Source organism: Lissotriton vulgaris, chromosome 6 (genome assembly GCF_964263255.1).
Source record: "Lissotriton vulgaris chromosome 6, aLisVul1.2, whole genome shotgun sequence".
In the NCBI taxonomy this organism is placed as follows: Eukaryota; Metazoa; Chordata; class Amphibia; order Caudata; family Salamandridae; genus Lissotriton; species Lissotriton vulgaris.
Genome location: NC_141694.1, coordinates 422200086 through 422344264, shown reverse-complemented (window position 1 = coordinate 422344264; position 144179 = coordinate 422200086).

Sequence of the window (144179 nt, the reverse complement as noted above, 5' to 3'; positions counted from 1 at the left end):
GCTTTCTGCGCTCAAAGTTCAGTTTCGCGAAAAGTAAGCGAACCGGAGCGCAGCCTGGAGCGCTGTTACAGATATATATCTTGATTTAAACGTTAATTTCTTAAAAACTACTGGAGCACATATAATGAGACCTAGCAAAGGCACATCGGGCTAACAGTCCCTACAATTTTGCCAAGTTTTGTGCAAATCCATTCAGCCGTTCGAGCTAAAAGTGAGTCCAACCGCCCTATGGAAATTAACATGGAAATTAACATGGGAAAAACGTGTTTTGGGACCCCCCTTTTTTTCTCGGCCCCCCCTCGACAAAACCCCCGAGGTAATATATATATATATATATATATATTCCCAGAAAAAACCATAGGTTATAGTGGATATATAGTTAGGAATTTGCATTTAGAAAACCTTGAAAATTCAATGAAAAAACCATTGGTTTTAGGCCATATATAGTTAGGAATTAGCATTTACAAAACCTTATTTTACTCGCATAAAACCATTGAAATTCCATATATAGTTAGAAGCGCTAACTATATATCGCGCACCAGCAATCCACTGCTGATGATGTCACATATTACATCATTCATGACATGGTCAGTGACATCACTGATGACATCACTGATGACATCTCAAATGACATCACTGATGACATCACTGATCACAACATCCAGTGATTGTATGTGTCTGTATATTGAAGAATGAGTGGATGTATAAGTGTCTGGATGAAGAATTTAGTAGGTGCATGACTGACTGTATGAGTGAGTGATTAAATGTGTCTCACTGAGTGCATGGGTTAGTGACTAAACTGTCTTAATTTGTGCATCAGTATGTTTGTTGTTGTGTAAGCTGCTGCATGTGTTGATCAGTAGCTATAAGAGTGGCGATATGGGTTATTGATTGGTTGCCCAAGTATTTGAATGGGAGGCTGAGTGTGTGTGTGGGTGGCTGGGAGGTGCGTGACTCTGTGCATAGATGTGTAAGCAGTTGATTCACTAGGAGTATGAGTTCAAGAGTGCATGTGGAAACAGCTATATGGGCGGTTGACTATGCATGGGTGTGTTGGTGAGTGAATGGATTTCTCATTGCTACATGTGCAAGTAAGTACGTATGTAAAACACAATACATGTGAGAGTTGAGATATATAAATAACTGAACATAAGAGCCAGTGAATGTGTGAGTGGCTGTATCGATCACTGTGAGCTTGTATCAGGGATTATATAAGAGAATAAATATGTGTTATTATATGTTTGAATAAGTAAGATGTGTATAACTTTATAGTTGAGGAAATGGAGGTGTGATTGATTCTTTGCATGACTGACTAGGTGTGTGAGTAACTCCATGGATGAGTGACAGTCTGTGAGTGTCTGTTTATACTGAGTGTATGTAAGGTTATATTAGAGTCTGAAGAGGTTCATTGTATTATCACATAAGTGATGTGATCAGTGATGACAAATGAGATGTCATCAGTGATGTCATTTGAGTTGTCATCAGTGATGTCATCAGTGATGTCATTTGAGATGTCATCAGTGATGTCATTTGAGTTGTCATCAGTGATGTCATTTGAGATGTCATCAGTGATGTCATCAGTGATGTCACTGACCATGTCATGAATGATGTAATATGTGACATCATCAGCAGTGGATTGCGGGTGCGCGATATATAGTTAGCGCTTCTAACTATATATGGAATTTCAATGGTTTTATGCGAGTAAAATAAGGTTTTGTAAATGCTAATTCCTAACTATATATGGCCTAAAACCAATGGTTTTTTCATTGAATTTTCAAGGTTTTCAAAATGCAAATTCCTAACTATATATCCACTATAACCTATGGTTTTTTCTGTGAATTTCATTGGTTTTTTAATAGCAAATATGAAAAGCTTTAAAATGTCAAGTACGTGATAGATAAAAACATTTTCGTATTTATGCACGCTGATGTGCTTTGAACGCTGCACCCCCCCCCTCCCCTCTTTTGTCTTAGTAGTACTCTCTCTTTGCAGATACTGAAGGGTAGTTAACGCAGGTCTTTACCACCATTGTAATCCGTCGTGCCTCCTTGTCTCTCCATTTGATTGATTGTTGTCCAAGCATTTACTGTTTTAGAATTGGTTCTCTTTGGATCATTCTCTATTTACAAACAAGCACAAAGTCGCAATACTCTGTTTAGTCTTTGCAGATAGTGAAAAATCGTGTAAAAAAATAAAAGTAATCGAGCAAAATCAGTAGGCCACTAATTGGATCTCTTTTTGACCTCGCTAAAATAGAAATATTAGGAACAACCCTTCATGAGAAATACGAAAATAGTGAGATGAACTGAGCTCCACACCATGAGGGCTGCAAGACAGCTCGGCTCCGTCACCCATCCCGCACAAAATAACGACAAACCCTATGCAAATATTAAAAATATAGACAACACACCAGCAAAGAAACAGGGTAAAACATTTTATTAAAAAACTATTTACATAACGTTCGTTTATAAGATGATGTCAGTAGTGGACCGATGTGTGAATAGATCGAAAACAGCACAAGGCTCCAAGATCCGGATGGCAAGCTCCTGGATGTTGGGTGCCATAGTTTAGAGTTCTGAGTTTGAGCCTTTTTCAGTGCCTGTGCTTTGTTGAATCAAAATGGCGGCTTGACACAAAGCTGACTCAAGCGTTGCTACTGATGCTATGCAGACCAAAACTGGTTTTCAGTTTGTACATTTTTCTAGATTTTTCAATCCAAGTTTGGTTGACTTTGTAGAACGATGGCTTCAGATTTTCAACATACGGTGTGGTGGCGCTGACTGGGAGGGGGCGCTTCGCTCCTGCCCCCTCCCCAAGTAAGATTTTCATACGTGAAAGTACGTTAATGGTTTTGGTCCCTGAGATGCTTCGATGTCACTACCATTCTCAAATAGCATAAGTTCTGGATGTTGGGTGCCATAGTTAAGAGTTCTGAGCAGTGCTTGTAACACTGTCTGAAGCTTATTTCCACCTACTGCAGCTTCACTATTCTCAAAGTAAGTGAGTGTCGTTTGTGGACCTGACTGCATTAGAAAACAATGTGATATGTTACCTTCCTAAACAGCTTGACGGAGGCCCCTGAGGGGCGGTGTGATGGCCATGGACTCGGAGAAGACGCTTGGCTCCGACACCCTCCCCAAGTCTTATAGCACTGGTGTAGCCTGAGATCGCCCCCGACATAGGCGGCCGGCTCCCGGGGTCCGGCGGAACTTTTTGCCTTTTGATGACTCTTCAATTCTGGACCTTGTCCCACAATCCGTTTGACCTGAAGACAAGCTGTAGTGGGGCGCCCCTTTATCGTTTTAGTTGCCATTCCGCCCGCTTTTGCTACACTGTGCCTCTTCCGCCATTCAGCTGTTTACCGCCCGCTCTTGCGACTACAGCGTCTCGCTCACCATGTAGTTGAGATGCGCCCGCTCTTGCGCTGCAGCGATAGGCGGCTGCCACAGGACTCTCAAAATGGCGGCCGGCTCTTCGGTTTTGGGCCTGGTCCACTAAAATGGCCCTGGGACACCTTGGAACTCGGACGCTTGTCTGCTAGGGCTTGGGTCCCATTCTCGAAAAGCGTCCCCTCAGCCGTGAAGATTCTACAAAAGTCTTGGGGGCCTCCGACTCCCGCAGGCTTCTGGTGGGGAGCGGCTGCCATGATTGCTCGTGGAATGGCCACGACGGAGCTACGAGATGGTAGTGGTCTCATGCTGACGCCAGCTTTAGTCTGAAACATCCAGAAACACTGTAGACTACCAATTCGATCAGTTCCGGTAGCGCCCCAACATGACCCGGAAGAGAAGAACTTGCCCTCCCCTCTTTGACTGATGGTTCTTGTTGCCTGTCCCCTCTGTTGTCATTTAACAGAACTTTTTGGACTGCTGAAAGGGGTTGTGTTCTGAACGCTGGTTGGTGGAGACATTTAGACTATATTGTTGACCTACGTTGTCGCGTAATGCGTTTTATGACACGCCGCGTTTGCGCACCCGGAAGTGATCCGAGGCGCGGCGCGCAGCGCGTAACGAAAGCATAACAGGTCATGTGACTTGTTAATAAAACTTTTCATTGGTTCATTTTACTTTTGTTAATTTAATGATGAAAAGCTTGGTCATATGACCTAAAAATTACGCTTTTTATTATTTTCGAACAATATTTTTTTTTCAAACATATGTTATAATATTCCAGGCTAATGTACTTTCCCGGAAAATTTACAACTGTCTTGCAAGTAAAATATATTCCTTTTTCGAGAAAAAGGGCGTTTCTTCCTTCCATGACGGAGCCGTTGAGTAAAAGAGATTCGGCCTGCTGTCTTAGTCGCCGATACGCCTGATTATCAGATTCTTATCGATCACTTTATGTTGCAGACATGAAAAACACAACTGCCCTTGACCATTTATCTTTACTGCGTTCCTACATATTATACCTTTTATCCGTCATGTAATTGGACTGCTTTATTTCACTTGCCTTTTACTGATTCGAAAACAGTCACTAAAAGTAAAAACTTTACAAATGTAAATACTACTACCGTGTTTTGTTTTAAAAACCTTTATTGTGAAAATGTCAGTATACAAATACGGGCCTATAACCACGTGGGCCGGCCACGGAGCAAATTGAAATCGTATATGATGAGGAGACATTTACATTGTAGAAGAACGTAACGAGCGGGCCATTAGGTGACAAGAACAAAGGTGTCTAACAGTTGCGGAATCGGTGGACGTACATTTTGTAATTAAAATACGACAGGGCCACTTACAATAACATTTTCTAGATATACATTTGCGGGCAAGGAGTTACGAGTCCCATTTATACCGGCGCCATTTTGGGCGAGGCCGGGCAGGTCCAAGATATAGTCAAAATGTCTCCACCAACCATCGGCCAGACCAGAACCCCTTTCGGCCCTTTATGCTACAAGATGGTGTCTTCCATTCAGAAAATATTGGTGGCAGCATTTTGAAAGGAAACAGAAACAGCCGTTCTCCTAGTGAGTTTCACATTGTTACATTTAGGAAGAATGTTGAAGAGTAGTATGTGGAAAATCTGAAGCCATTTTTCTACAAACTCTCAATCAGACTTGGATGGAAAAAAAAACCTGAAGAATGTACAAACTGAAAACCAATTTTTGTCTGTATAGCACCAACAGTAACGCTTGAGTCAGCTTTGTGTCAAGCCGCCATTTTCATTCAATCAATAGCGTCCCCCTGCACACATTCAGGGACCTGGTCGTGTCTTCAGATGAAACGCATTGTAGGAAAAGAAGCAGAAAGGAAAAGGAAAAAAGTTCCGCCGGACCTAGTGAAGCTGCAGCAGGTGCAAATAAGCTTCAGACAGTCTTCAACTTACTCTGATTCTTATAATAAACTTCAGATAGTCTTACAAGCACTGCTCAGAACTCTCAACTGAGGCACTCAACATCCAGGACTTGCCATTCAGATCTTGGTGCCTTGTGCTGGTTCCGACCTATTCACACATCGGTCCACTACTGACATCACCTCATAAGCCAACGGGGCACCCCACGCCGACTTTCGGCGCAGCATTGTAGGATGGCCACACCAGTGCGGCAACTTGCTGGACACAACATCGGGGCCATCCAGATCTCGGCGCGTTCGACTCACTGTACCGCAACAGTGACCGCAACTCAGCTGGACACGCCGTCTTTCGGCGCAGCATTGTAGGATGGCCACACCAGTGCGGCAATTTGCTGGACACCACCTCGGTGCCATCCGGATCTCGGCGCGTTCGAGTCACTGTACCGCAACAGTGACCGCAATTCAGCTGGACACGCCGTCTTTCGGCGCAGCATTGTAGGATGGCCACACCAGTGCGGCAATTTGCTGGACACCACCTCGGTGCCATCCGGATCTCGGCGCGTTCGAGTCACTGTACCGCAACAGTGACCGCAATTCAGCTGGACACGCCGTCTTTCGGCGCAGCATTGTAGGATGGCCACACCAGTGCGGCAATTTGCTGGACACCACCTCGGTGCCATCCGGATCTCGGCGCGTTCGAGTCACTGTACCGCAACAGTGACCGCAACTCAGCTGGACACGCCGTCTTTCGGCGCAGCATTGTAGGATGGCCACACCAGTGCGGCAATTTGCTGGACACCACCTCGGTGCCATCCGGATCTCGGCGCGTTGTGCTGCCTTCGGCCTATTCGCACATCGGTCCGCTACTGACGCCGCCTCACGTGCCAACGGATTTTCTACGCTTTTTGTAGCCCTATGCCGCATAACAGGTCATGTGACTTGTTTATAAAACTTTTCATTGGTTCATTTTACTTTTGGTTTCCTAAAGATGGAAGGCTTGGTCATATGACCTAAAAATAACACTTTTCATTGGTTTAGAACATTTTTTTTTCCCAAACGATGAAAGCCCCACCTTGTTTCTGGATCATTCAGACTGAAGCTGGCGTCAGCATGAGAGCACCACCATCTCGTGGCTCCGTCGTGGTCATTCCGCGAGCAATCATGGCAGCCGCTCCCCACCGGAAGCCTGCGGGAGTCGGGGGCCCCCAAGACTTTTATACAATCTTCACGGCTGAGGGGACGCTTTTCGAGAATGGAGCCCAAGCCCTAGCAGGCAAGCGTCCGAGTTCCAAGGTGTCCCAGGGCCATTTCAGTGGACCAGGCCCAAAACCGAGGAGCCGTCCGCCATTTTAAGAGCCATGTGGCAGCCGCCTATCGCTGCACTGCAAGAGTGGGAGCAACTCAACAACATGGTGAGCGAGACGCTGTAGCCGCAAAAGCGAGCGCAACTCAGCTAGATGGCCGCCACCTGGGGAGGCCCGTTCACGCCGCCTCCCCCACCCCCGGGCCGCCGCACGCCAATTTTCGGAGCAGCATTGTAGGATACCAAAACCAGTGCGGCAGTTTACTGGACATCACCTGGGTGCCTGTCGTACATGTTGTGTCAGCCATGTGACACTGGACACAGACCGCTACTGACGAGGCCTCCCCCCGCACCACCCGGGACGCCCCACGCTGTTTTTCTGTGCTGCATTGTAGGATCCCTAAACCAGTGCGGCACCCAGGCGACATCACCTGGGTGCCGTCCAGAACTCTGCACGTTGTGCTGCCTTGGGACTATTCGCACAACAGGCCGCTACTGACGAGGCCTCCCCCCGCCCCACCCGGGACGCCCCACGCCAATTTTCGGAGCAGCATTGTAGGATCCCTAAACCAGTGCGGCACCCAGGCGACATCACCTGGGTGCCGTCCAGAACTCTGCACGTTGTGCTGCCTTGGGACTATTCGCACAAAAGACAGCTTCTAACCATTGTTGCTTTTTGTGTTGAGAAATGTTTAAATGTTTTTAGTTTTTGTTCCGTTCGTTAAAGTTAGTTGTTAATAAAGTTTTATAACCTTACTTTGTTGGAGTGTTATCTATTTTTTTAAAAACGGGTGAATGGGGCCTTGAATCGGGTTATTGTCATGTGTGGGCTTTGGAAGTGTGCTGCTGCAGGATCGGACATTTCAAACTCAAATGCACGTTCTTTTTCTTACCTTTCCGAAGCATGGAGCGCAATAGCAGGCAGAGAAAGGGTGATGCACGTGTTGAACACTACCTGACCTGGCAACTTGCTGGCAGTGCCCCCCCGCCCGCTCCTGAAAGAGGGCACACACACACCGCCGCCCCGAGTACTTCACAAATCTTTAAAAGACCATGCGCTTGTTCATGAGGCTTAAATGGTTTTTCACCGCTTCTAGAACCCCTGCATCGACCCTCTGACGTTTCATGGAAAAATTACCATGTAACACAATACCAAGCCCTGTCAGCTGAAACCCCCAAGGAATCGTGGGGCATATTATCAAGGGGGTTTATCTCCGCTTTTTTGGCTTTAAAAGCCATGAAAGCGGAGATAAAATTATTTCCCTATTACCAAGCTGTCGCTAACACCAGTTAGTGACAGCTAAAAGGAGATAGCGACCATCTTGGGCCCCGCTTTGCATGTCAGTGATACTTATCACTAATGACATGCAAAGTGGCGTGCCAAGATGTTAGCGACTGGAAACAGTCCCTAACATCGCTACCTTCTATTACCAACTTTTGGAGATATTCGCGCTAAGCGCGAATATCTCCAAAATCTAACAACTGCCCTGAGCAGTTCTTAGCCATGTTATCCAATGGGAGGTGGGTAACATGGCTAAGAGCATTAGATCGATAATACATGAATATCGCTGACTTTTCACCTGCCCTGAGCAGTTCTTAGCCATGTTATCCAATGGGAGGTGGATAACATGGCTAAGAGCATTTGCTCGATAATACATGAATATCGCTGACTTTTCTGCGATAATAGCAAGGTTTATCTGCGATAAAAATCGCCGATGTGCGGCGATAATTTTTGTCTCTAAACAAGTTAGAGACAAAAATTATCGCTAGTTGTTCGTAATATGCCCCCGGGTTTTTGCTTGCAGAAATCGGGAGGCGGGAGACTAGCACTGAAATCAGTACTCACACGCCTGAATCAGGAGGATTGGCATGTCTGAATTCTCTACAGCTGGGGCCATAAACTACATCCGCAGGGTTAGGTGATAGCCTGGGACCAGCCTGGCATCTAAAATGGCTGCCGTGCACGACAAAATTGTGGCATTCGAAAAAAGGCAAGATGGCGCAGCCGCTGGAAGAGATGTATCAACATATATCAGCCTCCTCAGCCACCCTCAGGAAACATAGGGGATTAGGATACGTCTCCCGCACCCCCTTATACCTAGTACTTTAATTAACGAAGCACAAAATGGCGAATTCCCGTTTCGCTACCAGTTTGCGGCCCAGTTCGCGGCCCGTGAAGCGCTTCTACCGTGAAAAATCATTTTTTTTTTATTTTCCCCACGGGACCCTTTAATAACCCCAACAACATTCCTAGGGGGTCAAGAGGGGGATACCTTGCCCCCTTTCATTAAATTCCCCCTTAGTTTTTCACCTTTTCTTCTCTCTCGATCCTACCGAGAGACAAGATGGCGGCCGCTCCGGACTGTCACGCAGCAAAAAAAAAAAAAAGCTCACGCACAGCCGCTGGAAAAGATGTATCAACATATATCAGCCTCCTCAGCCACCCTCAGGAAACATAGGGGATTAGGATACGTCTCCCGCACCCACTTATAACTAGTAATTTAATTAACGAAGCACAAAATGGCGAATTCCCGTTTCGCTACCAGTTCGCGGCCGCGCTTCTACCGTGAAAAATCATTTTTTTTTTATTTTCCCCACGGGACGCTTTAATAACCCCAACAACATTCCTAGGGGGTCAAGAGGGGGATACCTTGCCCCCTTTCATTAAATTCCCCTTTCGTTTTCCACCTCTTCTTCTCTCTCGATCCTACCGAGAGACAAGATGGCGTCCGCTCCGGACTGTTTAGAATGTTGACAGACACCGGAGAGCCAATCAGCTTTCTGCGCGCAAAGTTCCGATAAGCGAAAAGTAAGCGGACCGGATCGCTGCCCAGAGCGCTGTTACAGATATATATCTTGGTTTGAACGTTAATTTCTCAAAAACTACTGGAGCACATATATTGAGACCTAGCAAAGGCACATCGGGCTAACAGTCCCTACAATTTTGCCAAGTTTCGTGCAAATCCATTCAGCCGTTCGAGCTAAAAGTGAGTCCAACCGCCCTATGGAAAAATGAATGGGAAAAATGCGTTTTGGGACCCCCCTTTTTTCTCAGCCCCCCCTTGACGAAATTTTCAGGGGCTGCTCAGAAACACAATGTGCCATTTTCCTGAAAATTTCAGCCGATTCCGTCCACAAACGCCAAAGTTATTAGACATAGAATTTTCAAAAGTCCCATAGAGAAAAAATTCTAACTATATATACCTACTGGCGATAGCCAGTAGGTAATATATATATATATATATATATATATATATATAGATAGATATATATATATATATATATATATATATATATAGTTAGTTCGTTATTAGATGTAGTGGAGATATAATGTAGCTATAGTGTAAGGTAGTTAGGTGTATGTAGGGTACTTTTATTATAGTTTTTTATATAGAGTGGGTATTTTGTGAGAGGATGATAACGTTAAATGTGTAAAAAACTAAAAAAGATCCTTGTTTAGAATTATGTATTTAGATAGTATTTGTGTAAGGTATAGCATATGTTGGTCTTGTGTCTATTCATATATAAGGGGGCGTGGGGGCTGGTGTTTAATACGTCTTGAGTCATTGATAGGTAAATACGATTTACATAGTTTTAGATAACGAGCAATGGAGATTATTGTAAGTAGTATAGGGTTAGTATTAGTAAGTTGGGTAGTTTTATAATGTGGGAAAGGTTGTTGAATAAATATTTATTTGCTTTACATCAGTGGTTGATATGTTTCTATAAGTAAAAACAATATACAGATAATAATTACATGAAAGGAATGTTTTTTCTAACAAAGATAGAGGTCGCTATTGATGAGAAATTGTGGATTGATTTTTTTCTCCAACGTGTATAGTAATAAGTGGAATGAGGATCCTAATATAGTTCCTGATTCACAACTACCTGGAGATTCTGTTGATTTCTTGCCTTTTGACATCTGCATTACTCTTGATGAAGTTCTAGTGGCTATTAATGCAAGTAAAGGAGGTAAGGCACGAGGACTCGATGGGGTACCGTTAGATTTGTATAAATGCACCACAGAGTTATGGTCCCCACTATTAACTCGGGTTTTAGAAGCATGCTGGGCAAAGGGTTTCATTAAATCCTGGTCAGAGTCCATGATAATCCCGATTTTTAAAAAAGGAGATCGTGAAAATCCGGCTTGTTATCGACCCATATTCCTTTTAGATTCGCTCATGAAAATAATAGGAAAGGTAATTTTGAATAGGCTTCAAACGTTGGCAGAAGACAACAAGCCTGGTTCAATATGGTTTTGGCAGGGGCTGGGCACAAATGAGCACGACTTAAATCTTTGTATTTTAATGGGGAAGTTTACCGAAGCTAAGGCTAGGAGGTTTTATGTGGCGTTTGTCGACCTTACTGCTACCTTTGATTGCGTTGCCCATACCAGATTGTGGAAAATCCTTGTGGATTTAAATGTTGACCCCGCTTTGGTGCAATTTTTGAGACAATCATATGCGGGGGCCACAGCTAAGGTGAGGTATAGACTAAAGGGGGAATGCATGAAGCCATTCCACATTGAGAGGGGCGTCAGGCAAGGATGCGTCCTGGCGCCATTCCTTTTCACTTTATGCACAAATGCCCTGGAAGAGGAACTACCGACCATGGGGAGAGATCCGCCACAATTCAACAACAAGCTGATTGTCTCCCTTCTCTACGCGGACAATGCTGTTTTAATGGCTAGAACCCAGCTTGGCCTAGAGAGAGCCCTTGACACTTACATTGATTTTATGGATAATCTGGGCCTTAAACTTAATGTAACGAAAACGTTTGGAATGTCATGTGGGAAGGGGAAAAACAAATGCAGAAGTATGCCAGCCGGGAATGGAAGGATAGATTCAGCTAAAATGTTCTCTTGTCGGGCGTTTTATTTGAGGGTTCGGGATCTTGGGGACCTGCGGTCAAGAGTAGGACTCTTCTTTTTAAGAGGTCGACCGAGGCGGTGATGAACTTTTTAAAAATAAAAGGGGAAAAAGGCCCCTGGGGATCCTCCTTAAAATCTATCAAGCCAAATGCATAAGCATTGCAATATATGGGGCAGGACTTTGGGGTTTTCGTTATGCTTCCCCGATTCAGTTAGTGGACAATGCTTTTTTAAGATTTATTTTAGCAGTTCCTCTGAGCTCATCTGTCTACAATTGCCACAGTAAATTGGGGATTCCTTACATTTCTGATGTAATTAAAATGCAACCTATTTTGCTGTGGCATAGAGTCTATACTTCCCCTAGTACAGGGTTGAATTGAGAAATTATCAAGGACTCTATGAAGTTGGATCTTTCTGCAAAAATCCCTTGGTTGAACTATGTAAAAAAAAAAGTGATTTGAGCAGACCTGATTTTTATATTACCCCAGAAACCATGTGTTCCATACCAGGGAAAGAGTTTAAAGCATTATGTCTGACACATCTTGAGTCCCTTAGAATTGCGGGGTAAACCAATAAATGTTCTGTGATCCAGCATCAAATGACACTGGTCACCCATTGTATTCAACCCTACCTTGTGTGGTGCACTGGTAGGTATGACAGATATGTCCTTACTAGGTTTAAGTTTGATAGTTTCCATCATTTGGTTACATTTCCAGTTATAAACGATTGGTCCAGAGACCTTTGTCATAGTCCATGTGATAATATATTCGTACAAACAGCAATGCATGTGACCATTTTTTGTAAATTTTATTCTACGGAAAGAGCGTAATGGATTATGCCATTTGTGAAGAAGGAAAACAGTCGGCAATTTCGCCTGGCCTTTCTATATTTACAATTATTGGAAAGGATGTATTGCATAGGTATTTTGACTGTATTTCTGAAAAGTATTGTGAGGAAAAGGAAAAGTATAACTGGATAGATTCCAATTTATAAATTGCGTACTGAGGAGGAGCTACACAGCAACCAAGATGGCCACATAGGCTCCCGGCTCTGCAGACCTCCGTCTGCTGCTTGATGATCCTGCCAGATATCCTGATTTTACGCCCAACCCCCGTGTAGATGAACTGTTGCGGAATCTGACGGTGCGGCCCGAGAACTTTATCACCCAGATTGACGGAGTTGTGTTGTGTTTAAGATCTGGGCCTAACCCAGCTTCTGAGCCGGGGCCTCGAGTACTTGCCCAGCCGGGTTGCAGTTGAATAACATCGGCCGTGGGACTCAGACAGTGTCCGGTCCCTTGCAGTGGAGGTTATCCTGGCCTGTTTTTGGTGGCGAGCGTCTGGTCTGTTTTATACTGAAAGAATGGTGATAGGCTTCGTCTGTGGCTGTGGGTGGGAGTCCCCGTCCCTGGCGACCCGGTCGCCACCTCCCGGGTCTGCTGGGCCGGGGCCCTCGCTCGTGGTGGCGTACTGCTGACCGATAATGCACCCTCCGTTGCCGTCCACTCCGCTCTTGCTCTTCTCTCCGGGAGAGCCCGTCCATGCTTGGAACCAAGCGAGTGTGGCGGATCGGATGAATTGTGAGCCGTCCTTGAAGACCGTAATGGCTGCCATCGGGGCACTTCAATTGCATTTCGAGACCATTGTCCATAAAATGATCGCTGGTGACATCGAAACTGGGCGACCGAGTCTGGGCTCTGTTCTATTGCATGACTTTCAACGACCTGATTCTCCCACGATGCCCGTAGTAAAGGAGGGCGGAGACCCCATGCGCGATAAAGTTTTGACGCCATTGACCTGTTTGCAGAATACTTGCGGAATTGTTTCTCTGGGGGTATCGCTGAATTCCCCCTTTAGTCTATACATTTACCATCGCAGCCGATTATTGTTGAGCTACCTGGTTCTTCACTCCTTGAGACTACGACTAGCAAAAACCGAAAGTCACTACTGTCCCTTCCCGCCCTTGTGGTTCTTTTACATCTACGGAGGAAAGGATATCTGGACTGCATGTCGGTGAGGGAGATCTTACCGGTGGTGGATGCTTGCAGAGACTCAATGTGTTCGACTGGTCTCATATTAATATGAATTGAACTTCCTATGAACTTTGACACTCCTGGGGCGGTGATGGTGTTACCGGACAGAGTCCACGTGAAAGATCGGAGGGGTCAAGGATGAGACTGTTGGTCTGGGTCTGATTTCCGGGCTTTAGAGGACAAGGGATTCGCTAACGTAATGCTTGCGGGAGGTTGGGCGGTGTTCAACGTCTCCCCTGTCTGGCTCTGTCTATAATATTTTTGAGTACTCTGTGGTCTTAGGACAGGGGTTGTTCGTTTCAGGCGGGGGTAAGGTGACCGGGAGTTTGTATGACATTCTCCTCCTCCATTATTCTTTTACTTTTTGTAGTTTAGTTAGTCTGGGCGACAGGCACGCTGCTAGTAGGGGTTAGGCGAAAGACACATGCAGGGGTGCAGGGTGGGGGGATGGGTCTATAGTTTTGTTAGTTAGTTTAGTTTTTATGGTTTCTTTATCTCACGCTTTCCTTTCGCTCTCCTTTCATAACGTTGGGGTATTATCCTGATTTTGTATGTATTCTAGTATCTGGTAACCGTACTTATTTTCTATCCTGGCGTCAATGGGTGGGTGAGGTCTGTGTGCGTTGGTTTATAGATTGCTTTGTCGTACATCCTGTTTTGTGCTTGCTAGCGCAGGCGTCTCGGTCGTTCCCTTTAAATTGATCTGCGACTATTCTATTTTTGTACCTTCTCACTTTATCATAGCGTTTGAAAGTATGGCACAGATATGTCTGTTTTATTTTTCCTTGCTTTTTAGGTTGGGGAGGGGGTTAAACATAAAATGAACCCTTTGTTTTATCCTGTGACGTGTTGTGAGTTCAATACAATGTTTATCCTGATTCGCTGCCGGACCTCAGGGTTGTCGGCTGAAGAGCTGTGTCATTTAATAATATAGTGGGTCATATTCTTGTTTTGCGGCCGGCCCCTGCGGTTGTTGGCCCGTGCTTGTAATTTTATTGAACTGTAGAATAAAGGTTTTTTAATTAAACAAAAAAAATAATTGCGTACTGTTGGGGGAGATGTTTTTACACAGTGTGTTCTTATTATTTTCTAATCTATATGAATTGTTTTTAAATCTTGCTTTTGTGATTTTTACAAATTTTCTAAAATCGAATAAAAGATTTTCTGATTCTGATTCTGAAAGGAATGTTATTTCTAAGGATTTAGACACTGAGGTGTGATGACTCATAACTTACCATGCAATTCTGCAGGCACATCACCATAGCATCACATTTACTCTGAAGATCAGCAGAACATTACATGATAAACACTCAAGGATTGCGATACGTTTTATAGGTGAATTGTATTAACATAAACCAAATGTTGCACACATTTGTTGAATAGCACATTATATATTGTAAAGATGGCAGTAGAGAAGGAAAGACAAGAATCAAAATGAAATTAAATGAGGATACACATATTACACGAATCAAAAATGAGTAATACATTATTGTGACTCCCCTCCATTACATTACCATTAGTTAATAACAATGCTGTATGACAGGAACAGATGACCAAGAACAACTGCATTTCACCAATTCAAACTGTAGTGGCTTCATAATAGGGTGGCATGATCATAAACACATACCAATGAAAGGACCTGGCAAGACCACACTCACCAATTTTCACAGGGAAGATCTTTTTCATACTATAGGAAAGTGTATCTCTTCAACCTGTAATGAATGATCACCCTCCATTTGATGTTGCTGTGGTGGAGTAGGAAGATGAGGAGTAAAAGTAGTTGTTTCCACTCCACTGACATCAGACGATGAAGATGTACGAAAAAAAATTCCCTATAACATCAGTGAGAGCAACTAAGGCAGCATTATAATCCCTGGCAGGGGCTGGCTGGTTTTGCAGCAAAGCAGTGATGTTGCTGTTAAGGGCACTTCTTGCTGACATGTGGGAACCCATCTTGGCCTCCAATCATTCCCCCAAGGTCTCCAGTGAGGACTGGATTGAGAAATAAATGACTCGAATCTGCTGTTGTACATCACTGATGTGAGATGTAGAAAAATGCTCTTCTTTGTCCCACATCATCACAACAGGAAGGTATGCCAAGGAGGCATCTATTCCATGGAGCCAAGAATGGGTGTCTCTTACAGCCTCTTCCAACCATTTAATGGGGCTGAGACACCTCTGGACACCTTCAAGTGTGCCTACTAATTTCTCCAACCCCAACCTGACAGTGTCCATCATATGGTTCTTGACCCCTAACACTCTGCTTTGATACATGACTTAGGGGTCATCAGATTCAGTTGTGCGGGCATTAATGCGTACCTTTATTTGACTTACACTCCATTTCAGTTTTATTCATTTATATACGTTTTTATAATGCTAGCTAGACCTGTCGGTGTCAGAGGCTTCATATTGATTGTGAAAGAATACAGTACCACAGTCGTGCAATGAACATAAGAGGCGAGAGTTCAATAGAATAATGGAACCCATTAGGTGCTAGTAGAGTTCTCTTATATGTGTGAATTTGTCACAATTTGTATGACAATATCACCACACTTGGGACTTTTTGCTACTATTTTCATTTTAAACTTATAAATCTCTGGTTCTCCAGATTATGTTCTTACAACTTGTGGTCTTCAGTAATTGTTGGACTCAACTTTACTTTTTTTCAAAATTCGAGTAGTAACGTTTTTGTGTTGTGTTTTCATGTAAATACAGCTTGAAGTACTGCATAAATACTTTACACTTTGCCTCTAATTCAAGGCTGATTGCTTTCTGGCATAATGCCACAGGTCAATTACTCAACTAATAAGGCTTACTTGGGTAACACAAAAGTTTACTCCATGTCCTGCTATGTTTTACATGAGAAGTAATAACAACTTATGACAACATTTGACACACAGTATGTTCAGACTCACCCTGCACATCTTGTTGGTCATTTATGTCAGTATTGTCACTGCCTTCAACTCCAGCAAACAATATCGTTGGAATGAGGGATGCCACCTGCTCATCCAATGGGTTCAACTCTTGCTGGCCCTCCTCTGAGCCTTGCTGCCTTTAGGTTCCTTGCCAGTTTTCCTTTTGTCCTGCATAGGGTCAGGGATCACCGCCACCCCTTCCACCACCAATCCCAATGGTAGGAGACAGACACAGTTTGAACTTTTGGAAGGCAGGGGGGCCTCACGACCCCCCTGGCCGTATTTATTAAAATATGAAACAAAATTTAAAACTTTAAATTAAAATGTTTCATGTATCATGTACAAAATTTTACTTTCATTACACTTGATGAAGACAGGTATCCAGGCTAACCTTAACAAATCTCTAATACAAAGATTTTCCTAACCAAGTCTAACATCATGACATAATGCATTGCATATGAATTTTGTACATCCTATCGTTAGGGGCCAATGGCAAGGTCTTAACCAATGTCAGATCCCTATCACCAAATTCCCACCCTCACGTGTGAGTGGCGCATGCGCAGAGGGCTTTACCCTCGTAGCCAACTGTAACTTCCCTTGTCATGGGGGCCCCCTTTCACTTGGCGCCATCTTAAGGTCGTCCAAGTTCCCGTGCGGGGTATCCGTAAGAAGGACAGCGTGGACTCCCCCCTTTCCCCACACTCTCTTCCGCCGGAGCGGATATCCGGCCCCCAGGAAATTCATGGGAGGGGCATATAGCCATCTCACCCTGGGAGGGGCCTATGGCCGTCTCCCCCTGGGCGACCCATCCGTAATGAGTGCAGCCCCCCCGTGGGAGGGGCCAATGGCCGCCTCCCCCGGGCACTCCCATCCATAATGGATGGCGCCCCCACTAGGGACCTTCAAATCACTGCTCACCGATCATTACCTTACCGCCCGACCGAAGACTAAATAAATACGACAGTTAGTTACCTACTAGGGGAAAAAACCTATGCTTAATCTCAAATTACAGCTAGATATATTCAATGAACTATAACATTGCTACAAAGGAAAAAAGGTCCTATAACATAGACCGCTTTTATTGCATACAGTTCATTACATTTCTACAAAGGAAAAAAGGCCTATAGGCAAGTATTCAGTTGCATGCACGTTCTTGGCATCAATTGAAGATGAGAGAAACGATTCCAACAAGACGCTTATTCATTACAATCAAATTGCAAATTAGAACTTTGTTTACTCCCAAACTTCTGCAACAGGGGCTGGCGGGTGGGTCAAAAACTGCAGCTTGTTCCCTTGAGGGCTCACGAGCGACGAGTGGTGCAGCCTTCAGAGCGCAGGAACAAGAGGACGCCTGCCTGCATTTCCGCGCCTTTTATCTTGCAGCGGGAAGGCGGGGCAGTGTCCCCATCCCACCCAACATTGCACGGACTTCCGGGTGAGTGTTAGGACAACCTTTTTAGGCGGCTGGGGCATGCTCCAACCACGCCACTATGGGCATACAGGCCAGGACATGCCCCCCGCCCGCAAACGTTTCCCGGGGGATCGGGGCACCGAGCCATACGTTCGGGGTGACTGAGAGGTGTCCCCTTTCCATATGGTCAGGGATGCCCACCACCCCTTCCACCACCAATCCCAATGGTAGGAGACAGACACAGTTTGAACTTTTGGAAGGCAGGGAGCCTCACGGCCCCCCCGGCCGTATTTATTAAAATATGAAACAAAATTTAAAACTTTACATTAAAAAGTTTCATGTATCATGTACAAAATACAACTTTCATTACACTTGATGAAGACAGGTATCCAGGCTAACCTTAACAAATCTCTCATACAAAGATTTTCCTAACCGAGTCTAACATCATGACATAATGCATTGCATAAGAATTTTGTATATCCTATCGTTAGGGGCCAACGGCAAGGTCTTAACCGGTGTCAGATCCCTATCACCAAATTCCCGCCCTCACGTGTGAGTGGCGCATGCGCAGAGGGCTTTACCCTCGTAGCCAACTGTAACTTTCCTTGTCATGGGGGCCCCCTTTCACTCGGCGCCATCTTAAGGTTTTCTGAGTTTTCAAGCGGGGTATCCGTAAGAAGGACAACGTGGACTCCCCCCCTTTCCCCGCACTCTCTTCCTCCAGAGCGGAAATCCGGCCCCCGGGAAATTCGTGGGAGAGGCATATAGCCGTCTCCCCCTGGCAGGGGCCTATGGCCGTCTCCCCCTGGGAGACCCATCCGTAATGGGTGCCGCCCCCCATGGGAGGGGCCAATGGACGCCTCCCCCTGGGCGCTCCCATCCATAATGGGTGGCACCCCCACTAAGGACCTTGAAATCACTGCTCACCGATCATGACTCTACCGCCTCAGGCCAGATAGTTGACCGACTATCTGGACCTCCACACCTCCTATAGGTCATGTCTCCTCAATCCCACTAGCCAAGCTATCATGTCCCCTATCAATAAGTCATTCCCCACCCTGGACCGGTGTACCCCATCGTCTGAATAACAGTGGTCCCCCCAGATGCACCCATGAGGTATGCTTTGAAGATGAGCAGAGTGAAACAATTTCTCCATTTTATTGCTGACCCTCTTTACCGAATTGTTCAACGCTGTCGTGGACAATCCACCCCTCCATATCCTCCTCGGGATCATGTGTGACCATGCTATCGTGCACCCCGGGAGAGTCTTCGCTAACCAACTAACTGCTGAAAGTATGTGCTCGATTAAAGCTCGTCTTCCCAACCTTACCAAGTCATTGCCCCCAACGTGCACTATGACTACTGATGGCGGTGAGCTGTGCCGCCCTAACAATTCTTCCACAAAACGTTGCAGTCGGTCAATACATAGGCCGCCCTTCCCATGGAAGGACACCCTGAAACCATATTCCTCAGATGTCTGAATCGCATCACCTGTCTTGAATATGTCCGCGGCACGCCTCATGTATGAGTGGCCCACGACCCAGACCACTCACCTTCCATTCCTTTTTCCTGAAGTGGTGGTTAGCTGATACTGGGCCGGTCCCAATTTCCGCCCTGCGTCACAGGCTCGTGAAACTGTAATCCAAACAAAAGACAACAAGCGTGAGTGCACTTCTTCAGTAACTTACAACATGTGCAGCCCCACGTACCGTTTGAAACAACTCGACGACCAGCTGCCTAATTGTTTCACATTGTCCGCCCGCAGACCCCCAGCCGTTGCTTCTGTAGCGGCTCCTATCCTGAATGAATGAGTCCCAAAATCACTCGGGTTCAAGCCCACAGCTGCAATCGTGATTGCCAGCACCCTCTGGAACTGAAACTTTGTTAACGGGGTGCCGTCAGCATGTCGCAGCAAGGCCCCCCCCCATGTCGTCAACCTTTGTTTTAGGTAGGCCTCAACATGCCTTTCTGGACAACAGGGACTACCCAGAGCGCACTGCAACACAATGCTATTCCCCTGGGCCTCCTGGTCTGTCTTTGACCTGGCTATCGTGATAAGCAGGGAATCCCCCCTCACTTGCGTGTGGTCCCTGCGCAGACCCCCATCGATATCCCTTTTGTTGGCAGCCACTAGTTCGCTTACCCGCAGGGCCCCATATAACGCCAACGCAAATGCTGCTCTGAATAGGATGACCTCACTATGTGAGGAGCACGTCTGCTCTAGTTTAGCCAACAAGGAGGTCAATCTGTCAAAACCTATGGGTGCCTGGTATCCTTTTTGCGACCCTCTAGGCGCTGCCAGCCATGCAGCGCCTTTCTGACTATAAAGGAATCCGTCTGGTCCCTAATCCCCTGGAGCAGAGCCATGAACAATATGGCGGCCTTATACCGACTGGCGGATGCCACCGACTGGCCCTCTTCATGAAGTGCCACTAAAAATCGGGTAAAAGACCCCTCCTGACCCCATCTATGCTCCCATGCAGGGCCCAAAAAGGCGCAGTATGAGTGGAACGCCCCTTCATAAGCTTTTCTTGTCCTGGGCACTAAACTGGCTGCCACGAGGTTTTGTAGTCCAGGGCGCCGATTTGCCATAGTGCTTCGGGAAATGGCGCTGCCACTAGCTCCGCTGAGGGTAAACACTCCTTGAAAGCCTGCATTTTGAAACGAGAGAGCGCATCCGCTGCATTATTCAGTACTCCCGGCACATGTTTTGCCCTGAATTGTACATTTAGTATCACGCATTCCAACACAATCTCGTTCAACAATCTCAATATCCACTTGCAGCGTGCTGCCTGCTGGTTAATGCACTCGACTGCAGTCATGTTATCAGACCAAAATATCACTGAGCGGTTTCGGAACTCTCTGGCCATGCCAACAACGCTACCCAGATGGGGAATAGCTCTAGAAAACCAATGTTGCTCGTCAAACCACATGTTTCCCACCATGCTGGCCATTTCTGGGCCGACCATCGGTTACCAAGGATCGCGCCAAACCCCACACTGCCAGCAGAGTCAGTCCATAAACCTAATTCTGCTGACGAGGCCGGGGCTTTGCTCCAGACTACTCGGCCATTGAAATCCGCCTGGAATGCCAGCCAAATGAGCATGTCTTGGCGAACCTCTCTGACAGCCTCGTATGATTGTGCCCTTCCTTAGGCCAAAATGGGGGTTGAGTAGTGCACTCCTTTTGTTGTTCTTTTAACTTATCAAATTTTACTGTGCAGTTTGTGAACGGGTGTGCTGAGAGGGAAGGAGGAGCCACCCTCCACAAACATAAGATTGAAGAAATTACCTGTGACACAAGTCATTAGACCCTACACGCACTACTTGTGGCAGATATCCATCTGCCTGTATAAACACAAAATTATTGAGGTTAAGTGTACTTCTCTAAATTTTTAATCTTGAATAAATCATTTCATTTTTGACAATTTATGTGAACATATCCATTATGGATGAACAATCAATCTTGTTTAGTTCTGTACTTAGACAATACAATTACTGTCCAAACAAAAAACGAAAAGTAAGTTCAAACAAGTACATAATCAAATCCCAATGCATTTCGGGAATATTTCCATTCGTCAGGGGAGCGTGAGTTTACTGAAACAGACTAGACGATAAGCTTGCTGGCAAACACGATGCGTGAGTTCTTGAATGTTTAAAAAATGAGTGTTCTGGATGATAATCAAAGATAGCCGATGACTGCTAACCCGTTTTATAGACGTAGTTTTCATTCGCAATGTGCTCAACTGACTGTAGCTGTAAACAGATGGTAAAACGTGAATTTGGCGATCTTCTCCGCCGGCAAACGGAAGCAACCCTCCACGGAGTCTAGTTCGATACCCAGAAACTCCAGGGAGGTAGTTAGACCCACTGTCTTACCTGGCGCCAATGGTACCCCGAAACCCCACATGAGCACGCAGAAATCCCGCAATTCCCGTGCACAGTCCCGAGAGCCCGCTGGGCCGAGAAACAGGAAATCATCGAGATAATGCATCACGTGTTGGTGCCCTGAGGCCTTCGAGAATACCCACTCCAGAAATGAGCTAAACATTTCAAAATAGTGGAAGCAAGGGAGTTAGGTCCTTAGTGGGACTGAGGGAGGGGGCTGGACCATGTAAACTATCACCTCGTTACCTTTCACTCACGTTTGATAAATGCTTGTGCCACATTTATACGGCAGTGCAACAATTTCAATTTCTGTTTGACTAGGTCGATTTATTTCATGACCACAACCTCCTCCCTTCACAAGGCGTCGGATGATGCGCAGTGAGGTAGGTGGATTCAAGGGATTTTTCCCAAACCACTTTACATTCTTCAAACAAAACGAGTGTAAAGTTTTGACATAATGCATGCTTCATCCGTTTTAGATCTGAAGTTTGGAGCATCGTCCCCCAGTCTTACTTAACTAAATACGCACTGCCTGAAAGATACAGGTACTCTCCCTATCATTTTCATGAATATGAGATGGTATAAATTGAGATAATCAGATTCCCAATAAAACTTTATTATTTTTGTGTCCCACCCCGACAAATAACAAAGCCCTGATGAGGGTTCGAAAACTTGCCATTCGAACCTGAAACGCATCGGCACACCCACTAGCGCTAGTTGTATCATTGAGTGATTTATTAAGATTAATATACTTTGTCTTTGCTCTTTCTTATACTTTGCTTTGTTTTGTCTACAAGTATGAATTCATTTTGAAAAAACGTATGAATTGTTTATGTGTACTGTGTATTGCTCTGTGTTACTGCGATATCGTTTTAAATTTGTTTTTCCTTTGTAAAACTGTCTAATTGTAGAACAGTGTGTTAATGTGTATCTATTTTTGCCATAAAACAAAAGTTCTTATAAAAAATAAGCCAAAAAGACGAGAGTAATAGGTATAAATAAAAGTACCTTACCAGGTTTCATAAAGTTGTACTTGGTTTCTATTGATTGAGCTCTATATTAAGATAAGAGGTTCTGGGCATCTCCATTGTTCTTGATAGTTTACATGGTCCAGCCCCCACCCTCAGTCCCACTAAGGACCTAACTCCCTTGCTTCCATAGTTTAGAGCGGGTTATTACCCGCGAGAGTTTTAGGGACAATACATCTACCATTGTTGGACGAAGGGCATTGTTCGTCCTTCAAACGGTATGGCAGAAAAAGATACACTTTCTTTCAGTGAAAGCCATATACAATCTCTCATTGCCTCATCTCCATTTGCTTCAATCACTCTGAGTACCACAGCGAAGCAACAGAACGAATCAGAAAAATTAATAAGACTGTGCAAAAAACATGTGAGAACGGAACTCCATGGTCATTTTCTCCTAAGACATTTAAAAGGAGGAACTATTCCTTGGGGGCTACAGGTCAAAAATACACCAGTCATCTTTATTAATGACGAAGGATACAAAAAAGGTTTCAGCTTTATAAATACAAAGTGTAGCCGAGACCTTATGGTCCATACCATTGAGACTGTGCAACGCCTTTGCCTTAAGGAGGCCGAGGAGATTGAAGAGTTAACAAAAGCCATTGCAAATAACCCGGCCATCACAGACGCTAAAGCGTTACTTGACAAGATTGAGAAAGACATATTGGTCTTTAAAGACATTACAATCAACAATAAAACTATAAAATACGAGCGTGACACTAAATCGTTCAAGATTGAACAGGTATACCCTTTCCTCAAGGAAGACTATTACACCCTGACCGACTCACGCCGTGCACTGTACGATTACCAAGGTAGATCACGTAATCGTTTTACCACGTTCTCGAAAACATCATCATCAGGGTCCTCTGATTCGGATACTAGAGGGAACAACCCCAGAAAGCAAGTGTCTTTTTTACACAGGGGCCAACAGCCAAAAAGCAGGTACAAGCCGGCATGGGAAATGCGAACAAGGAGCAGGTTTTACAAGAAAAACCAAATGTAATTGTCAATTTGTCCGATCGTGTATTAACTGAACATGAGGAGTCTGTGTTGAATCTCGGGCTCAAATTTGTCCCTAGTACTAGAACGGACTTCACGAAACTTAAAATAGAAACCCTTGAGTTCTGTAGGAAACTGAGATTAAAAGCAGTTCTTTTTTAACCAACCAGTACCAGTGGATAAAGAAACCACGGGTTTCAGGAACAAATCTCAATTTGTTCCCTATCAGAATATTCCTAAACAGATCCAGGCTTTTGAACAGATCCTTCTAGCATATATTAACAAGATGGAAAGGGCCAAAAAATACGTCCCCCAAAATATTAGTCAATGCCAACGCCAAGCCATTCTCAGTCTTAAGGATGACCCTTCGTTGATAATCAAACAGGCCGACAAAGGGGGTGCGGTTGTACTCTGGCCTAGAGACAAATACATCACTGAAGGCCTTAAACAGGTTAACAACCAAACTTGGTACAGATCCCTAACAGAAGACCCCACTAAACAGATTCAGGGTCTCATTCTAGAGGTTCTGGAAGTAGGAAAAGAAGAAGAGTTTCTGGGCCTTAAGGAATTTGAGTTCATGAACAAAAAGGCTCCACGAACACCAATCTTATACCTTTTACCAAGATCCACAAGAGCTTGGTGGATCCTCCAGGGAGGCCAATCGTCTCTGGAGTTGACTCTTGCTTAGAACCCATACCTAAGTACGTCGACTTCTTTTTGAAGCCTTTCCTTAAAAATGTGAAATCTTATTTAAAAGATACCACCGATTTCCTCACCAAAGTGGAAGGAACCACCTTTGATCCACTTAGACAAATCATGGTGACTATGGACATCACGTCGATATACACACAGATACCCCAAGAAGAGGCCCTTGAGGTTATAGAATTATACCTTGAGATGCGAGAGCGCTCACACAGGGTCCCCACGTGCTTCATTCTGCGACTTGCTGAAATAGCTCTTAAAAAGAACTACTTCATATTCAATGATCAATTCTACATGCAAGTCAAGGGCACTGCCATGGGGTGTCCTTATGCCCCAGAAATGGCAGTGCTCTACGTGGCACAGTATGATTTGAGATTTGTGGACAACAATAATCCCTACAGTGGGAATATTGCACAGTGGTGGTGCTATATAGATGACGTCTGGCTCCTGTGGCAGGGGAGCCAGACCGATCTAACCCTGTTCCATGAGTGGATTAATACAAGGCATAATGTCATCAAATTTTCAATTGAAGCAAGCACCACCAAAATGACCTTCCTAGATGTGGAGGTAACTTGTAAGGATGGGGTTCTCAAAATCTCATTACACAAGAAAAAGACTGATAAGAATACCATCTTGCACCACAGGAGCTACCACCCCAGGAATTTAAAAGCCAACTTACCTTACGGGCAACTACTGCGAATACGCAGAAACTGCACTGAAATTAGCCACTATGACCATCATGCAGAGGAATTTTGTCAGGAGATGATCCATAGAGGGTACCCAAAGAAACTCCTTAAACACTCTTACAAAAGAGCACGATACACTCCACGTGAATGCTTGCTAGAGTCAAAGGAAAAAAGAGAACTCGACCGTCTGGTGTGTGTGACCACCTTTAGCCCTGACACACTCAGAATGAGACAAACGATCTTGAAGAATTGGCATGTGTTAGAAGGATTGGAATGTCCTTTTCCTCGCCCAATCTTTGCCTACAAAAAGAATAGAAGTATTGGACCGCAAATTGTAAGAGCGAATCTGACACAGCCTAAACCCAAACATGACATTCTGAGCTGCTGGAATATGAAGCTGATTGAAGGCCATCAAGACGAGAGTAATAGGTATAAATAAAAGTACCTTACCAGGTTTCATAAAGTTGTACTTGGTTTCTATTGATTGAGCTCTATATTAAGATAAGAGGGTCCGGGCATCTCTATTGTTCTTGATATTAAACATTTCAAAATAGGCACATGAAATTGAACAACCCATCGGCATGCACATATCCATGTAGTACTTCCCCTGAAATGCAAAACCCAACAGGTGCTGATCCTGGGGATGCACCGGAAGCAACCTAAATGCAGATTCAATGTCTGATTTCGCTAACAATGCACTGGGGCCTAGGCGATTCAACATTACTACTGCGTCATCAAATGATGCCTACTTCACACTGCAAATGTCTGCATCAATTGCCTCATTAACGGAAGCTCCCCTTGGTGCAGATAAATTATGAATGAGCCTGAATTCTCCCAGCTCCTTCTTGGGAACTACCCCTAATGGGGAACACACAAAATTGGCCGTTGGTGGTTCACCGAACAGTCCTGTAACCCGCCCCAAGCGAACCTCTTTTGCGATTTTTGTGGTGGCCACCGCTGGGTTGTGCTTAACGAGACAGTTGGTTTCTGCATGAGGGGGCCCCACGAAAATCACCCGCCGGGATCCTGAAGCCATACGAGAAGCCATCTCGCAGGATCCCAGCAGGATCCCAGCAGACACATGATCAGGGTATTTGTTCAGCCAGGGAGTCAAAACCAGAATATCCACAGGCGATTGTTTGGACCTCCGAGGCACCGTGTCATTCCTGTTTGGTACCCCCTTTCCCTCCTGTACTATTGCCTCTGGATCGGCAGCTAGTCTCGGGGTGGGAGGTGTTACCACAACCTGCGCAGGCATGCCTGAACCTGCATGTTCCCTGCGGCCTGCTACACGTTCCCTTGTTGAAACCCCAACATACCCCTCGCTTATTCCCATTCCCGCCCGATCTAGACTGAGTATATCCCCCGTAGGTTGGTCAAAAGGGCTGTGGATGCTTCTGCTGAAAGGCCCTGGAGCCGTTTGCACTCGACCCTGATCCACCCGCTGAGCCCGGCAAGAACTGCGCATGCCAAGATACAGTATCCAAACAATCCCAAGTCAATGTTTCTTTAAACTCTTTCACTTTTCTAAATGCCACGTCATACCCTTTCCATTCCTCTCCTCCATACGTCTCATGGAAGCCCGTGACCCTGCTCTGGTAGCAAGCAAGGTCTCCCAAGAGTTCTGCTGTTCGCTCACCCATAATTGCTACAAAATTAGAAAAAGCCCTGATCCAGTTCATCATAGACTCTTCAACCCTGAATTCTGCCATTTTTGCCCTCCATACACTGGGGTGCCATAAATTCTTCTGAGTCTTGGCATATTCTAACTCGCGATTGTCTGTCAACAATGAAAACATATTGATATACTTGTTTGCCCACACCATTTCTTTAGTTGCCATAGGAACATGTTGCGCCAAGTATTCCCGCCTTGAGGGTACAGCGCCCTCCCCCATTATTGGGAGCGATCTCTTACCGGTCTCTGTTGTACCTCCAGTCGTGTCCGTCGACTTATTCCGGTTTTCGGCCGTGGCCAGGTTTGCCACCTGTGGAGAAATAGACGGCACGTTTGCTGCCCCAGCGCCCCTTGTCTGCCTGAGCTGCTCAACAATCTGCCTAGCTTCTTTGGCTGGGTCTTCCACAGCCGCGGATCCCCCGGCTCCCTTCTTCAACCAGGGTAACACAGCCGCCAACTGAAGCGCTAGTTCAGGAGGCATTTGGTCGTTATCCAGCGGTGTGATAACCACGGGGATTGGCAATCCCCCATCAGGTGCAGGTACCAGGCTGGACGCTGGTGCTACTGGGACCAGCGGGACCTCCATCGGGACTGGGGCCTCACTAGGACCCGCTTTCCCCTTCCTCTTTTTCCCCTTATCCCCCCCTGGGATAATGTTTGGCAAAGCAGGCCCCACGATCCTCTTAGGTCGCCCTGAGGGCCCCGCTTGGGCCTCCACTTGTTTCCGGAGGGCCGCTAGGCTGCGACCCAGCTGGTCTACTTTACCGAATTTCCTGTTCATTGCCGACACTTGGTTCACTAGTGTGCACAGCATTCGTTCCATCACGGATCTCTTTCCACTCTTCTTACCAGGCATATCTGTGTTCTGTTCTGTCTCTGCCTGTTTTCCAGTAGCGACTCGAACTCCAGCTACGCCTTGACGACTGAAACAGAAACAACGATTACACGTTCAAAAACTGCAGCTTGTTCCCTTGAGGGCTCACGAGCGACGAGTGGTGCAGCCTTCAGAGCGCAGGAACAAGAGGACGCCTGCCTGGATTCCCGCGCCTTTTATCTTGCAGCGGGAAGGCGGGGCAGCTTCCCCATCCTGCCCAGAAGTGCACGGATGTCCGGGTGAGTGTTAGGACCTTTTTAGGCGGCGGGGGCGTGCTCCAACCACGCCACTATGGGCATACCGGCCGGGACACGCCCCCCCCGCCCGCAAAGGTTTCCCGGATGATCGGGGCACCCAGCCATACGTTCGGTTGACCGAGAGGTCTCCCCTTTCCATTTGTATTCATGCCAACGCTTTTTGTATTCCACAACAATCCTACTGTTAGGTGCCACACAGTTGATCTTGTCCATTATTGTTTGTCATAAAACATCCTTTTTTGCTAATGGTAATTTTGCGGTGACAAATAATAAATGCTCTCTTTTGGTCAACTCACTTATGAGTATTTCACTTTCGTCCTCAGTGAAGTTAGACTTCCTCTTCCATTTGTCAACTAATTCTGGTACAATTTGTGGATTTGTGGGGTCTTGGCTCTCAGTTGCTCCTTGCATTGTGCAAAATGTTAAGAAGTGCTACAGAGTTTTGTGTCATGAACTGTGACTTTTTAAACGTTCCTCGTAGCATTGCACTCCCAAGTGTTGTAATGCTGATTTGCAACATGTAAAATTGTCTTACGGCATGCATTTCAACTTTGTGTCATGTAGGATGTAAGGCATTAAGGCGTAATGCGTGTCACACAAATATATTATTTTACTTCGGATGCGTCACATCGCATTCTTTACAACGTGAACCATTACATTGCATGTCATTTCAAAGACTTGTTGTAGGGGGCGCACTGGATTTAGGAATAGTCTAATTTACTATCTCTACTGCAACAGCAGGGAAATCCAACACCAGTGCGCCCCCTACAGCAAGTCATTTTAAATTGTTTTAAAGTTTATATATATATTAATTACGATGTATGTGTGTTTAACCTCTTTTAATTAAGTTTGTTATATTTGTTAAAATGTATGAGAAAGGTACTTCATTTTTTTAAATGAATTGTATTGTTTAATATATTTAATATGTATTATAAATATATATATATATATATATATATAAACATCAATATTTTGTGTAACTATATTTTTCACATTGATATTTTGTTTTCAATATTTTTGTACTTACCTGTTTAAGTATAGGGAGTTGCTATGTTTCCATTCTATATATTTTCATTTTTATTTTTTACATCAGTATTTTTTTCATCGATATTCTGTCAGTGAACCGTTCTTGCAACTGAGGAAAAGATAAAATGGAGTGTTGAGAAACCAAATGATAAACATAAAAAATACCCTTTTCCTTCCGATGTTTGAAATACAATGATCTATGATTAAATGTAATATTTCTATTACCCCAAACAGTAGATTTAAGGAAATATTGATAAAAATCAGATCCTTGGGTAAATATTGTATGTAGTAGATGTTGCAAATATTTTAAAATTGGACTTTTAGATTTGAATGGACAATTAGACATGGAAACAGCATCATGAAACGAAAATTCATGCAATGAAGACCATTCAAAAATTATCTAAGTTGGTATGGGAGAATCATGGTATTCTTTGGTTAAAGCATAAAATTCCTGAATTAAAAAGACAGTATGATATAACTTAAAATAAGGAAAACGTCCTCCACCTTTGATCTTAGGCTGATATAATTTGGATGAAGTAAAACGAACACGTTTGTTATTCCAAAGGAATTTAGTACAGATAGAAGTGATTTGGGAAGAATCATAATTAAGAATTTTAAAGGGTAACATAGAAAGCATAAAAAGAACATGAGGAACTAACTTCATTTTATTGGTATCTAATCTACCCCACCACAATAAAAAAAAAAGAGGAGACCAAGTGGATAATAGGTTTTGAAATTATGGGCGAGAATATTGGGTATGGTGGAGGAAAAGAAGACTCCCAAGAATTTAATCTTAGAGGGACACCATGTAAAATTAGTATTATCAAACATATAACAATAACAGGAGGAATGTAATGGTAAAACCTCAGTTCAAAATTTTTGTTTTATTTGTAACCAGAAATACTAGAGCACAAACCAATTTCTTGCAAAAAGGGTTCTAGGGCAGTGGAGGGATTAGACACATAAACCGGAATGTCATCTGCATAGGCATCAGAGTTTGATTTCTAGGGAGTTGCATCTAAAACCAGTTATATGGGAGTTGCATCTGATACATTCAAGAAAGGCTTCCAAACAAAGAAGAACAAGTAGATGTGAAAGAGGACAACCTTGTCAAGTGCCTCTATGCAAATTAAAATAAGGAGAGAAATGACTGTAGTGTAGTTCCTATATTCCCAATAGGCTCTGCGCATTGGAATAATATATTCAGCAGTGTAGACGTAGGACTGAGGTTGACTAGGTCTCTACTGACTATATTAGACTTAGGGTTTGCCAGCTAGCTCAGAGGTCACTAGAAACTTTCTCGAATAAACGAGGAGGAGTTTAACCTCCCTGTATAGACAAGAAGGGATTAGCTTCCGACAACCATATAACATGACAACTTTGCTCCCTCAGAATAAGAGTAAATCTCTAGAGTTGTGTGAAAACAATAGACAGCTATTTCACTCAGTCAATTGTGCGTTCTTAGTTTCCCCAGAGTGCAGAGAAGAGAGAGACGGGCGTTTTCAATAAAAGGTATTATTTATTGAGCAGTCTTCCTTCTCATGCAAGAGAAATGAATTGCCACAATTGCAATACTTAATGTAAAGTAAAGTACATACAGTAAAAGGAGTATTATGAAATAATACTGTAAAAGCATTGATATGGTTTCTTAGCCATAAGATACTTTAAAATGGATAAAATATATACATACATATATATATATTGACTAACGTGCTCAACTGGTGCTTCTAAAATACTCCTACCCCGGTGTACCTGACCTAAGCCTAATACGTGGGAAGGAGTAAGTAAGTATCAGTTTAAGTTAAGTTGGTTTTGCCAAGAATCTGATTCAAGAATTCTCTTTAAGGGTTTAGTCAGCACTGTACCTTGGGAATAGAATGTGGGAGGTCTGGTATCTCTTTCCTCAGGACTTGATATCCCAGCAACCCGCAAGGGTAGGCTGGAAACGCCAGAGCTGGATTTTCTCGGCAGGAGAAAAGACAGCGTCTTTCTCAGCGTGTCAAAGAGGAGGGGCAGCGTCCGTGGGCTCTCGCATCAGCTGGGCTCTTGGGCAAGTAGATAGCTGCTCTGCTCCAAAACCACCACCGTGTGTTTGCTTAAGGCAACGTTGGTATATTTATACCTGAAAGGTGCCGAGTTTGACATAAGGTTTGGACATAAGACGTCAATAAAAATGACACTAAGAACTGGCCGTTCTTACAGTGCATGCAGGAGTTCTATTACAAATCAAAACAAAGCAAATGGGGATTTCCCAGGTTGCTGGAGGTTTGGTGTGTCGAAAGAACTCGTTGTGCTTTCTCGGAATCCAAGGAAGTAGCTTTTGCTGTGCCTTGGACTGCAAGGGCTATTTACTTAAATATGGATCTGATTCTTATACCATTATAGGGATATTATTGATTGTAGCCGTACAAGGGCACAAAATAGCAATATTGATTCATGTTCCCAGATAAAAACACAATATGACCATTAGAAAATACACAAGCACTTGCTCCAACATGTAGTAATTTGATAAAAGAGATACATTTGTGCCCAAAACCAAGCCATTTAAGAGTAGAAAACATTAATTGACAATTTATATGATCAAAAGCTTTTTCAGCATCAAGTGACAGGGCTGCGAGGGTAGAGGAATATGTTTCCCAAGTGTAATAATATTGTAAAACATTCTAGCATTTTCAAATGCAAGTCTGCCCTGAACCAATCCAGCTTGGTCAGGTATAATAAGAATAGGAATATTGTCCTCCAAGCGAGATGCCATAATTTTCTGCAAAAATTATACAATTGCAGTTGATTAATGAAATTGGTTGGCAGTTTTTACAGAGAATGGGATCCTCATCAGGTTTAGGAATAATGGCAATAGGGGCATCTAAATAGGAGTTACTGGCTTTAGAGCTGGACAAAAAGGAATAAAAACGTTCTAGTAGTTTTGGAGCTAAAGTAATGGAGAACAAAGAAAACAGTTCGACATATTAACCATCTGGACCATGAGCTTTGTTTTTTTTCAAAGATTTAATAGCATCTATGATTTCCTGAAAGGAAATAGCTGTTTCAAGATTCAAAAAAGCAGCAGGAATGGAGGGAGATTTAGGGAGTCCATTAAAAAAGGTTTTAATATCACACCCAGAAGGAGTTGAATCTTCTGTACATAGCAATTTAGACTAGGATATAAAGGTATCAATAATGTCAGAGTCAGAGAACATGAAATTGTTAGTATGCTCATTACGAATAGGGTCAATGGTTTTCTCCTCCAATTTGATTTTTCAAATTATTTGCCAGTATTTTACCAGATTCACTTTGGCCTCCATGATATTTGGATTCATTTTTAGTAGGACGTTGCAAGCATCAATCGTAGCAATCTTATTCAGGTCAGACTTAGCATTTATCAATTCCTGTAGGTTTGAGGAGTATTTGGAGGTGAAATAGGTATGCAAAAAGAAAGATGGACAGAATGCAGAACAATGTCATACATTTACCCCAGTACAGAGATCTAGGCCTAAATCCATTGTTTAATTTCTCACCATACCATTCCAGTTTGGACCCAGCCATATGCAAATCAGTCTTGACCTTGTGACCAATAGGACCAGTCCAGCCCGAACTACCAGGCCAAGTCCTCCCTGCACTGGAGACAAGCACCCTAGGACCAGTTTTGGGCTTTCAGCCCTCATCAGCCAGGATAGCTTGACTCCAGTGGTATGGAGAGCACGGGACCCACGTCTGGGCATATCCGTCCCACTCGGGGTGACAAATGCAAAAGAACAATTGATGGACAAAATACCGAACAATGTCATACATTCACCCCAGTACAAAGATCTAGACCTAAATCCATTGTTTATTTGTTCACCATGCAACTCCAGTTTGGACCCAGCCATATGGATATCAGTCTTGACCTTGCGCCCAATGGGAACAGTCCAGCCCGAACTACCAGGCCAGGTCCTCCCTGGAATGGAGACAAGCATCCTAGGACCGGTTTTGGGCTTTCAGCCCTCATCAGCCATGATAGCTTGACTCTAGTGGTATAGAGAACATGGGACCCACGTCTGGGCATACCTGTCCCACTCGGGATGACAAATGCAAAAAGAACAATTGATGGACAGAATGCAGAACAATGTCATACATTCCCCCCCAGCACAGAGATATGGGCCTAAATCCATCATTGTTTTGCTCACCATGCCATTCCAGTTTGGACCCAGCCATATGCAAATCAGTCTTGACCCTGTGCCCAATGGGAACAGTCCAGCCTGAACTCCCAGGCCAGGTCCTCCCAGGACTGGCGACAAGCATCCTATGACAAGATTTGGGCTTTCAGCCCTCATCAGCCATGATAGCTTGACTCTAGTGGCATGCAGAGCATGAAACCCACGTCTGGGCATACCCTGTCAGGATCTGCCAAGGCGCCTGCCAAAAATATAAAAACTACAACTTCCAGAAGTCCTGGGAGGGGGGCGTGGTCCTATAAAGGCTGGGTGGGCCCATTCTACTCTGTTCATGATTTTGTTATCAACAGTGCTTTTGGTTCCTATCGCTGGGTTCTGTTACTCGTCTTCTCCCTGTTTCCAGCAGAGAGAGGCCTTTGTTCCTTTCATTCCGTTTCCAGCGGCGAGTGAAAGAGTAAACGCGCTTTTGTACTTTTGATTGACTCGGGTTCGAGTAGCGTGTGTGTTGTAAATCCTTTCAGTAATCTCCTGGCGTTCCTGTTATCCGCTTCATTCCGTGGCGAGGAGGAGCGGAGTTCTATTGGAGGAAGAGCGGACCCCGACTGCTTGTTTCAAGTACTGTGAGTTAAATAAGCAGCGTGTGGCAGTTAACGCGTTGCTTGGGTTGAATTGAATTGTTCTTTTCTGAGTGCAAGAGAAAAACATCGGATTGTAAGACAGGCGCGGCGGTGTCCTGCATTGGAGTTCTTGTTTTGTTAAAAAGAGAGCGGAGTGTAGTGGGGCAAGTCTTTCTGCTCCCTACCACTACGAAGAAAGGCACTAGTGTCTAGAGGGTCAATTGCCAAAGCGGAAGGTTGTGGGCATTCTACACCTTGCCGTGTTTGGAGCATTCTTTATTGAGGACACGGTGGATTGTCATACTGGAGAGCGGAAGACTGTAGTAGGAAGCTACGTCTTGCCGTGTCTACTAAGGATTCTACTTGTACATATACTAAGGAAAACACTTGTCTTTCAAGTAACAGACTTTTGTTTTGGATTCACTTTGGATGGTGGAGTTATACACATTTATTTTTGGGCACTGAACTATCACAAGGCGGGGTACGTACAAACAGAATAGAGAGATTTGGACAACTGTTCTCTGTGGTATATGAGTGTAACTGGTATTTATGTTCCATAGGGACTAGCGGTTCTGTTATTCATCTTTGATACAACAGGGAGGAGGTGGAGTGCACTTTCTTCAGAAAAGGTGAATCATTTAATCTACTTAGTGAGAATGAAATGAGAGTAGGATTTACCTGTGACCATTTGTAACCCGTATACTTGTTTTCTTGTCTTTCAGCCATCCCTTCCCTGCAGTCCCCTTCCGTCCCCTCCTTGTTCTGTTTCTTTTTTCCCTCGCCCTATCCCTCGAACACACTGTGTTTTTATTAACAGTGTGTTGGTGAGGTCGGGAGGTGGAGTTTTATGTACAACAACCGGATCCTGCAGCGTGGAGTCTGACAGAATCACAAACCCACGAATTACATTCTGCCTGGTCCGGTTGGGGTACATATGGCCACCTTGGAGGATGTGTTATGGGCTTTGGTTTTGGTCCAACAAGAATTGGCATCGTCCAAGGCCGAGGCAGTTGCTCTTAAGGACAGGGTTGAGCAGTTATCTAAGAATCCTTTTTCTACTGGCCCTTCCCAGATACTAGTTACTGTTCCTCCCCCTATTCCTTTAGCCACCCCAGAACGATATGGGGGGGATCCACGCAAAACGCAAGCGTTCATGACACAGATCATGCTCCACTTCTCATGTAAACCAGCCTCTTTTCCTACGAACCACTCCAGGGTTGCGTTTGCTATCTCTTATTTGGTGGGGGATGCAGCCAATTGGGCAGTACCCCTGGTAAAGAGAGATGATGCCATATTGTCTAACTGGACTGCGTTCAGGGAGGAATTTGAGAAAGTCTTTGACAGAAGGGCCACTAATTTTAGTGCTGACAAAGAGTTGCTATCCCTGCGTCAGGGGAGAAGTGATCTGATAACATATCTAACCACATTCAACCGTTTGATAGCTGAAACGGAATGGCCAGAGGGAAAAAGAATGTCCTTGTTTTATCAGGGTTTGAGGGATGAATTGAAGGATGCGGTGGCGCACATAGACCCTCAGCCCACTACATGTGTAGACATGGTGAATTTGGTACTAAGGTTGGATGGTAGGCTGACTGAGCGGAGTGGGGACAGGAGGAAATGGGACAGGGGTTATGCCCGTACTGTGAGCTTCCCTCCTAGGGCTATGGGTACCGCGGAGGCTGGGGTAGAACCAATGGAAATAGGAGCTATTAGACCCCCTTTGTCCAAATCAGAAAGAGAAAGTAGAAGAGTCCAAGGCCTTTGTATGTATTGTGGGAAGAAAGGACACTATGTACGAGAGTGCCCTTCTAAACCCAAGACTCCCAACACTTGGAACAAAAACAAAAGGGTGGCTGTTTCCAATACGGCTAGAGAGTCTGACGAAGTGTTGGAATCGACGCTTAGGGCGGAAGGGACCCCCGACTGGAAACTCACATCATTGTCTTCCTCTGGGATAGGGGAAACTGAGTCCCACCTGGTGCTAGCTATGACCTTGGAGTGTGAGCAAAAAACCCATCAAGTAATGGTTATGCTGGACTCGGGTGCCACGGGTAATTTTATAGACAATGGGTTGGTGGCTCGATTGTCGATACCTAGGGTACCCAGAGGCAATACAGAGGAGGTTTTGGCAGTCGATGGGCAGCCCATTAAATCAGGTCTCATAACTGAGAAAACAGCAGAAGTAGAATTGTCTATTGAAGTGTCCGAAGGGAGACACGTGGAAAAAGTGGAGTTGAATATAATCGATGCTCCTCAATACGAAATCATTTTGGGGATGCCTTGGTTCACCTTCCATAACCCTTCTATTGACTGGAAATCACGCACAGTGCATTTCTCATCTGGGTTTTGTAAGGAACATCTGGTGCCTTATGTGTCTTCCCCGGTAGCAGTGCTAGCATTACAGTTTATGGTGGCTACAGCCGCAGAGAAGGAGGTGGTGCTTCCGAAACACTATGAAGCTTTTCAGGATGTATTTAGTGAAAGCAGAGCTGAGAAATTACCACCTCATAGGGCATATGACTGTCGGATTGATCTGGTTGATGGGGCAGTGATTCCTACATGTCGAGTGTATGCCTTGTCTGTCCCTGAAACCACCCATTTAAAGGAGTACATCGATCATTATGAGAGCATAGGGTTTATAAGACCTTCACGTTCCCCTGCAGCCTCTCATTTTTTTTTATTGCAAAAGCCAATGGTGATTTGAGGGCCTGTGTAGACTACCGCGTCTTGAATAAGAATACCATTCGCAACCGATACCCTCTCCCCCTCATTACTGTTTTGATTGATCAAGTGAGGGAGGCTGTGATCTATACTCGCTTGGACTTGCGAGGTGCCTATCACTTGGTCAGGGTTCGTGAGGGGGATGAGTGGAAGACGGCATTCAAGACGCGGTATGGCCTATACGAATATCTGGTCATGCCGTTTGGGCTATGTAATGCCCCTGCGGCTTTTCAGTTCCTGATCAATGATGTCCTGAAGGAATATATCGACTTGTTCGTAGTTGTCTACATTGATGACATCTTGGTGTACTCTATGGAGGAAGGCCGTCATGTGGAGCAAGTATGCAAGGTACTGGCTAAGTTGAGAGAACATAGTCTATTTGTGAAACTCAGTAAATGTGAGTTTGGAGTGTACAGTGTGGAATTTCTGGGGGTGATGATCATTCCTTTGGGGTTGCAAATGTCCGAGCGCAAGGTGAAGGCAGTGCGAGACTGGCCAGTTCTGAGGAATGTGAGAGAGGTCCAGAGTTTTCTGGGCTTCGCGAATTACTACAGTCGCTTTATCTTGCATTTTTCGCTACTGGCAGTGCCCATTACAAGACCCTTGAGGAAGGGTATGCCTTTTGAGTGGACCTCTGAAGCAGGTGAGGCTTTCCAAACCCTTAAGTCTTCGTTCACGACCGCCCCGGTACTGTCCCATCCCAATCTAGAACATCCCTTTGTGGTAGAGGCTGATGCTTCGGATGAAGCTATAGGGGCGGTGTTGTCTCAGAGGGATGTAGGTACAGGACAGTTGCACCCAGTGGCCTTTCTGTCGAAGAAGTTGAGTTCGGCTGAACTCAACTATACAATAGCGGAAAAAGAATTGTTGTCTATAAAGCGGGCTTTTCAAGAGTGGAGGCAATATCTATGGGGGGCTCTTCATACCATCACAGTATACACTGACCATAGAAACTTGCAATTTATGTCATCTGCCAGACATTTAACACAAAGGCAAATGAGATGGATGCTCTTTTTTGCTGAGTACAATTTTGTGGTCACTTTCCGCCCTGGGTCTGAAAATAGAAAGGCTGATGCCTTATCTCGACAGACTATGCCAGCAGAAAGTGTGGAAGAGAAACAGGCCATCATTCCTACTGGGAAAGTCTTATGTGTAGTGAGAGCTGAGACCTTTTTGGATGACGTGAGAAGTCATCAATATCCTGGAGGCTGGATGTCATGGGCTCATGGCATAGTGGATAGGAAGGTGAGAGACGGGCTGCCTTTCTTTCAGGATAAGTTGTTCTTGCCCTCGGTACCTTTGCAGAAAAAGGCTTTTAGCTGGTGTCATGAGGGAGAGCTAGTGGGACATCCCGGTATTCGTAAGACCATCGATACCATCCAAAGGCATTTCTGGTGGGCTACCCTGATTAAGGATGTTACTATGTGGGTGGCTCGTTGTGATATCTGTGCCAGAGCCAAGGGAGTAACCACTAAGAAGGCGGCCTACACCCAGTCAACCTTGGCAGAATATTAGTCTGGATTTCGTGTCTGTTCTTCCGTTGGATAAGGGTTTTTCAGCCGTGTTGGTCGTAGTAGATAGCCTTACCAAAATGGGACACTTCATCCCTTGTAAAAATCTTCCAAATGCCAGTCAGACGGCACAACTGTTAACTAGCAATGTTGTCCGTTTGCACGGAATACCCAGGGTGATAGTGTCAGATAGGGGGCCTCAATTCATTGCCCGGTTCTGGCGCATGTGGTGTCGCGCCCTGAATATTGAGTCCAATTTGTCTACCAGCTTCCATCCTCAAACAGACGGGCAAACAGAACGTCTGAACCAGACTTTAAAGAAATACTTGAGATGCTTTTCTAAAGAAGCTCACGAGTCCTGGGTAGATCTGTTGTGGATGGCGGAGCTGGCCTACAATAACGCTTGGCACAGTTCTACGGGGATGTCACCCTTCAAAGCTAATTTCGGATTTGATGCAAACACTTTGCCGGTTGACATACCCGCTGATCTCCACGACCAGCCTTCTGTTAAAGAAAAGGTCTTGATGTTGAGGAAGGTACACAAGGGGGTGCAGGTGCATCTGAACAGGGCAAAGGAGGTGTACAAGAAGTGGGAGGATCACCGCAGGATAGAGAGCCGTCAGTATGTGGTGGGCGATAAGGTATGGCTGTCCACTAAGAACATTAAGTTTAAGTTGCGCAGTGTGTTCCACCCAAGATACATCGGCCCTTATCCCATTGTGAAACAGGTGAATCCCGTAACATACAAACTGAGATTGCCAGGATCTCTGCGAATACACCCAGTGTTTCATGTACAGTTGCTGAAGCCTGCGCTTACATCTCGCAGAGCGGCCCCTCCGCCAGTGTTATGTGATGGGGGTATGGAATACGAGGTGAGGAGCATTCGGGACTCCAAGTGGTGCAGGGGTGTTCTTAAATACCTGGTGTCTTGGAAGGGGTATACCACCGAAGACGATTCTTGGGAGCCCAGTTCTGATGTGCATGCTCCTGATGCGGTGCGTTCTTTCCACAGGAGGTTCCCTGCTAAGCCTGGCCCTAGGAGGCGCTAGGGACGGGGACATACTGTCAGGATCTGCCAAGGCGCCTGCCAAAAATATAAAAACTACCACTCCCAGAAGTCCTGGGAGGGGGGCGTGGTCCTATAAAGGCTGGGTGGGCCCATTCTACTCTGTTCGTGATTTTGTTATCGACAGTGCTTTTGGTTTCCTATCGCTGGGTTCTGTTACTCGTCTTCTCCCTGTTTCCAGAAGAGAGAGGCCTTTGTTCCTTTCATTCCGTTTCCAGCGGCGAGTGAAAGAGTAAACGCGCTTTTGTACTTTTGATTGACTCGGGTTCTTCCTAGTAGCACGTGTGTTGTAAATCCTTTCAGTAATCTCCTGCCGTTCCTGTTATCCGCTTCATTCCGTGGTGAGGAGGAGCGGAGTTCTATCGGAGGAACAGCAGACCCCGACTGCTCGTTTCAAGTACTGTGAGTTAAATAAGCAGCGCATGGCAGTTAACGCGTTGCTTGGGTTGAATTGAATTGTTCTTTTCTGAGTGCAAGAGAAAAACATCGGATTGTAAGACAGGCGCGGCGGTGTCCTGCATTGGAGTTCTTGTTTTGTTAAAAAGAGAGCGGAGTGTAGTGGGGCAAGTCTTTCTGCTCACTACCGCTACGAAGAAAGGCACTAGTGTCTAGAGGGTCAATTGCCAAAGCGGAAGGTTGTGGGCATTCAACACCTTGCCGTGTTTGGAGCATTCTTTATTGAGGACACGGTGGATTGTCATACTGGAGAGCGGAAGACTGTAGTAGGAAGCTACGTCTTGCCGTGTCTACTAAGGATTCTACTTGTACATATACTAAGGAAAACACTTGTCTTTCAAGTAACAGACTTTTGTTTTGGATTCACTTTGGATGGTGGAGTTATACACATTTATTTTTGGGCACTGAACTATCACAAGGCAGGGTACGTACAAACAGAATAGAGAGATTTGGACAACTGTTCTCTGTGGTATATGAGTGTAACTGGTATTTATGTTCCATAGGGACTAGCGGTTCTGTTATTCATCTTTGATACAACAGGGAGGAGGTGGAGTGCACTTTCTTCAGAAAAGGTGAATCATTTAATCTACTTAGTGAGAATGAAATGAGAGTAGGATTTACCTGTGGCCATTTGTAACCCGTATACTTGTTTTCTTGTCTTTCAGCCATCCCTTCCCTGCAGTCCCCTTCCGTCCCCTCCTTGTTCTGTTTCTTTTTTCCCTCGCCCTATCCCTCGAACACACTGTGTTTTTATTAACAGTGTGTTGGTGAGGTCGGGAGGTGGAGTTTTATGTACAACAACCGGATCCTGCAGCGTGGAGTCTGACATACCCGTCCCACTCTAGGTGACAAATGCAAAAAGAACTATTGATGAACAGAATGCAGAATAATGTCATACATTCACCCCAGTACAGATATCTGGGCCTAAATCCAGTGTTTTTTGCTCACCCTGCCATTCCAGTTTGGACCCAGCCATATGCAAATCAGTCTTGACCCTGCGCTCAATAGAAACAGTCCAGCCCAAAATACAAGCCCAGGTACTCCCTGGATTGGAGACCAGCATCCTAGGACAGGTTTCGGGCTTTCAGCCCTCATCAGCCAGGATAGCTTGACTCCAAAGGCATGGAGAGCACTGGACCCACGTCTGGGCATACCTGTCCCACTCGTGATGACAAATGCAAAAGAACAATTGATGGACAGAATGCAGAACAATGTCATACATTCACCCCAGTCCAGAAATCTAGGCCTTAATCCATTGTTTTTTTGCTCCCCATGCCATTCCAGTTTGGACCCAGCCATATGCAAATCAGTCTTGACCTGGCGCCCAATGAGAACAGTCCAGCCCGAACTACCAGGCAAGTTCCTCCCACTACTGGAGACAAGAATCCCAGGACCGGTTTTGGGCTTTCAGCCCTCATCAGCCAGGATAGCTTGACTCCAGCGGCATGGAGAGCACGGGACACATGTCTGAGCATACCGGTCCCATTCAGGGTGACAAATGCAAAAAGAATAATTGATGAACAGAATGCAGAACAATGTCATACATTAACCCCTTTACAGAGATCTGGGCCTAAACAAAGCATTTTTCTTTGCTCACCATGCCATTCCAGTTTGGACCTAGCCATATGCAAATCAGTCTTGACCCTGCGCCCAGTGGGAACAGCCCAGCCCGAACTACCATGCCAGGTCCTCCCTGGAATGGAGACAAGCATCCTAGGACCGGTTTTGGGCTTTCAGCCCTCATTAGCCAGGATAGCTTGACTCCAGTGGCATGGAGCTCACCGGACCCACATCTGAGCATACCCGTCCCACTTAGGGTGACAAATAAGTATGGGCAAAATTTGCGAATTCGCTATCCGCGAAGTGGTGTGAAAGTGAACTTGCAATTCGCAAAATTCTCGAATTCGTGCAAATATGCTGTTTTTGCCAGTTCGCGAGGGTTTTGTACAAGATCGGGAACGTGAACTTACTTGTGTGGTCGCAACGGTCGTGACCATGTTGTTTCTATGTGTCCAGCCTGTTTGCGACCCTGTGGTTCATCGCAGCCACCCTCCGGTTCATCACTGCCAGCCTCTGGTTCACCAATGCCACCCTCTGGTTTGCTGCTGCCACGCTCTGGATCATCACTGCCAACCTCTGGATCATCACTGCCACCCTCTAGTTGATCACTGCCATCCTCTGGTTCATCCCTGCCACCCTCTGGTTCATCACTGCCACCCTCTGGTTTGCCACTGCCACCCTCTGGTTCATCACTGCCACCCTCTGGTTCGCCACTGCCACCCTCTGGATCATCACTGCCACCCTCTGGTTGATCACTGTCATCATCTGGTTCATCCCTGCCACCCTCTGGTTCATCACTGCCACCCTCTGGTTTGCCACGGCCACCCTCTGGTTCATTACTGCCACCCTCTGGTTCGCCACTGCCACCCTCTGGATCATCACTGCCACCCTCTGGTTTATCACTGCCATCCTATGGTACATCCCTGCCACCCTCTGGTTCATTACTGCCACCCTCTGGTTTGCCACTGCCACCCTCTGGATCATCACTGTCCCCCTCTGGTTTATCACAGCACCCTCTGGTTCATCACTGCCACCCTCTGGTTGATCACTGCCATCCTCTGGTTCATCCTTGCCACCCTCTGGTTCATCACTGCCACCCTCTGGTTTGCCACTGCCACCCTCTGGATCATCACTGCCACCCTCTGCTTCACCAGTGCCACCCTCTGGTTCATCACTGCCACCCTCTGGTTCATCACTGCCACCCTCTCGTTCAAGGCTGTGGATTGGGGCAGGGAGGGCTGTATGAAACTAGACACTGCCTGGGGCACACAAGGCGTCCCATGCAAAGTCCAGTTCAAACCAGTGCTGGGGCTCTCCAGCCCCAGGTCTGGCACAAAACTGGACAAAGGGAAAGGGGTGTAACCACCCCCTTCCTGGGTCCCACCTATAGGAGGGACCTATCAGGAGATCCAGCCCCTAGATTTGGAATAAAGGTAGGAGATGTGCCATGGCAAACTAGATTATCCTGACTGAAACTTTGAAATGAAACTCTAGACCCTTCGACATCCCACTCGACGTGGAAGACTGAAGAATCTCCTTTGTGGTCAAGGAGTGGCCACCCTGTGCAAGCAGGCACCATCAGCGCATCAAGACTTTCTTTGCTGTTGCTCCTGCCGGAGCTTGAATGACAGAGATCAACAAGACCCAAACTCCCAGACATCCAACAGCCCGATCCACAGTCCTGGCAAAGCTGAGACCGTGGAGGTAACGAGAGACGTGGGACCGGTCATCTTGAAGAGTCGACAAAGTGCTTCCTGTGCAGCTCCCGAGGCACCCTCAATGCTGTGCTTTGGGGTTTGAGAAGCCCTAGCCCTGAGCAGCCTGTGCTCCAAAGATCACCTCTCCACACTCACCGAGTGCTGCGTGGGGCCCTTTTTGCACTTTTCCTGCTTGCCGCGTTTTCTGGTCGCTTGCCAGTTGGCTAGTGGCCTATGTGACAGCGATCTATCAAAACTATACTGCTGGTCTGGTTGCTCCAGATTGGCCCTAGCTCCTCTGAAAAGGAGCCATCGATCTGATCTTCCCGGTCCGATCCAGAAGTCATCTTCGAGTCCTGCTTGGGTTGCATTTGCCAAGGTTTGGTGACTCCAATTCTCAAACCGACACCACCGACAGCAAGAGCCTTTGTGGGACATCTCATGTCCACCAGCTGGTCATCTCCGATCCTTCCTGGTCCACGTGGCAGCGGAGACAAACTACTCGACAGCACCTGATCGCAACCCGACACTGCCTGGTTCCGTCCTGATTCCATCCTGGTCACTGGCTAGTGACCTAGACTCTGTCCCCTCTGCTTTCAGGTACTCTACATCTTCGATCTACCCTTGGATACAACCGGACTCTTCTCTCCTGGCCGCCTGCAGCATCTTTACCTCCAGGCTCCATAGAACTCCACAAAGAAACCAGACGCACTTTGGCACCTATGCACCCGCTTCCTGTGGGTGAGGTAACGAGATTACACCGGTGCTCCTATAGTGGTTTACACCTCTAGTGTCCTACTTTTTAGTGGCTAAGTTCTAGTCCAGTCGGAAGACCCTAAACCTATAAATTTCTGATTTTTATTCACCATTGACTTGTACGGTAAACGCGGTTGCCTACAGACACTGAACCCGCATCCTGTGGGCCTCCTATGTCCTAACCTTTGTAAGTCCAGTGTAGGCCCAGCGATTCCCTAGGCCCTAGGCCTGTTCATTGTTCGTGACATGGTACTTATACCACTTTCTTAATATATGGTTTTAGTGGCCACCCGGCCTATCCATAATTGTGCATCTTATTGTATGTTATACTGTGTTCTTTGTTTAACGCTTGTGCTCCTGTGCTCATAAAGAGTCAAGGGGATTATTCTAAAAATAAATACATATATTTTATAATATATAATTTGTGTGGTGTCCTTTCATTTGGTATTTAAAGGATTGCATATGGTAAAACAGCTGGCTTTACTTGAGTTTAGCCTAAGACTGCTTTTGTCCATGCTACCACTAGGATAGCTGGTCTATAAGGTTGACTTACAACCAATCACCATAAGGGTCGTTTGGACTGGTGCAAGGTGCTCACTAGAATAGTGATCATCATATACCAGGCCAACCTCTCACACACAGCACCCTCTGGTTCGCCACTGCCACCCTCTGGATCATCACTGCCACCCTCTGTATCATCACTGTCAGCCTCTGGTTCATCACTGCCACCCTCTGGTTCACCACTGACACCGTCTGGTTCACCACTGCCACCCTCTGGTTCATCACTGCCACCCTCTGGTTCATCACAGCACCCTCTGGTTCACCACTGCCACCCTCTTGTTTACCACTGTAGATTATGGGAGGAAAGCACACCTGCCCAGCTTCAACTGAGATGAATTAATTTGGGGCTGGTTAATGTGTCACTGAATTTGTGCTTCAAGTCTGGCACCTGCTTCCTTAGCTGTAAGAGCTTCCTGTTGCAGATATTTTTTTACAGGAGAATAGTGCCATACTTGTAACTATCCTCTGACCCAGCTTTGAGGGTCAGAGCAGGGTTAGAGAATAGTTGCAAGTAGGCAACTGAACTCTGTAGGGGCCCCTCAGGAGGCACTACAGGGAATGGTTACAAATTAGCTTGAACTTTTGCACCTGCTAAGTGCTTTCAGTTTTCCAAAATTCGTTTTTCTGCCATTTCGCGAGATTCGTGGAGTGCGAATTTGTGCGAAATCGAACTTGCAATCCGCAAATTTGTGCGAATTTGCAGATTTCTTTTTTTTTACGTGTTCGCGCGGTTTTCTGCTTATTCGCGGACCGCTTGCAGCGCACCGACCCGGAGGTTGCCAATGCGGCCGTGTATGGGCGCAGCCATCTTGTTTGCGTGACGTGTTTCCATTTCTGGGCGCTAGTTGTATGCTTGCGTCGTATGCGGCGCGCGATTACGTGTTCGTGGGCGTTTTTGCATGCTCGCGGGGGAAATATTGCACAAACCTACCCACGCGGTCCTCTATGGGCGCAGCCATCTTGTTTTTCATTCACTGCTATGGTTTTGGGCATGCTACCTTTCTATCCATCTTACATCTTGTAATCCTATGTTTTTCTGAACTTTTTTTGTTTTTTTTTGCTTATTATCTCTCTCTTCAATTTCCTACATCTATATATTGTGTTTTTTTTTACTTTTTGTTACTTTATTACCTACTTTATTTCTTTTGCTCTCTCTCTTATTTTTTTTCACACCTATTCTCCTTTCCTTCTTCTTGTGCCCAAGACCATGGCTAAGGGAGGTGGCAAGGGCAAGGGGGAGGGCCCAGCACCCGTACCCGGCTCCCTTGCGGGCATTTGAGGGGGGAGGAAGTCCAGGCCAGGGAGATCTTCTCTGCCGTGGAGGTGGCGGCCTTGATGTTTTTTGTACAAGTCCACCTCCCTAAGACCGTGGCAGCAGGTGGGCGGATTGCTTCCGGTTACGGTCTCCGGGAGCGTCGCCAGCTGTGGGAGAAGGTGTGCCGGCGCATGTATAAGGAGTCTGGGGTCCGGCGCACCTACCAGCAAGTGACACACCGGTGGAGTGACATCTTGGACCGGGAGCATGACATGCTCGACCTGCTGGGTGTGGAGATCACTGGCCTTGGTGAGTAGCTATTTAATAACAACTTTTTTTCCTTCTGCTCTGTTATATTGCTAATCTATTTTTTTCCTGAAGAGTACGAATGCTGCTGATTCTATTACATTGCAGGTTAATGTTTAAATAGCTTCTGTCATTGCAGGTGCTCGCCTGGTTATTGGCGTTGCTACTATGCTTACTTGTTTGCAACTTTTTAGTCATTTGAGAGCATTACTGCGTAATGCTAGAGACAGTACACTCAAGTCTAGTCCTTCTTTGTACTCCTGCCACTTTGAAGAGATAGAGGTGTATTGATACGTTGAGTATATCATTTATTACTTGTTATAGGAAATGTGTTAGTGGTCTGCAATCATGATGACGGACTGTGTCTGTCATGTGACGTCTCGTGCTGCTGAGTGATGGCAGTCGTAGTAGAACCTTTTTGTTGTTGATGTAGTTAGTGAATTACATAACTTTCCTATTAGACGGTCTGCGAATCCTGCAATACTGTACTACTATCCTCTTAGTTGACCAGATCAGATGCAATTGATGTTAATTCGTTTCCCCGACATAATTTTAGTACAAAGAAATCAAATATTTCCAAAAAACAATCATCCATGTTGTGTTTCTTTATTTCATGATCACCAGGACCTCCCAGGGGCAAGGCGCAGGTGGCGACAGAGACTCGGGAGGCAGAAGGTGGATAGCTCCTATCAAGTCCCTGCAAGCTCTTCTGCTGGCCCCAGTAAGTTGTTCTATTGTTATATTAATACTTATACTTCCCTAACTTCTACAGCTCCTATTCATTACAAACTGGTTCCTAATAATTCTATATTTTACAAAATAGTCTTTGATCTTCTTCTAATGTAGACTACTTTCTACATTCTTATCCTGCCTCTACCATCACTCTCTGTGCTACTAATATTTACAATTATGAGTCGGTCTGTGTCGGTAGCTAAGCTTGCCAATTCTGCAAACGGTGTGAAACAAAACTCTGATACAGCAATAGCTCTAGGCACTAGGGGCCAGATGTAGGTAAATGAGATTTACCGATTTTTAATTACCGAATTTTACCGATTCGGTAATTAAAAATCGGTAAATCTGAGGGGTGGATATGTAGGAACATCCAGATGTTCCTTTTGCCGAATCGGTAAATATCTGTATTGACCGATTCGGTAAATACCGACCGGTAATGCCCCATTCATTCCTATGGGCTTTGAAGCCCATAGGAATGAATGGGGCATTACCGGTCGGTATTTACCGAATCGGTAAATACCGATTCTGACAAGGGTGCAGGGGGTGTCACTTTGACACCCTCTAGCACCCCCAAAAAAGGTTCGGGGGCCATGTGGCAGGCATACCTGCCCTAAGGGCAGGTCTGCCTGTCATATGGCACAGGTGTGCATGCACACATGTGCATGCACACCAGAATCGGTATTTTACCATCAAATAGTATTTGATGGTAAAATACCGATTCTGTAATGCTTGTGGAACTCAGAAGAGTCCCACCTACATTTCAATTTTACCGAATCGGAAAAAATACCGATTCGGTATTTTACAGAATCGGTAAATTTACCGATCGGTAAATTTACCGATTCTGTAAAATACAGGGCCCTACATCTCCAATTGCATTTACCGGTCGGTAACGGCCGAATTCGGCCATTACCGACTGGTAAATGCCTACCTACATCTGGCCCTTAGTGCAGTCCTCTGGGTTGCCCTTGCTGTCTATTCCAGTCCTCTTAATGTAAGTGGTTTGACAATTTCCAACAATAAAATGTCAGTGTTTGTACCAAGTAAAAGGTAGCAGTTGCCTTTTTGATTTGAGAGGAGCACATCCCATACCGGTAGTGTTTATGGGACTATTCTGCACACAAAGAAGTATGGACAAGATGATAGGTGCAGTTCGACTTTCGACATACCTCAGTCCGAACAGAAGTTGAACCCCCAATCCCCTGACCGACTATCTAGAATATCTGACCAATGATTTTACGACCCAGAAGAACAGATTAAGACTACCTCCGAGTCCCGGCCTATCTGAGTCACTGAAACATGACTGCCAAGTGCAGTAGTTCAAACCTTTCTGCTCACTCACTCGTAAACAAAAACCACACAGTGTTTGTTTGTTTTAAAGTTTTATTTTCAATTAAGAAATGAAAACATTATTTCTTTATTTTTAATAGCGTTGTATTCTGATGGATGAAGATGACGTTAAAGTTTAAACAACATTCCCATGAATGAAATTAGTATGACTCAAACTTAATAATAGTTAACAGACACATGAAATTATTAGAATAACTGTGCGGGAGCCCCCACCTTCTTTAAAGTAGTTCAAGTTCAAGTTCGGGCATTTATATAGCGCACTCCTCCCCGGAAGCCTGTTCCACCTCCCACTGCGAGGCCTTGGCTTCTTTCTTTCTAGAGAAAGTCCAAACTATCTATCAGGCTTTCCCTAGTATTGGACCACCTCCAGGAGCACTGCACTCAAGGCCATACTATTCTGCATTCTCTTCCCCCGTTACTTCCTGAGGGGTTCAACAAACTGGCCCAGCAAATTAAATCCGGCTCTCCTTCAGATCCGTTAAAACCTGCCCTTTTCAGAGACCAGTCTTTTCTGTGACGCTCCACGATGTGCTCCCTGATCAATCTCTCACTGGCCCCGGGCTTGGTTCCAGCCAAATTGAAGCAGGCGGTGGTTTCTCCAATTTTGAAGAAGCCTTCGCTGGACCCTTCACGACCGGAGAACTACAGTCCTATTTCATTGCTCCCCTGGCCAGCGAAAGTTGCGGAGGCACACGTCAATTTGGCCCTCTCAGACCATCTTACTCGGGCCAATGTCCTGGATCCCACGCAGAACTGTTTCCGTGCTGGCCACAGCACGGAGACAGCCCTCCTCGCCATGGTGGAGCATTTGCGTGCGGTGTTGGATGCAGGTCAGATGGCGGCGCTTGTATTATTAGACCTGAGCGCCGCCTTTGACACCGTCTCACACCGTATTCTTCTGCACCGCCTGGAGGAGATTGGCATCGGTGGGCTCTCTACTCAGTGGTTTCGCTCCTTTCTCGACAATCGTTCTTTTTGCGTGGCCACCCCGCATTTACAGTCATATCCTCTGGCCATGGGGGTTCCACAGGGATCCTCGCTAAGTCCCACGTTATTCAACCTATACATGAGACCGCTGGCTGACGTCATTAAGCAGTGGGGCATGACTATGGTCTCATATGCCGACGACACTCAGCTAGCGGTCACTATCAGCGGGGATGCGGAGCAGGATGCCCCTAGGTTTCAGAGTGGACTGAGGGCGGTGGCTGGTTGGATGAATGCCAACTGTCTCCAAGTTAACGCAAAAAAGACTGAAATCATGATTGTCGGTAAGAAAGTGGAACTCTGGGGGGACAGGTGGTGGCCTCCGGAACTTGGGCCGTCCCCGACTCCGGTCACGGAATTAAGAAATCTGGGAGTGTGGCTGGACCCCACCCTCAGTTTCGCGGGCCATACTAAGAGAACTGCGGCCTGTTGTTTTGGGGTTCTTCGGGCTTAAGACCGGTCCTCAAATTTTTTGATGCTTTGACCAGGCAGTTGGTGATTCAGGCGACGGTAATCTCCCGGCTGGATTACGCCAGCTCTCTACTGTTGGGGGCCAATCAGGCAGAAATCACTCGCCTGCAGCGCATTCAAAACGCTGCTGCCAGAGCGGTAGTTGGCCTTCCTAGGTTCTGCTCCGTCTCTAATACTCTACGCTCCTTGCACTGGCTGCCAGTCAAGATGAGAATCCATTTTAAGGTTTTGTGTCTGGCCTTCAAAATTTTGAAAGGTTCCGCTCCCCAGATCCTTACCAACCTCCTGTCCCTCTATATTCCGACCCGCTCTCTCAGATCCTTTTGCCAAGCTCTCGCTGTGATTCCCCGGTTTAGGCTCAGTCGTGCTGGGGGCCGATCTTTTCGTGTGAAAGTGGCAGCGCTTTGGAATTCTCTCCCTGTAGAAATTCGTCTGATGGAGGATCTCTTGCTGTTCCGAAAGGCTATCAAAACTCTCTTATTTTAATTCTGCCCTCTAGCGGTCTCCTTTTTGTATTCTTTGTTTTTAGCGGTGCTGTGTTCCACCTTGTCGTGCACCTGGATGCTCCTTTGCTGGAGCATCTGTGCGCATTATAAGTACCCATAGCATAGCACTACTCACCCAGAGGGTCTCAGGTACTTAAAGTACTGCTGGTGATGACTTAGTAGTAGTTGGTGAATCGTCTGGCAGAAGGGCAATGGAATCTTCTTTCTGTAATGCGAAAAATGGTGCACGTTAAGCAAACATTCAGTTGTCATAAGAAGAAGTGTAGCATTTAATGGAATAAGCATATAAAAGGTTAACACCCTCCCCAAAACCGTTACTTTTTTTCAATCCCAGTAATAAAAAAATGTGTTATGTAACATTTTCTTCCATTACGAGACAAAATAGGGGGTTGTGTATGGCATCTGAAAATATGACATCTTTTTCCTAGACGTCACAACATCTGATGCGGCACAGATGACCACCAGTGTCGGGGCCAGCAGTGCGGAGGGGTCCACTCTGGATGCGGCGGAGCCAACAGGAGGATTTTGGGGGGAAGACTCAGCGGCGGCGGACGGTTGTAAGTTATTATACTCCTTAATTATTGAATTTTTTTTAGTAGGCTCGCAAAGGAGTGTATGATGTACTGTACAGTAGTACACAGTACACTAGTATAAGTACACTGTACTGCCAAGAACATTTACTAATTTAGAAGTACTTTTTTGGCTATCACGGAGAAGACAGTCAACCTTGACTTTTAATAGCAGGGATGTGAATTACGAAAAGTTAAAAAAGGGTGAAACGAAGGACGAGCGAGTCTTAATATTTATGACTGTAAAGAATGGTTTTGTTGAATGCAATTCAACATAAGAAGACGGCGGTTTCCAAAATATAATGAAAAGGGTGTTAGTTGGTTTTTGACAAAAAAAATGTTGGTACATTTTAGACATTAAGATGAATCATAGACATACCTTGTAAGCCTGGATGTTATCTTCTTTATCCTCCTCGTCGATAGCAGAGGTGTATGATGTAGTAGAGCAGACGCTGAGTGGATGAAGTATGGCCAGTGGCAGTGCCACCCCTATAGAAAAGTAAGACATTCAGATCCTCACTTGCATGTACTGCTTAAAGTACTGCGAGTCTGATCATAATGGCCTGTGTCTGTATTTCTTGGGTGAAAGCTGAGTGAGCTGACTTTATGGCGGCTACCACAAGTTCACGTACCAGTAATTTCTTTTGCAACACAAGAAAAAAAAGGCCTTTTTTTAGTACTCTCTGACTATGTATGTAGTAGTGAGTCCACCCATAGTGCTGCTAGTGGAATTCCTGAAACTCCCAGTAATGTCACAGGCTTACAAAGATGGCAGAAAGATACATGCCAAAATGTTATACAGTTACAACAGGTATCTGTGCACACGTCGCCTTTTACAGAGTAAATGCTGTAGGTAATCAAACAACACAACCAATAGACAAACAATGTGGAAGTAGTCTTGATAGAAGTTTTTATTCAATTCAGATTTTATCCACCACACCCAGCAAACACGTGTTTCGTCAGGGCTAGTAGCCCACGACTTCATCAGGGCTCCCGCGGGCAGCAGTTCTAAAGCTATTGCCACAATGGCTATGTGCTCTCAGCCGCTTCTAATTCCGACCCGGCTACCGGGTACTGTGGAGGTTCTCGCTGATTCGTCTCAGCCGTCCGTGTGATGGTTAATACCAAAGATGCTACACACCATAGGAGTATCCGTGTGAGCGGCAGGTTAAGCTGTACTGCTTTCCAGCATCTCCGCGTGTAAATGCGGAAGTCATTTACACGCGGAGACGCTGGAAAGCTGAGACGGCTGAGACGAATCAGCGAGAACCTCCAAAGTACCCGGTAGCCGGGTCGGAATTAGAAGCGGCTGAGAGCACCTAGCCATTGTGGCAATAGCTTTTCAACCGTTGCCCGCGGGAGCCCTGTTGAAGTCGTGGGCTACTAGCCCTGACGAAACACGTGTTGGCTGGGCGTGGTGAATAACATCTGAATTGAAGAAAAACTTCCTTCAAGACTACTTCCACATTGTTTGTCTATTGGTTGTGTTGTTTGATTACCTACAGCATTTACTCTGTAAAAGGCGACGTGTGCACAGATACCTGTTGTATCAATTATGTTTGGATCTTGGTCCTAATTGGAGGTTTAGGTTCTTCCTCCTATCTGGGGCACCCTCAAAATAGTGGTAAGAAATTATAAATAACGTCACACACGGGAGGCGCTAGTTGTGGATCGACAATCAAAAAAAACCTGGTCCGTTATCTTCAAAATGTTATACTGTGTTTGCTACTTGCTGGTGTTACTGATGCTGGTGTTACTGAGTGTCATCTTTCTGTTGAATTATTTTGACTTTATGTTAAAGACTATTGGCTACAGTATTTTTCTTTCTTTCTTCATAGATGCTACTCCAAAAAGCTCACCCGTAAGGAGATGGCTGTCCGGGCCAGGGCACGTAAGCTGGAGGCTATTTATGTAGAGTATCACCGGTTGTGGGCTCGGGAACATGAGAACAGTCAAAACACTACAACATCCACCAGTATATCCTCCTCCACTGCCCCCGGGTCCACCAGCCACAAGCCTCCAGCCAAACGGAACTGTGGCCCGACAGCCTCCCACCGCCGCGGCACACAGCAAAAGCAGCAGCTGCCCCCCCCCCCCAGGAGCCTGGATGGCACGTATGCGCTGCTTTAGAAAGCGAGTGGACTACCTGGAGCGTTTGTGCAAAAAACATCAGCGCCAGCTCCGGGACCTCCGCAAAGAGCAGTGGGACATACAGCAACAGCTTGCCAAACTATGCCACCGGAGGAAGTGACTATCCCTTGCCCCTTTTTTAAAGACTGTTAGGGGGTGGGAATTGGGTGTTTGGGAAAGGGGACTTTTGGACTTTTTGACATTGGTTGGGTTAGAGAGGGGGTGAGTTCAGGTAATTTATTTTATTGTCGTGCTGAAAACAACACGAAGATATATTTCTTAATAATTATTTTTCTTACAAAAAACACAGTATACGCGTTCATATATTAATTTTTGTGGGGGTTGGCGTTGTTTACTGGACGTTTGTTTTCTTCAAACTTACCAGCATGAATGAAACATCTGGTCCTGAAATCTACCAAAATGCAAGTAACCGAGTTAGTAAATTTAGTAGCCCTACTACTGTACTTTACTAGTAGTACTGTCAGTCTCTGCTCCCCTCCCAACTTAGTCCTCCTAGCCCATTATTCTACTACCTCTCCAATATGCTTATCTTACCTGTGCTTTGTGTTTGAGAATCAGGGTAGCCCCAAGGCTGGCTGCATTGCAAATGATGATTAAGATTGGTTGTTGACTTGAATCCTCGACGGATGTAATATCATTATTGTGCTGGTAGCAGTAGTGGTACACACTGGCAGTATCACCATATGAAAAAAGAGGAAATTAATCATTGAGTGGCCTGAGCGTAGCATTAGAAACAGTACAATAGATAGTTCGGTACTGAACAGTGCCCTAAATTGTAGCCTAAGCAGTGCCAACGTAAGGTAAGCATTAAGCATTTCATTGTTCACGTCGTGTAGGAGGAGGATGTTCTTATCAATCCACGATGGCGCACATGAACTTCTGGTTGCTTTGACCTTATCCTCCCCAGCAAGTGTGTAGAATGTATTGTTGTTGTCAGTCACACCTCAATGAAATACCACACAGCCCGGGGGAAGAGGCTTAGGGTTTGAAAATTGGATGGGAATGGGGGTTTTTGGGAAAGTTTGGTAGAGAGGAAAAAAAACACAGCATGGACAGTCAAACAATAAATGAAGAGAAACAAATCTTTGGATTAGAAGATATTGATAAATCTTTAAAGGGACATAAAGGAAGTGCACTACTGCATGCCAGAAGTTGTTTACTAAATGGATGGTTAGGTTATTGAAAAGTAGTACTACTACTTACTGCAACTTACTAGTAACTACGAAGAAACAAGTTGACAGTACAGGGCTGTAGTCATTACGCAATTTCACTTGCCTCTCTGCCCTCAGAGAGAATAAACACTTAGAACATTAAATTAGTGTTAAACATAGCAAAGACACATCAAATAGCTGGAGGGATGAATTTGAAGCAGAGATCAAACAAACGCACACCCGTAGAAGTAAGTTCAAGTTCATAAGAATATCATTTCAAAGATAAGGAGAATTGTGGATACTGTTGCTGTTTTTTGTAGTTGTCCCGTTGAATTTGTGAAGTTGATGCATCCAGCCATTCCTCTTATTCGCGGTACTCCTTCATTCCATTGGATGCTCCGTCGATCAATCTTGGTGACCAGACACACTGTCCACTGCTTGCCTGATGAGGATTTGCGGATCACTAATTGTAACCCTGAGTAGTACGTCGATGGCACAGGGTAAAAGCATGCCTGTAATTGATGATGGAAAAACACAACAGTAAGAGTTAAAGACACCTCAGAGAAAAAAACTATATAAGGCACGCTGTGTAGTGCAAAAACTATACTTTCACTTTCAGAGATGACAATCCCCAAAATCTAGAACACCCCACATTACCCTCCCAAAAATGTGCAGAATACTGCTGCTACCCCGCAGAGGCCTAATTTCAAATCGTGCCAAAACGCACTCAGAAAGTATGCCCAAAATCCCCCTTTCCCACCATGGATTTTCTTCAAACAACTTGCAATCAAAATTAGACATTCCAACAAGTGTTCCAAGACCTCACCCAGTCGTAAAAATCTAGAACCCACGCCCAAACACATGCAATACAATACTGTTAACCCTAACGAGCCCTAAGTTAAGAATACTGGCAAAAGCTGTCTTTAACTAGGCCAAATCCCCCCTTTTCCCACACAGATTTTCTTCAAACTACTTGCAACCAAAATTACACATTCCCAAGAGTGCTCTAAGACCCCAGAACCCAGTTGCAAAAACCTAGAACACCCCCAAACACATGCAATACTGCTGCTAACCCTAACGAGCCCTAAGTTAAAAAAAGTGCCAAAACGCTTTTCAGCATGGATTTTCTCCAAACCACTTTTATCCATTATTAGACCATCCCAGCAATGCCCCAAGACCCGCCAACCCACCCGCAAAAAGCAGAACACCCCCAAACAGGCAAAAAGCAAAAATGGAAAATCTCATACTTAGAATATTTCGGCCTACCTTCAATTCAGTCCAAATACGCTATGCAGCTAGGTCATAACTCCACTTTTCCACCATGGATTTCCTGAAAAACAAATGCAATCAAAATTAGACTGCCAGCAGTGCTCCAAGACCCCAAAACCCACCCCAAACACTAGGAACCCCCCAAACAGCACCCCAAAGACAAGCAAGTGAGCAAAAACGCAAAAAAAATGTCACCTCCGATTTTCTCCAAACCACTTTTATCCGGTATTAGACCTTCCCAGCAATGCCCCCAGACCCGTCAACCCAGGCAAAAACAAGTAGAAGACCCCCCAAACAGCCAAAAAGCAAATTATTTTGCCCTCATTCAAAATCACTCCATGCGAGCTCTGCAGCTAGGCCATAACTCCCATTTGCCACCATGGATTTTCTCCAAACCACTTGCAATCAAAAGTATCCATACCCAGCGTTGCTCCAAGACCCCAAAACCCACCCATAAAAACCAGAAACCCCCCCAAACAGCACCCCAAAAACACTAAAGTGAGCGAAATTCCTGAAAGTCTAAAAACTTTTTCACCTCCGATTTTCTCCAAACCACTTTTATCCGGTAGTAGACCTTCCCAGCAAGCCCCCAGACCTGTCAACTCATGCGGAAACAAGTTTAACACCACAAAACAGCCAAAAAGCAAAAGTACAAAAACGGGGTCAGAAATATTTTGCCCTACTTCCAAAATCACTCCGTGCGCGCTCTGCAGCTAGGCACTAACTCCCCTTTGCCACCATGGATTTTCTCCAAACCACTCGCAATCAAAGTATCCATACCCAGCATTGCTCCAAGACCCCCCCAACTCCCCCTCAAACACCAGGAACCCCCCAAAGCAGGCCCCCGAAAACGCTATAGTGAGCAAAATTCCTGAAAATGGAAAAACTTTTTCACCTCCGATTTGGTCCAAAACACTTGATTCCGATATTAATCCATCCAAGCTATGCCCCCAGACCCGTCAACCCAGGCAGAAACAAGTTTAACACCCCCAAACATCCAAAGAGCAAAAGTACAAAAATGGGCACTTAGAATTATTTTGCCCTCATTCCAAAATCACTCCATGCAAGCTCTCCAGCTAGGCCCTAACTCCCCTTTGCCACCATGGAATTGCTTCAAACCTCTTGCAAGCAAAAGTATCCATACCCAGCGTTGCTCCAAGACCCCAAAACCCATCCACAAAAACCAGGAACCCCCCCAAACAGCACCCTGGAAATGCTAAAGTGAGCGAAATTCCTGAAAATGCAAAAACTTTTTCACCTCAGATTTTCTCCAAACCATTTTTATCCGGTATTAGACCTTCCCAGCAATGCCCCCAGACCCGTCAACCCAGGCGGAAACAAGTTTAACACCCCCAAACAGCCAAAAAGCAAAAGTACAAAAACGAGGACTTAGAAATATTTTGCCCTACTTCCAAAATCACTCTGTGCGCGTTCTGCAACTAGGCCCTAACTCCCCTTTGCCACCATGGATTTTCTCCAAACCACTTGCAATCAAAAGTATCCATATCCAGCGATGCTCCAAGACCCCAAAACCCACCCATAAAAACCAGGAACCTCCCCAAACAGCACCCCAAAAACGCTAAAGTGAGCAAAATTCCTGAAAATGCAAAAACTTTTTCACCTCCGATTTTCTCTAAACCACTTTTATCCGGTAGTAGACCTTCCCAGCAAGCCCCCAGACCCGTCAGCTCAGGCGGAAACAAGTATAACACCACAAAACAGCCAAAAAGCAAAAGTACAAAAACGGGGACAGAAATATTTTGCCCTACTTCCAAAATCACTCTGTGTGCGCTCTGCAGATAGGCCCTAACTCCCCTTTGCCACCATGGATTTTCTCCAAACCACTTGCAATCAAAATTATCCACACCCAGCATTGCTCCAACACCCCCCACCCCCCAAACACTAGGAACCCCCCCAAGCAGGCCCCCGAAAACGCTATAGTGAGCGAAATTCCTGAAAATGGAAAAACTTTTTAACCTCTGATTTGGTCCAAAACACTTGATTCCGATATTAGACCTACAGAGCTATGCCCCCAGACCCCTGCAGCCACCTGCCCAAAAGCAAAACACCCCCAAACAGGCAAAAAGCAAAAATGGGCCTACCTTCAATTCAGTCCAAATACGCTATGCAGCTAGGTCATAACTCCACTTTTCCACCATGGATTTCCTGAAAAACAAATGCAATCAACATTAGACTGTGCCAGCAGTGCTCCCAGACCCCAAAACACTCCCACAAAAACCTAGAAGCCCCCCAAACAGCACCCCAGAGACAGGCAAGTGAGCAAAAACGCAAACACTTTTTCACCTCTGATTTGGTCCAAAACACTTCATTCCGATATTAGACCTTCCGAGCTATGCCCCCAGACCCCTACAGCCACCCGCCCAAAAGCAGAACACCCCCAAACAGGCAAAAAGCAAAACTGGGCCTACCTTCAATTCAGTCCAAATACGTTGTGCAGCTAGACCCTAACTCCCCTTTTTCACCATGGATTGCATGAAAAACAAATGCAATCGCCATTAGACTGTGCCAGCAGTGCTCCCAGACCCCAAAACCCACCCACAGAAACCTAGAAGACCCTCAAACAGCCCCCCAAAAACATGCAATACTGGTATATTCAAACCATGGCAAATTGCGCTGTTTACAAAACATTGCTGTTTGTTTTCAGCATTTCCACTACTTCGATCCTCTTGAAACTCACATGGACAGTCACTTGTTCCAGCGATTCACAAGAATCTCAGCAAGGCAGAACAAAATCGAACCACTGCGCTCTTTGAAGAAGAAGAAGAAGAAGAAGAAGGAAGGTCTACTACTAGTTTTCACTTACTTTTCACCCAAACACACGCGCCCGCAAAACACCCAAAAAGGCCAAAATTCTGCCAATTCTGGACCAAAGAACACCAAACCCCCTAAAACATTGCCAACATTATTATGAATGAGACAATGATAGAAATGGAATCCCTGGCCGGCCAGAGCTTGCGCCAAAGTCAGTCAGAGACCACCACTTCCACGTCAGGGGCAGGGCAAGGGAGTTATGCGCCAAGATAACCCCTGCTCACCCCCTTGGTAACTAGTATGAGCAGTAAGGCTAAACTCTGAGGCAATGTGAGTTAAGTGTTTGCGCATGTACGCCCAGCAACAACACCCAAGGCCCACCACAAAGGAAATTCCATACAAGGTTATGTATAAAAATATTTCTAAACAAAGAGATTCTATCAATGTGTGAACATCTATTTTATTTGTTGGTTTTTCAGTGATGAGAAGATAGTGAAGGTACTCTCTCTTAGGGTGATAAAGATGAGAGCACAATGTGCTTTTTAAAATACCCCTCACACACTAAAAAAATCCAGTAGTGTCATGCTTCATCATTGGGGTCTTCCCGTCCCTCTACGGGGCGGGGCGTGCTACGACCTGACCGACTACGCGGGAGCACTAAAGTGGTGACAGGACTATGTGATGGTGCAAGGTGTCAGTGAAAGTGTAGGGACCTAACAATGTGTGTGAGTACAAAAATTAAAAATCCTCTGGCTAGTAGAAAAAAACAATTTATTAGCTTCTCTAGCTGGGGATATTAAGAAGGGGGTTTTGGGGTTGAGCCGATCGCTGCAACCTGGTCTACATGTTTCGTAGGCAGTCCCCTACTGCCTACTCATCAGGACCTTCTACTGGTCCCTACGGGAATAAGCTCAGTTGCTAAGTATAGTTCAGTCTGCCATCCCCTGGCTGTACGTAGGTGATACCTAACAGTGGACTGAACTATCACTCTGTCCATAAAAGTTCAAAAGTCATTCTCTGTATAATGGGTGAATGGATTTGATGAGTGAAATTGTGGCGCAAACAAGAATGAAAGCGCAAAATTCACAGCTATAAATGTAAATATCTGTGTTTCTTTTTTTTCCCTTTTTCTTTGCAGGGACCTTATTTGGGTCACCTATTTTTGATAATTTTTGCTTCCCAGGGGGCTAGCTCATGCCCTGAAGCATAAAACTAGCAGTGGAATTTTACTGTTAGTTTTTAGGAAGAAAGGCTGACAATACTTAGCAACTGAGCTTATTCCCGTAGGGACCAGTAGAAGGTCCTGATGAGTAGGCAGTAGGGGACTGCCTACGAAACATGTAGACCAGGTTGCAGCGATCGGCTCAACCCCAAAACCCCCTTCTTAATATCCCCAGCTAGAGAAGCTAATAAATTGTTTTTTTCTACTAGCCAGAGGATTTTTAATTTTTGTACTCACACACATTGTTAGGTCCCTACACTTTCACTGACACCTTGCACCATCACATAGTCCTGTCACCACTTTAGTGCTCCCGCGTAGTCGGTCAGGTCGTAGCACGCCCCGCCCCGTAGAGGGACGGGAAGACCCCAATGATGAAGCATGACACTACTGGATTTTTTTAGTGTGTGAGGGGTATTTTAAAAAGCACATTGTGCTCTCATCTTTATCACCCTAAGAGAGAGTACCTTCACTATCTTCTCATCACTGAAAAACCAACAAATAAAATAGATGTTCACACATTGATAGAATCTCTTTGTTTAGAAATATCGTTTTGGAGGGTGATTCTATCAACTCCTCTGTACTTCCCTTATTGTTTTGGTATGTATAAAAATAGCCTTTGTATTACACCAAAACACATTAGATAAAAACACACATTTCACAATGTGCCAACAGGCACAGGCAGAATTTACAGGGGATATGTACAAGACAGGGCCACCTGTACCACTGTCAGGAATCAGCACTTTTATAACTAGAAATACTGTTAGAATTAGCACTTAGAACATAGAGTATAAATCACTTTAGCACACAACAAGTAACTACTGGTAACCGGTAAGTACCACCTACGCAACCCTAACCATCCTTGGAGAATATTACGCAGGGAACCAGGACCTCACAGGGAACACCTGTAGTAGGAGAAAACAACCAACTAAATATGACCGTACATGTAGGGGTATAGGCCTGGGAACGAAAACACATGATGCATAAATGTACATTCAGCGGTGTAAGAACAAGGCACATGATGCATAAAACACATTCAGAGGTGCAGCACAGGAGAACACATGATGCATAAACAACACATTCAGAGGTGTAAGAACAAGACACATGTTGCATAAACACATTCAGAGGTGCAGCACAGGAGAATTCACAGAAATTACCTTAGCACAGAACTTACATCAAGGTCCAGGTTGCGCCACTGCACCAAAACCTAAACGTAGCAGGTGGCCACTACTTGCTGAGCAGCTGAGGACAGGGACTGAACAGGGCCTAAACGCTGAGGGATATGGATAGGGGGAGTCTGGAGGAGGAGTATAAAGGAGCATGATTGAGTTGTGAACTTATGATCCTCAGGAATGCAGACTGAGGCACCTTCAAATCAATAAGGAAGATAAGATGAAGACAGTGCTGCTGATGGACTTGTGATTAGGTGATTATAGTTTTGTTGTGGTAAAAGTTGCAAAACAAAGAAAGACACACAGGAATAAAAGTGAATAAGGACGAAAAAAAGGAAGTCATTTTCAAGGCTCGGTGTCAGGGAAGTAGAGCTCGTCCTCCAACTCCATGATTTGGGACGGGCGTAGATCAGGTACCAGAGAAGAACTTCCGTCACCTAAGTCGGTGTCCTCTTCTTCCTGCGTGCATTCACGTACTTTGTAATCTGGTGGTATCAAGTGCTGATTCATCTTGATCAGTGTTAACCTCTCCACTTTTTTGGCCCAGAACAGGGACCTTTTTGAAGTTACAATGGCACCAGCAGCACTGAAAACAAGTTCAGAAGACACGCTTGGGAGTGGGCAAGACAAATAATTTAGAGTCAGGTTGGCGATCAGTGGCCTTACAGCCATTTTCCTGTACCAATACAGCAATGGGTTTGTATGAACAAAGACCTGTGTTGGCTCATCCAGATAGGCCTGCACCATCAACTCAAGGTTCTCCACGATTGCTCCATTTTGCGTACCATCTGTGGCCTTCTCAGCACTGGAACGAACAAACCCTTGATGAGTTAGCCAATCCGCTTCCGACAATATTATGGCTGGGCCTGGTGCAGGTGAGAATGATGATAGGGTTGCTGCTGGTATCATTAACGGCTGTGAGGGAAAGTGACTCCCTTCGGCCACAGATTCAGAAGTGGAACTTGACGCTGGATTGCCTGCTGATTCAGTTGGACTTCTGACAGCTCCTTGAATTCTCTGCCGATCTTTTTCAAACCGTCTGGCTGACAGAGCTATCCAATGTTTGTACTTTGAAACATCTGCCTCATCAAAATGAATGAAAGCTTTGCTGGCCACTGGCTTTTTGTACTGTAGATCCAGAATAGTGTTACAAATGTAATGCTGGTCTGTATGTATCTTTTGAAGCCTTTCATTGGCAACTGGGTGGCTTAACAAGTTCTCCGCCAACAGATATGCAGCTTGCTTTCCACCATCATCTCTCAACTTTGAAGACACCGCCTTCAGTTGGTGCTCTAGCATGGGCAACAATGGGATAGCTTTGCTCAAACAACAGTCCTCCCTTCTGACGTCACGCGTGAAGACCTCAAAAGTAGGAAGCATGTCTGTCAGGCTTTTAACTAGCTGCCATTCCTCCAACTCTAGCTTCAGGTCAATAGAACCTATTGTAAAGATATAGTCATTGATTACCATGCACTGCTCATGCAGACGCTCAAGCATGTAAAAGGTTGAGTTCCAACGTGTTGCCACCTACTGGATGAGTCCTTTGACTGGCACTTTACGTGCATGTTGAAAGCTCCTCAGCTGCTTCCGGGCCTTAAAAGAATGGCTGAAATGTGTGCAGATTTTTTGGCACATAGACAGTAACTTCTTGACTTGGGGTTCAGTTTTCAAGAAATCTTGAACAACCAGGTTTATACAGTGCGCCAAACACGGCACTCTGAAATAGTCACCTTCCTGCATGACCCTAACTATATTACTATGAGAAACTGTGTTATCCCCGTGCACTCAATTTTTAGCAGGCAATTTTCTTGATGAATGTTTAAATATGATCTGGTTGGCGCCACATTTGTCGCACGTATCCTGACCGTGCCTTTGAATAACAGGATGTGTGTGGAGAATCGTCTGCCCACCGAAATGTGCGCACAATATACACTGAAACACACCGGTTTCTTCACAAAATTGAATTTATTTACTTCAAGTTTAGACTTTCTTGAATGATTCTTTTAAATCCAATATTTGGTCTAGAAGCTAGTAGCATGCATAATGACAATCTTATGATGCAGTCTTCATTTTGTTTCTGTACTCTAGTATACCCAATGAATTTCGGGTCAACAAACGAGGACCCTCCATCAGGGGTCTGTAACAAAGGTTAAACAGGACCAAATCAGGTACCTCACTATGAATAAGACAAATATATAACAATCGTATGAGTGTGAGCATGCATACCTGAGATTCAAAAACCCAAAAGTGTCTAAAAAATGGAAAAAAGTGCCTGATAGAAAAGTGCCTCACAAAATGAGATATAAACGTGGAAACTAGGTGACGGATGTGAATTAATGGAAATGCGACGGGAGGTGACTGAATTGTTAAGTTAAACAAACCCTGCGGGCAGAAACTGTACAGTTTTAAGAATCATGGGACACGCGCTGTAATGTGCCGAACTTAATCGGGCAAACATTAAAGTGAAACATGCACGATATGAAACAGATTTGGCTCCAATAGTTTCGAGAAACTTACATAGGACCGGACAACGCCGCGTCTCGATTGAGGTTCAGGAAGTATAACTCACACTGAACCTGATAGGTCGAAATATGGAAACTCACTGTCATGTGATCGGCGTGGACTGGCCAATGGGAGCGATGTTCACACATAAAGTCAACGCCATGTGGTATGAGTGTATACGCTTCAGGGGAAAGGAAACGGCCCGGGACAATAAAGTTGCACAAGTGAAAAACACAAGACGCAAGCATAAACCATGCATATAACGCTAAAGATAAAGGGACTTGATTGATTAAAAAGAGATAGAAAAGAAACATGGGTTAAATGTACATTCTGAGGTTATAAAAAATAAATGAAATTTATTTTGACTTTACAGAAGATCAACAGTCTTATGATTCATAAATCGAGGTGGGACACAGGATGTGTCATCAGACCATGCTGTGGTCTTGATAATATATTACAGGAAACATGAATGTTCGATCCAATCATTCATCTCGATCTGATGTGTAGAGTTAAGTTTTTTAATCTAATAATATTCTGCTCTCAATCTTTGTTTCACAGGATCCATGTCTCTGCGCTGTGGAATAGTCTCCAAAACCATGAATCTTAATTGAGCAATCTGATGACGTGCTTCTTTCCAATGGCAAGCTATAGTTGATTTCATGTTGGCAAGACGTATGTTACTCTTATGTTCGGTGATCCGAACTTTGATTTACGCTCCGTTTGTCCCACATATATTTTGCCACACGGGCATTTGATGGCATAGATGCAGTTGGTGGTGTCACAAATGCTAGTATGATGCAGATCAATTTGATTGCCTTTCATGGGGTGGGTGAACGTGTTGCCCACAATGAAGTTACTGCAATGAGTACAATTTTGACATCTTAACATGCCTTTCCATATGATATTCTCTTTCTTGGGTGCGTTCAACAGTTCTTTGAGATTTTTGGATCTTTGAAATGCAAATGTGATTTTTTCACTGTAAAGACCCTTCAGGTCAGGTTCCAGTTGGATCAATGGCCAATGGTTATTGATTATGCGTTTGATTTTGGTAGATTCCGTGGAATATTTCATAACACAAACAGTTTTCTTCTCTTGAATTTTTACTTTCTCTTGTAAGAGAGTTTCTCTGGATAGTTCTGTAACTTTTTTAAGGGATGTGTCCAAAATGTCTTGGGGATATCCTCTTTGGCGATACTTCCTAGTTTGCTCTTTAAATAATTCTTGTAGATCCAAATCATTTGTGGTGATCCTTTTTAATCTGATGTATTGTGAAGTGGGTAAATGTTTCTTTAAAAACTCCGGATGAAAACTTTGAAACAAAAGACTGGCATTTTTAACTGTCGTTTTCTTGTGAACATTCGTGCTGATCTTGTTATTGTACATTCTCACTTTGACATCCAAAAATGTAATGTTCTCTTTGTCAATAGTGTGGGTAAATTTGATACGATCATTGTGCGAGTTCAATGTGAGAATATTCTCCTCTAGTCGTTGTCTAGAGCCTTTCCATATTAGGAAAATATTGTCAATGTATCGTTTAAACACTATAATGCCTTCCATCCAAACTTGGTTATGTAGAATATGATCTGTCTCGAATTTGTGCATGTAGATATTGGCATGTGAGGGTGCCCCCCCAAAGCCCATCGAAGTACCATTACATTGATTGAAAAATTGTCCTTGCCACTCAAAATAACTATGATATAATGCAAAATGCATCAACTCCATGATGAATATTTTCTGTGATTCTTCCATATCAGTATTGAGAAGGCTCCATTCCCATGCTTCAATGCCCTCATTATGGGGGATGGATGTGTATAATGAGATAACATCTATAGTGCATAACCAATATGTTGTGTCTTCTTTTAGTGTCACAGTCTTAAGTAGATTTAAAAACGCTGTGGTGTCTTTGATGTGAGTCATGATCTTCTGAACAATGGGTTGTAAAAACCGATCAACAAATTTCCCAACGGGTTCGGAGATGGAACCGCAGGCGGAGACTATGGGTCTGAATGGAGGATTAATTGGATCCTTATGGATTTTTGGCAACATGTACAGTTGCTGTCTTCTGGGAAATTTCATTTAGAAGAACTTGTGTTTCTTATTACTAATCCATTTCATTTCAAGTGCATGATCGAGTATTTTTTGTAAAATCTGTTGGTACTCATATGTGGGATCAAGATCAAGAGGAAGGTAAATGTCTTCATTATGAATGAAATAAAACAACCTAGGCACTGCTATGATACGATTAATAAAACAAAGGAATAACAAAGAGGTGGGACTACACAAGATCAGTTTCTAACATTTAATAGTATACATATTAAAAGCAAACAAGACTTTAAACATTGTCTCAGTACGCCAGCATTCTGAATTGCGAGTGTGACCAAATTGAACAGCCAATCAGAATTCCAGCCACACAAAATATCCCTGAAACATCGAGCTGAGGCCTAATTCAACAGCCGATAAGAGTTTCAACCGTATAAAATAAAATCACGACAATATAAAATATCCCTGAAACATCAAGTGCGGCCGAATTCTACAGCTGAAAAAAATTCCAACCGTATATAATATCCTTGAAATACCTTTGTTCTCACTACCGTACTGAGACAATTTCTGATAAAAGAACTACTCATTTTTACTTAAGAGCTTGAGGCCTGCACTTCTAAATAGAATCATCGGTATATACGCTATCTGTATATTACGCCTTAGAATAGAATATATTGTGGCTCCTCCAGAAGAAGGTGCTGGTCCCGAAACGCGCGTCGAGAAAAATATATTAATTTTGCCACTTTTTATAATTGTGATTTTTATGATAAAAATATAACTGTGATAATTTTTGATAGTATTTTTGTTAATAGATTTGTAATTTTCATGTATTATGATGCATTTTTTCAAAGCTTTAATTCAGATTATTATGTTTAAAGTCTTGTTTGCTTTTAATAAGTATACTATTAAATGTTAGAAACTGATCTTGTGTAGTCCCACCTCTTTGTTATTCCTTTGTTTTATTAATCGTATCATAGCAGTGCCTAGGTTGTTTTATTTCATTCATTTTTCCCTGACCTAGGACTGGTACATTCATTCCTTCAGGGGGTCCTTGATACTTAATCATATAATGTCTTCATTATGGACATGATTGTTAACGCTGTTGATGTAAAACTCAGTGTCCAGGACAATGAGTGCTCCACCCTTGTCAGCCTTCTGGAACGTTAAATTCTTAAATTGACTTAAGTTCTTTAACGTATTCCATTCTTTGGGGGACATGTTGCTTCTGATCACTTTGGTCAAAGAGATTTGTTGAACTTCAGATATTACTGATCTCTCAAAAGCTTTGATCGTTTTGTGCGAAAAAGGTGCACAAAAATTACTTTTAGGCTGAAATCTTTATCCCATGTTTCTGCTGTTTGAGTTTCTTGAGCACCCTTAAAGAAAAATGTTAACTTCAAGGTTCTGAAAAATTTGAATAAGGCTATTTCAGTCTCAGCTTGACTTGAATGATACGTGGGAACAAATGTAGTACCTTTGTTAAGTAGTTTTTTTCGGCAATAGTGAGATTTTTAGATGAGATGTTGATACTTAAGTTACTTTCAACATCTGGCTCCGTGTCCTTTTGGCTATTTCTGCTTCGGTTTCTTTGACCCCTTCTTGTTCTCCTGTTGTTGGCGGGGCATTGACCGCTGGGCTTATCTCTAAAAAAGCCGGTTGTTGGGTAGTTTGACTTGTGGTTGGTTTCACTGAGACTTTACTGAGTTTGTGTACCGGTGCTCTGGATTGAGCGATATCAGAATCAGAAACTACACTTTCCTGTGAGGACGTTGTGCCAGATTGTTGTGGTTGTTGTTGTGGTTGCCATTTTTTCTGATTATATATCTCAGCCCACGTGTACACTTATTCCAGTTTATAATCCAGTGTGTCACGGCGATATTTACGTACTTTCTGTTCATTACCTTCTTTAGCATATCGTTCAAGTTTGATGTTATTGTCTTCTAATGTTTTTTGAACATCGGGAACTTTATTGATTTCAACCTGTATGATCTTGATTTCTTCTTCAATTTCTATTAATACTTTTGAGAGCTCCTCTACGATCAATAAAATCAAGTCCAGTGAACATTTATTTAACATCTGATACCATTTCTCTACAAATTTTTTACTGTTTTTACAAAGCTTTGGCTTCAGAGCTATTCTGAGTCCCCTTGGTATTCTTTTGTTTTTATGATAATGAATCAACGTGGTTGCGTGCAACCTTTGGTTAATCTCCTTTTTGCTCATATATTCAAGCTTTCTTAGTAATTGTGCGGTGGTAGTTTTTTGTGGAGTAAATTTTTTGGTCTCCTGTATTAACCCATATATTTCCTGGGCTGCTTCTGGTATAAATCCCAGAGTTTCTGCTTTATTCGTGGTCAATAGGACAATATCGTCTAATTGCATGATGATAACATGGTGCAGTCAGGGATGAGCCAAATCTGTTTCATATCATGCATGTTTCACTTTATGTTTGCCCGGTTAAGTTCGGCACATTACAGCGCGTGTCCCATGATTCTTAAAACTGTATAGTTTCTGCCCGCAGGGTTTGTTTAACTTAACAATTCAGTCACCACCTGTCGCATTTCCAATAATTCACATCCGTCACGTAGTTTCCACGTTTCTATCTCATTTTGTGAGGCACCTCTCTGTCAGGCCCTTTTTTCCATTTTTTTGACACTTTTGGGTTTTTGAATCTCAGGTATGCATGCTCACACTCGTACGATTGTTATATATTTGTCTTAGTCATAGTGGAGTACCTGATTTGGTCCTGTTTAACCTTTGTTACAGACTAAGCATGGGTGAATTTTGCGAATCTGGTGTTTGCGAATTTTGCGAATTTGCGAACTCGCAATCCACAAAATCCGCGAATTCTCGCTAATTTGCGGATTTTTTATTTTTTTTGTGTTCGCAAGGGTTTCTGCCAGTTCGCGAGAGTTTGGTACTAGTTCGCATTTGCGAACTTACTTGTCGGCTCGCAACGGTCGCAACTATGTTGTTTCTACGTCTGGTTCATCATCACAGCCTCCCAGCACCCTCTGTTTCACCACTGCCACCCTCTGTATCACCCATGCCACCCTCTGTTACATCAATGCCACCCTGTGGTTCATCATCACTGTAGATTGTGGGGGGAAAAGCAAGCACACCTGCCCTGCTTCAACTGACATGAATTAATTTGGGGTTAGTTTATTAATGTGTCACTGTTTTAAAATTCCAGGTCTGGCACCTGCTTCCTTATCAGTAATTTTCTTTCTGTTGCAGTGCATTTTTTTTCCAGGACCTTTGTGGCCTACTTCTAGCTATTCTGTGAGCCTGCTGTGAGGGTCAGAGCAGGGTCATACATTTGTTGCAACTAGCAACTGAACTCTGGAGGGGCCCCAGTCAGGAAGCACTACAGGGAATGGTTACTAATGATGAGTTTGAACTCTTGCACCTGCCGAGTGCTTTCAGGTTTGCAAAAGTCGTTTTTCTGCAATTTTGCGGGATTCGCGGGGCGCGAACACGCTCGAGATCGGATTCGGAAGCCGCAAATTCGTGCGAATATGTGATTTCTTTTTTTGCGGCGTGTTAGTTCCCAAGGTTTTGTGCGTTTTTGCAAGCCGCTTGTAGCACAAGGCGCGAAGTTACCCTCGCGGCTCGCCAGTACAATTTCGCGAGTGTTCGCGAGGAACATCTCGCGCGAACTTACCCGCGCGGTCGTGAACGGGCGCGACCATCTTGTTTCTCATTCATTGTTATGGTTCTGGGCATGCTTTTTGTATCTTCTCTAAATCTCTGCCATCCTTTGCTTGTTTGAAGTTTTTTTTGATCTATTTTACTTATTATCTATCCCTCTTTTTTTCTAGCCCTATATTTTTGTGTTTACTGCTACTTTTGGTTAATTTTAAACTACTTTTTAAACTCTTTTCTTTTCTTCTCTTCCCTATTCTATTTTCTTTATTCCTTTCCGCCCAGACCATGGTGAAGGGAGCCGGGATGCATCCCGAGAAGGGGAAGGGTCCCGCACCCCGTGCCCGGCTCCCGTGCGGGCGTTTGAGGGGGGAGCTAGTGATGCCACGGGAGATCTTTAGTGCGGAGGAGGTGGCCGGACTAGTGTTCTATGTACAGCGCCACCTCCCCAGGACCATAATGGCAGGCGGCAAGATCGGAGGCGGGTACGAGATGCGGGAGCGCCGAAAGCGGTGGGAGAAGGTGTGCCGGGCCATGTACCACCACTCTCGGGTCCGGCGCACCTGCAACCAGGCCACCCACCGCTGGACGGATGTCCTGACCCGTGAACGAGATCTGCTCGACCTGCTTGGCCTCTAGATCCCCGGGCTTGGTGAGTAGTAGTAGCTATTTCTTTACTACTCTGTTTTCTCCTGCTGTGTTATTATATTGCAAATTTTTGTTTTTTACCAAGAGCAATAATGCTGCTCATTAAATTGTAGGTAAATTATATTTCAAAATCTTCTGTGCATTTCAGGTGCACTGCTCTCCTTCTCAGTAGTGTTGCTACTATGCTTATTTGTTTTCGATTTTGTGTTCATTTCATTGGCCTGTGTAATTATGTATGAGTGTAGTTTAAAGAACTGCGTAATGCTACACACTAAGGTTCAGATTTTTAATTACCGGCGCATGCCTGCAAAGTAGCAGGGGTGCGCCACGCCACTATCACCCATGGTGCGCCGTATTTACAATGTGGCGCACCATGGGCCCAAAGCGTTACGCATCTGTGCCGTAAGGGCGGAGCATTGCTGGAGTTGCGTCACAACGATGGCACAGCTCCATCAATGCTCTGGGGTGCCCTATCTCACCAATGCTGCATCAAGCCGTATGTCTGCTTCAAGCAGGCGCAGGGTTTGAGTCACGCATCATTGTCGTTAAAGTGAGTGATTGAAATCTTGTAGATTTCCCTCAGCCACTTTTAGGATGCGTTCCTGCGCAGGAACGCCCTCCCTTGTGCCGGAACGCCCCCTGATGGCGCAGGGCTTTACAACGTGATGCATCTCCCATATGCGTCACGATGTTAATATACGCACCACCATTGCGCCTCTTTTGTGCTGCCGTCACAAAAGTCAAGCAACAATGGAGCAAAAGAGCCGCAAGGGGCTTCTAAATCAGCCCCTACAGACTCATGTCCAGTCCTTCCTTTGTACACATGGCGATAAGAAGAAATAGTGGTGGTGGATTGATAGTTAGAGTATTTTAATGACTGGTTAATGTAGTAGGAAACTTTAGTGTTGTCGCTGATTTGCAATCACAATGGACTTTGGCTGTCACTTTGCGTGCTGCGGACTGCTGCCTGCCAATCCTAGGCAAACCTTTTTAGTACTTTGTTTAGTGAGTTACATAAGAAGTTTCCAATTCGACGGTCCGCAAATCAAGCAATACTAATAACGTACTAGACCACATGAGATTGGTCAATAATATATCCCGTGAAATAGTTGTCTATTTGCAATTTCGCCAAAATATTTTGTTAGTTCTTTTGAAATGTTTGATTTGGTTGACAAATATCATCCATGTTTTCTGTTTTTCTTTCTTTCATGTTGTACATCAGCTTCCCCCAGGGGCAAGAGGAGGACACAGGAGGAGGAGGAGGAGGAGGAGGAGGGTGCTGTTGAGGATGCAGGCCAGGATCGGGCAGGCGTGGGCTCCTTTGCTGGCCCCAGTAAGTTTTCATTTTAATATAAAGTATTTATTTTTTCCCAGCGTTCCTCATTCGATTTTTTCTAAATCGTCTTTGATCTTCTTGTAGACTGGATCTAAATTCTTATCCTGCCTCGACTATGACTCCCTGTGGTATTACTAGATTATTCTTATTAGTCTGTCTGTGTAGCTAACTAAGATTGCACATTTGGCAATTCCATTGGACTCCCATTCTAGTCAGCAATAGCTCTATGCACTGAGTGCAGTCATCTGGGATTGTCCATAATGTCTTTTCAAGTCTTCTAAATGTTTATGCTTTGACAATTGCCAACAATAAAAAGGTGAATGACCACCAAGAAAGAATAAGATACTACTTTACTTTTGGTTTGGATAGGAGGACAATCCATTCTACTACTGTTGCAGGGACAAATCTGCACAAACAGAACTATGGACACTAAATAATGCATTGCTTAGCTTATCAATTATAATAGGTGCTGTTAGACTTTCCACATACCTCAGTGATAACAGACTTTGTAGTTGAACCCCCAATCTCCTTACTGACTAGATAGTGTGGCAGAGTCATTTAGCTCCCAAAGTCACCGAAGATTATTCCCCAATGATGTCAGAGGCACGGACTCATGCTGGCAAAAATTGCAAAACCTTTAGCTCATCCACTCTAGTCTGGAGGACCAAAAACCACAGAGTCTATTTAAGTTTAAAAGCTTTATTAAAAGTAAACAAATTTATTAAAATCAAGTTTGTCATAAAAGTAAACGTTTAACTGAAAATGGAAAAGTGCTTAGTGCTGACGATTAATTGGACACATTTCTTGTGTTCAAGCCGAGCTCTCACCTGGTTGGAACTTGATCCTGCTCGTGTTCTTAGAAGTCAAGCTTCTGTCTGTTAGGAGAAAAAGTGGTGCGTGTTAAAAATAAAAAGCAAGCATTCATCAGTTGTGCCAAAAAGTGCAGCAAGACAACAGCCTTCCCTGGAAAAAGGGACATTTTTACTTTAGAGTAGACAGTCACAAATTATTAAATTGTATTCTGTTTTTTTCACATTTCTTTCTTCCTCCTAGACCAAATATTATATAGTAGTGAGTGGTGTATTCTAACATTAATAAATGTACTTTGTAGGTGGAACATCTGGAGGCGGGGCCAGCGTGGAGGTGGTGGTGGCATTGGACGAGGAGAAGGACAACTCTGGGGAGGAGGCGGTGCAAGTGCCGGACAAGGACATGCCTGTGAGGGATAACACGGTGGTGGCGGGCAAAGTTAAGCTATATATTCCTTACTCATTGAGATTTTAGACTGCAGAGTGTGCTTTCTGCACGGGTGTATTATAAATAAACCAGGTAGTAGCCTCCTCTAAATGTACTTCGACTTAGCTGTGAAGTTTTTGGCGAGAAGAATCCCTCCCAATCAGATCTGACATGAACTTGATGGATGGGATGAACGAAAAGCGAAAGAAGGGTGTAAGTAAGTGTGGAAGGATGAGAAATGTAATGATGACTGGCAAAGAAGAATGATATGTGTTGGCTTGGTCCCCGAGGTGGCTGGGAAGGAAAGAATATGGTATGGTGCATGGCTGGGTGAATGATGAAGCAAGGATGGGTGGAAGGAGAACAGCCTGGGTGGGTGAAACAGAAACTGTATGTGTGCATATACTTTGAATGGATGGATGCCTGGATCATTCATGGTACTATCTGACTCTTAGATAGCATATGTGTATCTAGAGAGAGCAGACGTCACTGGATGAACTAAGTGTTGCTTTGAAGAGCATGTAACACCGCACCCGCATGTCCGTTCCAGTGTAGGAAAGGCAAGGAAAAGAAGTTGTAATTTTGTCCAAATACTACCATGAATAGTAGCAGTAGTTTGTATTGCAACTGCAAGCACAGCATATATCCGGTTATTACGGTGGACACTCCCTACCTCTCTTAATAACTTTAGTTTAGTAGTAGTACGTCATTCATGTGTGGGTGTATCACTCTTCACTCAATAATAAGCAAATCACCTAAAGTCATCCCATATGTCATCAAATACATCCCATGTGAAGTGATAGATAATCAGATTATTTAGCTTCTTCATTTTCCTTTTCTAATACTCATTTGCACTGTAGGGTGAAAGCTAAATTAATTAAGCAGTAGCCCTTTTAACAGAGTATTCTCAGTGCCACCCGTAATAGAAAAGTAAGAGCTTCACCACCTGCATGTACTGGACCGGTACAGTAACGTAAGTCTGTCTCACTCACCATGGTATGCGTCTGTTTTTCTCGGGTGCAAGTTCACTGCGCTGGCATTATGCCGGCTTGCATAAGATAACATACCAATTTTCCTAAACAAGAGAGAAGAAGAAGAATAAGACTGGTGTACTGTCATAGTCGACTGTAATGGAAATCCATAGTGCTCGTAGAATTTGTTCCTTAAACTCCCACTAATGTTAGAGCAAGGATAAAGAAGTCGGAGGTTACATAGATACTGTCCTCAATAGTTATGTACTGTGCTTTTAATTTGCTACTTGTACTGTGACAACTTTCTGCTCAATCATTTTGTGTTAACCTTAAGGAGCATTGGTTACAGACTATGTCTTTCTTTCTTCATATAGTTGCTCCTTCCAAATCCAAGAGACCATCAAGGAGGAGGGAGCTGGCTCGAATGGCCCGGCAACGGAGGCTGGATGCCACTGTCGCTGAATATCGGCGGCTGGTGGCCCTGGAGGAGGAGGAGACGCAGTCTGGTACTACAACAACGTCCACTGGGACAGCTGCATCCTCCTCCGTGCGGGCTGCCAGCCAGCGCAGTGCTCCAGCGGTACGGAGCCGGGTTACCAAAGCCAAACGCCACCGCCGAGCAGCAAAGACAGCAGCTGCCCCCCACAGGATTTGCAAGGCACGCCGTCGCCGCTTATCCCTCAGACTGTCCTACCTGGAGCAGGAGGTCCTGAACTAAAAGAACTTGGTGGAGGGCCTCCGCTTCGAACATGCCACCCTCCGCAAGGAGCATGCTTCTCTGGCTGATAAAGTCAACAGCACCCTGCCGTAGTGTCCCTTACCCCTTTTTTAGAGACTTTTGGGGGGTGGGAATTGGGAGTTGGGTTTTTTGGGGACTTTTGAAGGACAATCGTTGGGGTTAGGGAGGGTCTTGCGGGAGATTATTTTGTTAGGGCTATAAAAATATACTTTTTGAAACTTTATCTGACCATACCTGTTTTTTACTGCTTTTGAGTCTGGTGGGTGGGGGTTTAACAGTAAGTTTGTTTTCCTGAATAGTCCTAGGACTTTAGTAGTACTACCTTCAATCTCTCGTCTCTCCTAATACTCCATTATACTACCTCCAACCAAACGCTTATCTTACCTGTAATTTCTGTTTGAAAGTAGGGCTAGGCCCAGGGCTGGCTCCACGGGAAATGGCGATTAAGGTTGCAATTCAGGGCGGCTGAAATTTCCTCCTCATTGCGGTGGTACTAGTGGTGTGACACAGTGGCAGTTGCATGGCTATGGAAAAAAAGAAAATGAAACCTGGTTTGTCCTTACTGTAGCATTACAACGGTACGATAGAGAATATAGCAGGTGACAGTACACTAGACTACAACAGTGCCACAATGTAGCCTAACAAATGGTAAAGTATTGATAGTATAACTTGTACTTGTGTAGGATTTCTTTGACATTGGCTAGTACTACAAGAAATAGTACTGAAGCTGAGTAAGTCTAGAATATATCCTCGGATTCCTTCACCAGCCTGTTGCTATGACCTTATCCTCCCCAGCAAGTGTGTGGAATTATTGATGTCATTTAGTCACACATCAAGCAAAACCACACAACCCGGGGGAAGAGGGTTAGGGTTTGTAAAATGGATGGGAATGGGGGTTTCTTTTTGGGTAGGTTTTGTTGAGAGAAAAAAAAAGCACAGCATGGACAAACAATAATTGAACATAAAGAAATTTTTGGGTACAAAGCTAACCAGAAATCTTTTACGTGACATAATGGAAGTGCATGCACTACTGAATGCATTGTGACAGAAAAGTAAGTAGTACTTTCGACAACCGTGAATGACAGAATGCGACAGTACAGGGCTACATTAAATTAGGTTTAAAAAATAGCCTAAGTAAAACCTATAGAATGGCTGTAGGGATCAATTTAGAAGCAGAGAGAGATCCAAAAAATGCAGTCACACACACTCATTGAATAAAAGAATGGATACTGTATCTGTATTGTTGTAGTTGTCCTGTTGAATTTGGTAAGTAAGTTGCATGCAGCAAACAATTCCTCTTATTAGCGGCACTCCTCCATTCCAGCTGACGCTTCGTCCATCAATGTTGGTGACCAGAAGACACCCTGTCAACTGCCTGCCTGGCGGATGCTGAATTGCGGCTCGCTAATGTGAAGCCTGACTCCATCCTTTTTTCCCCATTGCACAGACTGAAACCCGGCCTGTAATTATTGAACGAAAAACAGCACTGATAAATAAATATAAGGTATGTACGTTGTGTAGTGCAAAAAGTCACACTTTGATTTTCCTAATAGACAGTACAACATTTTTGAAAGTGCGTACTCTGTCTGAGTCACCTTTTCAAGGATAAATAAGTATGGGCAAATTAATTTAGCGGATCTTTCCCCTCAAGCTAGGTGCACTGTAAACTGTGTTTTAGAACAAAATTAGACCTTCCCAGCAGTGCTTCCACCCAGACCTTTACTAAAGCCTAGCTCTAGGACACCCCCGCGCCGCACGGCCACCAGCTGCTGCGTGAGTGTTCCCTGCCTTCTGCCTCGCTAGCCGAGCTCCGCCGCGTGACCACGCCCCCTGCCTTCTAGCAGTGTGGTCCGCGACCTGCCCCCGTCGTTATTGCTGTAATTTACTGTTTTTTGTTCTTGTTGCCTGTCTCCCTGTAACTTGCTGATTTTTGCCTTCTGTTTTGATTGTTGCGTTTAGCCCCTTCGTCCCCCCTCCCCGCTTCCCGCTACCGCCGCTAACCCCGCCCCTTTTGCCTTCTGTACCCTCCCCGCTCCCGCCTCCCAGCTGCTCCGCCCCCCCGCGCACTTGGCCATATATGGCGACTGTGCGACGCGGGTGAGTGTGACCTAGCTCTAGGACACCCCCGCGCCGCACGGCCACCAGCTGCTGCGTGCGTGTTCCCTGCCTTCTGCCTCGCTAGCCGAGCTCCGCCGCGTGACCACGCCCCCTGCCTTCTAGCAGCGTGGTCCGCGACCTGCCCCCGTCGTTATTGCTGTAATTTACTGTTTTTTGTTCTTGTTGCCTGTCTCCCTGTAACTTGCTGATTTTTGCCTTCTGTTTTGATTGTTGCGTTTAGCCCCTTCGTTCCCCCTCCCCGCTTCCCGCCACCGCCGCTAACCCCGCCCCTTTTGCCTTCTGTACCCTCCCCGCTCCCGCCTCCCAGCTGCTCTGCCCCCCTCGCACTTCGCCATATATGGCGACCGTGCGAACGTGCAGCGGTCACGCGCAGCGGGCGCGCCGATTGTGCGCCGAAGGCGCGCCAAAGGTAAGCCCGTCTGCGCCCGTCCGCGACCGGACCGCGCCCAGTGCCAGGACCCCTGGTCCACGAGGAACCCGACCGACCCGCCTGACCTACACCGTCGCCACCCTCATCGCACTCAACAACGGCCGAACCCCAGGATGCTACCGAGCCACTCCACGATGCTCCCACGGACCCTTCAGCTGCCACGCCTGCAAGTTCACCTGCATCCGGACCTGCCAGGCACCAGCACCTGCCAAGCCGAACACCAGCAGCAACCACCTCAAGTGCATCCTCCTCAACACCCGATCCGTCCACAGACACGCCATCGAACTCTGGAACCTCCTAGACGCCACAGCCCCTGACGTTGCCTTCATCACGGAGACCTGGATGAACGCCTCCTCAGCGCCCGACATCGCCATCGCCATCCCAGAGGGCTACAAGATCACCCAGAGGGACCGCACCGCCAACCAGATGGGAGGAGGCATCGCCATCATCCACAGGAACACCATCCGTATCACGACTAGCACTGACAACATCCTAACCACCGCCGAACACCTGCATTTCCAGATCCACACCGATCCGAAGACCACCCTCAGAGGCACCCTGATCTACCGACCCCCGGGACCACGCACTCAATTCAGCGAGGACATCGCCGACTTCGTGAGCCCGCATGCCTTCCCCTCCGCTGACTACATCCTCCTGGGGGACCTCAACTTCCACCTGGAGAACAACAACGACCACAACACCAGCACCCTGATTGACAACCTCGCCAACCTTGGACTCAAGCAACTGGTGAACACCCCCACCCACCTCGCCGGACACACACTTGACGCCGTCTTCTCATCCAGCAAAGACATCGCCTTCAGCCACGCCACAGAACTCCGCTGGACGGACCAGAGCTGCGTACACTTCACCTTCAAAAGAACGATGGTCCACTACCACCAGCAACAGGTTGCCCGCAGAAGCTGGAACAAGATCACAGCCGACCAGCTCGCCACCTCCCTGAGCCAACGCCCTCCTGCCAGCTCAGCGAACCCCAGCCAGGCCGCCGACAACCTCACGAAGTGGATCAGCAACTGCGCGGATGAACTCGCCCCTCTGAGGACCCCGCCCAGCGGACCCGGCAGCAAGAAAGCCCCATGGTTCACCGACGAACTCAAGAGCTCCAAGAAGAACTGCCGAGCCCTCGAGAAAGTCTGGAGAAAGGAACCTACATCGGACAACATGACCACCCTCAAACTCGCCACCCGGAAGCACCACCAACTGATCTGCGCCGCCAAGAAAACTGCATTCAAGGACCGGCTGGACAACAACGCACACAACTGCAAGGAACTCTTCAACATCGTCAAAGAGCTCTCCAACCCCAACGCCGGAAACAACGACATCACCCCCTCGCAAGACCTCTGCAACTCCCTCGCCTCCTACTTCCACAACAAGATCGCGGACATCCACAACAGCTTCAGCACCCAACCGACGCACGCCACGACCCCAGCAACGCCACCCACCACCACCCTCCGAGCCTGGACTCCGATCAGCACCGAAGACACTGTCCGCATGATGAACTCCGTCCACTCCAGATCTCCGACCGACCCCTGCCCTCACCACGTCTTCAACAAGGCTGACGCTGTCATCGCACCCCACCTGCGGGACATCATCAACACCTCCTTCGACACCGCCACCTTCCCCGAGAGCTGGAAGCACGCCAAACTCAGCGCTCTTCTCAAGAAACCTACAGCAGACCGCCCAATCTCACTACTCCCGTTTCCAGCCAAAGTCATCGAGAAGACCGTCAACAAACAGCTGGCCGCCTTCCTCGAGACAAACGGATCCCTCGACTCCTCGCAGTCCGGCTTCCGAGCCAACCACAGCACCGAGACCGCCCTCATCGCCGCCACCGACGACATCCGAGCCCTGATGACCAACGGAGAAACAGTGGCCCTCATCCTCCTAGACCTCTCCGCGGCCTTCGACACTGTCTGCCACCGCACCCTAGTGCAACGCCTCAGCAACGTCGGAATCCAGGAGAAGGCACTGGAATGGATCGTCTCCTTCCTCAGCGGAAGAACACAGAGAGTCTGCCTACCACCGTACAAGTCAGAGGCCACCGAAGTCATCTGCGGCGTCCCCCAAGGATCCTCGCTGAGCCCCACCCTCTTCAACGTCTACATGAGCCCCCTCGCGGCCATCGCACGCCAACACGACCTCAACATAATCTCCTACGTCGACGACACCCAGTTGATCCTCTCCCTGACCAACGACCCCGCCGCCGCCAGAGCCAACCTACACGAAGGGATGAAGGAAGTAGCCGAGTGGATGTCGGCCAGCCGCCTGAAACTGAACTCAGACAAGACGGAGGTCCTCATCCTGGGCTCCACGCCCACCGTCTGGGACGACTCCTGGTGGCCCCCCGCCCTGGGCACCGCACCCAAACCGACGAACCACGCACGCAACCTGGGCTTCATCCTGGACTTCTCCCTCTCCATGACCAGACAAGTCAACGCCGTCTCCTCGGCGTGCTTCAACATCCTGCGCATGCTACGGAAGATCTTCTGGTGGATCCCCATGGAGACCAGGAAGACCGTCACCCAGGCCCTCGTCACCAGCCGTCTGGACTACGGCAACGCCCTCTACGCCGGAACCACCGCCAAGCTCCAGAAGAGACTTCAGCGGATCCAGAACACTTCAGCCAGGCTCATCCTCGACATCCCACGAAACAGCCACATCTCCGGACACCTGAGAGACCTGCATTGGCTCCCTGTCAACAAAAGAATCACCTTCCGTCTCCTCACCCACGCACACAAAGCCCTACACGATCAAGGCCCGAGCTACCTCAACAACCGAATGAACTTCTACGCTCCCAAACGCCACCTCCGATCAGCCAGCCACGCCCTCGCCGCCGTCCCACGCATCTGTAGAGCGACAACAGGAGGAAGGTCCTTCTCCTACTTGGCCGCCAAGACCTGGAACTCCCTCCCGACCGACCTGCGCCTGACCCAAGACCACCTCTCCTTCAGGAAGAAGCTCAAGACCTGGCTGTTCGAGCAGTAACGGCACCCCCCCCCTAAGCGCCTTGAGACCCTACGGGTAAGTAGTGCGCTCTATAAATGCCTTGATTGATTGATTGATTGAAAGCCAGTTGCAAAAATGTAGAAGACCCCCAATCAGATCTCAAAAAACGAGGCCTAGTAGAAAACTGGTGACAAAACGTACTTCGAAAGTAAAAGTAGGCCCAAATACGCCCTTACCCACCGTGGATTGTATTCAAACCACTTGCAAGCAAGCAAAAGTATCCATAGCCAGCATCGCTCCAAGACTCAAAAACCCCCCCACCCAAACACATGCAATAGAAATACTGCTAACCCTAACGAGCCCTAAGTTAAGAATAGTGGCAGAGGCTTTCTTTAACTATGCCAAATCCCCCCTTTCCCACCATGGATTTTCTTCAAATGACTTGCAACCAAAATTACAAATTCTCACAAGTGCTCTAAGACCCCAGAACTCAGTTGCAAAAATCTAGAACACCCCAAAACACATGCAATCCTGCTGTTAGGGCTAACCCTAACGAACCCTAAGTTACAAAAAGTGCCAAAAGGCTTTTCCTTATGGATTTTGTCCCAACCACTTCTATCCGGTATTAGACCTTCCCAGGAATGCCCCAAGACCCGCCAACCCACCCGCCAAAAAGCACAACACCCCCAAACAGCCCAAAAGCAAAATCTCATACTTACAATATTTCTCGGCCTTCGGTCCAAACGCGCTGTGCAGCTAGGCCATAACTCCAGTTTTCCACCACGGATTTCCTGAAAAGCAAATTCAATCAAGATTAGACTGTGCCAGCAGTGCTCCCAGACCCCAAAATTCACCCACAAACAGCCGGAACCCCCCCAAAGAGCACCTCAAAGGCAAGCAAGTCAGCAAAAACACAAAAAAAATTCCGCCTCCGATTTGGTCCAAACCACTTTTATCCGGTATTAGAGCTTCCCAGCAATGGCCCCAGAGCCGTAAACCCAGGAGAAAACGAGTAGAAGACCCCCAAACAGCCAAAGAAAAAAAGTACAAAAATGGGGGCTTAGTCATTTTTTTGCTAATTTCCAAAATCACTCCGCGCACGCTCTGCAGCTAGGCCCTAACTCCCCTCTGCCACCATGGATTTGCTTCAAACCTCTTGCAAACTAAAGTATCCATAGCCAGCATTGCTCCCAGACCCCGAAACCCACCCACAAGCACCAGGAAGCCCCCCAAACTGGCCCCCGAAAACGCTACATTGAGCAAAATGTCAGAAATAGCACCAAAAAAATCAGCGTGGATTTTGTCCCAACCACTTCTATCCGGTATTAGACCTTCCCAGGAATGCCCCAAGACCCGCCAACCCACCCGCCAAAAAGCACAACACCCTCAAACAGCCCAAAAGCAAAATCTCATACTTACAATATTTCTCGGCCTTCGGTCCAAACGCGCTGTGCAGCTAGGCCATAACTCCAGTTTTCCACCACGGATTTCCTGAAAAGCAAATGCAATCAAGATTAGACTGTCCCAGCAGTGCTCCCAGACCCCAAAACTCCCCCCCAAACAGCCGGAACCCCCCCAAAGAGCACCTCAAAGGCAAGCAAGTCAGCAAAAACACAAAATAAATTCCGCCTCCGATTTGGTCCAAACCACTTTTATCCGGTATTAGAGCTTCCCAGCAATGGCCCCAGAGCCGTCAACCCAGGAGAAAACGAGTAGAAGACCCCCAAACAGCCAAAGAGAAAAAGTACAAAAATGGGGACTTAGTCATTTTTTTGCCAATTTCCCAAATCACTCCGCGCGCGCTCTGCAGCTAGGCCCTAACTCCCCTCTGCCACCATGGATTTGCTTCAAACCTCTTGCAAACTAAAGTATCCGTAACCAGCAGTGCTCCCAGACCCCGAAACCCACCCACAAACACCAGGAAGCCCCCCAAACAGGCCCCCAAAAATGCTACATTAAGCAAAATGTCAGAAATAACAAAAAAAAATCAGCGTGGATTTTGTCCCAACCACTTCTATCCGGTATTAGACCTTCCCAGGAATGCCCCAAGACCCGCCAACCCACCCGCCAAAAAGCACAACACCCCCAAACAGCCCAAGAGCAAAATCTCATACTTACAATATTTCTCGGCCTTCGGTCCAAACGCGCTGTGTAGCTAGGCCATAACTCCAGTTTTCCACCACGGATTTCCTGAAAAGCAAATGCAATCAAGATTAGAGTGTCCCAGCAGTGCTCCCAGACCCCAAAACTCACCCACAAACAGCCGGAACCCCCCAAAGAGCTCCTCAAAGGCAAGCAAGTCAGCAAAAACACAAAAGAAATTCTGCCTCCGATTTGGTCCAAACCACTTTTATCCGGTATTGGAGCTTCCCAGCAATGGCCCCAGAGCCGTCAACTCACCCGTAAAGAAGTAGAACACCCCCACAAGTGCTGAGTCTTTCTTCATTGGGCATAATCCAGCCCTCTGCTTTGATGGAAATAGGAGTCTGGAGGAGGAGGATAGAGGAGCATGTTCTTCTGAACTTGTGAACCTGAGGAATGCAGACTGGGGCACCTTCAAATCAATAAGCAAAAAAGTGAAGACAGTTCTGCTGATGGGCTTGTTTTTGTGATTAGGTGATTACAGTTTGAAATATATTAACTGTGCACAACAAAGAAAGACAGACACACAGGAATGAAAGTGAATAAGGACGAAAAAGAAAGTTATTGATTCATTGTCTCATTTTCAGGGCTCGCTGTCAGGGTCCAGGAATAAGAATAAGGCTTCGTCATCATAATCTGCGAATTCAGGCAGGGTGAGCTCAGTGTCACCTGACAGAGTAGAAATTCCCTCATCTACGTTGCTGTCCACCTCGTCTTCATCCGGCGTGCTTTCTCGTACTCTCTAATCTGGTGGTATGAGGTGCTGATTCATCTTGATCATTGTTAACCTCTCCACATTTTTGGGCGAGAGGCGGCTCCGTTTGGGAGTTACAATGGCACCAGCAGCACTGAAAACACGTTCGGAAGACACGCTTGCGAGTGGGCAAGACAAGTAGTTTAAAGCCAGGTTGGAGAGCTGTGGCCACAATTCTTTTTTCCCATGCCAATACGCCAATGGGTCAGCATTAACATAGACCTCTGTTGAGTCATTCAGAGAGTCCTTCACCATCGACTCAAGGTCCTCCTCCAAGGTTCCTCCACTTTGCTTAGCTGTTGCTGTGACCTTTTTAGAACCAAACCCAAGCCGAGCTAGCTAATCCTCTTCAGCCTCCAATGTTTCTGTTGTGTCTGGTGCAGATGATCCGGTTGCCGGTGTCTTTAACGGCTGAGAGGTCACTTGTGCCACAGCCACATGTGCAGAAGTGGCTTGTTTTGACTGGGGATGGCCTGCTGATGCTGATGTACTGTCTTTTCCTTCAATTTCCTGCCGTTATCTTTCAAAGATCTTGGCTGACAAGGCTAGCCAACGTTTGTACTTTGTAACATGTTCATCAGCAAAAGGAAAGAATGCTCGGCCTGCCAGCGCTTTTTTGTAGCATGGATCCAGAATAGTAGCACAAATGTAATGCTGGTTTGAGTGGATCATTTTAAGACGTTCATCACCTTGTAGGCGCTCTAATAATTTCTCCGCCAAAACAAAAGGGTCTTTGTTTTTTTCATCTTTTTGAAACACAGAACGCACCTCCTTCAGTTGGTGCTCCAGCATGTACAACAATGGGATAGCTTTTCCCAAATTACAGTCCTCCTTGCTGACTGCACGCGTGAAGACCTCAAAAGGACGAAGCATGCGTGTCAGGCTTTTAACTATGTCCCATTGCGCCCCACCCATCCTCAGGTCCTTCTGAGCTGTACCCTGTTTTAAGAAATAGTGATCGAGTACCGTATACTGCTCATACAGACGCTCAAGCATGTAGAAGGTTGAGTTCCAACGTGTTGCCACCTCCTGGATGAGTGCTTTCACTGGCATTCGACGTTCATGTAGCAGACTCCTCAGATGCTTCCGGGCCTTAAAAGAATGGCTGAAATGGTTGCACATTTTTCGGCAGGCCTCCACTACCTCGTACGCTGGACTGTCTTCATCACTCAAGAATTTTTTGACAACCAGGTTTATACAGTGCGCCAAACACGGCACTCTGAAATATTGACCCAGCTCCATGGCCTTAACTACATTGGCGCCATTATCCGTGGAAACATAACCAATATGGCGTTTTTTTGGGGACAGCCAGTCAAGGACCTTTGTGTTAAACTCATCCAAAATGTTTTGTACTGTGTGACGTTTCTCCAAACCAAACATGGCTAGTGTTGCATGTTTCCGAGCAGCTTTAAAAACTTGGTCCGGGTCATCACCTGCGTTTAGCTTTGCTTTAACCCCTGAAAAAGAGACCCAGTGTGCAGTGATGCACATGCAATCAGCGCCTGCACCACTGGTCCACATGTCTGTTGTCAGATGTATAGTGTGAACAGCACTCTTCTGCAAAGCTGCCCCAATCACCTCCAGCACATCTTCATGTAGTGCTGGAACCGCAACTCTGGCAAAATAGAACTGGCTAGGAACCTTCCATTTAGGGCAGAGCGCTGCCATTAATTCTAGAAAACCAACCCCTTCTACAAAGGAAAAAGGGAGAAGGTCCAGAGCTAGCATTTTAGCCAGCTTATTGTTATACAGATGCGTCAGTGGGTGGTTGCGTTCATATTGCTCTTCTGTGAACAACATCTTTTTAATGTTGCCCTGGACCAAGCATTTACGGGATGATGATGATATCTTCGACCCAGTTACGCTCGCTGATGAACTTTTTCGCATTGGTGTTTCACTCTCTCCCACACTCTTAGTGTGGCTCACATGGGGTGTTCTGCTGACAGGGGTACTGGGTGTAAGAGAAGTGTTTGACACGTCTTCTTCCTCCTCGTCATCATCAGATGAAAAATCAACATTTTCATTACGTGCAATTAGGGCTTCCTTGATCGCCTGTAGGTGCGCAAACCATTGGACAGGGTGCTGTCTCTTAAGATGACCTCTCTGGCCTCCGGTACCATAGTTGGTACCAAACTTACCACGACTAACTGCAACCTTACAAATGCTACAAATGGCGAAGTTTTCCCTTTTTGGGCAAACACTAAAGAAGTCCCAAGCTGGGGACTTGCATTGTCTGTGGGGGCCGGAGGAGGCGGCGATACTGGTGGCGGTGGTCTTGCTGCTAATGCCAGATGAAGTGGAGGATGTGGATTGCCGAACTTTAGTACGTTGTGCACTTTCACCACCACTAATTGAGGGCTAGGTGGATGGAGGTCCCTTCTTGCGAGGAAGAAATATGGAAGTGGTAGGTGTTGGTGTACTATTTAACTCCAATGATTGTTGTGTTTCCATTGCCTCCTAGTTGACATCATCATCACGCTCAGCAGGTTCTCGGGCTAGAGTCAAAATGTCTCTTTGCTGCATGCCCGCTGGGGCTGCAGTGACCTTTATGATGACTGGCTCGTCATCGTGAGAGGCTTCATCAGCAGCAGTATCCGCCACTTCTTGTTGAGCCTCATCACACTCCATAACTATGAGTTTTTCGACAACCTTCCTTTTACGCTTAAGTACCTTTGTCAGATCATGGTGTGCCTCACTCTCAGACGGCCGTGATGGTTCCCAATCTTCATCCAGATCATCAGAAGGAGGTGGGCTTGAAGAAGATGTAGACCCTCCCCTTGATCTTTTCCTTGCTAGGGATGTGGAAGACAATGAATGATCATCAGGAGCAGTGGCTTCCTCAAATGAAACCTCGGTTTGATTGTCGATTTCCTGATGTGCCCCTACTTCGGGAGGAACAACTATTGTGGGCACTTGTGACCCTCCATGCACCTCTGCTTGCGCATCTCCTTGCGCTGCCTCTCCTTCCACATGTACTTGGGCTTGTACTTGAACATGTGGTTGTTGTTTCGGCTGTGGTTGTTCAACACTTGTCAGATGAGTTACAACAACCTGTGTTGATTCAGGGACATTGCTGCTACTTTCTTGCGATGAGCCAACATCACTGGTCGATGGTGATTGAAGAAGTACACTGACTGCCTCTGCAGCACTCAAGGGCTTGGACTTAAGTTGGCGTGGTGGTGGTGGTGGCGGCACTGAGCCCAATGGAGCGGGGGTGCTGCTCCCAGCTTGGTCCCCAGCAGATCCCGCTTTTGCTGCAGGCGTACTTTTTTTTTTACTCCCAAAAAACGTGGCAGCCGGCACACCAGCCTCCTTGGTAACTTGCTTCTTCTGCTCCTTACTGGCAACTTTCTTGCTAGAGAAGCTACAGGGAACTCTTTTTGGGGCCATCTTCTTCAGAGCAGGTCAGAACAGCAGGCCGCAGTTGCACGAGTTGCAGAATTGTCTGTGGACAGACGTGGCGTCGCGTGACGTTATGCTGCACACACACACCACTGCAGGACTTCTTCCTGGCACTGGTGGTTCTCTTGAGTCTTGTGCACCTAAAAGCAATGGAAGACAGAGGAACATCAGTTCAGTTATACACCCCAAAAAAATCGAAAAAACACAGAAAAATCAGCACAATCCCATGCCCTCCATGATGTTTAAATTCAAGACACCCCACAGAAAGACTAGGCACATGCAACACTCAATACCCCTGGGCATAAAGGTTGAAAAGTAGGCAAAATGGTTGCAGGCCTAACAACACTGACTGCATTCAAAATGGCCACTTGCCTCCCAGCACATGGCCTGCCTGTACCAGCACTCAAAATGGCCCCCACCCACATGGCCTGTCCCCATGAACACCCCATAAAATTGAAAAACACAGAAAAATCAGCAGAATCCCAAGCCATCCAGGCCCTCCATGATGTTTAAATTCAAGACACCCCACAGAAAGACTAGGCCCATGCAACACTCACTACTCCTGGGCATGAAGGTTGAAAACTAGGCAAAATTGTTGCAGGCCTAACAACACTGACTGCATTCAAAATGGCCACTTGCCTCCCAGCACATGGCCTGCCTGTACCAGCACTCAAAATGGCCCCCACCCACATGGCCTGTCCCCATGAACACCCCAAAAAATCGAAACACGCAGAAAATCAGCACAATCCCCAGCCATCTTGGCCCTCCATGATGTTTAAATTCAAGACACCCCACAGAAAGACTAGGCCCATGCAACAATCACTACCCCTGGTGAAAAGGCCACAACAACAGGCGAGAAAAACAAAAATCACAGAAAAATCAGCACAATCCGAAACCATACAGGCCCTCCATGATGTTTCAATTCAAGACACTCCACAGAAAGACTAGGCCCATGCAACACTCACTACCCCTGGTGAAAAGGCCACAACAACAGGCCAAAAAAACGAAAACCACAGAAAAATCAGCACAATCACAAACCATCCAGGCCCTCCATGATGTTAAAATTCAAGACACCCCACAGAAAGACGAGGCACATGCAACACTCACTACCCCTGGGCATAAAGGTTGAAAAGTAGGCAAAAGTGGTTGCAGGCCTAACAACACTGAATGCATACAAAATGGCCACTTGCTTCCCAGCACATGGCCTGCCTGTACCAGCACCCGAAATGGCGCCCACCCACATGGCCTGTCCCCATGAACACCCCAAAAAATTGAAAAACACAGACAAATCAGCACAATCCCAAACCATCCAGGCCCTCCATGATGTTTAAATTCAAGACACCCCACAGAAAGACTAGGCCCATGCAACACTCACTACCCCTGGTAAAAAGGCCACAACAACAGGCCAAAAAAAGAAAAACCACAGAAAAATCAGCACAATCCCAAGCCATCCAGGCCCTCCATGATGTTTAAATTCAAGACACCCCACAGAAAGCCTAGGCCCATGCGACACTCACTACTCCTGGGCATAAAGGTTGAAAACTAGGCAAAATGGTTGCAGGCCTAACAACACTGACTGCATTCAAAATGGCCACTTGCCTCCCAGCACATGGCCTGCCTGTACCAGCACTCAAAATGGCCCCCACCCACATGGCCTGTCCCCATGAACACCCCAAAAATCGAAAAACAAAGAAAAATCAGCACAATCCCAAGCCATCCAGGCCCTCCATGATGTTTAAATTCAAGACACCCCACAGAAAGACTAGGCCCATGCAACACTCACTACTCCTGGGCATAAAGGTCGAAAACTAGGCAAAATGATTGCAGGCCTAACAACACTTACTGCATTCAAAATGGCCACTTGCCTCCCAGCACATGGCCTGCCTGTACCAGCACTCAAAATGGCCCCCACCCACATGGCCTGTCCCCATGAACACCCCAAAAAATCGAAAAACACAGAAAAATCAGCACAATCCCAAGCCATCTAGGCCCTCCATGATGTTTAAATTCAAGACACCCCACAGAAAGACTAGGCACATGCAACACTCACTAACCCTGGGCATAAAGGTTGAAAAGTAGGCAAAATGGTTGCAGGCCTAACAACACTGACTGCATTCAAAATGGCCACTTGCCTCCCAGCACATGGCCTGCCTGTACCAGCACTCAAAATGGCCCCCACCCACATGGCCTATCCCCATGAACACCCCAAAAAATCGAAAAACACAGAAAAATCAGCACAATCCCAAACCATCCAGGCCCTCCATGATGTTTAAATTCAAGACACCCCACAGAAAGACTAGGCCCATGCAACACTCACTACCCCTGGTGAAAAGGCTACAACAACAGGTAAAAAAAACGAAAATCACAGAAAAATCAGCACAATCCCAAACCATCCAGGCCCTCCATGATGTTTAAATTCAAGACACCCCACAGAAAGACTAGGACCATGCAACACTCACTACCCCTGGTGAAAAGGCCACAACAACAGGCCAAAAAAAACGAAAATCACAGAAAGATCAGCACAATCCCAAGCCATCCAGCCCCTCCATGATGTTTAAATTCAAAACACCCCACAGAAACACTCAGTGCACCCACCACTGAGTACCCCTGGGCAAAAGGCCCCAAAACAGCCCAAAAATCGAAAATTCCAAAATTGTAGTTGCAGCAACTGTAATGCCCCAAACAAACTTACTTGTGAAATTTCTAATCCAAAAGTGATCCAAAGAAAGTCAAAAAGGCCTCAAATCCAAATATCCAGCAGCATCCACAAAAAGTAATCCTTCCAGCTCCAGATCCAAATGAAAAGTGACCAGGAGATGGACAAAGCACTGGGAGGAGCCTGCTGGACAGGAACAGGAAGTTGAAGACTGTGGGGCACTTCCTTCCTCCCACCCCCCCCTCCCCAAAATGGACTCCTCGCAAAAAAAGTGCAGGCAAATGTCAACCTGAGGAGTTATTCAGATAAAAATCATCATTTCCAGAAGGTTTATGCTGCTTGCTGGTGGATTTCTTGTGCAGAATTGCAAATTTTGTATTTTCAAGAGTGCGAGATTGTTGCTGCTCGCCGCATCTACAAGCTCGCAATTGCGAAGTCCCGCGATACGTGATCACGGCGTACTCTCGTTGACAAACTCTGGCTGTGCAAGTTGGCAAGCCGCGATTAAGTAATCGCGCTCACCAAATTCCCGCGGGATCCCGCAGCAAAATCCAAAATGGCGCAGCACTCGCAAAATATCAAGAAAAACAACTCAGCAAACGCTGAATGACGGTAAGTAAACGCCGGGCACTGCAAAATTGTATCACCAAGAAAAAAAATCTGCTGCGTGCGAATTTGCGGATTTTCGGTAAATTCGCGAGAGTTCGCGGATTGCGAATTTACCGAAAATCCGCAAAATTCTCGAGCGTAACGGATTTTGCGCCCATGCTTATTACAGACCCCTGATGAAGGGTCCTCGTTTGTTGACCCGAAATGCATTGGGTATACTAGAGTACAGAAACAAAATGAAGACTGCATCATAAGATTGTCATTATGCATGCTACTAGCTTCTGGACCAAATATTGGATTTAAAAGAATCATTCAAGAAAGTCTAAACTTGAAGAAATAAATTCAATTTTGTGAAGAAACCGGTGTGTTTCAGCGTATATTGTGCGCACATTTCGGTGGGCAGACAATTCTCCCCACACCACATCCTCCTAACTATATTACTGCCATTATCCGTGGACACGTAACCAACTATGCGATTTCTTGGTTCCAGCCATTCAGAGACCTTACTTTTAAACTCATCCCAAAATTTTGCAGTATGACTTTTCGCCATGGCAAACATTGCTAATGTTGCATGTTTCCGAGAAGCTTGAAAAACTGTGTCCAGGTCAGCAACTACACTTGACTTGTCTCTAAGGCCTGCAAAAGACCCTGCAAAAAAGACCCAGTGTGCAGTGATGCACATGTAATCAAGGGCTTGGCAACTGGTCCACATGTCTGTTGTTAAGTGGATAGCTTGAACAGTACTCTTCTGCAAAGCTGCCCCAATCACTTCCAGCACATCTTGATGTAGTGCTGGAACCGCAACTCTGGCAAAATAGGACTGGCTAGGAACCTTCCATTAGGGCAGACTGTTGCCACTAATTCTAGAAACCCCATCCCTTCCACAAAAGAAAAAGGGAGAAGGTCCAGCGCTAGCATTTTAGCCAGCTTCGCGTTATACAGACATACCGTTGGGTGGTTGCGTTCAAATGGCGCTTCCGACCAAAGCATGCTTCTAATGATGGGCTGGATCATTTTACGTGATGATGATGATGATGACGTCTTCAAACCAGTTAGGCCCATTGATGTAGTTTTTCGCATTTGTGTCTCTCCAGCACTCTTAGTGTGATTCATAGATGTTGCAGAAGTAGAGGGTGGGGGCAATACCACTGCAGTGCTGCTGCCAGGGGTCATGGGTGTACCAGAAAAAATGTCTGTCGCTTCTTCACTTCCCCCCTGCCTGGCTTCAAAATGGCCCCTTGACCCCCACCACATGGCCAGGCCCTGCCTGAACCAGGCCTCAAAATGCCCCCACCCACATGGCCAGGCCCCAACAGGCCCCAACACCACCCCAAAAAGTCAAAAACCACTCGAAAATCACCACAATCCCATGCCATCCATGTCCTCAATGATGTTTAAATTCAAGACACCCCAGAGAAAGACTAGGCCCATGCACCACTAAGTACCCCTGGGCATAATGGTTGAAAGCAAGGCAAAGTGGGTGCAGGCCTGAGCACACTGCCTGCCACCACAATCCCATGCCATCCATGCCCTCAATGATGTTTAAATTCCAGACACCCCACAGAAAGACTAGGCCCATGCACCACTGAGTACCCCTGGGCATAATGGTTGAAAGCAAGGCAAAGTGGGTACAGGCCTGAGCACACTGCCTGGCTTAAAAATGGCCCCTTGACCCCCACCACATGGCCAGGCCCTGCCTGTCTCAGGCCTCAAAATGGTCCCCACCCACATGGCCAGGCCCCAACACCACCCCAAAAAGTCATAAAACACTCAAAAATCACCACAATCCCATGCCATCCATGCCCTCCATGATGTTTAAATTCAAGACACCCCACAGAAAGACTAGGCCCATGCACCACTGAGTACCCCTGGGCATAATGGTTGAAAGCGAGGCAAACTGGGTGCAGGCCTCAGCACACTGTCTGGCTTAAAAATGGCCCCTTGACCCCCACCACATGGCCAGGCCCTGCCTGCACCAGGCCTCAAGAAGGCCCCCACCCACATGGCCAGGCCCCAACACCACCCCAAAAAGTCGAAAAGCACTAAAAAATCACCACAATCCCATGCCATCCTTGCCCTCAATGTTGTTTAAATTCAAGACACCCCAGAGAAAGACTAGGCCCATGCACCACTGAGTACCCCTGGGCATAATGGTTGAAAGCAAGGCAAAGTGGGTGCAGGCCTGAGCACACTGCCTGGCTTCAAAATGGCCCCTTGACCCCACCACATGGCCAGGCCCTGCCTGTACCAGGCCTCAAAATGGCCCCCACCTATATGGCCAGGCCCCAACACCACCCCAAAAAGTCGAATAACACTAAAAAATCACCACAATCCCATGCCATCCATGTCCTCAATGATGTTTAAATTCAAGACACCCCAGAGACAGACTAGGCCCATGCACCACTGAGTACCCCTGGGCATAATGGTTGAAAGCAAGGCAAAGTGGGTGCAGGCCTGAGCACACTGCCTGCCTTCGAAATGGCCCCTTGACCCCCACCACATGGCCAGGCCCTGCCTGTACCAGGCCTCAAGATGGCCCCCACCCACATGGCCAGGCCCCAACACCACCCCCAAAAATAAAAAAACACTCACAAATCACCACAATCCCATGCCATCCATGCCCTCAATGATGTTTAAATTTAAGACACCCCAGAGAAAGACTGGTCCGATGCACCACTGAGTAGCCCTTGGGCATAATGGTTGAAAGCAAGGCAAAGTGGGTGCAGGCCTGAGCACACTGCCTGCCTTCAAAATGTCCCCTTGACCCCCACCACATGGCCAGACCCTGCCTGTACCAGGCCTCAAAATGGCCCCCACCCATATGGCCAGGCCCCAACAACACCCCCAAAAACCGAAAAACACTCAAAAATCACCACAATCCCATGCCATCCATGCCCTCAATGGTGTTTAAATTCAAGACACCCCAGAGAAAGACTAGGCCCATGCACCACTGAGTAGCCCTTGGGCATAATGGTTGAAAGCAAGGGAAAGTGGGTGCAGGCCTGAGCACACTGCCTGCCTTCAAAATGCCCCCTTGACCCCCACCACATGGCCAGGCCCTGCCTGTACCAGGCCTCAAGATGGCCCCCACCCACATGGCCAGGCCCCATCAACACCCCCAAAAATCGAAAAACACTCAAAAATCACCACAATCCCATGCCATCCATGTCCTCAATGATGTTTAAATCCAAGACACTCCAGAGAAAGACTAGGCCCATGCACCACTGAGTAGCCCTTGGGAATAATGGTTGAAAGCATGGTAAAGTGAGTGCAGGCCTGAGCACACTATCTGCCTTCAAAATGGCCCCTTGACCCCACCACATGGCCAGACCCTGCCTGTACCAGGCCTCAATATGGCCCCCACCCACATGGCCAGGACCCAACAACACCCCCAAAAATCGAAAAACACTCAAAAATCACCACAATCCCATGCCATCCATGCCCTCAATGATTTTTACATTCAGGACACCACAGAGAAAGACTAGGCCCATGCACCACCCAGTACCCCTGGGCCTACTGGCTAGTGAGGCTTTATAGGCACCCCAAAATTAAAACAAAAAACAACATATAACAGTGAGCTAAAATCCCATGACATAAATAAGAATTAAGTTTAAAAAAAAATCACAAAAACAGTTGTATCATGCACCCATGACTAACCCTGGGCCTACTGGATACTGTGGCTAGCTACCCACCACAATATATATTTTCTTAAAGTTGTGAAAAAAGTTTTAGAACTGGGGTTGCCTCAACTGCAATGCCCCAAACAAACAACAGCAACTTACTTGTAAAATCTCAAGTCCAAAAGTGATCCAAACTCCAAAGTCCAAAAAGTCCTCAAATACAAATATCCAGCAGCAGCCACAAAGAGTAATCCTTCCAGCTCCAGATCCAAATGAAAAGTGACCAGGACATGGACAAGGCACTGGGAGGAGCCTGCTGGACAGGAACAGGAAGTTGGAGACTCTTGGGCACTTCCTTCCTCCCACCCCCCAAAAAAATGGACTCCTGCACCAAAATGTGCAGCCAAATGTCAATCTCAGGAGTTATTCTGATCAAAATCATCATTTTCACAAGGTTTATGCTTCCTGCGGTGGATTTCTTGTGCAGAATTGCAATTGTTGCAATTTTGGGAACGCAATCTGTTCAAACCTCCTGCCGGAAGTCAGCTGCGCACCGTCGCGGGTCTTTATGACGTACTCGCGTTGTGCAACTCTTGCCGTGCAAGATGGCAAGCCGCGATGACGTAATTGCGTTCGAAAAACTCTTGCGCGATCACGCACCAAGATCGAAAATTGCGCAGCACACGCAAAACCGGGAGAAAAACAACATGGCAAGCTCAGAGTCAACCCCGCGCGCGCGATATTGTATTTTTCAAGCGCCACCAAGCAAAAAGATTCGCAGCTTGCGAATTTGCGGATTATTGGGTAAATTCGCGCGATTCGTGACTCGCAAAATCGTCAATAATCCGCAAATTCGCCCGCAAAACGGATTTTACGCCCACGCTTAGTGACAAATGCAAAAAGAATAATTGATGGACAGAATGCAGAACAATGTCATACATTCACCCTAGTACAGAGTTCTGGGCCTAATTCCAGCGTTTTTTTGCTCACCATGCCATTCCAGTTTGGACCTAGCCATATGCAATTCAATCTTGACCCTGCGCCCAATGGGAACTGTCCAGCCTGAACTAACAGGCAAGGTTCTCCTTGGACTGGAGACTAGCATCCTAGGACCGGTGTCGGGCTTTCAGCCCTCATCAGCCAGGATAGCTTGACTCCAGTAGGTATGTTCAAGAGCTCTAATATGTTGGAGGGCTGAGAGGTATATTGAGTCTAAAATCTTTTTCTTTCTCGGTGAGTAAGCAATAGTGAAGGCACTGAAGGAAGCCTTAACACCTTGGCTGCGGCTGGAATTCCACGCCGGTGCTGGACATTCCGATTGCGGGCGTGGTCATGACGGCTCCCAGCCGTCATCAGCACACGCTCACCGTGACTCATTACGACTGGGAGCCGTCATCAGCACCAAATTATTAAGAACAGAGGTACATTTAGATTGATTACATTGAAAAAAATCATTAATAAAAGAAGTTGCTTCCAAAAGAAAGATTTGATCTGATAGCAAAGGATTATTAAATTGCCAACGTCCCTGTTCAGATCTATTGGAGGGCAAATCAAAAGAAGATAAAAAAGGACCATGATCAGAAATAAAAATACAACCAATTTTTGATGATTGAATGGAGAGTACAAATGATTTGGAGACCAAAGTGAAATCAATCCAAGACATAGTGTGATGTGCATGGGAAAAGATTATGAATTCCTATTCATAAGGATTCCAAGTTTTCCATACCTCAAAGAATGGACGAGAGGCAATGGCCAATTGAAATGCTTTGTGAGACTTACCAGGTTTACATTATAGCAAGATTTCCTATCAGTAAACTGAGCTAATCAGCTATTAAAATGCACAGCAACAATGATATTAAGATTAGAAATAGAAGAAAATGTTACTTTAATATTTTGCCAAAATTCAGGATCAGACTTACCAGGATCATAAAGATTGAGGAAAGTAACTTGCTTTTGAAATATATTAGTATCAACCAAAACCCATCATCCATTCGTATGACAATCAGTTGATAGAATACAAACATTCATTGACTTGTGATATAGGATACACCACCTTTATGTTTAGAAGCAGGAGAAAAAATAGCCTGACCAACCCATTGACGTTTAAGTTTAAGAGACTCAGTATCATTCTCATTACAATGCGTTTCCTGCAAAAAAGCAACATATGTATTAAGTTTTGATAAATGTGAAAGTACCTTTTGACCTTTGAAGGGCTGACCCAGACTGCGAATATTCCATGCGACAACATTTAACATGATTAGGGATGATGGTAACGCTACAGGAACATTTACAATGAGCTGCAAAATGAATAAGGAAAACAAGACATCACTGTTTATCAACAATGAAGGAAGATAGAGACACATTCAATATAAAAATAAAAATAAAGATATAATAGACACGCTTACGAATTAAAGAAGGATGTGGTTCAGAAATAAGGATGGAGGAAGAGAAGGTCAAATAGAAAAGGGAAAAAAGTGAAAGGTAGAGAATAAAAAGGGTAAGAAATAAGGCAGCTTAAGGATAAAAATCCAGATCTGCATTGAAGAGAACAAAAGATAATAAAAAGGCATGCTAATTCCAAATGCAAGAACAATAGTAGAGAAGGAGACTAAAAAAATATAGAGAACAAGAAAATAGCCATCAAGTCTGACTTGTAATTCTTAGCATACATTTTTAAGCTTGGCTGGATCTGTAAAAGATCACGGAGTACCTTCATGGGGCATTTTACAAAGGCAAGCGTGTAGAATGCCATAACGAATGCTCATTTGTATCATCTGAGGTCGAAGGGCAAGGAATTCTTTCCAACAAGCATTGGTTGCATTTGAAATGTCTTGCAAGATGAATATGTTGTGGCCAGACCAAACCAGTCGATGTTTTTCCTTAGCAGCCTCCAGAACACGCATCTTGTCTGTAAATTCTAAAAATAGCATTATAATACCATGAGGTTTAGTGGAGTTAGACTGAAGATGGCCCAAACGATGAGCTTGTTGAATATTGAAAGGGAGGGTAGACTGAAGACCAAGGAGCTCAGATAAAAACGTTTTCAGGTAGGACAGAAGATCTGGTCCTTCAATATTCTCAGGAAGACCATAAAGGCGAAGGTTGTTCCTTCTGTTTGCGATTTTCAAGGTCTTCTGTGTATAATTTAAGATTTTAAATTTCTTGTTCCAACATAGGAATTTTAGTAGCCAAGTCCTGAAGATCACTGACACGTCACTCCATCTCAGACATCTTACCCTCCATATTCGACCAACTGTCTTCAATCTGTTGCAATTTTTCATCAGTTTCACACATGAAACGTTGAAGGCCTCGCAGTTCATCTAAAATAGTATCCAACACAGGGTTGTGTGATGACAAAATTGGAGATGGAGGATCCTTTTTTGCTCTCTTGGGTTTTGTACCTGAAGAAAATGACTTAGAAGATGTATGTAAGTCACTGGCCATCTTGACTAGATGAATTGAACGGAGCACAGGCTTATGAGAAGAATGAGTCCTGCCCATATATTAGAGAACTGAGTTAAGTATTTGTGGAGGCCTAAGGGTTTAAGATAAAACTGATGTAGATACAATATCCATATCAGCATAATATTATATTATCCTTATAAATTCCAATGGTTGAAGAAATTGAGTATCATTAAACATCGAAACTGTAGCATACATTTAATTTCAAACAGAAGTAAAAGAAATAGAGGACAATTTGGATTAAAAAAACCATTTCCAAAAGGAAAGTACTTGAAAGGTGTAATTAGCCTAATTTAGTTGCACATAAAAATAGAAAAGAATTCACTGCTACGGTATCAAGGTTGTAGTAACATGCCTTTAGAGTTATTAGCGTGGAAATTTGAACTAAGACAGACACACTCTTGAGGAGGCTTAGAAGTTAAAACGCGAGCGGCGCATTTGAAAATGGCAGGTCCCTTGTGAAGAAAATCACCACTGCCACATCGGGACCTTAAGACCTACCTCCAGTAAATTTTCCTTGCAGCTTGAGTTGCCAGGACATCACAGAGTTGAAAGCCCCATCAGGAGGAGTAAGGTATGGCGTGAAGAGGCTGTAAATATCAGCAAAGGTCCGTGGATGCACCAGAGCTTAGCAGTCCGCTGCCATCTCATTAGGCCGCAGAAGCCATGCCTCAATTCACAAACATAATGAATGCATAAACTAGAGTATTATCTGGGTATTGACTCAAAATTTCAGACTCCACCATCAACTCTATTGAGGCTAGGAAGAAACCTTATGGGATGCCTTTCAGCCTCAAATGAGTTGCTAGCATGTGAAGAATCCTCCCATGCTCAATTTTATTGAAGTCCACTGCACCGAGAGGTTAAGAAGTTTCAGCTGGGTCCAATATTCATTGCATTTCATCAAGTTGTTTCAAGGTGTTAGTTACTGTGCAACACACTTTGTGGATTCTTATATTTGTGTTGTTATAAGTTTATTGAATTCAAAAAAAGAGGTAAGCTTCTCAGAATCTCATCTTGCAGTCAATTTGCAAAGCCTGTGGAAATTTGTAAAATGACCGTAAGAGACTGATGACCTCGGTGCGCTTGGGGTTTCTATGTGTAAGAGAGTGATATGAACTGCTTTCAAAGATTCAGGGAAGATGCCATCTTAACATGATAGATTTATTAGTTGGCAGAATTGACTGCAGAAAAGATTAAAGTTCCAAAGTGACCATGTTGTTAGTGATTATGTAGTCATTGTAGGATGTTGGTTTTAACTCACTGTCTAAGTTTGGTTGTCCTCTACAGATATGAGTATACAATTGTCTCAGCTTGGTGCCTCTTGTTATGCATGTTGGATTGGATTTCATGCTGAAGGATATTTTGTGGAGAAAGGCAACTGGAAAGCCATTGTATTTGGCTCTGGAGTAGACAGGACTGTATGCCAGTAGAAGTATTTTATTATATTTTAGTATTTATAAATGTTTTGAGGCTTTTTTTGGTGTCTTAATTTCTCTTTAAACATGTTTTTGTGGTTATACCATTCTATATATTCTATATTCTCTGTCATTTGTTTTTAAGACATAGCAGAGTATACTGTATGTGTTTGATTAGATAATTTTTTCCATTTTATTGAGATGTTGCTGCTGGGCATGCAAATCTTCTGAATTCCAGGCATTTTTAAGTCTGTTCATTTTTTGTTTTAATCATCATTTGTATTCATCCATTGTATTTTCTGAATTGAGTATTTACTGTGGAATTTGGGTGAGGCAGACTTTATTTCCTTAGTGTGAAATGTGGTCAGGTGTTCATCTTTATGTTGTTCTATAGTCAGGGTGAATTATATTCAAACATTTGTAAAACTGAATATTGAACAAAATGTTAGAAAAATACCTAACCATTCTATCATAAGAGTTTTGAAATTTGAGAGTCTATGGTTTCACCCTTCACAGAGTTGGATGAACATTCAATGGCTGTAAGAAACTGTATTCATATTATTTGGGTTGGTGGCTTCCCACCTCAAAGAATAATCAAACATCTTGCTAGGGGAAACCCTTAAAGTGAATAAATTAACATGAGCTCAACCCATGGAAGCTACAGCACATAGAAGTTAGGCTCAACGTACATTAATGTGCAATGTAGATATGAAGTAACACAACTGTAATACAGTGAAAACACTAGAAAAAGAGCAGCCAAACTGAATTAGAAAATGTAGAGCAAAATACAATATCGAACATACACCTATCCAATAAGAGAAACCAAAGACCAAAAAATCAAATTAGAGAAACCAGAGATTTGAGGTTTTAAGTAGAAATAACACCAAAATACACTACACACAAATAATTGTCTGTGGTTGCAGTACGCTGTGGCCTAGTTACAATTTCAGGCTTACAGAGACAGAGTGCAGGTCAGATACACCAATCAGGTTCAACCAGGTCAAAGATTTTACCTTCTGACTTATTTATTAAGTCCTAACTTTTCAGAGCGCCTTCAGCACTCTTCTATGTTGCTCCCCAGGGTTCCAGGATCTCTGGGAAGTACTCACTCAGCAGACGCCTTCACCAAGATCCAGTCCAGGTCCAGTTGCTACTGGTGAGCAGGGTGTGCCAGGGAAAAGGCTTCTTGCAGCTTGTTGCCTACCTGTAGCCCCACAGGAGGTCAGGCAACTGAACCTGGGAAACCACTTCTTTGTCCGGGGTATAAGAGAAAGCAGCTCCAATCCTTTGGGGCTCCTTTCAGGTCACATGCCAGTGCTCTTACTATCTTCTGCAGGCCCAGACTGTGCTCTGAAATGAGTAACTGGAGGTTCCCCATTTATGCCTGGCACCAGTAGTGGGTGGGAGTAACAAGTGGGCACTCTATAATCAATGGGGTAGAATGTTTTAGTAGTTCCTATTTGCCTTTGTGCAAACATTCCTGAAATGCAATATGTTAGAGCATTTTTAAGATGGCGAACATCTTCAGCCACACTTCTAAGGTTTTGAAATGGGAATGTCAGAGGGGAAACCACCAGTCTCCTCTCACATCTGGCAGTAAAATTCTGTTTGAAGCAGAAGTTGTACCTAGAACAAACACGGATATAGGAGTCTGGTAAGGCAAAGTGGGGTCAAGACAGCGGTTACACAAAACATTATTTGACAACCTGTTCTCTCCCTTCTAAGTGTGCCACAAGTGTTACATATGACCCCACAGACATGTCAAGCAGGATTTGATATTCTATGGAGTCAACACTGCCCAATAAGGTCAGCATACTATGTGTTCCTCAGGGGCATTTCACACCTTCTACATATGTATTATATGTGATCATAGAGTGATATTTTCTGAATTAAATTAATGTAGTGAAAAGGCAACTTTTTATAAGTAAATGTTCGTTAATATTTTTTAAAGATCTGATTTCACCATTGAATTAGAGTTTTACTAACATTTAAAAACAGTTGTTAAATATTCTTATGGCTGTTCCCATTTCTAAGCTACTGTATTATTTTTTAACTCTGCACTCTGATTTTGTGCTAGGCTTGCCACAGTGAACATATAGTTTACAACCTTGTCCCTGTAGGGGCATGGTACTATGAATTTTCTACCGGTCCAACTTTTAAATATCATTACCCTGATGGTGTGGCTACAATGCCTACAGAGGGGTAACTTACCCATATTTAAACAGGAGGTCTGCACCTGTCAAAAAGACTGCAGGTGTTACACAGCAGTAGTCAGGGTATATAGGGTATCCTGTGTCAGGACTAGGAAAACACTAACCTGAATAGTTCCAAACGTTTGCGGAAGTGAAGCCAAGACCATGAATCCCCCTGAAGGCAGGCACCATGCAAATTGCACTGATAACTGTGTATAGGGAGCAGCCTAAGGGAAAGGAGGTTGGGAAAGGGAAAAAGAATAGAGTAGTCCAAGTGTGGAGCTGAGGATCCCTCCTGTTAAGAGGAAGTAAAGGAAAGGTTATACTCCCTAACTATTACCCTGTCCCACCAGGATCCACCTGACCCCTACTAAGTGATTGCATATATTGTGTCATTGAGGGATGGAATGTTGACTTTTTCTGTAGGGTTGGTCAGTAAGAAGAATGCTTGATAGTCATGTATCGTCCTCCCAAATGGGGGCCTATGGTTTTGTCAATCCCCGAGACCCGAGGGGTGAGTTAGCTGCAGGGATAGTTACACAAAACCATACAAGTGTGTGTTCCCTTTTAATCAGTTAACTGTTTTGTAAGCTCTTAATTGCTGTGGTATTTTTCTTGTAAATACCTTTGGCTGCTGCGCTAATCTAAATGCCTAAAAAATAACTCAGCGTATTATTGTCCAAAAAGCCTTTTTTCAGTTGCTGAGCTCTTTTTGCTGGCAAGCACAAGCATGCAGTAATTCGCCTTACCATGTAAGCAATGAATACCTCTTTTATTTTCTTGTCCGGTATTCACCTTGAGCAGAAAGCATCAACTCCGGATTTCAGGATGGAAGGAAGATGCAACAACTGAGTCTGGCACACAGGATTAGGTAAGTAGTGTCAAGTCTTGCAAAAATAAATTGGACCTCAGGACAAATAGACTGTCTTCTTGGGAAATCTGAAAGTCAAGCAGTTGGCACATGTAGCAGCACACCTTTAATACATGACCACCCGTTTGATGGCAGCTACTCCACAAGGCAATCTGAGTAGGGAGGGTTTCCAGGGACTGTAGTAAGTAGGCCAACATTAAAAGAGCAATGGCTGTGGGTAGGAGGCCAAATTTAAAAGGGCAATGGCGGTGTGGGGCCATGGAGCTCTGTACACAAGGAACAGGAGTGTGGGGTGGTATGAGGGTCAAGATAACAGGAGGAAGAGGGCAGAGTGAATCTGGGGTGATGGGACAGAACCAGGGAGGACAAACAGTGAAGGTGGAACGAGACACAACAGCCTTTAGGCATGTTTCCACTGCCACTGTAGTGAAGGGTTCAACAGGTGTTACAGTCCACCCATGGCATTCACTCTCTTGGCCCTCTGTGCACTTTCTACATCATATGCTAGGGACTTAAAAGCAAGTTAAATGTGCCAATCAGGGATTTGTCAATTTACCCATGTGTATTGGAGAAGCACAGGCACTCTACTCCAGGTTAGCAAGCTTCAGTTCTAAAGCCAGCTAAAATAGGGCCCAGATAGGCAAGAACGCTTGGCTGACCATGCAGAAAAGGTTGATTTTCTACAGTGGCATAATATTTTTGTAGCATCTTCAGAGAGGAACAGGTGAGTTTGCTAATAGTCTTACAGTTAAAAGTATTGTTGTGGATTATCACAATTCCTCTTCCTAAGCTGTTTCCTCTCTATGATTGAAGAGGGACTTTATTGTTAATTAGCCACATTTTATTATACTAGAAGTGTACTGCCTGTTGGGTTGCAATTTTTCTTATCCCTGGTGATTTTAATTAACCCTGGGCGTAGTGTGCGTAGTGGGGCTATGCAAAGCTACGCAATGTTGGCGAGAAACTACGCCCACCTGTGCACTTCGCGTCGCCCCACTACGTGCCGCATGCCCCCCCCTCCCCTACATACCTAATTTAATTAAATGGGCAAAGAAAAATAAATAAAATGCAATTACCTTGTCCGTGGCGTCCTGGGGCTCCCTCTGCTCGTTCACGCCACTGCCTACTCTCCAATGCACATCCGCGGGCGGCCGCACATGCGCATTGGTTAGCAGACGGCGCTGTAAACGAGCAGAGGAAGCCCCGGGAGGCCGCGGATAAGGTAAGTGTATTTTATTTATTTTTTGTGCCCATTTAATTAAATTAGGTATGTTCGGAAGGGCAGGAGGGAGGTGGGTGGTGGGCAATTTCGCTTCGCCCAAGGAGTGGGCGTAGTGTTGCCTGCTTCGCCTACTTTGCAAAGGGCGAAATAGGCAACACTACGCCCACTTCGTGGGCATAGCGAAGTTGCCCGCCCAGGGTTAATTTTAATATAGCTATAGTTATGTTTTCCCATTCAATGGTTTTTTAGTTTTTTTTTAGGCTAATAAAATATTAGACTTGATGTTACTGCTTGTGTAAACATTTTGGAAACATCAATGCTGTACAATTATTTGTTACTGAAGAAGTGGCAGTTTACAAGTTTCAAATTGGCAGAAATTTGGTTGGTACATTGAGTGCTGAAAAATGAAGTGACTAATCCAAATAATGCATCAGAATTGTGAAGGGAATTACTGGATGGTAAACCTGACATGCTTGGTGTGGTCTCTCCCCTAATCTTTTGCCTTCACTCCTCCAGGTATCTGAATTTGTTTTTGTTCACGTTAGGACTCAGTGCACTTTACCACTGCTAACCAGTGCTAAAGTACATGTGCTCTGTTAGACTTGGCATATTTTGGCATGGTTTTCCCTGTCTTTTTGTTTATGTTTTGTTTTGTACCTGTGTGCAGCATTTTGTTATTGCTGTTTTTAAAGCTCTGGGCACTTTAACCCTGCTGATCAGTGCCAAAGTGCAAGTCCTTCCTGTGTAAATTGTGTTTGTGATGTGTTTATCCAAGACTGGCATACTTAACTTACTAGTAAGTCACTAGTAAAGTGAACCTGATTTGCCCAGGGCCTGTAATTCAAATGCTACTACTGGACCTGCAGCACTTACTGTGCCACACACAAGAGCACTGTCTGTGTGCTCAGGTTCAAACTGCCCTTTCGACCTAGCAAGTGCACCCACTTGCCAGGCCCAAACCTTCCCTTTTATTACATGTGCGTCTCCCATAAAATAGGCCCAAGGCAGCCCTATGGGGAGGGTGCAATGTATTTATTAGGTAGGATATCTACTATGGTGTTTTAGATGTCCTAATAATGAACTACTTCCAATTTAGTTATTTACTATTGCAAGAACAGGTGTGGTGCATTATCCAGGGCCTGGTGACTCCGTGACATGAAGGCTCATGGTTCAATCATTGTCGGCAGGTTAGCCCAGCACCTAGTGACTCTGGGCAATAGCTCGCTTAATCTTCCCGATGGCACCCAGCGCCGTGACACCTTGCCTGCTTTACAAATGTTAATAATATTTATCAAGGACTGAATCTCCCATAAGGGAAAATGGGGATTGCCTTGAAATATCTTTTAAGTGTAATTTCCCATTGGGAGCGGTTAGAGATTCAGAGTTTGGGGTCTCTGAGCTCACAATTTAAAAAATACATCTTTTTGTGTAGGTGGTTTTTAAATTGTATATTTGAAAATGTCACTTTTAGAAACTGGTCAATTTCTTGCTCAACCATTCTGTGCCTCTACTTGTCTATGAAATACATATCTGATTGGCTGACAGTTGGGCTCTTGTGCATTCATTCTAGACAGTCACACAAAGGGAGCTGAGGTGTGCTTCGCATATGCTGATGGCCCATCACCAGGCTGATGGGCCTTCCTGAGCTACAGTGGTGGGCGGAGTTGTCAATGACACCTAAATAGGCCTATCCACACACAATGTTGTCTCCACCCCCCTGTAATGTGTCTGGAGCCAGGTCAGGGAAAGGCAGATACGTGTGCACTGCTAATACTTTCCTTTGAAGTTTGCAGACTTCAAAGCCAGAAAGGGGCATATGTACTGGATCCCTGATGTAGGAGAGTAGGGTCTGCTATCCTATGGTCACCCCAAATTTTTGCTTTTTGCTTCACTGGTTTATGACTTAATGTGGCTGTGGGCCTGCTAATCAGACTGCTGTTCTCTCTCTAAATTACTGCCAATGCACTATAGGTGCATTAAAAATTGGAACTGGTTCACCTTATAGGCCCCTGTAACAGTGTACCATAGGTACCCAGGGCATAGGTGTAGCCAAGGCCTACCAGGGCTGCAGCATGTATTGTGCCACCCCTGGCCTGGCCTCCATATTTTGACACAACTGGCTGATCACTCAGCTGGGGTAAGTTGGTGTAATCACCTCTTGCTTAGATATAGTATCCCTATGTCTAACCTTAACTGGACACATGTTAACCTATAAGCCATTCCTATGGAAGGCCCCTGCAATCCTGGGGGCAGAGTGCGTGGTTTCATGTGAGATGGTGCTCTAGCATGAGATGAGCCTATCTGCAGCTGTCAGGAACAACTCCCCTAGCTGTTCCGGTATACTGCCTTACCATATACTCTTAAGTGCATTATAATCCTCGCGGTTATATGCTAACTTTGGTTTGGCTTTATCAAAACATGTCGAGTAAGGTGCCATACGATTTGGAATACTATCCCCTCGACAGTTCTGTCGACGGGGATAGCATTCCACCCTTCTAGAGGGACACGACATGTACATAGCCTAAACCCCGGTTAAAGTTAACCTGAGCCTCAGCATCACAAAATGGATGCTGCCACCACAGACACAAGTCTGAACTCCTGCTGCTGGGAGTCCTTCCAGCGAGGGAGGCTTGGACAAAGGGTTTCCTGCCTTGGGAGGTGCGAGCACCACCCCAGACAGGATTTTGTGTATTGGGTAGGATAGGGCTGAATAGAATCAGACATGCCTGGGGCACACAAGGTGTCCTCGTGCATAAGTCAGTCCAAACCGGTCCTGGGACTTTCCAGACCCAGGCCTGGCGAGGAGCTGGACAAAGGAAAGGGGGTGTAACCGCCCCCCTTCCTGGTCCCACCCAGAGGAGGGACCTAGCAGGTGATCCACCCTTCAGATTGGGAATAAGAGTGGGAGCAGTGCCATAGCACCTCAGATCATCCTGAAATCAACTTAAAACTAAGAAGACGCCGGACTTCGACATTCTGATGCACAGAAGACTGAAGAGCATCTCCCTTGTGGCCTTGGAGTTGCCACCCTGTGAACACAGGCACCATCCAGCAACTCGACGTCTGCTTTGCCGCCGCCTCCTGCCGGAGCCCGAGCCCAGAGCTTGACGAGTCCCAGACTTTGCCCCGCCTGTTCCTCATTCCTTGCAAAGAAGGGACCCGTGGAGGCACCGTGAGACGTGGGACTGGACATCTCAGAAGACCCCCAAAAAGCTGACTGCTCATTACCCGAGGCACCCTCGATGCTGTGCTTTGGGGATTGAGAAGCCCCACAACCGAGCAGCCCTTGCACCAAAGATCAGCCCCCCAGCATCTCCACGATCTGCGTGGGGCCCTTTTGCATCATGCCACTCGACGCGCCATCCCAGCCACTTGCCACGTGGTCAGTGGCCATCTTGGCAACGAAACCTACAATCTACACTGCGAGTCTGGTTGCTCCAGACTTGCCCTCGCTCCTGTGAAAAGGAGCACCCGCTCTGACCTTGCTGGTCCGAGTGATAAGCCTTTTTCACTTTCTGCATGGCTTGCATTAGCTAAGGCCTGTTTGCTCTGATCAAGTTGGCGACACCGGCATCAGCTAGAACCTTTGTGGGACAGCTCGTGACCTACGCCTGGATGTCCTCGACCTCTTTGTGTTCATGTGGCTGCAGAGAAAAGCAACACCTCATCGCCTGTTTGCACCCGACATCGTCTGGTTCCATCCTGGTTCCACGGTAGTCACTGGCTAGTGACTTTGAACATTGTCCCCTCTGCTTTCAGGTCTTCACCACTTCAGATCCACCCTTGGATGCACCGGAACTCTTCACATCGAGCCGCCTGCAGCATCTTCAGCTCCAAGCACCATCGACCTGCGTGACGAAACCCAACACTACTTCACACCGGTGCACATGCTTCCTGTGGGTGAGGTAACTCAGCAACGCCGGTGTTCCTACACTGGTACACACCTCTAGTGTCTGTGTCTGAAGTTTCATTCCTCTAGGTCACTCGGAAGGTGCCTTAATAACTAACTTTGTAACTTTTACGCACCATTGACTTAACATTGGTATATGCGTGCACTTTCCGCACTGCACCCGAGTCCCGCGGGCCTTTCCCGACTTCATCACTGTTAGTCCCGAACAGCTCCAGTGATTCCCCAGGCCCTAGGCCTACTTCCTTTCAGCTAGGTGGTTCTTATACCACTATTTTAGTATATGGTTTAGGTGGCCCCTAGGGCTCATCCATATTGTGCAACTTTTGTATATTTAAACTGTGTGTTGGTTTTAACGCATTTGCTTCTGTGCTCATAAAGAGTATAGGGGATTTTGTAGTAAATAAATATATATATATATATATATATATATATATATATATATATATATATATATATATATATATATATATATATATATATATATATATATATATATATATATATGTGTATATATATATATATATATATATATCCGTTTCAACTCCTACTCCTCGGCAAAGGTACCGACTCCTTGACGTAGGTACAGACCACAAATACTGCGCTTGTTTTCAAATCAAGGGTGATTTATTGTTCTTCTGTCCCCAGCATGACGCGTTTCGGCTGCAACACGGCAGCCTTGATCACATGACTTAAAAGAACCAATAAGTGTGCTTATATACTGTGAATGTCCCCTTTGAGACTCAAGTACAACATGAACATGGAAAAAATACTTCGCAAACGGAGCAACTATCTAAGATCCAATTGACAATATACAATGGTCCATGTGCAAAAGGCAAATTCATTTCATAATAATATATACAATTGTAAACACTAAATAAGGCAAATTGATATATTTACACATTATTTACAAATAAATATATCGTTCCATGCTAGTGCCTATGGAATAAAGTGCATTGCCTGTCAAAACCATGATTCACTCCAATTAATGTATATATAGACTCAAATTGCTACAGGAAGTCTCAAATTACAGGGAACGTGCAAAATATGCTGTTACTAAAAGTGCAAAATAGTGCTAATGTGCAAAATTGTGCTTATTAAAACCGAGTCTCATACTCAAATGTTTAAAGGGAGTACATTGGTGGTGGCACGTTGATTGGATCTCTATTAATGAAGAGTTACATGTCACCCACTAACAGAAGTAAATGTGTATAACAGTCATTGTAACGCTGAAAAACCAATTTAAGACACCGCTAGTAATACAGCTCAACGGGAACATTATGGCATAGTGCCCAATATATGATAAAAAAGCTCGCTACGGGAGGTATGGGGCCGAACAGGGGTATAAACTTTAGTGAATATTATGGCATAGTGCCCTATCAATGCTACGTGGACAGCTAGAAAGAGTGAGGAGCTTTACAGGGGTGCCTCTAGTTGGTTAGACAGAATATCCATACCTGTCCCCTCGGTGTATAATATATCAAAAAGCTTCTACCCCTGGCTCTACCCAAGCGGATTCATGAACGTAGGTGTTTTGACAGGATGCTTATCGGAGCTCCCTATACTACACCCTCTAGAGGAAGCAATAAAGGTCCTCCCCCGTATTTAATCCATTTGGGATTCTGGTATCTAGCAATACGATGTACTTACTCTCAAGCTGCCTTAACGCTCTCTCCCTGTTCCCCCCTCTGATGTTTTTTGGCACCGCATCAATGATGAAATATCTTAATTCGTTTAGATTTTTGTTGTGGACTAATTCAAAATGCCGGGCTACCGGATAATTGCCATCCGAATTGACCACAGCTCGTAGGTGTTGCAGAATGCGGTTAAAAGCCTGCAGTTTTGTACTCCCAACGTACCTGAGTCCACAGGTACATTGGAGCACGTATACTGCAAAGTCCGTGCGGCAGGTGAAATGATCCCTAATCTTGATAGGATTGGGATCAAAGGCAGAGCAATACTCACTGGTGTTTACACCAAACTTGCAGGCCCTGCAAGATATACATTTGAAAAAAACGCATTTGTTAGAAATTCGATGAGGTTTCATTATTACCTCTGGACTGGATTTAACCAACATGTCCCTCATGGACGGAGCTCTTCTAAACACCACCCCTGGTTCGGCTGGTATGACGGGGGCTAGAGTGATATCTGTCTTTAACAGGGGCCAATGCTTTTTCAAAATTCCTCTCACTTTTTTGTGTTCTTCATTATAAGTTGTTATTAGACTGATGTTATTAATCTGTGTCTCACCCTCCCTTTCAACTGGACTAGATGTAACATCCAAATTAATGGAGGCCAGATAATTGTCCCTATCCAGTTGGTTGGCTCTGTCTTTCGCCTCTAATAAAAGGGCGACATCATACCCCCGATATATATATATCTGTATGGTGTCCTTTCATTTGGTATTCAAGGGGATTGTGTATGGTAAAACAGCTTGCTTCACATGCCTTTAAAGAGTTTAGCCTAAGACTGCTTTGTCCACGCTACTAGGATAGCTGGTCTATAAGGTTGACTTACAACCAATAATCATAAGGGTTGCTTGACATGGTACAAGGTGATCACTAGAACTAGTGAGCTTCATATACCAGGCCAACTTCTCACATTGGTGAGCAGAGCTTGGGATTTGAGCTTGCTGTTGTTTTACCATTACAATCTTTGAGAATATCATTTGAAAGAACATACAGGTACCTGCTAGGTACATATAAAATAAGACTAGGATACTTAAGTTCTACTGAACTTAGTTGCTGTAGAGGATAGGGAGTAGCACACCCTGACTACAACTACTAGATAGGTTTAGTAGGTAAACACCAGTGTAGGTAGATTGCAACATATCCTCCCACACTAGTGCAATGTCTGGAGCAGAGGGTTCCACTGGTAATGTCTCTGTTGAGAGTGACCCTCCAAAGGCACCATCCAAATTTGCTATATTCTCCTTTAAGGAACTAAGGCAGCTTTGTGCCTTAAGAGGTCTTAGGAAAGGGCCAACCCCTACTACAGACCACCTTAGAGAGCTTTTAGACCAATCTGAAGCTCTAAAGACCTCTAAAGTAGACTCCACAGGGAATGCTGAAGGAGGCTCTCCCACTGAAGATGACAATACTGATACCCCTGTCCCCATAGTCCAGGCAGATGAGGATGACCAAGTCACTGGAGATATTCAGCCTGATGAGGAGGAAGAAGAAGAGGAGACAGAAGGGGGGAGCAGTGATTCTGATGATGGCAGAAATAGTCAGGTGTTAGTCAGCAGACTTAACCAGTCTAACTTAAGCCTATTTGGGACTGAAAGTGGGTCCAACCCATTCAGACCCCCAAGTGGACTTAACCAGGAGCACAGGAGGAGAAGGAATCACTCAGGTGGATCCAACACCTCCCAAGCTTCTAGAGGCTCTCATGGTCACTCCAGAAGGGGGATGACTAGCCCTCAGAGAAGGGAACATGAGGCCAAAATGAGAGTAGCTGAGCTTAGGATCCAGAAGCAAGAACTAGAAGTTTCCCTGGCCCAAGAGAAACTTACTAGAGCAAGACAGCCTAGAGAGAGTGGATTAGGATCCACTGGTGGCAGCGTTATCCCTAAAGATAAAGACAGGTCTTTTGATAACAGAAACCTGAGTAAGATTGTGCCCCCCTACAAAGCTGGGGATGATATCCACAAATGGATGACTGCACTTGAGAGAGCCTGCAAGGTACAGCAGATCCCTCAGGAGCAGTGGGCAGCAATCTTGTGGCTCTCCTTTGAAGGTAGAAGCCAAGACAGACTCCTCACAGTTAGTGATGGGGATTCTAGAAACTACCTGGTCCTGAAGAGTGCTCTGATTGATGGGTTAGGCTTAACCACTGAACAGTACAGGTTAATGTTCAGACTAAGAGACACCCAGAAGACACAGACTCAGGACTGGTCTGAATTTGTTGAATGTGCCACTAAGGCTCTGCAGGGATGGTTGCTGGGAAGTAAGGTTACAGATAATACAGGATTGTACAATTTGCTTATGAGAGAACACATTTTAAATAATTGTCAGAACCAGCAGTTGCATCAACATTTGGTTGACTCAGATTTGACCTCTCCCCATGAATTGGGAAAGAGGGCAGATAAATGGGTTAGAACCAGAGTTAAGCAAAAGAACCAGAACCAGAACCAGGGTGGTGACCAAAAGAAAACAGACCAGAAGGGCGGGGAGCAGAAAGCTAAAGACCAGAAGTCTTCAACAGGGCCCCAAACTAATACAGAGGGTGGGTCCCAAACTTCCAAGAAGAAGAAGAAAGAAGGTCAAAGAAAACCCTGGTGTAGTACATGTAAAAGCACTTCTCACTGGACAAGTGAGTGAAAAAAGGGTGGAGCCCCCAACACTGCAGCCCATAAGGCACCTGCACCCACTAGTACAGTTAACAGTGTTGGTCCACAAACTAAGGGGGTAGTGGGTATCACCTTGGGAACTGAGGGAGATTCTGGCCTAGTCAGAACCCCTACACAGGCTGTTCTGATTTGTGAGGGGGACATAGATTTGGCCCCTACCATAAGTCCCAGTAATCTGGGCAAATACAGACAGACGCCTTTGATTAATGACAAAGTGGCTCAAGCATACAGGGACACATGTGCCATTGTCACTATGGTGACACCTAGCTTTGTGGACCCTGGACAATACATGCCAGGTGATAATTACCTGGTGACCAATGCCAGCAATGTCACCACTACACATAGTGTGGCAATTGTTAACTTTTCCTGGGGAGGGGTAACTGGCCTAAAAAGAGTTGTGGTTAGTGCTGATCTCCCAGTTGAATGTTTGTTGGGCAATGACCTGGAGAGCTCTCTATGGTCAGAAGTTGTGTACAGGACTCATGCAGAGATGTTAGGGATATCATCACATGTCATTGCTGTGACCAGGTCACAGGCCAAAAAGTACCTCTCTGAACCTCAGGTCTTGGATCCTGGAACAATGGACCAAGCACCTTCCAAGAAGAAGAACAGGAGGGTAAAGGCTGTGCCTTCCCAACTGCCTACCAGTGAAGATCAGCCTTCACAGGAAGCTGATCTTGAGACCCATGAAGGAACTGTCTCTGAAGAACTTGAACCTGATCAGGTTGAGTTTCTGGGGACAGGGGGACCTTCTAGGGCAGACTTGGGGCAGGCACAGTCAACCTGCCCTTCTCTTGAACCCCTCAGACAGCAGGCTGCTGCTGAGGCTGCTGGGAATGCTCAAGGTACCCATAAAGTATATTGGGATGATGGGCTCCTTTATTCAGAGGGTAGAGACCCCAAGCCTGGTACAACCAGGAGGTTGGTTATACCTCTGCAATTTAGGGGCTTCCTTCTTACCTTGGCCCATGATATTCCTTTAGCAGGACACCTAGGCCAAAATAAGACTTGAGACAGGCGTGTCCCTCACTTTCACTGGCCTCACATGTCTGAAGACACCAACGGGTTTTGTCGGTCCTGTGTAACCTGCCAAGCCAGTGGTAAAGCAGGTAGCACCACAAAGGCCCCCCTGATACCACTACCTGTGGTGGGGGTTCCCTTTGAAAGAGTGGGAATTGATATTGTAGGTCCAATGGATCCCCCTACAGCATCTGGGCACAGATTCATACTGGTGGTGGTGGTCCATGCCACCAGGCACCCAGAGGCAATTCCCCTTAGTACCACAACAGCTCCTGTTGTGGCCAGGGCGCTTACTTGGAGTTTTCTCCAGAGTGGGGTTTCCTAAGGAGGTAGTATCTGACAGAGGTGCCAACTTCATGTCAGGATACTTGACAGCTATGTGGAAGGAATGTGGTGTCAACTACAAGTTCACCACTCCCTATCATCCACAGTGTAATGGGCTTGTTGAAAGATTTAACAAGACCCTAAAGGGTATGATCAAAGGATTACCAGAAAAGCTCAGGCGGAGATGGGACATCCTTCTACCCTGCCTTCTGTTTCCTTACAGAGAGGTCCCTCAAAATGGGGTTGGCTTCAGCCCCTTTGAATTGTTGTTTGGGCACCCTGTAAGAGGACCCCTTTGTCTGGTGAAGTAAGGATGGGAGTTACCTCCCAAAAAGCCTAAACAAGACATAGTGGGCTATGTACTTGGTCTCCGCTCCAGGATGGCAGAGTATATGGAGAAGGCATCCAAAAACCTTGAGGCTAGCCAAGAATTACAGAAAGCTTGGCATGACCAAAAGGCTGTCTTGATTGAGTATCAGCCAGGACAGAAGGTATGGGTGTTGGAGCCAGTGGCCCCAGCAGCACTCCAAGACAAATGGTCTGGACCCCATACAATTGTTGAGAAAAAGGGAGAGTTACCTACTTGGTGGACCTAGTAACTCCCAGGAGCCCCCACAGGGTGCTCCATGTCAACAGACTGAAGGCATGTGTTAACAGGGAAGACATAGGCTTGCTCATGGCTACAGATGAGGGACAGGAGGAAGAGAGTGACCCTCTCCCAGACCTGCTAACTCAGAACCCTGAGGATGGCTCAGTTGATGGTGTGGCCTTAGATGGCAGCCTCACTGAACATCAGCAACATGACTGTAGACAAGTTTTGCAGTCATACAGACATATGTTCTCATTGACACCCAGTCAGACTAACTAGTGTACCCATGTGGTGGACACTGGTGACAGTCTTCCTGTATAAAGCAAGATTTACAGGCAACCTGACCACGTCAGAGACTGTATAAAGACTAAGGTGCAAAAGATGCTGGAAATAGGTGTTATTGAGCCTTCAGAGAGCCCCTGGGCTAGCCCAGTGGTTCTGGTCCCCAAACCTCACACCAAAGATGGCAAGAGAGAGATGAGGTTCTGTGTGGATTACAGAGGACTCAATGCTGTCACCAGGACCGATGCACACCCTATTCCAAGGGCAGATGAGCTCATTGACAAGTTGGCTTCTGCCAAATATTTGATCACATTTGACTTGACAGCTGGCTACTGGCAAATCAGGTTAGCTGAGGAGTCTAAAGCCAAAACTTCATTTTCTACCCCAGGTGGGCATTATCAATTTGTGGTGATGCCCTTTGGTTTGAAAAATACACCTGCCACCTTCCAAAGGTTGGTGAATCAAGTCCTTACTGGGTTGGATGACTTTTGTGCAGCATATCTGGATGATATTGCTGTCTTCAGCTCCACCTGGGAGGATCACCTGGTCCACCTGAAGGAATTGCTTGAGGCTCTGCAAAAGGCAGGCCTCACTATCAAGCCCACAAAGTGCCAGATAGGGCAGAGTAAGGTTGTGTACTTGGGCCACCTTGTAGGTGGAGGCCAAGTTCAGCCACTGGAGAGTAAGACACAGACCATAAAGGACTGGTCCCCTCCAACTACCCAGACTCAGGTCAGAGCTTTCTTGGGCCTGACTGGGTACTACAGGAAGTTTGTTAAGCACTCTGGGTCTATTGTGACTCCTCTTAATGATCTGACATCAAAGAAAATGCCCAAAAAGGTTCAGTGGACAGTAAACTGTCAAAAGGCATTTGATAACCTGAAGAAGGCATGTGCTCTGCACCTATCCTGAAGAGTCCCGACTACTCAAGAGAGTTCATTGTCCAAACAGATGCTTCTGAGTTGGGAGTGGGAGCTGTGCTTTCACAACTTAATTTGGATGGTCAAGACCAGCCCATTGCTTTTATTAGCAGAAGGCTGACCCCCAGAGAGAAACGTTGGCCAGCTATTGAGTGGGAGGCCTTTGCTGTGGTGTGGGCCCTGAAGAAGTTGAGACCATACTTGTTTGGCACTCACTTCAAGATTCAGACCGATCATAAGCCCCTCTTATGGCTTAATCAAATGAAGGGTGAAAACCCCAAACTCCTCAGGTGGTCCATTTCCCTACAGGTGATGGACTTTACAGAGGAGCACCGCCCAGGGACTGACCATGGCAACACAGATGGTCTCTCCAGGTACTTCCACTTAGAACATGAAGACACAACTGGTCAAGGTAAGTCTAATGTCCCTGCGTTTGGGGGTGGTTGTGTAGGAGAGTAGGGTCTGCTATCCAATGGTCACCCCAAATGTTTGCTTTTGCTTCACTGGTTTATGACTTAATGTGGCTGTGGCCTGCTAATCAGACCCACAGCCTGCTGTTCTCTCTCTAAATTACTGCCAATGCAATCTAGAAGCATTATGAATTGGAACTGGTTCACCTTATAGGCCCCTGTAACAGTGTACCATAGATACCCAGGGCATAGGTGTAGCCAAGGCCTACCAGGGGCTGCAGCATGTATTGTGCCACCCCTGGCCTGGCCTCCATATTTTGACACAACTGGCTGATCACTCAGCTGGGGTGGGTTGGTGTAATCACCTCTTGCTTAGATATAGTATCCCTATATCTAACCTTAACTGGACACATGTTAACCTTTAAGCCATTCCTATGGAAGGCCCCTGCAATCCTGGGGGCAGAGTGCGTGGTTTCATGTGAGATGGTGCTCTAGCATGAGCTGAGCCTGTCTGCAGCTGTCGGGAACAACTCCCTTAGCTGATCCGGGATACTGCCATACCATATACTCTTAAGTGCATTATAATCCTCGCGGTTATATGCTAACTTTGGTTTGGCTTTATCAAAACATGTCGAGTAAGGTGTCATACGATTTGGAATACTATCCCCTCGACAGTTCTGTCGACGGGGATAGCATTCCACCCTTCTAGAGGGACACAACATGTACATAGCCTTAACCCCGGTTAAAGTTAACCAGAGCCTCAGCATCACAAAATGGATGCTGCCACCACAGACACAAGTCTGACCTCCTGCTGCTGGGAGTTCTTCCAGCGAGGGAGGCTTGGACAAAGGGTTTCCTGCCATGGGAGGTGCGAGCACCACCCCAGACAGGATTTTGTGTATTGGGTAGGACAGGGCTGAATAGAATCAGACATGCCCGGGGCACACAAGGTGTCCTCGTGCTTAAGCCAGTCCAAACCAGTCCTGGGACTTTCCAGACCCAGGCCTGGCGAGGAGCTGGACAAAGGAAAGGGGGTGTAACCACCCCCCTTCCTGGTCCCACCCAGAGGAGGGACCTAGCAGGTGATCCACCCCTCAGATTGGGAATAAGAGTGGGAGCAGTGCCATAGCACCTCAGATCATCCTGAAATCAACTTAAAACTAAGAGGACGCCGGACTTCGACATTCTGCTGCACAGAAGACTGAAGATTATCTCCCTTGTGGCCTAGGAGTGACCACCCTGTGAACACAGGCATCATCCAGCAACTCGACGTCTGCCTTGCCGCCGCCTCCTGCCGGAGCCCGAGCCCTGAGCTTGACGAGATCCAGACTCCCAGACTTCTCACTGCCGATCCACAGTCCTTGCAAAGAAGGGACCCGTGGAGGCACCGAGAGACGTGGGACCGGACATCTCGGAAGACCCCCGAAAAGCTGACTGCGCAGCACCCGAGGCACCCTCGATGCTGTGCTTTGGGGATTGAGAAGCCCCACAACCGAGCAGCCCTTGCACCGAAGATCAGCCCCCCAGCATCTCCACGATCTGCGTGGGGCCCTTTTGCATCATGCCACTCGACGTGGCATCCCAGCCACTTTCCACGTGGTCAGCGGCCATCTTGACGACAAAACCTACAATCTACACTGCGAGTCTGATTGCTCCAGACTTGCCCTCGCAAAGGAGCACCCGCTCTGACCTTGCTGGTCCGAGTTATAAGCCTTTTTCACTTCCTGCGAGGCTTGCATTAGCCAGGGCCTGTTTGCTCCGATCAAGTTGGCGACACCGCCATCAGCTAGAGCCTTTGTGGGACAGCTCGTGACCGACGCCTGGGCGTCCTCAACCTCTTCGTGTCCACGTGGCTGTAGAGAGAAGCTACACCTCATCGCCTGTTTGCCCCCGACATCGCCTGGTTCCATCCTGGTTCCACGGTAGTCACTGGCTAGTGACTTTGAACATTGCCCCCTCTGCTTTCAGGTCTTCACCACTTCAGATCCACCCTTGGATCCACCGGAACTCTTCACATCAAGCCGCCTGCAGCATCTTCAGCTCCAAGCACCATCGACCTGCGTGACGAAACCCAACACTACTTCACACCGGTGCACCCGCTTCCTGTGGGTGAGGTAACTCAGCAACGCCGGTGTCCCTACATTGGTACACACCTCTAGTGTCTGTGTCTAAAGTTACATTCCTCTAGGTCACTCGGAAGGTTCCTTAATAACTAACTTTGTAACTTATACGCACCATTGACTTAACATTGGTATAGGCGTGCACTTTCCGCACTGCACCCGAGTCCCGCGGGCCTTTCCCGACTTCATCACTGTTAGTCCCGAACAGCTCCAGCGATTCCCAGGCCCTAGGCCTACTTCCTTTCAGCTATGTGGTTCTTATACCACTATTTTAGTATATGGTTTAGGTGGCCCCTAGGGCTCATCCATATTGTGCAACTTTTGTATATTTAAACTGTGTTTTGTTTTAACGCATTTGCTTCTGTGCTCATAAAGAGTATAGGGGATTTTGTAGTAAATAAATATATATATATATATTTTCAATATATATCTGTGTGGTGTCCTTTCACATGCCTTTACATATTTTAGCCTAAGACTGCTTTGTCCACGCTACTAGGATAGCTGGTCAATAAGGTTGACTTACAACCAATCATCATAAGGGTTGCTTGACATGGTACAAGGTGATCACTAGAACTAGTGAGCATCATATACCAGGCCAACTTCTCACACCTGACACCCCAAAATCGGAACACTTTTGGACTGAGGACATTCTGCTAGGAAGAAGAGCTGGAAGCTGTAGGGACTGCCACACTACCTGTTGCTTTGATGTGCTGGCCTGCTGTTATGTTATACAGGTTTTTTTTTTTGTATAGCGTGCGGCTACTCGAAAGAGTGTCCCGACGCTTTGAATTGCACACTAATCTCATAACACAACAGGGAAAATGAACATAAGCAGAAAAAAAGGGGAACCTAATAGAACCTGAAACTAAGAAGTAAAAAGCCAAGTTTTAAGCCCCTTCCTAAAGGCCAACAGGTTAGGAGTGCTACGCAGCGACACAGGCAGTTTGTTCCACAGCTGAGGCGCTAATAGTTTAAAGGAGCGGCCACCGCTGCGAGCTCTTTTCACGCGGGGCACTACAGCAAGAAACAAAACTTCAGACCTAAGCGACCTGGCAGGAAGGTAAAAGGACAGCCTTTTCTGAAGATATTTAGCTCCGGAGGTGTGCAAGGCTTTGTGTGCCAGGGTGAGAGTTTTAAAAACTATCCGCTTCCGGACAGGAAGCCAGTGCAGAGCCTCCAAGAGGCCCGAGGCTCTGGCACGGCGAGATAGTCCAAAGATGGCACGTGCTGCCGAATTCTGAACAACCTGTAATCGTTGAAGCAGGTATTCTGGCAGGCCGAGATAGAGGACGTTGGAATAGTCTATTCTCGAGCCTATAATCGCCTGCACCGTGATCTTCCTGTGTTCCTCCGATAACAAGGGAAGGAACTTGCGAAGCATCCGGAGTAAACCAAAGCAGGTGCCAGTGAGACCGATTACCTGCGAGCGTAGTGTGAGGCCATTGTCGATCTTAATCCCAAGGTTTTTAGCTACCTGGGACGAACTTGCTGGTGGAAACATGTTCTCAGGCCACCACACTTTCCAATCCGGGTCCGAGCTGCACCCAAAAAAGAGGACCTCGGATTTATCCGAGTTGCACTTGAGGCTGTTATGATGGAACCACTGAAAAACAGCCTCAAGGCAACCCTGGATCCTACCTCCATCGAAGTCCGCACCCCTCTCACAGGTGAAGAGGAGCTGGGTGTCATCGGCGTAAGAAACGATCTGGGCCCCGAAAGACTCCGCCAGAGCCGCCAGAGGGGTCATGAAGATATTAAATAGAGTTGGGCTCAGGACAGAGCCCTGAGGAACTCCGACACCCAATGGCGACATCTCGGCGGAGCAAGCAGAAGCCCAGACCGTTTGTCGACGGCCTGCCAGGAAGGATCGAAACCACTGGAGCACCGTCCCTCGAAGACCAATCTCTGAGAGTCTAGCAAGCAGACCCTCATGAGGGACGGTGTCAAAGGCCACCGACAGGTCTAACATCACCAGCATCGCTCTCCCACCCGAATCCAGCACCTCCTTTATCGCCTCCGAGACTTCCAGGAGGGCTGTTTCGGTGCTAAGATTGGCGCGGAAACCCGACTGGGTAGGGTGCAGTAGGTCGTGGGACTCCAGGTAATCGGCAAGCACCTTATGCACGTGCTTTTCAATGACCTTCGCAAAAGCCGGCAGGAGCGAGATAGGTCTATAATTCGCTAACACCTCCACATCCAGACCAGGCTTTTTAAGCAGGGGAATAATCATTGCCTGCTTCCAGGACTGCTGCTTGCTGCTTTTGTCCTGGGAGTAAAAGGAGTGGCCTTTGGCTTTCAGTATCCTTCTTCCAAGGTTCTCCAAGGGGTTCTGCATCCTTGTCTCCTGTTAGGAAGTCTCAGGGCCATCAAAGACTGAACCTACTAGTGCCTGGGATATTCTGTTTAGAGCCCTGACTTGACAAGTTGTGCCACATACAGTCATGGGCGTCCGCAGGGGGGGGCAAGAGGGGGCGCTAGCCCCCCCCTGGATCGCCGGTGCAGGCCCAGTCTGGGTGCCTTCTCCTGGGCCGGGCTGCCATGGATGAAACGGCAAAATGACACCGCATCCCATTGAGGTGCTGCAGACTGGGCAGGGCATGGTTTGTGGCCGTGATTAACTTTACCTGCATCTCTTTCTCTTAGCTTAATCGCTGCATCTGCATGATAACAGCGTTAGGCAGACACTTGAATTGGTGTGAGGTGTGAGGTGAGCCCTGCCCCTGATGAATGAAACACAGAGCATCCTGCAGGGCTTTAAAAAAAAAAAAAAATTTGACCTCACATGACAATGGGCTCTGCTCACTCCCAAAGAAGGGAAAGGGAGAAGAGCAGAAAACGGAGAGAGAGGTGGTTATTATTATTTTTTTTGCAATTCTGTTTTGTTTACTCTAGCATCTTTTGTTGTCTGGGGGTGGATTCTGGAACCCTGCCCGGGTTGGGCCCCTCTCCCTAAAAGTGAAAGATGCCTCATTATTAGGCAGGCAGGAAGTACTTCAAGCAGGGAGACACGCTTGCATTTCCTCTTATGTTATTTTAACAGGGGAGAGATTTTACTTTGGTTTCTTTGTTCAGTGCAGCAGGGCCTGTGTCTGTTTTTCCCTAGGAGCAGCAATACTTATGGTACATGAATGTGCCAGACAACGTTGGACGGATCTAGTCATTACCCGTCCTTACGCCACATGTCATGGCAATTCTAAAGGCATCATTCACACACACCAAAGCCTGATGGCACGTCTCTGGCCACACAATGGGCGATTACCAATTTAGTTTTTTGGTTGTGTTCGAAGCTCACAGTATGTAACCATTTTTGCTGCTGAGGGGAGCAGGCAAAAAGAAATAAATCTAGGTGTTCCCTTCTGACTCAGAAAACAGATTAACTCCTATGATTGACAACATTAAATATTTGAAGAGAGAAACAACACCATAATCTTCAGCCACAACCAAAGTAGAGCTACAGTTACAATATCTGAAGGTGCTTTTGAACTAACAGCCCACGCAAATGGTGGTAGTGGCAGACTGGCCACTAACAAACGTTTGGGGACAGGGACTTTTTTTCTTTCTTACAAATTAATCTCTAAACTGGATATAATGTTCCCCTTTCATGCACCTCTACGCAGGGAGATTCGGTTCAAATTAGAACATTTCCTCACTTGTCAGTCACTGAAAGGAAACTAAAACAGAGGTCATCATGTTAAAATAATTACAGCAGTTTGCCAGAAAAGGGTGCCTGATATTTGACAGTCTGTGTCGGAAAACATACTAAATGATGACAATCGAAAAGCATATGAAGGGGTTCTACTGTTAATTTTCCAAATAAAATCTTTCAAGTGTTATGGGATTGGTTCTTCAATTCCTGCATCCACATTTCCAGCACCACTGACTGTTCCCATATTTGTTTCTCATTATGTAAGAACCTACACTCCTCTTGGGCCGGTGCTTAATTTGTAAGTAGAAGCCCCAGGGCTCACAGTTTTTCTCAGAAGGAGCTACTGTATTTCAGCACACATGCATAGTCTTGATTCCGCCGCCTGTTTCCTTGTCCCACAACTTTCTGGTCCCGTTCTCTCACTCTTGCATGTTCTTGCTTTGAACCTTCGTCACTTTTTTCGGCCTTTTTCTTCCTCCTTTGCTCCTTGTGTGTTTTCCACTCTCTTGCTTTGGATAAAAGTCTGACAAAGAAATATAAGTACTGGTCCCCAAAAATGAGTGCCGGTGCGCACCCCCTCACCCAACGGCTCAAATGAACCGAGGTCTAGAACCTATCACTCGCACATGTATAAATTAATTCAATTCTTTGACCTTGGTTCTGAGGTTTCTACAAGGTCTCCCTCTTCATCTCAAATCTATTCTTTCACACTTGCTCTTAAGATGCATTTTAACTCTGCTTTTTGGTCAAATCTTTGGATAATTTATCTGATAACTACGTAAAACAAGGGTCCTATAACTGCCAGCAGGCCTCCAGATAAATAGTGCGATCTATAAAGGTTTTCATAACATAATGTAATATAACAAAACATTTTGGCAAGGGTACGCAGTGACACAGCGATACATAGAAGAGTCCTTCAGACTAACAGGCCATGGTGACCCATGAAGACCCATGAAGAAGGAATGAAGCCTACCAGACTATCTCAACTTATGGGTGGAAAGTTTCTTTTAATTGCCTTCCATCGATTTCCCAGGTCCCCTCAGATACATTTCATGGCAGTGAACAGGATCTTTTCAAATGACATACAGGCCACTCAATTGATCTGGGTATATACACATCTTGAATAGGAGAGCATATCAGTTCTGTGTCTAAATGCCTAGTGCAAGATGTTACAAACTGCTGTATGTTGGGCAAAAGTGTCCCCTCTGGAAACCCTATAGACCCAGTTATAGTAGTTCACTAGAATATCCATTGCAGAAAGGTCAAGTCAAGAAGGAGCTATCAACCAATCTCAAGACTGTATACCTCTCAGGAGGCACCCATAATAGGAAACTTTCATCCCGTGCACCAAAATTGCATTCCGGACCATACCCCTGACTGTGTGAACTGGTCGATCATGTGGGCATGAGAAGCTGTCTACTTCCAAGAACAACAAGCATTGGCATAGCCAATAGGTCTCGCCTTTGGGACCTTATAAGTGTTTATCCATGCAACAGTTGATTTTGTTGCACCGAGGATATTGTGCAGCATAACTAAATTCTTATAAGGTCCAAAAAGCGAGACCTATTGGCTATGCTAATGCTTGTTATTAAGTGACCTCAAAACACGGTTTCTTCCCTGGAATGGGCAAGGCCCCTGAATAACGTAAAATAGGGCTAAGCTCGTCCTCCATTTTTTTGCCCCCCTAGTCCTAGCTGAATGTAACTCTCAAGTCTCTCAGAACTCCATCTCACCAAACCCATGAACTCCATTCTGTCCATCCTTATTGTTTGCCTTTTGGTCTGTGCCTCTGTTCTAAAGAGATGTGCATTGGAGGACACGTAACCCTGCCACTTCCATGTTCAATGACTTGCAGAGTACACCTAAAACCTACCCATTTTCCAGGCCCATGCTTTCCTTGTTTCAGTTTTCCTGCACCTGAACTTTACTTCTGGACTGAGATTTCCCTCTCTTGCTTTTCCACTGACTCTAAATAGGAGGTAGGCATTCTTCTGTCCATGTTGAAACCTGGCTTTCCCAATGACTTGTGCTGTGTGAGAATATTACAAGGAATATCTACTGCCAGTGTCTAAGAAATTGCCAATATTATCAATGCATTGTTCACAGCTGGTCTTGTCCTCAAAGTTTGGAAATCCAGTGTTGTTAGCCCTCTGCCTTCAAAAGATGGTTTGGATGTTCCAAATGTTTTTAACTCTGATCTCATGGTGCTGTTACCCACTTTTGAAAAAAAGACAAAGCAAATAATGTCTGAACAACTTACCGACCATCTTGAAGAATTCAATGCTCTGTACACTCCTCTGTGAGTTTCTGTCCAAGTAGATAAATGCAATCAGTCATGAGGTGCTTCATTAATATTGTTTGATACGATGTGGCTTAGCGAGGCTGATCCTACTAGCTCTTTCAATTTGACTCAATCGTCCACTGTACCACCATTGAAAGGTTTGCTGATGTGGGTCTATCTAGAACCACATCAACCTGATTTAGAATTTTTTTGTTTTTTCTGACTATTTTTAGTTTTTCCTTCTGTTTCATTGTAGTTGCCAGGTCGTCTGCTGTGGCGCCTCACAAGATTTTTCTCTTCCCCCTATGGATTTCTTTGTTCATTTAAGCTCTTTGTCTTATTAGATTTTAAAAAAATGTATTTAATGCTTGTGCTCAATCATGTCGGAGGATGGTGATGAAGTTAAAACTTTGCCCCCCCCTGGAAACATTTCTGCGGACGCCCATGCATACAGTTCCTGGACCCTTGGAGTGCAAACTGTTGGAAACCCCACATAACGGCTCTCAGGGCCTGTTTTCCTGACACAGCACCTGCACTGCGGCTGAAGAGTCACTGCAGCCTGAGTCCGAAACACTGTGTAACCAACGTCTGTGGTATACACTCTGACTCTGATGCAGCACCCACATCGTGGCTGAAGCATTGAGCCTGCTTTGCTGCTGTGAAATCAATGTTGGAATGCTGCATGCACATCTAGTGAACACTCGAAAGTAAGAGTGAAGCAGAGTATAATAGTCCAAGAGTTTAGAAGCAGTCAACCCGAAATTCGAACACTGGCCTGACATCGTCAGAATGGTGGCGCCATTCCGCATGGAAACTACAAATCCCAGCGCTAATAGCGAAAGCAGCTCCGCTTTAACAAGTGAGCTAACATGAGATGTTGCTGGCACAATCATTGGCCAGAACACCCGGAAAGGAGGGGTTTGCGGTACAGGAAGGCGAGGTATTTGGGATTCAACGCCGTTCCTTGCTCCCTTACTATGAAATGCAGGCATTACTGTAAGATAGAAATACTTATAGTCTACCTTCTTTTACAGCACTCGTGGACAATATAAATTACGGAGTTGACAGCGGCCCCGAATTGAAAGCACGGCGGTCAAGGTAAGGAAATCTCTTTTAGCAGCAGGCGGTTATTAAAGGATACACCTTAGACTTGCCAAATCCTCTAATGACAGCATTTTTGACTCTCTCACACAGAATTGCCTTGACCCTAGGCTTTTTGGGGGGTCCACACTATCACCGATGGAGCTCGATCACTAGGAGCAGCATTTTCAAAATAAGCTGTAAGTAATGTGCAATGGTTAGCACGTTGAATGTTACATGTTCGGTTTCGAAATACAGGACGGTCATCCCTCTTCTCTCTTCTTTTGTCTCCTCTCCTGGTTCTGTTGGTTATTAGACTCACCGTTTCCAAGTGAATCATTTATGATTTTCGATTTGAGCCCACTTAGAGGTAAGCCAGTGCTGACTGTAAGACTGGTGGGGCAATGTCAAAGTCAGGTTTTAAGGTTAGTTTTTGATTATTCTTTTTTTGTTGTCTTTTTCAGTGAGGTTTTGTCCTGATGAGAACCCCTAGATAAAGGGGGTTTGTAACGCGTAGACCATTGGATTAACCAAACATTTGCTTTGTGTACACTGCATGTTCATTGAATCGGATTCGTCCAAATCAATTGGTTTATCAAATATAAACATTTTGTAAAAACTGTATAGTTACTTTTTCAAACAAAAAAAGTTTTGTAATGATTAGCTATAATGTTTGGTTTGTAGATTGAGTAGTGTGTGTGTAATATCATTTCTTTTATGAGTATGGAAGGTATGAATGTTGAACAAGTGGTGTGACGAGAATGGTGAGAACTGTTTAATACAAGTAGAATTTTCTTTGTTGTATTTTGTCCAATATTTATAGTTTTGTACAGTATTTGTGTGTACAGTGTTGGTGTATTGTTTATATTGAGAAATTTGAAAAAATCTGTTTGATGTATAAATAAAAGCTACTAATGAGCTTATAGATGAATTGATGGCTGGTCCGCGCATCTTTCTAAACTAAATTTAGAATACGTAGCAGCATTGGCAATTCTTTGTGGTTGTTGGTTTAATAGTGCTCAGCCTTGCTGCTTAAGAGCCATACCCTTTGTTGTTATTGGTGAAATCAACGCAACATCTGAACCTGTGAAGCTATGTGTTTGTACAAATGCTTTACACAATGCCTCTGGCATAAGCATGACTGCTTGTGCGAAGCTACCAACGGGGTGAACAGAGGTTATCTTAGCTGTGTGACTCCCTTACCCTGAGTAGAGTGAGGTTCCCTATTTGGACAGGATGGAAACCACTGCCAACCTAAGATGCCATTTTAACATGCTCCCTCCCTAACACGTGGAAAAATTGGTCTACACTTCATTGGCACATTGAATTTGCTTATCGGTCCCTAGTATATGGTACTACGGGTATTCAGGACTCTTAACATTAATTTCCTGTAGTAGTCATTCAGCACTCATTGTGCCACCCACTAAAGTAGCACTTTAAACTATGTCTCAGACCTGCCATTGCAGTCTGTATTGCAGTTTAATACTGCAATTTTGGCCTGGTAAAATATACATTTTTCTAGGCTAATCCTTCCTTTTTAATACACCTGAGTTACCCTTAAAGAAGGCTTTAAATGCCCATAGGTTAGGGTGTACTGTATTCAAAAGTGGGGCAAGTGTTCTTAAGTTTTACATGTCCTGGTAGTGAAAAGCTCCTAAATTCTTATTTTACTACTCTAAGGCTTACCCCTCCCATAGAATTGCATTGTAGTTTTTGTCGGTGTGGACTACCATATGGCACTTTTCAAAATGGAGACTGATTTGGGACTGCCTCATCAAAAGAACATATGTTTTGATAGCGGTAGAGAGAATGCTTTTTCAGAGACCATGCTTATCTTTCTGCCCGAATTCTTAAACAATTCTTTTTGCCTATATAGCAGTTTAGCATGGTTGCACATGAAAAAGGTGATAACAGCAGGCTCATTTTGTTGCAGACTACTTTGTGATTTGAACTCTATGGTAGCTATGTCTGACAATCTTGTATCTGGTAGCTCTGGAATGTCTGCCAGGAGCCTGCTTGCCCATTGATTTGTATTCCAGACACCATAGAATTTTATTTTGCAGAGAGGTAAATGCCTGATCATAGTTTGACTCATAGGTACTGTTTGATTTTGATTCCATATGAGGAAGAGATCCCTCTGTGAGTTCTGATGTAGACTTTGACACTTGCCTTGTTACCTTTGCATATCTACCTACAGTTGTTTTATCTGGACCTTGCTTGGGATCCAGTTTTTTGGATCAGGCCGGTGAATAGGTTCGTTTTTTGCTCTTAATGTGCTGTGTTCCCATGAATATTATAGGTGGGTAGGTGTTTACCCACACGGTTTGGGTTTCAGTGGTCACTGATGCACTTACACTCTCTGATGATGGTTAATTTAGACCCACATACTTATTTGGATGAAATTCTGCCTTCTGTTGGGCACTAGGCTGCATTTTACTGCCTGTATTTTCTGGGCATTTAATGAATGCTTGCTTCACCTCATCCTTGGATATTGTCTCAATTGTGCTCTCTTTGCTGAAAATTGGGTATAACGTCCCCATGTTCTGTGCCACAGCTGGTTTCAGGATTCTATTTCTGACTTTATGCAGTTTTTTTCTTTCCCACTTCTTTAATCTAGAGAGATATTTGAAGGTGGACAGTCTAGAAATATTCTGGTGAACACCTTGGCTGGTTTCCTTGGTGGTTTGTTTTTCCACTGTGATGGGGTGAGTCCTCTTTACATCCTCCTTCTGTAGGGTTTAATCCTGCATGGATTGGACTGGTTAAAGGAGACTAAGGATTCTTTTGAATTTTCTATCTCCAAAATGTCATCTATGACATTTATTTTTTTACAGCTTTCCCCCCCCCAAACTTGCTTTTTCTGGATCACTGTAAAATCTTACAATGAATCCTAAGTCTTGCTAGGGGCCAGTTGGATCTGCCTAGCTTTACAACAGGGCATAGGTTGTTTATTATCATAATACTTACTGCGTGATTATCTTGTCTAGAATACAGGAATATATACAGTCATCTATTCTCACCTCAAAAACATCCACGGGCATATTATCAAGGGGGTTTATCTCCGCTTTTTTGGCTTTAAAAGCCAAGAAAGCGGAGATAAAATTATCTCCCTATTACCTAGCTGCCGCTAACACCAGTTAGCGACGGCTAGTAGGAGATAGCGACCATCTTGGGCCCCACTTTGCATATCAGTGATATTTATCACTAATGAGATGCAAAGTGGGCGTGCCAAGATGTTAGAGACTGAAAACAGTCGCTAACATCGCTATCTCCTATTACCAACTTTTGGAGATATTCGCGCTAAGCGGGAATATCTCCAAAAGCTAACACCTGCCCTGAGCAGTTCTTAGCCATGTTATCCAATGGGAGGTGGATAACATGGCTACGAGCATTAGCTCGCTAATGCATGAATATCGCTGACTTTTCAGCGATAATAATGCTTTGCGGCGATTTTTACCGCATTTGCGTTAAACCTTGGTAATACCAAGGTTTATTTGCGGTAAAAATCGCCACAGCGCTGCGGTAAATTTTTGTCTCTAACCAAGCAATAGCGATAATTATCGCTATTGCTTGGTAATATGCCCCCCAGTTTGTTTGCATTATTTTCAGAAGAGCTTGTTATGTGGGGCTGTTAGAGAGCTGGCTAGATGTGAGTGTACCAAGCAGATCTGAGTGCAAATGAGAGTGGGGCCTTGTTTTCAGGTGGTTTCCAGCCCATTCGCCCATCTTATCTGGCCTTTCCAAAACAGTGAGTATCAGAGAAGCCATATTCCTAAGGGTGAAATTGTTAATTCCTGGCCACAGAAGTCATAAAGAATAAAGCTACTGAAGCCTTAAGGCAAGATTGTGTTTTGCCCCCTTGCTTTCTAATCTGTTTATCTCTGACTTAAACAGGATGTTGGATGAAGTAAATTACCATGTACCATACAAATATCTGGGGAGCTGGTTAGACTTCACAGGGTCCTTTCAAAAACAAAAAAAAACGACATCACGATTAGGGCCCAAGACCATAAGGCTGTTTTTTGAGCTCAGTTAAAAAGCATGCTGGGCCTCAGTATGTAACCAATTTTTCAGGTCATGCAGGCAAATGTATTCCCAGCTCCATCAAATAGAAGTGAAATCATGCTATGAATCAATGCAAAGATGGCAGCTGCCCTGATGCTTAAGCAACCTGTGGCCAGGAAATCTGTATTCATCAAGCTGTGCCATAAGCTCAGAGTAGCAATCTCTAATACACTGTATGGTGTATTATGGAATAAGCCACAGGGAGGGAGGGACAAGGCCGCTCATTCTCAAAATATGGAAATTACCTTCGATGATCTACATATCTATGAGGTATAGTCCTCGGGCATTAGTCAAAATTACTTTTTTTTTAAAGTGAATTTGATAAAGAAACACATCCCGAAGTAGCAAAATCAACCACCGTAGGCAAATTGTAAAACTTGAGGAAAGCACCTGGAAACAATTGTAATATAATAGGCCTGGGACATGTAAAGAATCCAGCTGGCCACTTCTCCAGACATAGTTCAACACATTCAAATTTCAGAAATGTAGACCGGCTGCTATAGCAGCCATGAACCCGATAAACATCGCACTGAATGTTAAATTAGTAAACATCTGCGCATATTTATTAACCCTCCGCGCCACCATAACCTCACTTTTTGTAATGCTCATCTGGGGCAACAAAATCTTATTTATGAGGTCACACAAGGCCAGTATGCATGGCTTTGAATAGCCTCATAGATATTTAGTAAGGAAAGGCAGCACAAATAGCTGCTTTGCCCAATTCTACAATAGGGAGGCGTCCCATGGGCAGTGCAATGTGTGTTCCCACGCAACACCCATCGATCTTTGTGCTTCCCCCAGATATACAACTTTATTTCTCCATCTTCAGTTCCACTTTCGATGAGTGCTGCGTTATGCAGCACACATCGAAAGAGGAAATAGCCTCCCAGGATTGTTTTTGTGCAAGAAAGTGTCCCTTACTTCAAAAAAACAATCATGCTGACAACACAGGCACCCTTGCACCATTGCTGGCGTTAGAGTGACACACTGCTATAATCATATCCCTCCCACTTACATTGTTGGAGTTGCATTACGGTTCTGACACAACTCCAGCAATGCATTCGTTTTGCGCCAACAGACACATCAGTAATACCGACGTATCTATTTTTACTTGCAACATGATGCATCATACAGTAAATATGATGCATCCGTCATGTCACAAGGAGGGCGCACCAAGAAGTGTTGCATTGCTTCTTACTCACAGCGATGCAACACTTCTCATAAATGAGGCCCTAAATATGTTTTTATTTTTTTAAATAATGTTACTATTTTATATATTTGATGTTTATTATTTGATTATATATATATAAAAATCCTATATTTAATGCAACTATATGAATAACATCGATATCTTTTCCCAATATTTTAGCACCATTATGAAGATATAATGATATTTTTGTCCTAGATGTTTTGGTCCCGATATTTTTGCATCTTGATATTTGCGGGGTCGATATTCCGTCAGTGAAAGCAAAGATTCTCCCATTAACCAGCAGCAGTGGTGTCAGCAACACTTCAGAGTCCAATAGTGACATGAGGGTCTGAATTCCTTAAGACCTGCTGTCTAGTTACTAGTTGGGGAATTACTTTGATAAAATGTTTTCAGCCTATTAGATAGGTGGTGGGGCACGTTTCTTCACACATATGCCTACAGTTGGAGGAATATTCTGCTCACATTAGGGGCAGAGGACCAGTTAAGGTATGCCCCCATGAAAGCTATTTTTATCAAATTGGGTTGACCCCCAAAAAGTACTGCATGAGATTAAGGGACAGCCAAAATCTGCCAAACCAATCTCAAGTAGATTTCCTGACTACTCCAGTAAAGCATGAAGTGAGTGGGTGAAAGGAAGCCAAACTGTGCTAAAGGAGTCCACGAGAGCAGATGCACCTGCCCCAATTCCTACTCTTGGGGTGTGCAAAATTAATTGCCATTCTGTAACATAGCACAAGCAAGGGGGAAAGTGGGAATGGGAGACAAATAGAGACTGCCTCCTGAGTCAGGTGCCCTTATAAAGCTCTTCTATTTCTATTCTTCTTAAGGTCTTTTCAAGGTGTTTATTTAATTGGAGCCACTGTGATACCCTATTTACTAGATTCTCTCAAATACAATTTTTTTTAAAGTTTTATGTTTTCTTTAATTGTTTTAGAAATTTACAATCTCAAATATAGATAGGTTTCTTCTTATGTGTGTATGTAACCTGAAAAGGGGGAAATATAATTCTCCAATTAAAACTTCTTCTTAAATGAAAGTCATTTTTTTTAAATGATGATAATTCAATTGCCTTCATATAAATATTTCTTACTATTTTTCTTTTTTACAGATGAGGCAGGGAAATGTTGACCTCCTAGAAACTGCTTGTGAGCGTTCTCTGTCCTTCTTCCTTATCAAACACTACTCCAAGGATGTGAGTGCAGACCTTGTTTCCTAAGGTGGGGTCCAGAAATACTAACTATCAAATTCTAAACTTTCTTTGATTAATCGTTCTCAAAAATCACTACTCTCCTCTGTGAAGAAAGCAGTTGAAGTGTGCGCCCTTACAGATGGGCAAGTGTGAAGGAGAGACTAGCTCGGGGCAACAGACAAAGACTAGAATGCTCATTCAGTATGACTGGTGGTGGATGCCATTTTAACTTTTAGTGAACAAAGAGCATGTCAACATTAAAAGAGATCTTTTAAACAGCAGCATGAGATGAGGCTTTCATAATCTTCAGTGGGAGTGCAAAGAAAACTCAGCTTGCGTAATTTCCAATGCTAGTTACAGTGTTCCTGACAGTACCATTCTCTAAAGAGTGTTTCTCCAAAAAAGGTTTGCTTTGAAATAAGAGATGAAATTGCTTAACTAATCATGGGGAGTGAACGTTCTGAGAGAGTTCCAAAGACCTTTATTCTGGGCCAAAACCTTCCCTTTGATTAAGTAGTACAGCTTTCCCTTTTTGAATATTGAATCTAAGATTCTACTGGCTTCATATGCTATCTCAGAACCCAAACTAACTAGATTTGGAGGAACAGTCCATTTTGATTCTAGAGGGTTCTTTTTTAAAACAGAAGCATGAAATGTTGAATGAATCTTAACTTGGGAGGGCAGTTCAGTTTTACAGTTACTGGATTTATTATGTTGTCCACTCTAAAATGGCCTACAAATCTGGGTTGAAATGTGTTGCACTCATTCAAATGCAAATATTGCATGGATAACAAGGCCTTGTCTCCTTTATTATAGTTTGGGTTTTTCTTCTCATTTTGTCTGCATGATTTAGATGGGTTCTGGTTGGCAGAAATGTGCACCTGTCAAAACAAAAGCCACAATCCTAGCCGGGGTAAGCTAGATACACACTAAAAGATAACCTGTAAAATCCCTGTTGCAAGTATCTGGGTCACTTCCAGTAAGCGTGCCACAGGAGCAAGGGGAGGGACTTTGAAATCCCTGAGTCTCAAGTAACAGGAGCCCAGCCAACAAGCCCTTGCAGATCATTTGAAGGGAATACAGAGCCCAGCTTTACTACAGCAATGTCAGAGAGCAGAAGGCAACAGGGCAACAAACAGAAAATCATGCCATTCAGATCAGCAGTCCAGTTGAGGCGTTTAAGCAGCACAGCAGTCTGCCTGACAGAGGTGCAGTTCAAGCTACAGAACTATCTAATTGTAGAGGTGAGAGACCCAGCACTGATACCCAAAAGTGCCTTTGAAGTGGGTATGACTACAAAACAGCTCTCCAAAATGTACAGGTCTCCCTTTAAGCTCAGTCTTATCTGACAGGCTATTTATGGAGGGTAATATTAGCCCTTAGTGTGTGGACAGGGCACTACATATTCAAGTGATTAGCCCCTCCCTTCTATCTTGCGCAGGCAAGGCCATCAGAAAGCAGATGTATGTAGATGGATATTCAGACACACCCGTTCTGTGTTGTGGCTGTTTCGAGGGAGTGTGTGTATTGGAGACAGCCTGTCAGGCACACAGAGCAGTAAGTGCAGAGAATGTCCACCTTCTAAAAGTTGCTTTTCTTAAATAGTCATGTGAAATCGAACTTCATCAGTAAGCAGGATTTATCAATACCCTTCCAAAAATATGAAACATGAAAAAGTCACTCCTCTCTGATCAGAAAATACAGTTAAAAGTGTATTAAAGACTTCCCAGTGCTAACCTATGGGAGAAGTAGGCCTCGCCGTAGTGAAAAATTAAATAGGCTGTTTGCCAGTACAAGGACATGCAAAACATAGGTGTACATGCCCTACCTTTCACTTACATAACACAGTGCCCTTAAGCTACCTAGGGCCCACCTTAGGGGTGACCTATATGTAATAAAATGGAAGTTTAAGGCGTGGCAAGTAGATTTAAAGGCCAAGTCGAAGTGCCATTGAACTGTACAAACGGGCACTGCAGTGGCAGGCCTGAGACAGAACCTGAAATGCTACTTTTGTGATGGCACAATCAGTGATGCAGCCCAGTAGTAGCATTTAACTTAGATGCCCTTTGTGTATGGGAGACCACCTTACAAGGGACATTCAAGAAAATTAAATAAGTCAATCGGGTATCCACCAATTACACACATGTTTAGGGAGGAAGCATATGCACTTTAGCACTGATTTGAAGTTGTAAAGTGCTCAGATAAAAAGATTCAGCCAAATGTGGAGGCAAAAAGCAGAAAGATCGGGAGAAGACAACCCTAAGGCTGACAGGACTAACTCATGTTCTGTAGCAGACTGATAGGCCCTCTGAATTCTTTTCATACAATCATCTATTGCTGAAACTGTGTCAACAGATTTTCCCATCAGATCATGTGGGTGTCTACCTGAGTTTAAATACCATGGAGAGTGAGTGGTGGAAACATGAATCACATTATTTTATTGCCAATTCCACAGTATAAGTATAAATATACAGCATGTATACAGTATAAGTATTGTTAAAGCTCTTGATTAGCTCTTTCGGTTTTACCATCAGTTTCTGTATGATAGCTAATGGACTACATATGGGCTATCCAAAGCCTTTTCATAAATGCCTTCCAAAAGTGTGAAATGAACTGGACCCCTTGAGCAGAAATTACAACCATTTGGATACCATGTGCACTGGCAATGTGTTGGGATTGTTGAGGTGAACTAGGAATCGTTTTAGGAGGAAAGAAATGAGTTTTGAGAATCTGCCTACACATACGAAGATGTAATATAGTCTTGGCTACAGGGTATATCTACTATCCGATCCATTGTGACTGTGTGCCAAGGGTACTATACAGTTGGGAGTGGTGGAAGTTCCCCTTCTGGTGCTTGCTGAATAGTTTTACCTGAGAGATATTTCTCAGAAATGTGGACGTATTGTCTTATTTCAAGATTCATTGCAGGCCACCCACAATTAAACCTGGGCGTAGTGGGCAAAGCAGGTCAACGTGGAGGTCCATGGAGTCTCAAACAAACTTAGTGGAACTCCGTGGAGCTTCGCTACACCACCCGCCTTCACCCCCCACTATTACAAGTAAGTAAACATTAATAAAAAATACATTTAAACCCCCTTACTTCTGTGCATCCTCAGGCTGCAGTCCCCATCTTCCCCGCCACATCGGTAATCCTAGTGAAAACTGCGCATGTGCACATGCCTGTGCATTTCTTGAGAGAAATGCGCACGCGTGTGCGCGCATGCACAGTTTTCACCAGGATTATCGATATGGCGAGGAAGATGAGGACTGCAGCCTGGGGACGCCGCAGTACAGAGGGAAGTGGCTTTAATTGTATTTTTAATTATTATTTATATACTTGTAATAGTGGGGGTGGAGGCAGGGGCTCGCCAGTTCCACTCTGCTGTGGAGTGTGTGGAGATTTGCCTTCTACGCGGGACGCAGAGAAGGCAAATCTCTGCACAGTCCACGGCGGAGCGGAGGTGTCCGTCTGGGGGTACCAAAAATGCCCTTTTACCAGGTCTGTGATTTTTAATACTCCTTTGTGACCTACCAGTTGATCGATCTGACAAATCTGTAAATCCAGTTCATATGATTTCTTGGTGGGTAAGTATAGAGGCACTTTGAAATACCAGAGACACTTCTTTCAGCATCTTCACATGCTAGCATTTCTTCCTTTGACATTGACTCTTAAACCTTCACGTTGAGTTTGAGAAATTATAAGTCACAGGCAAATCTTTCAGAAGGAATAAACAAAGTTATTATCTTTTGTATCAGTCTTTGGTTGAGTGTCCATTCTTGAAATGACATCTGCTTTTCCATTCACAGAGCCCAGTCTATAGGTGATTGTAAAAAGGTAAATCTGTAACGTATAATGACCTGCTCAATTGTCTTAGGGTTAAAGTGTTGGCACATTTTAGAAACTGGAGGAGTTTATGGTCAGGGAACACTGCACTAGGGCATCTTTTAGTTCTTATCAAAGGGGTCTATTAAAAATCGCTACTTTCTTTACTTCTGGTCACTCAGTTACCATGATCAACTTATTAAACTGAGTCAAATAGGAAATTAAATCTCAATTCTCTTGTTTAAGGTCTAACAATTCATTATCAGTGCCTTGAGTCACAGACTCAAAATCAAATATCCAATGGAATTCAGTCTTGAACCTTTCAAAGTCATACAGCATATGATCATTTCAGGAAAACCAATAGCATAGACCAGGATATTCTGTCACCGCTCAAAAAGGATAATACGGAGGCTACCCTTGATTGGTGTTCTGAAAAAATGACTGGTCTACAAAGAAAGTGTAGGGAACATTGTGTAAAATATTCGTCCTTTGTGAGGAAGCTCACTGAAAAGTTCAGAGGGCATTGGAATAATATGGGATATGGAATGTATCACCAGAGTAGAGATTTCAGATGCTGTTGTAGGAGATGGTTTATTTGCTAACCCACTGACCGGAGTGAAGTTCCCACATTTGAATTGTTCAGTCTCAGTATGAGTTATTGAGACTCAATGTGAGAACTTTCAATTTCTTCTCTTAAATATTTATTTTCCTCTACATCAATTCTTTTTGTATATTGTCTATAAGGGCCGCTTAGGCATTAACATCTATACCCTCTGCCACCTTTCTCAGGTAGAAAAAATAAATCTTTGCACTTCAATCTGTCTGGAAAATCAACCAGTGTCAGAGGATTCTACAGGAGCAGATACAACTTCCCTAGGTTCTCCCTGCTCCTTGGTGCACAGAAATAATTGTAATTCCGTTACACAGCAAAAGCACGGGGGAATGTGAGAAAAAAAGAGACCAAACCCAGAGTCAGGTGCCCTGCTAAAGCTCTTCTATTTTTATTTTTCTTAAGTTCCTCTCAAAATATTTCTCTTACAAGAGCCACAGCAACACCTAATTTATCCTTTCGGGTAGCTCCTCTCTATTGCAGCTATGCCATATTCTTCCTTTTCTTGTATTTTTTCCCCTCAATTTACAATCTCTCATATGGATTATAGGTTTATTCTTTTACGTCTTTCAGAGTTTTCTTTCTTTGTATTACACTATCTGTGGGTTTATATACATACATATCTAAGTATGTACCCCAAGAAAAGGGGAAAAGACAAATCTTTAGTCAAAACTTCTTTCACTAATGATAATTCAGTTCTCTACATATGAGTTTTCCTACTGTCTTTCTTCTTTACAGATGAGGCACAGAATTTTTTTCCAAGAAACTGCTTGGGAAAAGTTCTTTGTTTTTCTTTTTTATAAAACGCTACTCCCATGGACTGGGTAATCCCCCTGGTGTGCACACTTTGCTTCCTGAGGCAGGGCCGAAAAATACTGAATATAAAATTCTAAATATTCTTTCAACAAGCAAACTCAAAAACAAGACTCTTCTCTGTGAAGAAAACAGTTGAAATGCCCATTCTTAGAGGTGGGCAAGAATAAAGGATAGTCTAGTGTGTGGCAACAGAAAAAGACTAGAATTTAGGCCTGTGCGGAGTTCGCCTAGTCACACTATGCAGAACTGTGCAAAGTGGCCAAAACACTCTGCGATGCTAAGCGGAGTTCCATGAACAAGCGGGCTTGCTCACTGTGCTAGTATGCTAGTGTTAGGATTGGGTGAGTGAGGAAACCAGGAAGTGACGATTTGCGGGCGCCATCTTGGTTTGGGGGGCATACTGATAGCTGGACAGGACTCCTGCGCCTGGAAGGGTATAAAAGCTCAACCTTCTCATTCTCAGGTCAGACTACTTGACCAGAACGCGCGGCTGTACTTATCACCGCATTGCTGCTGTTTTTACCTATTTTAAAAATTACTTAATTCTTTATTGCGCGCTCGCGCTGCTGTGTCTTGGCGCACTCTCGCCTCAGCGCTATTTAGAGCAACAATCTCCCCCTCTTACCTGCACCATAAATTGTGTCCCCATTCCGCACTTAGCGGGAATTTCCACCGTGTTAGGATTCAGGACTCTGTGAAATCGCGTAGCGGTTTTGCTAGCCGCCATCTTGGGTGAGTGAGGGAACCAGGAAGTGCCGATTTGCGGGTGCCATCTTGGTTTGGGGGCATACTGATAGCTGGACAGGACTCCTACGGCTATAAATAATGTACATCCCTAGAGCGCGCAGCGTAGGCGCACAGCGGGAGCGCCGGCAGAGCGCCGGAGGTGCGCCAGAGGTAAGCCCGTTCACGCTCGGTCGGGCTCAGGGACCAGAACCTCTGACCGATCATCTAGCGGCTTACAGACTTACTCCCGCTCGACTCTCCTTGCACTTAATAGTGTCCTGCCATCCTCTTGCACTCATTCTGTGAACCTAGCAACGTGTCGCCCCTTCTGTCAACACTGCCCTTTTAGAACTACGGAAGTGGATATTAATACAACAAAAGCAGAAGGTGTCTTGAAAATGGTCTTGGTCAATTGCCGCTCACTTTCTAAACACGCAATTGAAATATCCTTATTAATCCAAGATCTCGGGCTCGATATTCTTTTTTTTAACTGAAACGTGGCTGGGATCCACGTCTGGCCCAGATATCGTCCAGGCCCTTCCTCCGGGATATCTGATCCAACACAGGGACAGAGAACTCAAGGTTGGAGGAGGGATTGCCATACTATATAGGGAACACCTAATCTGTCGTATGACCAACAGCTCCATCCCTGACTGTGAAAGTGCACAACTTTCTATCACAGTATCCCCAGAAGTGTCATTCTCAGGACTTTTAATCTACCGTCCACCTGGCTCAATTGGACAATTTCTGGAAGGAACTATCGAAAATACTATAGAGTTAGCCAGCAGGGTCTCAAATTTCATTGTACTGGGAGACTTGAATCTTCACTTCAACAATCCCTCCGATACTATCGCTACAGAACTAACTAAGGACTTAGCAGCATGTGAACTGAATCTGATAGTCTCACACTCCACCCACTCTAAAGGGAACCTTCTAGACCCTATATTCTCTAACATTGTGGATTTAATATCAGGCGAGCCATAACCCATTCCTTGGACAGATCACATGGTCATTCCTTTCATATGGAATACGCCCACACCCGGCCTAGCAAAACTACCTATTAAAACTTTGGGCAGGCGGTGGACGAAATTAGAAGCGAATGACTGGGTAGAGGCATTGAAAACTAGTGAAACCCAGGCCAATCAGGACATTGATAGGGCAAATATGGACTTCAACCAATGGATCAAACTATTATTGGACAGTGTGCTCCCAAAAAAATACATCTCCAAAAAGAAAGGCCCCACTAAACAACCCTGGTTTACTTCAGAATTAAGGTCCCTGAAACAAGAATGTAAACGGTTGGAGAGGCAGTGGCGAAAACACTTTGAGGAAGAGAAAAAAATCAAATAGACTCACCTTAAAGAAATATAAATCTGCTCTTAACGCGGCCAAATCCATCTTCTATGCAGAAAAAGTTGAGGTCTCCGCCAACGGAGAGAGAGATGTTTAAGATAGCTAAATCTCTGTTAAAAGTCCCCGACCCGTCATCATCACCACCCTGTACGGAGGAAGCTGACGCTCACTGCAATAATCTGGCGAATTTTTTTGCTGAAAAAATTCAAAAGATCCTCCTCTCCCTTCCTCCCCTACCTTTGGAAGAACCAATCCCTCCTTTGGCAGACGACACTGATAGTATTTCGCCTTGCCTCCCTTTCTTTTCTCCCCTCAGTAAAGAGCTCTTACCCTCGCTCTTCAACTCTATAAAAAGCGGCTCCCCGCTAGACCCTGCCCCTATGAACATCTTAAACCTAGCCCTGCCGCCTTCGACACTGTGAATCACCGTGTCCTCCTGTCTCATCTCAGAGGGATCGGTGTCAAAGGCAGGGCACTTATGTGGCTGGAGTCCTTTCTTGGCGACAGATTCTTCAAGGTCTTTTCAGGAGACAGCTGCTCTCCACCAATACCATTACAGTGTGGGGTGCCACAGGGCTCCTCCCTTAGCCCCACACTGTTTAATGTTTATATGGCGCCCCTGGCGGAAGTAGTAGCTCCCTTTGGAATCCAACGAGTAAGCTATGCTGACGACACCCAGCTAGTTGTTTCTCTTAATCAGGTGGAGTCCCCCCCCCCTAATCTCTGTTGTTGCCTGGAGGCGGTAGCAAAATGGATGGACTTGTCCCACCTCAAATTGAATGGAGGAAAAACGGAGCTGATGCTTCTAGGGAAAAAGGCCATATTTAACAACTCGGCACACTGGCCCTCCTGCATGGGTCCTAGACCCACCCCAAAGACCGAGATAAAGAGTCTCGGGTTTTGGTTGGACGCAGAGTTGTCATTTAAGATCCAGGCAAGGAAGACAGTAGCCACCTGCTTCGGATTTCTGAAAACAATTTGAAAAATCCTTCCTCAGCTACCCAAAACAGCTAAGAAAACCATAGTCCAGTCCCTTGTTTTATCTAGGCTGGACTATGGAAATGCGCTCTATCTTGGAGCCCCTGTTTCAGTTATCCGGCAACTTCAGGTTGCCCAGAATTCCGCAGCACGGCTACTCACGGGCACTAGCCATAGTACATCAGCCAGGCCCGCGCTCTGCACCTTGCACTGGCTCCCCATAAAGGAGCGAATCCACTTCAAGACACTCTGCACGGTCCATAAAGCACTCTACGGAAGAGGCCCCCCCATTCTAGATGACATGATCAGGCCATACAAACCCACTAGGAACCTTCGTTCAAACCAACAAAACCTTCTGATAACTCCCAGGATTAGCAGGGCCCGTACAGGGGGCCGTCTGTTCTCGCATAACGCGGCTGGGTTGTGGAATGCTCTCCCTCCACCTCTTCGTCAAGAGCCTAACCTACTCGCCTTCCGGAAAAAGTTAAAAACCTTTCTGTTCCCAAAAGCTAGATAATACAGACCTGCATCTTTAATCCATCTCCTTCTGGTTAGTCCTAAGCGCTGGGATGCTCCCGAGTGGCCATGCGCTATAGAAGAGCCTTTTAATAATAATTTAATAATGCATGATTTATGCAAAGCGCAGTGTGTTCTCACACCGGAAATTACACGCAATCTGCACCACATAGCCATCTTGTTTTTTGCTCTGTTATGGTGCTGGGGCTTGTTTTTGAATCCCTTCCTTACCAGTTTAATCCTACCACTCTCTAATCTACCCCACCTTGTCATTTATTTTCTTACTGTGTGTCTTTGTGTATTTTACGCTGTTTTGTAAACTTTTTGTGACTTTTGTACTTTTTTGCTTAATTTTCTCATTTTATTTCCGTCCTTCCTTCCATTACTATTATTCTTTTCCTCTCAACCCGCACCATGGCAGAGCAGGGGAGCAGCAGCATGAGGCCCCCAGCCCCGAACCAGCACCACCAGCCACAGCCACCCACCTTGTGGTTGGCTGCACTGTGTATGGGTGCAGCCAGATGTGGAGGTGGCTGTGCTCCATTTTTATGTGCAGCGCCGTCTCTCCTCTACCCTGGCAGCAGGCAGCAGGCCTGGCAGTGGGTACGGCCTCTGGGAGGATAGGCTGGGAGAGGATGTGCCAGGCTGTGTGCCACTGCTCTGGAGTCCAGTGCACCCAGCAACAGATTATGCACCAGTGGGTAAACATCCCCAATAAAGACCAGGACCTGCTTGACCTGCTGTGTGTAGAGGTTGTGGGGCTCAGTAAGTAATAATTATTTATTTGTTATATTCTATCTATGCTAATATTTTGTTCTCAAATCAAAAACATGCTGCTTACACTCCGGTGAGTTACGTTTTTGTTACAAATATTATGTGTTCATCCCAGAGTAGACAGGTGCTCGGCGGCGCTATCTAATCCTACTTATTGATGCTCGCTTGGACTGTTTATTTAAGAGGTAATGCAGAGACTTCTCTGTCCTGTCACTAAGATAGTGGTAGTTATAAGTATAAGTGAGCTAGCGCATTCTCTCACTTCTCTGTGCCTTTTATATTTTGTAACTCATGCGGTCCAAATTCCCAACCTCAACAGATTTCCCAGTGATTTGTAGTAAGTAACTAGCAACTATGCATGAATCGGCATCTAAGCAATGAAAAAAAATGTGGACTGAGTTGATCCGTCAAAAATGTAAGAGATCGATAATGAGATGAGAAGCAAAAATCATTAGAGGCAATTTATTAGTAGTTCCAAAATTTCATTTAGATCATTTGGAATAGGGTTAGAACATTAAGGAAGAGGTCCATGATAGAGGCGATCTGAATTATAAATGTTAAATCAAACATGACTGTTTGACTCTCCCTGTCACATTTTTGGGGAGATTAACTACACCACAAATAATTCTTTTCTTTTCTTTATTAAATTTGCCAACTAAGACCATTTGTGCTTCATTTACACATTTTCTACCACTTCATTGCGCTTCAGTAACTAAGATTCGTCATAGCTCTGCCCCACCATCACAAAAGGTTTTTGGTTGGCTTGATTAACTGGCTTTTCAAAGATTGCCAACCAACACAATTACAATTTTTGATTTGTGGTTTTATTTTGCTTACAAAAATAAATATGGGGAGGTGCATCTGGCATCTAAAATTATAAATGTGTAATGTTTTTTCTAGCCGCACATGCAAACAGTGCTGGGCCGGCATGAGCAGTGGGATGCACCAACAGCGGTCTCTAAGGGGGTAGTCCCAGCAGAAGCAAGCGCTGGCAGTAGTAAGTCACATTGCTTAATTACTGACAAATAGTAATATACTCACTGCGAGGGTGTTGACACATGAACACTTTAGCAAATACAGTGGGAGTTGAGTACTTCTGTCCTCTTCTATCTGCAACTCAGCAGACCAAGAACTTTAAGAACTTTAAGAATGATGGGTTGATTGGAAAGGGAAAATAGGACGGAAGGAGAAAGGATGAGTGAAATGTATGTAATATATGAGAGAACAAATGTGTGGGTGAAAGGATGCATATAAGTGGCTATGATGTTAGGAATCTACATGGTAGTGAAGGATGGATAAAAGGGTATATATGGGTGAAACAAGGATGCATGGTTGGGGAAATGGATGTTGGTGTAATGTTTGTTCGGAGCTATGCTTGGATGGATGGATTGATTGGATAATGATGACTGTGTTTCTATGGTGAAAGATTGGATGAGAGATTCTAAATCTTAAATGGTGCATATCACATCTAAGGGTGAAGATTAAGAATACTAGAAGAACAATGCAATAATGAATGGATCATGTAATTGCTTGGCTTTTGTGGTTGGGATAGTCTGTGATGAACGTGCCAAAGATCTATCCTGTTTCTTAATCCTTACACTGACTTACTGCAGTGCCTTGCTTTTCCCTACGTCTACTTGTGGCAGATACGATGTCAGCATGAATAATGTATTTTATATGGGATGTGTATAATTCATATTATTCATCTGCCTTGTAGTCAGGGTAAAATTGAAGGGAATTTTGGAGACAAGGAGGGCCCTTGGAATACGATAATTGTCTATTACAGCTGTCCCAGCTGTAGACTGCAGAGACTATGAGTACAACGAGGGTTCCAGCTGAGGCATACTGCCAGTAATTAATTTAGCACAGCACAAGAGAGAATACTGGTACTCCATAGTTCAGAAGGCCTTTTTTATTATTGAGAGGTAATTTGTCTTTATTTTTCAATTTCCACATAAAGCGTCTATTGTTTAGCTACGTTTTAGTTAATAAGCAAGTACACAATAAATGTGCATCGCATAAGTAGAACATAGGCACTCTGTTGTAGACAACATAGGAAAATAATTATGCCTAGACGTAGCAATTCAACCTCCTGTAGGGCGTTTTATCCAAAAGGATGTAGCTTATACCTGATGGAGCCAAAGGTTATTTAGGCCTGAGGTGAGGCACCTTGACACTTCGGGTTTTAGTTTGCGCGGTACAAGATGCAAAATAAATAAATAAATAAAAATATCAAAAGTATCATGCAAATAGCAACATAAGGATTCTTATTAGGCAATCTATGTTGACAACTTGTATGACCAGCTATTTAAGACACAATCAAACAACCAACAGGTTTCCCAGACCTTGCAGAGACAATGGTCCAATCACTTTGTATGTTTGTAGTGGACTGATCTCCTATGAAAATACATATGAAAAGGTCAAACTAGACATGCTAGAAGAAAATTCAAGTTGTTTGGTCAGAACAGCATACCAGAACCATTATTGTAGCTACAATTATGCCATTTATCAGCAAATGAGCCTAATTTGTGCAGCCCAAAACTATCTAAGCACTTTACTAGGAATTCCTTCAAAAGAAAAACAAACAGCAGTTTGTTTAAACTGGTGTGCTGCTGTGTTTATCCTGCCTTAATTCCTTTCAGACAGTTAGAGCATTTGCCATTTGCCTTTAGTTTTATGAGAGTCATGTGTGGGTAATGATGACTGTGACTCTAATTGCATTAAGTCGAATGGTCCTAGGGGCCCATTAATATACTGCTACTGTGCCATCAACTACATAATTTTAAACAACTTTCTGGCTGCTCCTGGTCACCATTGTCCATATCACCAGGATGTAGCAGCCTGGCTGTGGCACCAGTAGCTGGAGGGGTTACAGGCCGGGCACTAGTGGTTGGTGGCCCTGGAAGAGGAAGAGACCACTACCCAGGCGCTCAGCCATGCCCCAGCAGCTCCAGCTTCTTCCAATACACAACAGCGACCACAGTCCCCTGGCAGCTGCACGCCAGCAATTGCATTCATCATCATTCACTGCTGCCGTTTCTCAGACTGCACTTTGCTACACTTCGTCCTTTCAAGGTGGCGTGGATGGAAGCTCAGCAGAGACAAATGGAGAGGCACCTCAACAGCTCCTGGGTCTGGCCCCCCATGTCTAGTACCCTCTGCTCCTTTTTTAACTTTGTTTTGATGTGTTGGACATGGTTGTTGTTGTGGGTGTGGAGAGTCAGGATGTGGGAGTTGGGCTTTGAAGTACCTTTTTTCCCCGGACAATGTACATTTTGTTTATTTTTGTTGGACAAAGAATAGGGACTGGGGGATTTCATTTGGGGGGAGAGGGGTGGGCCAGTTGTTAGAGGTAGATGGAAGGGTAGGTTTTTTTGTGTTTAGTTGATTAATAAATAAACTATATTGACCACTAAAGGGGGGTGGGGTGCTATTGCATTGCCTACAACAGCTAAGTAGAACAACAAACCATAGTTCTATTACCGAATAGAAGAAGCGAAGGCTGCAAGGTTTCAACTAGCTATATTTTTTATATTTTTATTTTATAAGTCATCAAAGCTAAAGTTGGGTGGCAAACTCTGCTCGGCCCATGGCGTTTAGCAAAAAAACTCCACCAGCCACGTAGTGGTAGAGTTCACCACCCAAAACAAGAGCCCTCTTTGTGCTTTCTATATTTCCCTCCTCCCCCCCACAGCCTGTGCTAAAAGAGAGGGGTGCAGCTAGGGATTAAATTAATTCCACCTGTGTGGGCCCTTGCGTGCAACCAGACTGAATACGCAGTCACAGGTTTTGTGAGACAGGCAGGCAGCTGTGTTCCATCTTTAATTCCAACTGTCCACTGGTGTTTTAGTTTATAGGACTGGCTTGTTTCTTATATGTTGAATGTTTCATTTGATCTCAATTTATTTGAAATGTATGTAATGTATTCTAAGTTGCATGTTGGTGTCATGTAATTCTTTGATAATTCAGTATTCATGTTTGTTTTTTTTGGACCTATTGTGCACACATTTGTTTGTTTTTGTATTTGACTTGGCTGTTTTGCGACAGTGTCTTCTTTTTGGATGACATGTTTTCATGAATTTTGAAATTTGATTATAAAACTAAATAAATGTTATGCTAAACAAATAGCCCGGCCACGCAGTACTTATGGGCTGTGTGGGTTTTAATTAGGATTCAAAAGTTTCCTGGCAAGCCACTTCGTTCTGTTTCTTCTTCTACTTCTTCAGCATGAAGCTCAATCCCATGAACTGCTCCTTTTTAGGGAGGAACTTCTGTTGCTGGCTGTTTTTGTTTCCTGCAACGATTGGGTACTACTTTTCACTAGAGACACTTCCATTTCAATGTCACTGCTCATCGCCATTGCAGTAATTAGACTGGCTGTCTCTGTGACAGAATTTATTTATTTTTTAACTTGTAAAGCGCACTGCTACCCGTAGGTTTCCTGGCGCTGTATAACGCTGGGGAACCCGTCCTGGCTTTCCCTGTGAGATGGTCCCTATTGGGCACACCCAAGGTAAAACCAGGCATCCCCAGCGTTGATGGGGCCGTTTGTGGAGATTAAGCACGCTATTGCCCAGAGTTGCTGAGTGGAACCCATGGTTAGAGTGGCACCGAAGACGAGATTTATCGAGCCCGCTGACATTGGCCACACACCCTGCCGCGTCTGGAATTGAACCCTGGTCCCGGGCTGACCTCGGCTTCTGGGTCTGCCGCCTCTAACCAGTGAGTCACACTACTCCACAGACATGGTCTTGGCCTTGGTTGGAATGGGTCTGCTGGTCCAGGGGTGCTGTTCCCAGCTTGCTCCCGAAGGCCGGTGCGGCACACACAATTTTGCCAAAAATAGTCCTGGCCGCAATTTGTTGGCAACACCTTTCTTTAGGGCAATCTTAAAGCTATTAGTTGAGAGGGGCACTTAACTTCACAAGCTGAAGAGATGTCCATGTTGTGTGTAGGCCTGGGTGGTGAATTCCTAAGATGTACAATGTATGGGTTTGTGACCGGCGAGGATGAGGATGGCAAGGAGGAGAGATCACGGTGAGGAGGAGGGCAGCCTGGAGATACCCGAGCAGGTAAATGTTTTTTGTATGTTTTTCTTTGGGCGTGGGCAGGGGCTAACTCCGCTCTGCCATGAGTTTTGTCTGAAATCTGCATTCCCAACTCCGCAAACTTCGCTGGTGCTGCAGAGTTTGCCACCCGGGCTCAGTCAAATGTTTGCCTGGCTTGAAAGTGTGGGTAATGGAGCCAGTGGAGGCCGCTTCCTATAGGACTGGTGGCCTAGACCCTATGAGGTGAAGGACCCAAGGGGGAGGCTACCAACTTGTAGACCCCAAGACTCCCAGGAACTGCTTAAGGGTCCTGCATATTAATCACCTTAAGCCCCAATAAGAGCAGTCAGCTTTCAACATGCTCCAGGTGACAAATTGATGATGCAGTGCCACCATGTAAAGCAGTACTTTAAACCATGACAGGTCTGATATTGCAGTTTGTAGTGCAATTTTGAACTCCCATTTCAACCTGGCAAAATAAAACCTTTGCCAGACCCAATCCTTGCTTTTTAATACATATAAGTCACCCCTCAGGTAGACCGTAAAGCTCCTTAGGAAAGGGTGCTCTTTTGTTAGAAAGTAGTGGATCTCTCCCTGATAGTGACACAAAGGGCGTTGCCAAGATGTCTGTGCTAAAGCTGTGTCCTGTGCCACTTGCACTGCAAAATAATTGCCTTTGGCACTCTCAAAGACCCTGACACCAGCCTCCTGAACCATTTATCAGAACACTCCTGGACCTGTGGACATTACAGAAGAAGGGCTGCCCTGACTCCATAGGACTACCCTGCTGCTACCACAGGACTGCCCTGGTGCTACAACAAGCCCCAGAGCCCCCCTGCAGCTTTCCAGCTGACAGACTACACTGGACCTATAACTGGATCTGCTGGTCTCTGCTTAGTGAGTTCCTGATGCCCAAGTGGTGCCTTCCCAGTATTAGTGGACCCTTGGCTGTCATTGTTTGAGCTCCTCCTAGGATGAAAGGTTAAGTCCTGATGTTTTGAGCTCTTTATGGTCCCATTGGTGCCAATACTCTGCCACATACAATGACTGCCAATGCAAAACTCTGGAGAACCGTACTCTTCATGCTACAGTAACCAGCAACACAAGATCTGCACTTTGTACTACAACAATGGCACCCCGAGGTGAATACTAAGGGTGGGCGTAGTTTGCGAAGTAGCGCTACGCGAAGTGCACTACGCGAACTTCAC